General features: G+C 41.3%; 7 protein-coding genes and 1 long non-coding RNA gene across 17 annotated transcripts in view; 4 read left to right on the forward strand and 4 right to left on the reverse strand.

The window, feature by feature from the left end:
* Positions 1 to 16,204, reverse strand: part of LOC134632971 (transient receptor potential cation channel subfamily M member 4-like) — a 27,995-nt gene extending 11,791 nt beyond the window's left edge. The window contains exons 1-18 of the mRNA XM_063481848.1: positions 16,109 to 16,204; positions 14,529 to 14,590; positions 14,264 to 14,441; positions 13,567 to 13,753; positions 11,875 to 12,044; positions 11,363 to 11,540; positions 11,090 to 11,154; positions 10,749 to 10,988; positions 6,541 to 6,643; positions 6,330 to 6,451; positions 5,835 to 6,131; positions 5,613 to 5,714; positions 5,381 to 5,509; positions 4,300 to 4,429; positions 3,439 to 3,584; positions 408 to 520; positions 204 to 320; positions 38 to 78 (exon numbers count right to left, since the gene is read on the reverse strand). Coding sequence (XP_063337918.1) covers positions 38 to 78; positions 204 to 320; positions 408 to 520; positions 3,439 to 3,584; positions 4,300 to 4,429; positions 5,381 to 5,509; positions 5,613 to 5,714; positions 5,835 to 6,131; positions 6,330 to 6,451; positions 6,541 to 6,643; positions 10,749 to 10,988; positions 11,090 to 11,154; positions 11,363 to 11,540; positions 11,875 to 12,044; positions 13,567 to 13,753; positions 14,264 to 14,441; positions 14,529 to 14,590; positions 16,109 to 16,204 — 2,476 coding nt within the window. The remainder of the gene's footprint in view (positions 1 to 37; positions 79 to 203; positions 321 to 407; positions 521 to 3,438; positions 3,585 to 4,299; positions 4,430 to 5,380; positions 5,510 to 5,612; positions 5,715 to 5,834; positions 6,132 to 6,329; positions 6,452 to 6,540; positions 6,644 to 10,748; positions 10,989 to 11,089; positions 11,155 to 11,362; positions 11,541 to 11,874; positions 12,045 to 13,566; positions 13,754 to 14,263; positions 14,442 to 14,528; positions 14,591 to 16,108) is intronic.
* A 5,758-nt stretch (positions 16,205 to 21,962) lies between these two features.
* On the reverse strand, positions 21,963 to 40,144 carry LOC134632972 (transient receptor potential cation channel subfamily M member 4-like). Its single transcript, XM_063481849.1, has 28 exons — positions 40,070 to 40,144; positions 39,102 to 39,163; positions 38,835 to 39,012; positions 38,268 to 38,448; positions 37,053 to 37,222; positions 36,658 to 36,835; positions 36,094 to 36,158; positions 35,749 to 35,988; positions 35,315 to 35,417; positions 35,100 to 35,221; positions 34,639 to 34,935; positions 34,409 to 34,510; positions 34,173 to 34,301; positions 33,267 to 33,396; positions 32,959 to 33,104; positions 30,884 to 30,996; positions 30,316 to 30,429; positions 30,171 to 30,211; positions 28,278 to 28,510; positions 27,707 to 27,822; positions 27,323 to 27,455; positions 27,054 to 27,228; positions 26,794 to 26,959; positions 26,515 to 26,696; positions 26,075 to 26,207; positions 25,912 to 25,984; positions 23,308 to 23,398; positions 21,963 to 22,288 (listed from the first exon to the last, which is right to left on the reverse strand). Exons 1-28 carry the CDS (start codon positions 40,142 to 40,144, stop codon positions 22,257 to 22,259), a joined length of 3,780 nt encoding a protein of 1,259 aa, XP_063337919.1. The 3' UTR covers positions 21,963 to 22,256.
* A 6,840-nt stretch (positions 40,145 to 46,984) lies between these two features.
* si:dkey-94f20.4 (synembryn-A) lies at positions 46,985 to 54,604 on the forward strand. Its single transcript, XM_063481331.1, has 14 exons — positions 46,985 to 47,221; positions 47,610 to 47,704; positions 47,812 to 47,859; positions 48,373 to 48,390; positions 48,484 to 48,573; positions 48,695 to 49,302; positions 49,576 to 49,711; positions 49,791 to 49,979; positions 50,155 to 50,249; positions 50,974 to 51,124; positions 51,297 to 51,392; positions 52,822 to 52,966; positions 53,304 to 53,577; positions 54,082 to 54,604. Exons 2-14 carry the CDS (start codon positions 47,615 to 47,617, stop codon positions 54,221 to 54,223), a joined length of 2,082 nt encoding a protein of 693 aa, XP_063337401.1. The 5' UTR covers positions 46,985 to 47,221; positions 47,610 to 47,614; the 3' UTR covers positions 54,224 to 54,604.
* Positions 54,605 to 54,726: 122 nt separating this feature from the next.
* Positions 54,727 to 60,675, reverse strand: irf3 (interferon regulatory factor 3). 2 transcript variants are annotated; one of them, XM_063481332.1, is made up of 11 exons: positions 60,485 to 60,675; positions 58,881 to 59,047; positions 58,523 to 58,694; positions 58,115 to 58,188; positions 57,935 to 57,995; positions 57,759 to 57,824; positions 57,395 to 57,640; positions 57,081 to 57,171; positions 56,145 to 56,434; positions 55,934 to 56,058; positions 54,727 to 55,441 (listed from the first exon to the last, which is right to left on the reverse strand). In XM_063481332.1, the coding sequence occupies exons 2-11, from the start codon at positions 59,043 to 59,045 to the stop codon at positions 55,331 to 55,333; spliced, it is 1,401 nt and encodes a 466-aa protein (XP_063337402.1). In that variant the 5' UTR covers positions 59,046 to 59,047; positions 60,485 to 60,675; the 3' UTR covers positions 54,727 to 55,330. The 2 variants fall into 2 exon arrangements, with proteins under 2 accessions (XP_063337402.1, XP_063337404.1); XM_063481334.1 differs by lacking the exon at positions 60,485 to 60,675 and having other exon boundaries at positions 58,115 to 58,222; positions 58,881 to 58,992.
* A 669-nt stretch (positions 60,676 to 61,344) lies between these two features.
* Positions 61,345 to 77,155, reverse strand: prr12a (proline rich 12a). The gene is made up of 15 exons (XM_063481315.1): positions 75,998 to 77,155; positions 73,984 to 74,141; positions 73,377 to 73,538; positions 68,324 to 73,095; positions 67,614 to 67,841; positions 66,766 to 67,462; positions 66,135 to 66,661; positions 65,882 to 65,998; positions 65,560 to 65,693; positions 64,832 to 65,313; positions 64,601 to 64,720; positions 64,030 to 64,127; positions 63,141 to 63,272; positions 62,727 to 62,822; positions 61,345 to 62,631 (listed from the first exon to the last, which is right to left on the reverse strand). Exons 1-15 carry the CDS (start codon positions 76,078 to 76,080, stop codon positions 62,497 to 62,499), a joined length of 7,941 nt encoding a protein of 2,646 aa, XP_063337385.1. The 5' UTR covers positions 76,081 to 77,155; the 3' UTR covers positions 61,345 to 62,496.
* Positions 77,156 to 78,865: 1,710 nt separating this feature from the next.
* Positions 78,866 to 80,394, forward strand: LOC134632630 (uncharacterized). The gene is made up of 3 exons (XR_010094546.1): positions 78,866 to 79,006; positions 79,762 to 79,878; positions 80,187 to 80,394. It is a non-coding gene; the product is annotated as an uncharacterized LOC134632630 (long non-coding RNA).
* Positions 80,395 to 84,203: 3,809 nt separating this feature from the next.
* brsk1a (BR serine/threonine kinase 1a) lies at positions 84,204 to 97,600 on the forward strand. 8 transcript variants are annotated; one of them, XM_065471589.1, is made up of 20 exons: positions 84,204 to 84,724; positions 84,767 to 85,579; positions 85,711 to 85,805; positions 86,124 to 86,209; positions 86,882 to 87,022; positions 87,281 to 87,397; positions 87,622 to 87,655; positions 88,677 to 88,745; positions 88,923 to 89,069; positions 89,690 to 89,721; positions 89,832 to 89,996; positions 90,493 to 90,590; positions 91,144 to 91,297; positions 91,440 to 91,500; positions 92,510 to 93,140; positions 93,365 to 93,413; positions 93,534 to 93,657; positions 93,975 to 94,185; positions 94,634 to 94,721; positions 95,008 to 97,600. In XM_065471589.1, exons 2-20 carry the CDS (start codon positions 85,495 to 85,497, stop codon positions 95,219 to 95,221), a joined length of 2,601 nt encoding a protein of 866 aa, XP_065327661.1. In that variant the 5' UTR covers positions 84,204 to 84,724; positions 84,767 to 85,494; the 3' UTR covers positions 95,222 to 97,600. The 8 variants fall into 8 exon arrangements, with proteins under 8 accessions (XP_065327661.1, XP_063337393.1, XP_063337396.1 ...); XM_063481323.1 differs by having other exon boundaries at positions 84,204 to 85,579; positions 94,634 to 94,723; positions 95,022 to 97,600; XM_063481326.1 differs by having other exon boundaries at positions 84,204 to 85,579; positions 92,864 to 93,140.
* Positions 97,601 to 98,200: 600 nt separating this feature from the next.
* LOC134632620 (carnitine O-palmitoyltransferase 1, liver isoform-like) lies at positions 98,201 to 114,462 on the forward strand. Of its 2 annotated transcripts, none has more exons than XM_063481329.1 (19): positions 98,201 to 98,324; positions 103,389 to 103,549; positions 104,152 to 104,291; positions 105,304 to 105,475; positions 105,832 to 105,933; positions 106,204 to 106,341; positions 106,482 to 106,559; positions 107,551 to 107,658; positions 108,135 to 108,222; positions 110,075 to 110,270; positions 110,345 to 110,533; positions 110,656 to 110,761; positions 110,847 to 110,963; positions 111,340 to 111,504; positions 112,074 to 112,202; positions 112,290 to 112,445; positions 112,533 to 112,646; positions 112,799 to 112,891; positions 113,245 to 114,462. In XM_063481329.1, exons 2-19 carry the CDS (start codon positions 103,409 to 103,411, stop codon positions 113,368 to 113,370), a joined length of 2,358 nt encoding a protein of 785 aa, XP_063337399.1. In that variant the 5' UTR covers positions 98,201 to 98,324; positions 103,389 to 103,408; the 3' UTR covers positions 113,371 to 114,462. The 2 variants fall into 2 exon arrangements, with proteins under 2 accessions (XP_063337399.1, XP_063337400.1); XM_063481330.1 differs by lacking the exon at positions 108,135 to 108,222 and adding an exon at positions 108,725 to 108,809.
* Positions 114,463 to 115,638: the final 1,176 nt, after the last annotated feature.

Here is a 115,638-nt window from a genome sequence, read left to right on the forward strand (position 1 = left end):
ACACTTATTCAGAGATGACTGTTTAAACAGGGCTCACCTTTAATGGTACCACTCCTGTGACCTTTTGAGTCAATATCACTGGTGTAAGAACGAAAATAAAATTGATTTAATTGTTAGACTTTAGCTAATGCAAATCAATAACATAAAAATAACAAACTGATGTTGTACAGATTAACACTGAAGAGTGCAAGTAGACATATTACAGGTGCTTGATGTCATCCAAAGAGAAGACGGTGGTCCCATAGAGACTGTCAGTGTCCTGGTCTGGCCCATCCTCATTAGGAATTCCCTCCTCCTCTTCCAACTGATTATCTTGTTTTCTATGAGGTAAAATATGTAGCAAATGTTTAAAAAAAATATCAAAATACATTTACAAACCTTTAATCTGAAAAGAACAAGCCTTTAACCTGAAGGAGATCAGGTTGGTGTAGCAGAGGATGGGGCAGAAGAAAGTGAGCAGGAGCTTCCAAACCTCTGTGTTCCTCTTCATATCACCCCACCAGATATGGGACAGCAGAGACTGGAAGAGGACAGAAAATGAGTCCTTATCAATCAACAGCAGCTAACTGGCACAACATGAAGGTAGGATGTGTTATTTTTGAAGAATCCTGCCATTTTTACTTTGTATTTAATTTTTTTGTAATTTAAATTATTGTACTGTACATGAAAGGGATTGTGCATTACATAGTCTTATTTATAGGTAATGTATATGTATTGATTGAACTGTATAATCAAAGCAGATATATACTGAACTGAACTCACAGCTCATTGTTCATTCAGTGGGCTGGTTTCCGTTATTCCCCAAAAGTTGATTCTGTTCATCTGGACGTAGCGTTTTGTGGGAGAAACGTTTCGTCACTCATCCAAGTGACTTCTTCAGTCTCAGCTGACTGCAGGTTTCCCCAATCTTATAAACTGTAGATTTGCATAATGACTGAAACCAGCCCACTGAAGGAACAATGGGCTGGGAGGTCAGTTCCTTCATCATTAATATGCAAATTCTCATGACCATTGATCAACAACCACTGATCAAAGGTCATTGATCAAAGGCCACTGATCAATGGCCATGAGTAGCATTCACAGAAAGTGGGGGAATGGCTGCAATCACAGCATTGTATGATGGCAAAAGATGTACCCTTGCCCCCCCCCCTCGATTCAGAGATGGTCTTTCCGTTTTCACGTAAATGGCCTCCTTGACTCCGCGCTCACACCAGCGTTCCTCCCTGTCCAGGATGTGTACATCCTCATCATTGAAAGAGTGTCCACTGGCCTGTAGGTGTGAATAGACTACGGAGTCCTGGCCTGACAAGGTAGCTCTTCTGTGTTGTTCCATCCGCTTCGCCAGAGGTTGTTTGGTTTCCCCAATGTATAAATCCTGGCAATCCTCCTGGGACTTAACAGCGTACACTATGTTACTCTGTTCGTGTCGGGGGACGCGATCCTTGGGGTGGACCAATTTTTGGTGCAGCGTGTTTTGGGGTTTAAAAGCCACAGAGACCCGGTGTTTAGAAAAAATGTGTCTCAACTGCTCCGATACTACTGACACATACGGGATCACTACAGGTTTTCGCTTAGGCAGTGGTTGTCCTTCTCTCCTGGATCGGCTGGAGCTTTCTTTAGGTGCTTTCCCAGCTCTGACAAAAGTCCAGCTGGGATAACCACATTTACTCAGGGCCTTCTTGATGTGATGTTCTTCTGCTTCCCTGGCCGCTGTGTCAGTGGGGATGGTGTTCGCTCTGTGTTGTAGCGTCCTGATGACACCCAGTTTGTGCTCCAGTGGATGATGAGAGTCAAAGCTTAAATACTGATCTGTATGCGTAGGTTTACGGTACACATCAGCTTTTAGATGTCCCCCATTACTGATGGAAATCTCACATTCTAAGAAGGCTAACCTGCCACTTTTCATATCCTCCCTGGCAAATTTGATGTGTTGGTCCGCCGAGTTAATGTGATCTGTGAATTGTGGTACATCCTGAGATCTGATTTTCACCCAGGTGTTATCCATATACCAGAACCAATGACTTGGTGGCATTCCAGGGTAGGATTAAGACACAGTTCCAAAAGCAAACACACTTGGTCGATGCTGAGAGTGGTCCTGTTGCTGAAGTTGGGGTCATCCTGCAATCTCTTACAAACTACCTCCAACACTTCAGTGACTGGAACACAAGTGAAAAGAGACGTAAAATCGTACGAGACCATTGTTTCATCTGTCTCCATAATGACATCTCTCACCTTCTCAACAAAATCCAAAGTGTTCTGGATGTGGTGTTCAGAGCTGCCTACCAGCGGGTTGAGGATCGAAGCCAGAAACTTAGAGATGTTATAGGTGACCAAGTTGATCATACAGACAATCGGCCTTAAAGGTGCATCCTGTTTATGTATCTTTGGTTAACAATACAGACTTGGTGTAGACTCCCCTGGGTACAGCCTGTGGTATGAGGTCCGGTCAATAGCATTGTCTTGTTCTAACAGCTTCAGACAGTCTATCCCCCTCTTCCTGTAGCCACTTCCTGGGTCTCATTTCAGGGGCTCATAAGTATTTTCATCACTGAGCAGTGACAAACTTCTCTCATGATAGTCTTTCTGGTTTAGCAATACTGTGCACCTACCCTTGTCTGCTGGAAGGATGAGACTGTTGTTGTCATTACTAAGTGATGCGAGTGCCTTCCTCGCCTCCATGCTGATGTTGGATGCTGGGGGCTTTGCATTGCTGAGACAGGCCGAAAACGTTCGTCCGTAGTTGCTCTGCTTCCACGTCTGCAATGTTGTTGTTTCGAATTGCTGTTTCTGTGGCTGTGATAGTTTCAGTTATTGTTCAAATGTGCTGTTTATAAGGTTTGAGAAACCTGCAGTCAGCTGAGACTGAGGAAGTCACTTGGATGAGCGACAAAACGTTTCTCCCACTGAAAACGCTACATCCAGACGAACAGAATCAGGAGTTCACGATTTCCTTACCTGGATGTGCACACGGGTACTTAAAGACACACACCATCTTGGGCTGCTGCTGCCTCTAAAAATATCTTACATTATCAATACTGTGTGCTGTTCAGTAACTTTGTCATTGTTATTTATGCATATGTTGGTTGTTGCTGTGGTTTCTCTGCTGTTTGGTTTTTTGTTGGTGCTTTTGTTGGTGCTTCAACAGGTGTTGAAGCACCTTCTCCCCAAGTTCAATTTCTTTCTTTCTTTTCTTTTCCATTCCCTGGTCTTGTCCGTTATGTTTGTAGTAATCCAAAATAAAGAATATCCTAATTAAGCTCTAATAAAATATTACTATCAAGTGGGCAATTACAGCAAATGCTGGAATACTGTACTTGTGAAGTTTTATTTGGCACTTTTTGGCCTTCAGTGAACAATTCTGATTCTGCAATTCAGCTAAACTGCCATACAGGACAGGGGAAAAAAACATGAAAGAAAGAGGTTAAAAATCTAACGCACCTGTACGCCATCATTACTGAAGAAAAGCCGAGCGTCAGCACTCACACCCATCTGAAGACAAGTACTGTGACCCCAGACAGGAGACTTCCTAATTAGTAGGGTGAAGGATCGGCGTTCATCACTCCGATAGCAAGAGCTGAAAATATCTGAGGTAAAGTGGACACAAGACATGACATTCAAGTTTATTTATATAGTGCCAGTTTACAAGAATAGTCATGTAAAGGTGCTTTATGTCGTATAGTAAAGACCCTACAATAACACAAAGAAAACCCCAACTTGTAACTCCCTATGAGTTACGAGTATTCAACATAGATGTACATAATTACATATGTGAAATGGTTATGAACCTTTATATTTTCTCAAATGGTTAAAATTAGATAATTTCAAATTTTATGTATTCCTTAAAAATGTAAGAAATATTCAGCTCAACAGACATGTGACTCTTTCAATCTGGTTACACGGCAGAAAAGAAACCAGGAGTTGTTCTTATTTTCTTATGTTCATCAGTGATGAACAGTAAGAACTTTATTTCCTCTCCAGCTCTCCACGTTATCTGCTTTAAGCTACATATTTGAGACTTATATTAAAGAGTCAAAAACTTCTCTCCCACACCTCTGTGAGAGTCAGGTTTAAGTAGCTGCTCTGTACTCTAGCACTGAAGAAGATGACATTGGAGGAACTATATCCTTAAACTTAGTTACAGCACATTCAGAAAGATATTTACTGTAATGAAATTTTTAGTTACTATTGTGTAAAGTGTTAGATAGGTTTTGCTACAATTGTTAAAAGGAAAATTCAAAGGACACTTCATGAAACTATTATGAAAGTAGATAACAAATATTGTCTCTTCTAATGTCTCACCATGTGCCAGGTTCTCAAACTTCTGGGCCAGTTCTTTCATGGAGAGTTTGGTTTCATTCTCTACCTCAAGTTTGGACAGTTCTCTGAGTATTTTACAGCCACCAAGAGCACTCAGGACTGCCTCACCTGCCTGGAAAGTAAAGCAAAGACACGGGTGCAAAAAGTAACTTCATTGTATCTAATACTGTCTGCATTATTATCTCAGTTCGTTCTGTTGAAGTAGTCTAACTGGTACAGCACACACAGGCAATCATTAACACATTTACCTGCTGCATGAAGTCTAAGTTGGTGATATTAGCAATTTACTTAAAGGTACTATATATATGTATTTTAGATTTATAGTTCTACTGCTATTTTTCACAAGATCTACTGCAAGCTGGAGTAGAACCTGCAGCATCTCATGTACTAGTTCATTCCCAACTATGTAACATTTACAGAGGCTGCAGGCTTAAAAAAGGATTATCATCACTAACTGCTGACTCTGATCACAAAGTTGGAGTGTGTAAGAAAACATCTACTCAACAGTTGCTGTTAGCCATATTAATTTAAAAACTAAATGCTTAAATCTAGCGAGTTCAGAATTGAATTTGATTATTTTATAGTAATTATTTGCTTTTAGATTAAGATTTAACATTGTGATAAGACATAATGTCATATGTTATCATATGATTTACAATTAATATAATCAATGCTTAGATCATAAAATAATCATTAACAACACATTGTAATTAACGACACACATGTAACAAATAGCACTAGCTGCATCTCATTCTCACAAATGTCCAATATCGCTTAACTTCACCTAAAAACTATGGTTTCACTCAAATAACAAATTCAAATAATCTATTTATCCATTCATACACCGAGGACTCTGTCATACATACTGTAAATCTGTATAAGATGATTTTTCAATTCCTTTTTTTCTTCTGTTAATTATGAAGTAATCGCCTCATAACCCTTTGGAAAAGCACCACTCCAGAACTATTAACACTGGAGAAATCAGTTGTATCTTGACTGTGGCTTTTAAACCAGCTGAACACAAGTAAAACATTTTTTTTTAAATTTGTCGCAGAGCTTTTACCATCTCCCAGAAGAAAATGGCCATCTCACTGCGGTTTTGCAATACCGCCCAGAGGAAAAGCGAAGCCCAGGGATGGGGGCAGGACAGGTCCTGATACTTGCAATGTCCACGCAGAACCTTACTGGCACGCTTTAATAAATGAAGAAATAATACTTATTATCAGGTCAACCATGAAAAAGAAATCCTATAACCACAAGAACACTGTGTGCATATTGTGAAAGGCTCAGAGTACCCTCAGAGCTGTCCCTTTGGATGAGGTGAACTCTAATCTCAAAGTTTGATAGTAGAAAGGCTGGCAGACATCACCCATTAACAGCTCCAGGACCCTTGACACCTGAGGAAACATGTGGGTGGGACAATAAGCACAACAGTATCAGATGTTCTTCACATTCTTTATTAATCTATTTAAGCATAATTAATGAAAAAGGACAATCTCTTTGATTCCCAAACTTACCTCAAAAAGGGTGGCCTCCTTCACTGGTCCATCCTGATTGTTATCTTTCAACAATCTTGTGGATGAATTCTGTTTTTCTAATGGGGAGTGACGCTCCACCATTGCCAGCCGCTCAGCTAGGCACTGCTGTAGCATTTGATATAGTAAGCTCCCATCTGGCACAGAGCGATAGAGTCTTTCCAGCCTGCCATAAGTGAGGTACTCCAGGATGTTTAAACCATTCTCAATGAAAAGCCGAACAAACTGGGGCTTGTCATTGATCAGCGCATCTGTCATTGAGTCCTCCAAATCTTTATACTGTTTGATTGGAGGAAGAAGATCGTGTTTTAAGACAGGTCAACATTTTTTATGCCAAATATTCCTCCATAAATCAGATTTGACAAATAAATCAGTGATTTATTTGTCAAAAGTGTTACAATAGACTGTATAGTGTGATGTTTTGTATGAATTCTTCTTTCAATGAGACATCTGTGTGATGTCTTTTTTCCTCCTCACCTTCCAATGGATTTCTCCATTGAAGAGTTCACTCTTGGCAATGTCAACCCTGTTCCACGTTACTGCTAGTTTCAGCTCATCAGTATAAGGGTTGGCATCAGCTGATGAATGTTGCTTACTTGCTGAAAAACACAAAGACAACACAAAAATCAAAATAAGATAAAAAGTTTGTTACAGCTCTTTTGCAAAATTACAGTCTTCTTATACATACCTCCCACGAGTGTTTTAAGCAGGACTGTGTCAAAGTCATTTGGACTCTCGTGCTCTCCGTGGTAGACTGTAATCAAATGTCTGTTCTGGTAAATGTTCAAAGCCTGGAGACAGAAGATGGAAAAGGAACAGGAATGACAGAGACATGATCACATTTTTTTTTTTTTTTTTTTTTAGAAAAAGATTAAATTGCACGGCCTGTGTGTTCTGATTAGGCAGGATAAATTCCTAGTATGACAGATAAGCTAATCAACACACACTCTAATACTATCATACTCTGAATTTAGTTTAAAAACAAGCTCCAAGCGTGCCAAATCTGAGTTTGAGTTTAGTGTGTACGGAGCCCCACAAGGGACATGGGAGAAAAACAAAAATTAAGATGAACTTTTGCGAGATCTCGCAAAACAAACTCGGGATCTCGCAAAGGTAACTCGGGATCTCGCAAAAGTTGAATTCCAACAATGGCGGCAGCTACTTAGTTGTAATATTACTCTTTCTGGGTCACAAAATAAACTTTTAAGATATTTTGAGGCGTGAATGTAGCTGTGTAAACGTCAAATATCTACTCGATTTACAAGACATCACATATTTGCAAAAGTGCTCCGACGTTTTCGGAGACATCTGACACCCACCATCTCGAAGCTAACGGGAGGTCGAGACCTACTATAGCCGGGGGGAACACCGCTCTCCCAGCACATCGTGCCTCGACCTCCCGGTCGGCTTCGAGCTGGCGGCCTCCGAATGCGGCTAAAACTTCTGCGAGATCTCGCAAAACTTTTATCTTAATTTTTTTTTCTCCCATGTCCCTTGCGGGGCTCCGTAAATATGAATGCATGTCAGTGCTGTCTTAATATTTTACTTTTCTTTTTCAAAACAGAAGGGAATTACAGAGTCATTTTAATCATCTTGTTCCATTCTGTTATCATAGACAAGATGAAATTTTGACATATTTTGATATATTTGATATAAAATGTCTATTTTTATATAGTCTTTTGTCAGCTGTTCGCGTACATGAAACTCAGATTTCAGTCTCAGAGTTTATTGCTAAAATCAGAGAAAGAATACTTAACTAAAAGCGGCCCAGAGAAACAAACTAAAAACAAAACAAATGTATACTAAAGAAAACAAAACATGAACTAGAACTATGAAGCTCCTGGTCATTAGTGGCTTGACCTGAGAACATGGAACTACACACGACCCACAGCAACGTAGAGGTTGCGACAACAAACAGGGGAACACTTAAATACACAGGCAGAATAATGAGAGGCTGGGGGACAGGTAAAAACACAGGTGGGACTAACCAGACAAAACAAGACAAAGGGAAGCAAAACTGAACACACTAACATAGGTAAGTATGTTACAAGTAAAATATGATGTATGGCGGCCTTGACACTGAGACATGACTGACGGGATATGAAACGTGGAACACAGGGAGGACACAGTGACTGAAACTAGTAGCTAAAAGCAACAAACATAACATGAACAGAAAACCATCAAGAACCATCATGAATAACAATAATCAAGGAATACAAATCAAACACAAAACCAAGTGCCGTGACAGGAACAGGGTGCCAACACCTGATAAGTCAACAACGTGCCACATAAAACAACAGGTAATGTTGACTCATCTCAGCAAAGGCAAATTTTTACAGCTTTATTTTATTACTCACATTTTTCCCCTCAGATGTAAAGGAAGGGTAGAACCAAAAAATTCAACTTAAAAAACATTTAAAAAGCAAATTAATAATAATCAATGTCCTCCACCTGTCCAGTTTCCTGAAATTTTATTAAGGGCACACTGCACACCATGCTAAGAAATGACTGTGACTGAGTGTCCACCATGTTTTATTAGTCACTAGCATTCTCCGTTTGGCCAAAGGGTGGGGAAGAGTGGCGCAAGTTTCTGGGCTTCAGTCCAAAGCAATTTTCTGACGGCTTAACTAGACGAAGGATCTAATGGCTCCGGGGCAGAGGCTCACAGGAGGTCGACCGAGTATCTTAAAGTCTGCGCCCCCCTCTGCATAACACAGCACACAACGCATCATTTTCCTGTTCACCCCCATCAGTTTGTTCTTCTCCTTATGTGCCATTGCAAGCTGCTCTGTAGGCCCTGAAAGCCAAGGCTGACCTGGACTTCTGTCCTCCCCTTTCCCACCCCCGACGACCCTGACCCACCACTGCTGCAGCTGGACCCACCGCAACAACCTAAAAAGCCAATTGAGCTGCAGGAGGGGGAGCTCACCCAGTGCAGACGGAGGGCACTAAAGCCAAGCCCTCCTCTCACTTCATGGGAGGAGATCCCCAGACAGATCTCCCTTAACATGAAAACCACACTAACTTCATCTCCTAACAAAGGTTTACAGGCCTGGAGCAAAGATACTCCAGAGGAGAAGCTCTGATATTGTCTAAGAAATAATGTACCTAACATTTTCTTTATCTCATTTTCCTAATTATGGTAAACTGACACATGGGAAGGACAATGTGTCACATGGAGGGATTCCAGGTTTACTTTTCTATGATTTTTCTACGATTTGTGTGACTAACAATTCATGTACAGTCATCAAAACTCTACAGGTAGTACAAATAAGCTTTTGATATCCCACAAGTAAAGTTCACTGAACAGAAAGTAAAATGTTGATTGATGATGGTTGATATGCTTTCAAAATAGTTAGAAGTTTTTCCTTCCAGTAAAGGAGGTACAGATGCAGTAGCTAGAGTATTGCTGGAAGAAATCATCCCAAGGTTGGAAACTCCAGACTGAGACTGGCTGCTGCTCAGAAATCTTCAGAGACCCAGCGGGAAGCAGGGACCAGTCCATGCACAGTTGACAACCCAGACTATGGGTTAGGGATTTGGGGGTCACTTAATTAAGGGATTCTACTAGGCCTGAAACATGCTTTGAGCATCCAAAGAATTAACTTTTACATTTAGAGCTAAATGTGATTGATTGTTTTGTTTTCCACAATGCCATCACTGATGTGGGGACAGTAAATGATAATTGTAAAGGCCTTTGGGATGCTTTAAACTGTTTTAAACAAACTGATTACCTTACAACAGTAAAGATCACAAAGCACTGTATAGAAAGAAAATGCTGATCTATCACTCTGCTGTAAAATTTCAATCAGTTTTGTTTGATGTGTGGTGGCTGTGTGGAAACACATGGCTACGTTGGAGTTTTATCCCAGACTTTGAAAGGCACTAATAACAAAGTTAGATGTTCTGTTGTATCCATTTGTCCACAGGTTCAGTCATATCCACTGGCCACTGATGGCAAACATCTGGACATGGTAAAATAGAACGGCACAAAGGAGTGTGTGTGATGTTTGGTGATGCGTGTGTACCTTCATCCCTAGCAATACCGCTGGTAATGGTTCTTTTACAGAAACTGAACTGGAAACATTGGCGGATGGATTTAATGATGAGATTTGATAAACACGCCTCACACTGAATGGCTTCCTTATCTTAAATCCTTTTTCCTTTGTATAATTACTAATAGTGAAGGTCAATATGACCTGGCGTAGCCTGCTCAACTATGTTATCTGCTGACTGTATGAGGCCAGCACCAGGTGCTTCCTGGAGAAAGATAGTGGGAGTCGCTCTCTGGCCAGCAACAGCGCGGGTGAGAAAAAAAAACAGTTGCAACTGCAGACTTTATTAACTGAAAATTGCACTACACCATCTTTGAAAATGGTCAGATACAAGGACTGGACTGCAAATGAGTGAAAAAGCAGCCTGAATACCCTGTTTCATGTTTCTAAAACACACTGAAAACTAATGCATTAATTTATTGTAAACAGTACTTTTTAAGGCTATTAGATTCTGATTTTGGGCTAGTGCTGATTGATCAGTTGCATTTATAAGCTTGCATATATGATTTGGTTCTATAAAAACAACTTTCACAGCTTGTGAGTGAATTAACTTTTTGTCACTGTGGTGAAACAAATAACAGTCTAAAGTTTCAACAATTTGTAACAAATTGAGAAAGTAATTTTTAAATTACTACACTAAAAAATATAATGTGAATAAACTTGGAATTGTGATCCTGACACATTGACAGTAAGATCAAGCTAAACACTTAGATTTAGTGCTCAATATCAGTGCTAAAATATACCACAGTCTAGTCTGCAGTTGATAAATATGCAGAGAGAGAAAGTGTTTCCTCCAGCTCATCTGTAGAGTAAATGCAGTGCATCTGTTCTCAGCACTCACCTGCTCAACTAGTTTGTCGGTCTGTGCCTCTGAAGGAAAATGCTTCTTAAACCGTTCTGCCACTCTGTCTTTAAGATCCACCTTGGGAGCTTTAAGAGCCTCACTGTGGCCTTCACCAGAGGACGGCACAGCTGGAGCTGAAGACACGTTCTCCAAGACATCACTCAAGAAATCAGCCAATCCTCCTGAGCCAGCCAGAACCAGCCAGGGGATGCAGCTTTTTAAAGAGAGATCCATTCTCTGACAGACATTACAAAAACCATGAATGAAACATTCACACAATTTAAATACTAAGTCACAATTAATGTTGTGATAATGAACATATAAAGCAGAGACTTTACCTTCAGCATGTCTGTTTCGCCTGATATCAGCATACAAAGGACAGGGATTTCAATGCTGCCGCTTCCTTTAAAAAGATACAACAATTTTTAGCATCTTCTAATCTTGATCAAATGTTTTTGTTAAATTAAACACAAATAACTTTCAATTAACTTTAGCTAAAAAAAATTGAGTGGAAAATATTGGGCTGACAATGTGTTATTGGTATTCAGATAAAACTTCCCTTAAGCTCCCTCATAATATTTTACTTTAAAGTTTATGGTGCCATCTCTCACCTCTTATGCCTGTGCGCTGCTGGGAAATGTATTCCTCCAGTCTGGCTCTAAACTCTGTTTCTCCTCCTCTGCGGCCCACACTACCATCGTCCACCAGCAGAAAGGCCTGGTAGTTGTTGTCCAGGGGGCAGGAGTTCTGTGATGCGTTTGGGGCATTGTACTTTGCAGGAAAGCTCCCCTGCAGAAATAGAAAACCGAGTATACTAAAGTTTCTTTACTTATATGTGTTTCAGTAGAAGATGCAAATACAGTCTGGTCCCAAGACTATGGAGAGGATGCACGGTAAGCATGGATTTACCTTACTTTGAGCACTAAAATCCACACAAGCTTAGTCATTTAAAATTGGAACATATAAAAGGCTGTTTATATTAATTATAAGCAACTAAAACAAAAAACACAAGTAAAAAGACAAATATAAATCAAATCTTTAAGTGAACTTTTTGGACAATAACGGTGAACATGATTTTTTTTAATGCTTTGAAAAATGTTTAAATGTGTAATGTCTGTACTACCTGAGGTTTGACCAGCTGCTCTCGATTTTCCACGAGGCCCCACGGAGCAATGCCCAACGCTACCACCTTGTTGAGGGACACCGAAGATGCTGCAGCTGCATGATCTCTCACCGCCTGTCCAACACACCTGCCAACACCTTCGTGCAGGCCTGTAGTTAAGATCCATGCACCTGGGGGAAACAGATAAATGGTAAATGGCCTGGTTCAACCTGAATACTACGTAGATTACTGTGACATGTCACTAAATGCTTCCCCAGTTGTGGAAAAAGTTGGGATGCAGTGTAAAATGTAAAAGTGAAAATCACAATTGGTGCACAAAAATAAGGCCAGGGTCCAGGGAGTAATATAGTATGCTTTATTAGAGCTTATAATAATCCACTGAGCAATCATTACTGCTTCCATCTTGGTGTCTTGAGAGCTAGGGGAGGAAACTACTTTATTGGGAACATTGGATAGGCACTCTTTGTCTTAAGTGTATTTAATTTTATGCCCACAACATCTCCAACAACAACACCTGACATGCCAGGTGTGTTCCAGGACGCATAGCGTCTTCTGGCCACAAGATGGGGTCTGGCCAGAGATAAGCTGTTATTATCTCTATTGGAAGGAGCAGTTTGTGATCAAGGTCTACCTGCACGTCCCGGGTCAAGGAGGGTTGTGCATACTCTTGCTGATAACTTCACAAAATATTCTTCCTGCTCTCACAACGGAAATTATGTTTGGCAGTTCAGACATTGGATGAGTGAGTGCATTGCTGGCAGTTCCAGCCTCCAGGTGTAAAGGCCTTGAGATAGGCTGGTGTTGCAGCTGGTAAAGGAGATGCCTCAGAATTGCTGGAGTTTGGTACAAACATACACATAGGACCTTCTCTTCTCTACTGATGTTTTGGTTTGTTGAATGGACATCATAGCTGGCTCTGAGTCTGCTTCTTTCCATTTTCCCAGATATCCTTCCAGGTTACTGTGTTCCAGGTTGGTCAGTTGGCCTGTGAGTTTGCTTCTGTGGATCCTTTTACTTTGTATTGGTGTCGGACCTGCTCAATTACCAGCTTTCTTCTCTGGTGTATGAAGCCTTGTGCCACATTGGTCGACTTGTCCCAAATCCATGTTTTAGTTTTTCCTGTAGAGGTAACTGAAAACTATAGCTCTATACCGAGAAAAGATTTTGCTTGCTGCATGGCCTCTGATGGAGTCCTTTTCCTTCCACTGGCCAGTGTGGGAGCAGATGCTCACATTGCTGCATTTTAAGCCTTACCCAGGCTCATGTTTAGCTTCATTTGGATGCACTTGTACTCCTCAGTGAGGCTGGGTAAAAATGAGTACAATTGCTACTTTAATGCACTATCGCAATTTTATGTGACTGCATTAAGACAACTTGTATATCTTGATGCATGCTCAATTATCCAGATAAGGAAGCGTCTCAGCTGTTTTCAAAGCTGAAATGCTACGTCCAGATGAACAGAATCTGCTTTTTGGGGCATCTTATGCAGTTTTAAAATCTAGAAACTAAGTTCAGGTAAGCCATGCGTTGAGAGACATTTTTTAATGGCATAGGGAACTGTGTTAAAAATATGATGGCATCTGCTAACCAACAATAAACTATTTCAGCAAACAGCTCACAGAAATTCCAATCATACTGTTAACATCATAGATGAGTTTGTAAGGCACTGACACAGATGCATAAAGTTTTTACCTGTGCTTTGTGACGCTTTCACAAGCCCCTGCCTGAGAACCTCCCGTACCCAGGTCTTCACCTGTGTCCTGCCCTCTCCACCCACAACAGAAACAACCAGGTTGGGTGGAGCAAGACCCCATATTGACTGGGCTGTCAGTATGTTGTACACCACCGAAGGCTCAGTGCTCCACGACAGGCGCAGGAACTAAGTTTACAGATTTGATGAATTAAAGGAAACAAGCACGTCAACAATGCCCAAAGACTTGTAAATTAATGAACTGTGATCTAGTATTAAAGCTAAAACGATGCCTCAGTTGTTTGAACCTTTAAATTGTAATTAAAACTTAGAAAATGAAAATGGCGCTTGAAAGAGTGACCCATAAGAGCCCAGACTCATTTTTACTGTCTGGCAAACTATAGGAAAGTCAATGTTAAAAAAAAAAAAAAAAGTGTGTAAAGTGGCAGTGATACCTGTGTCAACATTGAGTTCTTATGGGTTTGAATCTTGTCACTTTATCTGTACTGACTTTGTTTACTCAGGTGTAGCAGTAGTAGGTTTAAGGTCAGGAAAACTCAAAGTACTGACTACCAGAGCTCCAGATTTATCTTTATTTTTATTTAACCCACCTTTACAGGAATTTTCCTTTAATAACGTGTTCACATTTTCAAAAACTGTAGAGATAAAGCGTTATGGGACAAAAAGAAAAGCACCCACATAGCTGTGCCTCTTGCTGGCTCCTGCAAACTGCACCTCTCCAAAGGCATCAGTTGGTTGTTCAGAGGAGTGCTCCGCACTTTCCCAGTGCTTCAACATCGCTGTGCTGAAATAATCTCCAACAGCCACAGAGGCATGGTCATCTCTCGCAGCCCCACACTGACACAATGCACCATTACTGAGAGAGGTGGAAGCATAAAACATCACCAAGACAACCTACTTAAAATACAGACATGTCACTATATAAAGGCCGAGGTCACAGTACCTGAAGGAATCCTCTACAAAGGTGCTGCACACTCGTTTCTTGATGATTTTGGGGATCCAACTCTGAAAGGATTTTTAAAATGTTGTTAAATAGTGATGAACGTCTACAGATTTCTGAGCCTAGTTTAACAGTGAGTCTGTGTATGCACATAATCTGTAGTAGAAAAACACAACCCACAAGCCAAAAAACATGTTTTTCTATTCTTTTAAATTAGCCTTGGTATTCAGGGGGGGGGTCTTTGTTTTTTCAAGGCTGGGGGAAGACTGGAAGAAATATGCAGCTCATTGTATCCAAAAGCAGCTGAAAGTCTTGGTAGTTATCACAATAAATATAAACAGTTTTAATTGGTTTGTTGGGCGTTACACTGAATTACTGAGCAACTAAAACAGGCTTACGTATTTTAACAGTCGGAGAGAAAAAAAAAAGTCTTTGCTGAAGCACCTTGTCTTTACAGCTACTGATTGCTGTCTTTAACAATCTCAATGTTTTTCTTTATTTTTTTATTTGTCCTTTATTTATCCAGGTAAAAAAATCTCATTGAGATTAAAAATCTCATTTTCAAGAGAGACCTGGCATCATGACAACAAAAGTCAAAATACGCATACCACATAAATATGCAACGTTCAAAACAAATACAATATCCCATAACAACATGTGCAAAATATACAACAGCAGATCAAACCAAGAGTACATTAAAAACAATCACACTGAGTAAAAGAGCCACTCTCTCGTTCCTTTAAAACAGACTTAAACTCTCCCAAAGTAACCAATTCCGATAATCTCAGTTCCTTCTGCAGATCATTCCAGGAAGCAGGGGCAGCGTTGTTCTTCCCTTACTTGAACAATTGTTTTTCCCAAATATGTGTTGATCATAATTATTTGTAGTGTATATATTTCTTTCTGTGATAAGTAGCCTTTTTTCAGTGTGCAAGCTGCAAAAATAGCAGGTGTCAGTGTGGAGATGAGTGTGAGAAATTTTTTTAAATCTTGATACAATTATAGCACAGTTGCTTTGAAAGCTTCATTGTTTCACAAAAGCTTTGCTTTACTCACTAATGTGAATGCATCACCTCAGCAGCTAATTGGAATGGAATGCAGCCATCATCAACGTTATTAGTAAACATGATGAAGTGCTTAACTACATGCTTATGTTTAGGATGCTGTATGTAGACTAGTAGACATAAGTGTGCTTTCCATTTTTTTCTGTTAAGTAAAAGTCAGTGAACTGCTATAGAAATGTTGCACTGAACCTGTTTCTACTTATTAAAGCTTGTTTTACGATCAACCAGTTAGACAAGTTTTGTATCAACAAATTGCAGCCGAAATAATAGATGTTTGTTCACGGGCACGTTTGCAAAGCTTGTTGCATGTAGTTTTCCAAGAAGTTTGTGGGCGGCTCACCATCACTGTTACTTGGAACTTCCTTGTGAGAATTTTTCAAGTATAGCTTGCACTTTAAAAAAAAATTCTTTAAATGTAGGGTTTTTTTGTTGGTTCCTTTCTCTTTTGTTTTGTTTTGGCTGACATGCCACCATGATATCGTAACAGCAGCTGAAAGATTTTAGCAAAAGCTGACTTACCTGGCTCTTCTCAGTCTGGCAGATAATGTCTGTGTTGTTATCTCTACCAGCTTCTTCTATTCTCCCTCCTTCTCCTTTTGCTCCTGTGTCATTCATGCTTCCCTTTCAGTCGATCTCAGTGAGAAATGTGTGCAGAAGAACTAAAAGTGACTTTTTCTGACCATACTTCACCTTGTGGCTTACTGCTGAAACCCCATTCCCTGCCACTAACGTCTCTCAGTGTCCACAATAAAAGTAGGTGCAGCCAGCACTAAGGTATGGGTGTGGTTTCACAAAGGCAAACAGTTCCTCCAAACTGTGAAAACAGGAAAAGCCAGTCAAAACCACAAACTACTCAGACACAGAGTCTGAGCTGGTGTAGTGTTTATTCCAATCCTTCCTCATCACCTTACCTGGTCACTGGCATTTCATGTGAAGGAACTGAACACCCTCAATGACACATTTAGATACCACTGTAGCAGACAGACAGCTCACCACACTTCTGTTCTCTAATTGTTATCGGAAGCTAAAAATATCACGCATTTACAACAGAGACTGTTAGGTATGTGTCTCTGTGGTGCTCGCGCCCACAAGAAGTAAAAACCAGATATTTGCCTGCAACAATCATGCAAAGGCAAATATATTTGTTTTAAAGGCCAATTTCAGTCAGAAAATCATTATTAGAATTATTTTTCAGCTGAAATTTAGCCCAATATGTGCGTGGATTCCACTTGCTTAAGCATAACTTCGTAAAAACTATTTCTGGCTCTCACAGACCTGTAACTTCTTCTGTAAGAGGCTCCTCTGTCCTCCACTTGTTGCCTGTATTAATGGCACCTGTTTGAACTCGTTATCAGTATAAAAGACACCTGTCCACAATCTCAAACAGTCACACTCCAAACTCCACTATGACCAAGACCAAAGAGCTGTCAAAGGACACCAGAAACAGAATTGTAGACTTGCACCAGTCAGGGAAGACGAATCTGCAATAAGTAAGCAGCTTGGTGTGAAGAAATCAACTGTGGGAGCAATTATTAGAAAATGGAAGACATACCAGACCACTGATAATCCCTCTTGATCTGGGGCTCCATGATTGATCTCATCACGTGGGGTCAAAATGATCACAAGAACAGTGAGCAAAAATCCCAGAACCACACGGGGGGAACTAGTGAATGACCTGCAGAGAGCTGAGACCAAAGTAACAAAGGCTACCATCAGTAACACACTACGCCACCAGTGACTCAAATCCTGCAGTGCCAGATGTGTTCCCCTGCTTAAGCCAGTACATGTCCAGACCCGTCTGAAGTTTGCTAGAGAGCATTTGAATGATCCAGAAGAGGATTGGGAGAATGTCATATGGTCAGATGAAACCAAAATAGAACTTTTTGGTAAAAACTCTACTTGTTGTTTTTGGAGGAGAAAGAGTGCTGAGTTGCATCCAAAGAATACAATACCTACTGTGAAGCATGCGGGTGGAAACGTCATGCTTTGGGGCTGTTTTTCTGCAAAGGGACCAGGACGACTGATCTGTGTAAAGCAAAGAATAAATGGAGCCATGTATCGTGAGATTTTGAGTGAAAACCTTCCATCAGCAAGGGCACTGAAGATGAAACATGGCTGGGTCTTTCAGCATGACAATGATCCCAAACAAACCGCCCGGTTAATGAAGGAGTGGCTTCATAAGAAGCATTTCAAGGTCCTGGAGTGGCCTAGCCAGTTTTCAGACCTCAATCCCATAGAAAATCTTTGGAGGGAGTTGAAAGTCTGTCAGCGACAGCCCCAAAACATCACTGCTCTTGAGGGGATCTGTACGGAGGAATGGGCCAAAATACCAGAAATAGTGTGTGAAAACCTCGTTAATACTTATATAGCAAAGTATTGAGATGAACTTTTGTTATTGACCAAATACTTATTTTCCACCATAATTGGCAAATAAATTCTTTAAAAAATCAAACAATGTGATTTTCTTTTCTCATTTTGTCTCTCATATTTGAGGTATACCTGTGATGAAAATTACAGGCCTCTCATCTTTCTAAGTGGGAGAACTTGCACAATTAGTGGCTGACTAAATACGTTTTTGCCCCATTATATATCGCAGGCTTTAAACCTGCAGGACTGAATTATTTATTTTCCTTTAAAACTACATATAAACACCACACACTTGATCCTATTGTATATCATATTTAAATATTGACACATTTATAAAATAAGTTTGACTAATGTGACTAAACATTTCACTCATCATACAAACATCTAGAGATATTTGGTTGCCAGTAGATGGGAACTCAGGAATGGCATTATTATGATTTGGCAGCATTTGAGTTTAATTGGCTTTGTCCCAGTACCATTTCAGGGCCACGTTCACATATAGCTACTCATTTATTATACTGTATGAAAACTTTAAAAGGAAAGCATATCACAGCTGAATTTGTGTGAACGTCCTGAATCATAAACAGTAACACTCATTTAGTGTGGTAACAGCACCACCCGGTGGCAAACCTGTAAATAAAACCTGTGAAATTTGGTAGAGGATGAAATGTTTTGAATTTGAGTGACTAAAACCAGACATTAAAAAAACATTTATGGCACACTATGTCCAAACAAGTGCGTTAAAACACAAGTACATTGTATTAAAGAATGTTATGATTTTACAGTGGCAAAACCTCACCCATTAACAGTTGCACAACCCCTGACACCTGAGGAAACAGTGGGTGGAACAACAAGCACAAGGCTATTGGTTTTTCTTCACATTCTCTCTGGATAAGCAAAACTTATGAGAAAGGACAGAATCACATTGATTAGAAAACCAACCTCAAAAAGGGTGACCACTGGTCCGCTCTGATTGTTATCTGTCGCCACTTTTGAGGATGAATTCTGTTGTTCTGATAGTGAGGGACGCTCCACTACTGCCAACCTCTCTGCTAGGCAGCGCTGTAGCAGTTGATATAGTAAACTCCCATCTGGCACAGAGTGATAGAGGGTTTCCAGCCTGCCATAAGTTAGGTACTCCAGGATGTTAAAGCCATTCTCAATGAAAAGCCGATCAAACTGGGGCTTGTCGTTGATCAGCGCATCAGTCATCGAGTCCTTCAAATTTTCATACTGTTTGATTGGAGGAAGAAGGTCAGGTTTTAGGATAGGTTAATACTTTAATCCAAATATTCTGTAAATCAGAGTTAAACAATTGTATCTATCAGAAGTGGTACAATAGACTGCACGTCATTCGTTTAATTCACAGTATTTCTTTCAGTGTAACATCTGTGTAACATCATTTTCCCTTCCTCACCCTCCAATGGATGTCTCCATTGAAGAGTTCACTCTTGGCAATGTCAACCCTGTTCCACGTTACTGCTAACTTCAGCTCATCACTATAAGGGTGATGAGCAGCTGATGCACGCTGCTTACTTGCTGAAAAACACAAACGGGGCACAAAAATCAAAATAAGGATAAAAAAGTGTATATTGTAAGATTACAGTCTACTTATACATACCTCCCACAAGTGTTTTAAAAAGCAGGACTGTGTCAAAGTCATTTGGACTCTCATGCTCTCCATGGTAGACTGTAATCAAACCTCTATTCTGGTAAATGCTCAAAGTCTGGAGAAAGAAGATGGGAAATGGGAACAGAAATGTTGAACACAGAGTTGCAAGATGACAGACAGAAAGTGATGATAAAAATCTGTAGAAACAGATCAGACACACTTCAATGATGAATCTTAGATAGTTACCCAAGACAGCAAACGACTCTGCAGTTAAAAAAAAACTGTTCACTGTAGTTTATGACCATTTGTTTCCCAATAACTCTTGGATTTAACAACCTCACCTATTTTTGATGAAACATTTCATGAAGCATTTTTATAGAGTAATGGCAGAAATAAAGAGATTTACAGAAAAATTGTGCTTTAATGTTCCCACTGTAAGCATTTGTGATCTGATTAAATATCAGCCTTCACTGACAGATGATATCTTCCTGACAGTCACATCAGACAACATTTTATCAGGGTCTTACTACCTTATTGTTAGTACTAAGTAGTAGTAAGCATTTCAAATTGAAGTTTTTCAAAGTTTCAGAGGAACTACCTCACAGTCTGACAACTAATTAATGACTACAGTTAGAAAGATAAAGTCTACAGTTCTATAGTCTACTATTTTTAGACTTTATAAATCCCCAACTTGATTACCGTGTCCATCCTTATATATTGTAAGCTTACTCAATTTACAAAATTTGCTCATCTTTTCACTTTGACAACAGCTTTATCAATGAGGAATTGACTCAGAGTGTCAGCCACCTGTTCCCCCATGTGTATATATTATCTCAGTCAGCACACACCTAATGAACTAGTTTGTCGGTCTGTGGTTCAGAAAATGCTTCTTAAAATGTTTCACTACTTTGTCTTTAAGATCCACTGCTTCACTGTCGCCCTCCCCAGGAGGGGGCTGGAGCTGGAGACAGGTTGTCCAAGACATCACTCGGGAAATCAGCCAAGCCTCCTGAACCAGCCAGCAGCAGCCATGGAAAAGGCAGTGTTTCATTTTTAATACATTTGTACGAATTTCAAGCAAACTTTTTTCACTTTGTAATTTTAAATTATGTAATTAGGATGTGTAGAATTGTGAGATGAAAAATTAATTGAATCCATTTTGGAATAAGGCTGTAACTTGTGAATACTTTCCAGCTTAACTGTATGTTTCTGTGCATGTGTCTGCATGTTTAAGTGTGTCTGTGAATGGCTGATTTCATGGTGGCTACAATGAAGAAAAGCAAGTATATCAGCATTCTCAGAACTGGAGTGTGCCCTGTTGAAATGCAATGTTTCCTGCTGCAGAAAACAGGCATCCTGATTGTGTAGACATTAATAACTAATGCTGGCAATAATTCAGTCCAACCCAACAGCCTCAGGTCAGTGGCTCAGGGTTTTACTGACCCACATATACTTTTAATAATTTGTGAAAAACAGAAGCTTGTGTTTTATTATAACTGTTAGCGCAATGTAATTAGTGTATTTTATTCATGCTTATGAATGTTACTAAAGCAATCTGTGACAACAATCTGAGCTCAGTCTTGGATACAGCTCCACCTTTTTATCTATACACATGTGGCAAATGGAAGACTCTGGTTCTAAGTTAAACTATTTAAATGGTGACAACAGAGTTATGGATCAAACAAAACATTAAAGCAAAAAAATGCTTGGAGAATTTTTTATAACTGTTATTCGCTTTACACAATGAATTATTACAACCCTATTTCATGCATTAATTTCTTCTAGCTGGAATACTGTAATTCATTTATTATTATAGTGCTGCTCTAAAATTCCCTGAAAAGCCTTTAGTTAATCCAAATTGGTCCAGCAGGAACCCTAACAAGGATTACAAAATTGACATGAACAAATGGAACAAATCTATGGAGTCTTCTTCACACTAAGGTTAATTATGGAGTTCCACAGGGTTCTTTCCTAGGACCAAGTCTATTTACATTTATCTGTCCATGAAGCCAGAAGACACACACCAGTTAGGTAATTTCCAGGAAGGTCTGGATCATCTCTAATTTACTCTTTCTTTCTAAATTCAGATAAATTGGAGATCTTACAACACTGCAAAAATCAGACCCCATTTTATTTTAAAGACCTCATAGTACCATACCACGTTAATACAGCACTTTGCATTCAGACTGCTAGTTTACTCGTGGCTCCGAAGGTATTTAAAAGTAGAAACTTATCATCAAAATGAATCATTATACTGTATGAAAGTTTTTTGAAAAGAATAAAAATGCAGACATCCAAATACATTTGTATGTACATTTGCATACAAATATTGGGCATTCTTAATGTAACTGAAAAAGTATTAATGTGTTCCTAATGTAACTGGTTGTAGACGCTATCACATCATATCAGAATAAAATGTAAAACATTGCATGTTTTTAAAACTACAGCATTAATTGTATCAAGTCTTACACACACACACACACACTCACATACATACAGTGTCTTGCATTGGCTGGATAAAATGTTTCCTCTTTTCAGTGCAGTGTTTATATGCTTTGGTAAACCAAGTCCAGTGAGAATCAAGGTGGTGGGCTTGAAATTCTCAAAAGAGAGTGTTCTCCATTTTTGTTTTTTTTCCTGAACTTGAGCGAAGTGAAGGTGTCGTCTTTGATTTAAGGTATCCTTAAATTAAGTTGAGCTGGAAGAGGAGGCAAATGCATCTGTACAGAGGAATAGGTAAAGATGAGTGAGAGGGACAAATTTTAACAAAAAGAAAAAAAGCAAACATTTTTTTAGAAAGCAGTACATTATGAATTGACTTTTATACAGTGCTTTACTACTCTACTAGAGTACTCAAAGTCCATTATACAGCACACCTCATTCATCCATTCACACAGGCACTTTTTTTCTATACCTTGGTGCTTTCTATCTCATATTAATACACAATGCTAACACATTGGAAAGCAAGTCAGGATTTAGTATCTTACTGAAGAATAGCTGAAGGGGGGGGGGGGTCTTTCCAATGTTTTGGTTCTATAACATTTTTCTATCATTACTTTATTATGGATTAGGTGCAAAAATTGTTAAGTGTGGATAATTAAATAATAGATCGATGCAATAGCAAATTGTGCCTTGTTCTCAGATGAACAGCAAGTGGAGAGTGACAGATGAGATGAGGAAATGGAAGGAAGCAGAGAGGCAAAGAGTGATTCACAAACAGAGCCTAGTTTATTTCTCACAGTTTTGTTGCCTTGTGGTTCTAAGCGCTGTCACCAATCTCTGCATTTTATTATTATCTCATAACACTTGTTTAATCAGCTACCATCTCTGCTATAGACTTTTTACAGTCTACAGTCTCAGATCAACAGAGCCCTGCCCTCCAGCACTATCAACAGCAACACTGTACCCATCAGGTAAAACATAGGCTACGATTGCTCTCTATTGTCCCCACCTGATGACAATGATACAGTATGATGCGATTCCATATTAGATTCTTGATGAATGTGGGTTGTTGTTCTTCAGCCTGGTTCTATGTGCCCCTTTTTAACTTTGAGCACCCACCCCTTTAAACATCTCTGCACAGCCCTGGATCAGACCACCAGTCTTGTGGTTAGCAGATTACCTGCTCTACCACTTGAGCTACAGCCACTTAGTAGTGAAGCAAGCTATGTAAATGGAGAGTGGCTTTTCAACACGCAGGCTGTTATGTAAGCATGATTTCATAACTGCTAGTAAATACCTCGTAATGGTGGAGGTCGAGGAGGTTTAAATGTGCTTCCTTGTGATAAAGTATCCACAACCCAGCTGAGTGCACTGGAGCAATACTCCATCTGAGAAGAAAAAGCAGAAGATTATTAAACTATATAAAAAAAAAAAAGACATATTTTTATATATATCACCTGGATCACCTGTTGAGAGAAAAAAAAGAGAAAACAAGCAAACAAAAACAGCAATATAATAAACACAACACCATCGCGATACTCTATGTGTATATAGCAGTAAATATTAAATATTGAATATTATTATGCAGCACGTAAGATTTACAGCGCACAGTGTCCTTTGAGGTAGGAGTTTATACGCTTGTATTTAAAAGGTTCCTTCATGTAATGATCTGCTAGAGGGTGTGGGGAGCCACGGCCCCGTCCTCCAGGGCATGAAGCAGGTATGGAGGAGATCCAGGCCCCAGACATCCAGAGGCCCCCAGAGCACAAGAGACCAAGGAAGACCAACGGAGGGGCAACCGTGCCACTATCCCGGAAAGAGCTGAGGAGAGCCCCAGATGAGGGGTCACTCAGCAGCCGCGGAGCAGAAGCCAGGGGGGGTTGCAGTGACGTGCCCGTGAGCTCCGCCAGCAGCCAGCTGTGCCAGAGTGACCGAGCCCCAGGCCGAGAGGCCGAGGGCACCCCACCCCCGAAGGGGCCCGAGCGAGCCCCAGGCTCCAGGCCCTGACAAGCAGCCACCAGGAGTGAGCCGGTGGGTACCTGGACGCCCATCCCTGGACACAAAGAGCCACCAATGCACCGATGTCTGAGGGTGTCTGCCACTGGCAGGGGGAGTGGTGGGGGGAGATAGGACCTGACATGTAGACACAAACAAACAAACAGGCACACACAGATACAAACATCCATTCCCACCCTCATGCTCTCATATGCAATTACTCAGCACTCACCCAACGCGGAGACAGACATAAATAGACACTGTACACACAATCACACTCCCCAAGCGTACTCTATACCCCAGGTCTAGGTACCCTTGCCCCTGGAGGGGGAAACTGCACCCAGACCCAGGTAGTGTTACCCTCTTCCCTAGGGTGGAGAGAAGCAGACTGCCCCAACTCCACAGCAGCAGGGAGGCCCCACATTCCAGACCCCAGTCGGACGGCCAACTCCTCCTCCTAGCCCCCCCGCCCCAACAGGCAACAGAGAACGGGGGTGTGTGAAGACTCCAAACCTCCCTCCGTCCGCTCATATGTAGTGTTGATGCATGTGTGTTCTAAGGTGCATTTAAAACCCAGGAGGGCATGGAGCTACCTGCCAGAGAGCAGCAGGTAAGCACATAGCCCCTCCTGATAGCTCTCAATGTCTACATGTATTTAAAATTGAGAGGTGGGCAACGACGCCAGGGGTGAGGTTGTGCACCCTGATGGTCTTCTGGATGCCGTATAGCGTGCCCACCCCCAAGGTCCTATATGTATGTGTTATGAGAGTGTGAGTAATGTGAATGTCTAAGTTGTGGGATAAAATTGAGGCAGAGGCAGCCAGAAGGGGACAGAGGGGGGGGATGCCTCCCCTGCACCCTGGTGACACACCTTTACCCCAAGGCCCTGCATGTGTGGGTGATTGTGGTGGAGCGGGAAGAGGGAGGCAGGTGGAGATGGGGAGGGAAGGAAGGGAGGGGCAAGTGGCCCCTCCCTGGGGCCAGCTCCCCCGCTGACCCCAGTAGGCACCCCCATACTCTGCAACCCACCAGGGCAAGGGGGCCCAGGCCTATCCGGACCGGGGCAAAATATTTTTAAAACAGGAAACTGCTTAATCAAAGACAGACCATAAAAAAACAAAAAAACAAAACATAGTCTGACTTGGATACCACTCATATCCACCCGTTAAACACTTGTCCAGCCCAGCTTATCACATCCTCCTGAGAACCACCCTATTCATTTATTTCCTCTCTAATGGACATTTGTTTTTGGTCTATAGCTTTTGGCTTATTTAAGCTACGGTATTAAGTCTTGATGTACTAAATAGAGAACGTCCTGGGCTTCCCATGGATGTGTTTGTGTGGTGTCTTTTAGCTCCAAAGAGGCAGGAAATCACAAAAAAGTTCAATGGTAAGATTCTTTTTTCCTCAGCTCTCAGGAAGATATCATAAAGACTGGAAGCAAATTAAATACAGTTAGGCTAGCTCCATCTAGTGACTAAAAAAATCACATTTTAAAAAGACCACAGTGATGTAGTCAATTGATGAATTGTTGGCTCTGACGTATCCTAATCTTAAGCTATCAAAATATGGAATGCTTAAAAACATTCTGACTGACACAACAGCTTTTTCCCATAATCAGTACTTCTTGCTTTTCTCCAAAAGATAAAATTGCTTACTACAGAGTTGCTTAAGATCAGCCACACTAATTTCAAATAAAACTGTCTTTGTACTAAATAGTAGGTATTTTCCCTATATTCTACCTTCCTGTTATTATACCAGTCAAAACAAGTGTGCAATTCAATGCTTTAACCTTTATGTAGAATACTGAACTGGCTGAACCAATGTGCTCTTTCACAGCAGTTCCACATATGTATGACGAATGAATCAAAGGGTACAAAATGATAAGTTGGAGCTTCAGTTTTACCTGATTCTCCAGAGACCGTAGCCTGTGTTCAAAGTCTCTGCTTTCACTCAGATGTTTAAGCACACCATCTACCCTATATAAACAAAGATGGATTTACTTCAGTATGATGGAATCACAAAGTAATAAATAATGCTGCTACAGTGGAGCATGAAGGTGTGCTCACTTGGTAGACATCCGTTTGAGCCTTTCTGAGTCGCTGCTTTTCTGGATCTTGTTTCGAGCAGTCAGGAAGTCTTCCTTCTGAATCGTTTCCCACGTTGATAATCTGTTAGCTGCCTTTGCTTCCAAGTCTAACACTGATAGAAAAGACAAAGGTTTGAATTGATTACCTTTCAACTCACTTTTCATGCTTTCATCACTGCTAAACTGAGGCCAGTGAGCAAGTAAATTATTTAGATGCTTCCATTTTAAGTAAGCAACTAAAATAAAAACAATTAATTAAAAACAAAAACAAAATACAGTCACTGATTAAAAAACTCAAAGATAATAGAACTATGGAACTGAGGCTTCCTCATTCAGCAGGACAATAACTTTTATATATAATATATATAATAATTATTTTTTTATATTAATAAAATCCACGACTTCTGATCCAATACTGACCAAAGTGGTGGATCTTTACAGAGGGCACTTTGCGGATGACCCTCTTAATAAAGAGGTTGATGTGTGAGAGGATAATGAAAGGAGGAGCCAAAGAAGGACGGGAGTGGTACTCAACAATCAGGTTGTAACGCTGGAACTTCCAGTAGGTGTCACTGTGTTCCTGCACTTTAGAGAAAGTGTAGCTGTGTGGATACAAGCAGATCAGAGCCACTGAGTCAAGTCAAACCAGTCAGTATGCAAATGCACCCTCAGAGATATAATAAAAGACTTGTTCTTTACCTAAACATGGCAATAAGCAGGTTGATGAGCAGGATGTTGGTGACCAGGAGATATATGACTAGCAGAATCACTACCAGCCAGTTACTCTCATGAGTTCTGCAGGGCTCTTCACCACTCTCAATCAAAGTCACATTGTTTGTACAGTTGATATCCCAGTCCTTACCCACTGCAACAAAACAGACATAAAGGAGAAAGTTAAGAAAGTTTTACAGTAGCATTGAATTTCCTTATTTTTATGCCAGTTGCACAAACACTTGTACCATCCATCTCTTCCACAGGGATCTGTCCAAAGATGTGCAAGTATGGCCTGTAGAAAACTCTCCGAAAAATGCGATTCGGGTTTGGATCGTAGGAATAGATCAGAGCCTGATTGGCAACTCCGTACGCCATGAGCCACACACCCAGGAAGAAGAGGAAGAAGAAGACATCCTTCATCTGAACAAGAGGAGAAAATTGTCATTTTGTTTCTGACATTATATTATTAAAAGTGTACAACTGGTATAATGCCAACTGATGGTAACTTTCTCACCATCTTTCCTACAATGATGATTTTTGGCCCCAACTGCTTGTGAATGGCAAAAATGTGAATGAGGCGAAGGGTGAAGACCATGTAGTCCAAACACAGGACATCCCGGCCAAATTCATGTGACCAGTGGAACATCCTGAAACACAGGCACAGTAATGCTGAATCAGTGTGGTAACAGCACCACCTGGTGGCAGAGCTGTAAATTAACTAAAGACCCGATATTATTATAATTATTTTATAGAACACTTAAGACATCCAAATATGAACCAAGGACAGATTTTTTACAAATGTTACAATCTGCAATGACAAAGCCTCATTCAAAAATAATATTGTAGAAAAAAAATTCAGAATTGATTATTTCTATTATTTTTTATTTTTTGTCCATACCTGCAGATTAGTCCTATAATGAACAGGCTGATGGCAGTGAGGTCACATTTATTCCAAACATCCTGAATGTAGAGTCTGAACCTCTGAGGCCAAGACATTGTCCCCAAAAAAATGGTCTTGATAAAGAAGACAAAAATGACTTTACAGATCCATAGAAAACAACAAATTAAACTCAACTATAACTAGGTGACATATACCCAAATACAGACGAGCACTTTCCATTTACTGTCATTATTTCAGTAAAGTGAGTAAAAATCTTACAGGATAAGATTTTAATTTGTGATTCTTTTATTTTTTGAGTTTTCGCTTAATCATACAATATCAGTGACAAATTAAAAAACAAATTTATTTGCTTATATATTTTAATGTCAATCTTGAATCTAAGGCTTTTGACACAGGAGCATGTAACCACTGTGTCGCAATGGCACTTTGGGGATAGTTCACTATATATTATATTTGGGGATAATTATTACATTCAGCTATACCCTTTACATTTCATAAAGCTACTAATTTTTTTTTTCTTGGGGGGGGGGGGGGCAAAGTTCTAAGTAAGATGTCTCTCTTCACTCACCTGTCGGATCTCCTCACAAACAATGGTGAACACCCAGAAGTACAACACACACTCAGCAGCACCTGGGCCTGAGGGTGGTGGGGGCTCGAAATCCACCAGCAGCACGTAGGCGAAAAGCAAGAGAAACAGGAAGTACATCAGGACGTTGCCCAAAAAGGAGGTGACCGGTGCAAACCAGAACTGACGCCAGCGTGACACTATGAATGGACGCTGTGGTGGTCGGTAAGGTACACCTGTATCAAAGATTATAAATACAGATTAACAGGTGACTAAAATGACAGCATATGGAGACAAGAATCAGATGACTCTTTTTTTTTTTTGCCTGTCCCATTTGGTTCTTTAGCCATCAGAATTGTTGTCTGAAGGCCAACAAGAATACCCAATGGATTTTCTTTACCAAATGGATCATCACGGCCTTGCCGTATTGATCCATTTGATCGACCTTTGTTGTTATTATTTATTTTATTTTATTTTCAGTTGTTACAGACGGGACAGACATGACTAGGGGATAGGAAAGGGAGAAAGAAAGCTGAAGGAAAAGAAAAACAGAGGGGAAGTGGGACAGTGAGAAAGGGCACTTAAAAAGAGAAAGAGAGAGAAAAAAGAAAAAAAAACTCCTGGATCACCTGTTGAGAGAAAAAGAAGAGAAAACAAGCAAATAAAGAGAGCAACATGATAAACACAACACCATCACGTTAATCTAGCTAAGTGTAAACAGCAGTAAATACTAAATATTGAATGTTGTGCAGCACGCAGGACTGACAGCACACAATGTGCTTTGAGGTAGCAGCCAAGAAAGGTGTAGTTTATGTCTATGAACAGTGAACACCCGTGTGCACACCTGTGTGGATCAGCGCGCTTGTATTCAAAAGGTTTCCCCATGTAACGGTCTGCTAGAGGGTGTAGGGAGCCATAACCCTGTCCCCCAGGGCATGAAGCAGGCATGGAGGAGATCCAGGCCCCAGACGTCCAGAGGCCCCAGAGTGCGAGAGCCCAAGGAGGACCACCGGAGGGGCATCCGAGCCACCCTTCTGGGAAGAGCTGAGGAGAGCCCCAGACGAGGGGTCACCCAGCAGCCACGGAGCAGAAGCCAGAGGGGGCTGCACTGGCGTGCCCGCGGGCTCTGCCGGCAGCCAGCTGTGCCAGAGTGAACCGAGCCGCAGGCCCAGAGGCCGGAGGCCCCCTACGCCCTGGAAGAGGCCTGACCGAGCAACAGGCACCAGGCCCCGCCAAGTAGCCACCGGGAGTGAGCTGGTACATACCTGAGTGCCCAGCCCCGGACACCAAAAACCACCAACGCACCAACCCCTGAGGGCATCAGCCACCGGCAGGGAGTGTGGTGAGGGGAGATAGGCCTCCATGCTATGGAGGGCCTGGGTGTTCCCAGAGAGGTGGAGTCTAAGACCCGACCTGACATATAGACACAGACAAACAGGCATACACAGACACAAACATGCATTCCCACCCTCATGCACACATATACAAATACTCAGCACTCACCCAACGTAAGGATAGACACAAATGGACATTGTACACACAATCACACTCCCCAAACACACTCTATACCCTCGCCCCCAGAGGGGGAAACGGCACCTAGACCCAGGAGATGTTACCCTTTCCCCCGGGATGGAGGCAAGCAGACCGCCCCGGCTCCGTAGCAGCAGGAAGGCCCCGCAACCCAGATCCCAGTCAGACTTCCAACACCTCCTCCCAGCCCCCCCGCCCCGATGGCCAGCAGAGAACAGGGGTGTGTGAAGACCCCATACCTCCCTCCTCCCGCTCATGTGTAGTGTTGCTGCGTGTTGTTCTAAAGTGCATTTAAAACACGGGAGGGCATGGTGCTGCTGCCAGAGAACAGCAGGTGAATCAGATGACTCTTTAAACAGGACTCACCTTTAATGGCATCACTCTTGTGAACTTCTGAGTCAACTTCACTGGTGTAAGAAAACATTTTTAATTCATTAGTAGACCTAAAACATAAAAACAACAAACTGATGTTCTATGGACTAACACTGAAGAGTGCAAGTAGAAATATTACTGGTGTTTGATGTCAGAGAAAGAGAAGACTGTGGTCCCATAAAGGCTGTCAGAGTCCTGAGCCACTGCATCCTCATTGGGCATTTCCTCCTCCTCCAGCTGATTGTCTTGTGTCCTTTGAGGTGGAATATGTAGAAAAGTTTTAAACACATAGATATATATATCTATCGAGAGATATCTATCTATCTATCTATCTATCTCTCTCAATAACTTGAGCTTCTTATATAATATAGATTTAGTATATTTCTAGCTTATTAGGCAGCTCATTTTCTTTCTTCAGGTGTGAAATGTAAAACTGAGGTCAGAGGTCAAATGTGGCACAATACATTTCGAGACAAACTATAATGTGATGTTTAGAATACCCATATACCAATATAATTTCGTAAATGTCGCCAATACAAACAAAGGACGCTGAATTTTATGTGTAGTTTTAAAGATAAAAGACGTGAATCAATAAGTTGACCTTGAAGACTTTGGTGAACGTAAGCCAAATATTAGAATGATAGAATCAGAATGATATGCATGCAGACACAACCAAAAACATGACCTCTGTGGTAGAACCGCTTTACCTGAAGGAAATGAAGTTGGTGTAGCAGAGGATGGGGCAGAAGAAAGCGAGCAAGAGCTTCCAGACCTCTGTGTTCCTCTTCATATCACCCCACCAGATCTGGGACAGCAGAGACTGGAAGAGGAGAGAAAACAAGGACTTATCCATCAGCAGTAGCTCACTGGCTCAACATGGGGACATGTTATTTTGGAAGCATTATGCCATTTTTAATTTGTAAGTAATTTATACTGTTGTACTGTACAAATCTAGTTTGTATAATCTGAATTTTCACCGTCCTTTCTTACCATCAAAATCGATCTGTAACTTGGGACAGATGCACCAAAAGTGTCTTAAGTATTGGTTAGTTAGATTATAAAGAAAAAGAAAGTCCACATTCCTGCAAAATCCCATATTTGAGCACATGTTAAATAAAAACTTCAAATTGCAAGTGAACTACTGATATTTTTGTAGTTTATAGTTGAATTACACAATGTTGTAAAAGAAATCTGTAGAAAACCTTTTTACCATGAAATAATTCACACTTACAAAAAAGGAAGAATTTCATTCTACAGGGAACAATATGACGTACGACAAAACCAAAAATATCAGTAGACCATCTTTGATCTGTCCAAACAGAACACAGATGCTACTCCAATTCAGAAAATAATTTTGTTAAATATGTGCATGTTTTTTTTATTTTCAAGAGCTGGGTCATTATATTATCTGCTCCATCATCTCCCAGCTTCTTATATCAAATAACATTTTAGATATCCGTTTTTTGGGGCTTTTTTTTTTTATTATTTTTTTTTTATTTTTAAAGGCCCCTCTGCACACTTTCATGCCATTTTTTTCCACATTGAAATAGAAGTCAATGCTTGAACATGATCAGAAAAACAATTAAAGATAAAAGCCTGGATAAAAACAGGATTTCTCATTTAGGACAAATACATCAAGAAGTGTCTGTGTATTGGCAAAAAATTAAAGCAATCTTTTAAAATTCCATATTTGTGCACACAATTTAAAAAAAAAAAATGCTGGTTCTATTTAACTTTTATGCCGGAAATATCACAAGTTGTACGAGTAAAGTGAAAACATCAGTAGATAGTCTAATCTAAATACAACAACAACAACAAATGGTATTCAATTTATAACTAAGAAACAATTTTTTTTTTGTACAATATGTGCAAATTTTTCATTTTCATGACCTGTTCTACCTACCTACCATTTTGAGACCTACACTCCTGGAAGAGAATATTACACATGAAAATATATTTCAGGTGAGAATGATCTGCTAGCCTTTTTTTAATATATTGCTTGACAGTATATAAAAATAGATAAGCTAAAATTTTGCAGTAATCATTATGTACGTCCAAACTTGGAACGATAACATGTTTTAATAGAAAAATTAGACTGATAATTTTTTTAAAACCTCGATTTGTGACAGAGTGACCAAGGTCTGGAAATTTAAAAATAGGCTCATAAATAACTGAATTATTTCCCAATTATAATTCCAGTACCATCTAGAAGCTGCAATTTTGTTACTCACATTTTTTAATGCAAATTAAAAACACTGATTCATTTTAATCGGCCCAGTGAAAGTCTTTGAGATATCAATCTTAAAACATAGTTGCAGATTTCAATGCACAAAACACATCATTTGAAAGTGGGTCGATAGACAATGTTTTTTTTTTTTTTTTTTTTTATTATATCTTTAAAAATTATTTGTTACATTAAGGTAGAATTTCAAAGATTAGATTTGTTCAAACTATTGGACCACAAAATTATTACGCAAATTGCAGATTTTCGAGCAAGAAATGTTACAAAAGCTGGCTTATTGGGATGGAATGACCCATTTTATTCGCTCAACTGATTAATATTTTCTCTATATAAATATGATGGCTTCCTTTGATTTCATGCTCATTTGTTTAATAGCATTCAGTTCAGTTCATTTTTATTTCAAACATGTACATTCACAATCATTACAAAATAACAAATGCAAAGAATGGAATGATAACTATATTTTGGAAAATGACGATGTTATTGCCCATGTGCTAGATGAAAGGAATGCCATTCACATGAATGACAAATATGACACACCTGTACGCCATCATTACTGAAGAAAAGCCGGGCATCGGCGCTCACGCCCATCTGAAGGCAGGTGGTGTCACCCCAGATAGGAGACTTCCTAATCAGCAGGGTAAAGGAACGGTTTTCATCACTCCGATAACAAGAGCTGAAAATATCTGAGATAAAGTAGACAAGACACGTGATGAAGAGTTCGATGAGATTTGTTACTATTGTGTTACATCAGCTGAAAAATTCTAAGGAAATTAAATAAAATGATTGCAAAACTAGATATCAAACCATCCTAACAGTGTAGTGGAAAACTGCAGTTACTTTCTTACCATGAGCCAGGTTCTCAAACTTCTGGGCCAGTTCTTTCATGGAGAGTTTGGTTTCAGTCTCCTCCTCCAGTTTGGACAGGTCTCTGAGTATATTACAGCCACTGAGAGCACTCAGGACTGCCTCACCTGCCTGGAAAGGAGATCACCAATTTACAACATCACTCATAATAAAATGTTATTTTTTTAGCAATTATTTAATTTTATATTAAGACTTAACACCATGATTTTATAATATTTAACAAAATTACCCTTTAGGATCATAAAATAATAATTAACAATGTATTGCAATTAATTGACTTGCACAACTTTGATACATGGCAAGCAGTGTCTAGTTCGAGGTTGTCAAATGTACGGCCTGCAGGCTGAAAATGTATGAAAATGTAAAATGAGCAGTATGTGGCTGCATTTCAATGATATTGGAGACTGAAAGCAGAGTGCAGAATTGATCAAATTGGGAGTTGGAATAGGTAATACAAGTTTTTATTCAGAGCCATTTTCCATTGTGGATGACAAAAGGTTTCAAACTTGATCACTATAGAAATTTCTGGGGGGGGTTTACAACTATTGATGAAAAAAAAACCTAAAAACTGGACAGTCTGGGCAATGAGCTACCAGAACTTTTTACACATTTATTCCTTAGAATTTAAGTTCAAAGAGTCGTGCTGAGTGATTTCTTTTCTTGACACAGCAGCTTTTTCTTTATCATGTGGAAAAACAGAAAACATTGTTACACTGACAGAAAGGTAGAGGTTTCACACCTGGTCTAGTTGCAGCTGTTCTCACACATGCCCAATATAGTGCAACTTCCCCGGAAAACTCTGCTCTATTTAAATAACAATCCATCCATTTCAAATCAGCTGAACACCACTAAAACACAATTCTTGCAGTTTGTCTCAGAGCTTTTACCATCTCCCAGAAATAAAGGGCCATCTCACTGCGGTTCTGCAGTACAGCCCAGAGGAAGAGTGAAGCCCAGGGATAGGGGCAGCGCAGCTGCCGATAGAACGAATCTCCACGCAGAACCTTATTTGCACGCTGGGATGAATAAAAAAATAAGAACATTTATTGTCATGTTAACCATAAAAATAGAAATGCAGTCAGCACAAGTACACTGTGTGTTTATTCTGAAAGGTTCAAAGTACCCTCAGAGATGTCCTTTTGGATGAAGTGAACTCTAAGCCCAAAGCTTTATAGTAGAAAGGCTGGCAGACATCACCCATTAACAGCTCCAGAACCCCTGACACCTGAGGAAACAGTGGGTGGGACAATAAGCACAACAGTATCAGGTTTTCTTCACATTCATAATGAATCGAATGAATCTTTGAGAAAAATTAATGAAAAAGGACAGAATCTCAGTGATTAGAAAACTCACCTCAAAAAGGGTGACCTCCTTCACTGGTCCACTTTGATTCTTATCTTTCACCATTTTTGAGGATGAATTCTGTTTTTCTGATGGTGAGGGACGCTCCACTATTGCCAGCCGCTCTGCTAGACACTGTTGTAGTAGCTGATAGAGCAAGGTCCCATCTGGCACAGAGCGATAGAGGGTTTCCAGCCTGCCATAAGTGAGGTACTCCATGATGTTCAAGCCATTCTCAGTGAAAAGCCGAACAAACTGGGGCTTGTCATTGATCAACGCATCTGTCATTGAGTCTTCCAAATCTTCATACTGTTTAATTGGAGGAAGAAGATCATGTTTTAGGATAGGTTAATACTTTAAGCCAAGTATTCTGTAAATCATAGGTAAACTGTATCTGTCAGAAGTGGTATAATAAACTGCACAATGTACTTCAGAGTATTTCCATTCAGTGTGATGTCTTTTTCCCTCCTCACCTTCCACTGGATGTCTCCATTGAACAGTTCACTCTTGGCAATGTCAACCCTGTTCCACGTTACTGCTAGTTTCAGCTCATCACTATAAGGGCTGGCACCAACTGATGATTGCTGCTTACTTGCTGAAAAACACAAACACGACAAAAATTAATCAAAATAAGGATTAAAGTGCATGTTGCTGCTATGTTGTAAAATTACTGTCTACTTATACATACCTCCCACGAGTGTTTTAAGCAGGACTGTGTCAAAGTCATTTGGACTCTCATGCTCTCCGTGGTAGATTGTAATCAAATCTTTGTTCTGGTAAATGCTCAAAGCCTGGAGACAGAAGACGGGAAAAGGAACAGGAACAATGCAAAATATTTTAGAAAAAAGTCGTTAGTAAAGACAGACAGTGATGAGGAAGAAACTGGTGAGAAAGGTTCTTTTCAAACTCATGATGTTATTCATGGCACAGCCTCTGATTGAGCAAGAGGGTATGACTTAAATCAATTGGAACTGCAATCCTGAAAAACTCCCTGAGGGCATGAATATTAGAACTGAACACAGTTTAGTAAGCAGCTGACAGATATGCAGGCTATAAAAAGTCTTTCCTCGTACTCGTCTGCAGAGTAAAGGCCAACACAATGTTTCTGTTGTCAGCACTCACGTGTTCAACTAGTTTGTCGGTCTGTGCTTCTGAAGGAAAATGCTTCTTAAACCGTTCTGCCACTCTGTCTTTGAGATCCACACTGGGAGTTTTAGGAGCCTCGCTGTTGCCTTCACCAGAGGACGGCACAGCTGGAGCTGAAGACCGGTTCTCCAAGATATCACTCAGGAAATCAGCCAAGCCTCCTGAGCCAGCCAGCACCAGCCAGGGGATGGAGTTTTTCAGAGAGAGATCCATTCTCTGACAGACATTACAAAAACCATGAAATAAAGATTGGCACAATTTAAATTAGAATTCGCAATTTTTGTTTTAATAATTCACATAAAAAGCTGTAAAAGACTGTACCTTCAACATGTCTGTTTCCCCTGATATCAGCATACAAACGACAGGGATGTCAATGCTGCCACTGCCTTTAAAAAGATAAAACAATTTTTAACACGTTTCAATCTTGATAAAATGTTTTTACTAACTTAATGAGAGTGATCATACTAAGATATGCAAAGTGCATAATTTTCATGAAGCACAACAGCTGACACTCATAGAAAGAGCACCCTGTGGATTTTTTTTTTTTTTTTTACTTGAATGGAAATGTTGTAGAGTTAACTGTAAAATACATGCAGTCACATGCAATGGCTTTCTTCCCGTAGATACCAAAAAGAAAAAATAATTCAACCAAAACACAAAGGAACATGTAAAGCCTGTAAAGATCAAAGTTAACTCTAAAAGGATGTATTTTGGGAATAATGGTACAGGATACCAGAGTTAAGTCTCATTTAGCACAATTAGATTTAAATCAGTTAACTTAAACTGAATACATGAGTGGAAGATAATGTGTACTCAAGTATAGTTTCTGCTTTAATTCAGAGGCTATAAATGTTGTACTTCATAGTTTATGGTACCATCTCTCACCCCATATGCCTGTGCGCTGGTGGGAAATGTATTCCTCCAATCTGGCTCTGAAATCTGTTTCTCCTCCTCTGCGGCCCACACTCCCATCGTCCACGAGGAGGAAGGCCTGGTAGTTGTTGTCCAGGGAGCAGGAGTCCCGGGAAATGTTTTGGACATAGTACTTTGCAGGAAAGCTTCCCTGCAAAAGAAGAAAAAACTGTTATTCCAGTGTTTCCTTCCACATTTCAGCCTTAGTTATTTTAAATTGCAGCAAGAACTGCCAACAGTGTGTTCACCCAATAAAACCTGACAAATCAACAGGGACAGTGTGTCAAATCGTGGTCCTTTTCCACAAAGACAACAAGATATGATTTAATGCTTAGAGAAATGTGCAAATGTGTGAGAGTATGTACTACCTGAGGGTTGACCAGCTGCTCTCGTTTTTCCACAAGGCCCCACGGAGCAATGCCCAACGCTACCACCTTGTTGAGCGAGAATGAAGAAGCTGCAGTTGCATGATCTCTTACTGCCTGTCCGACACACCTGCCAACACCTTCACGCAGACCTGTAGTTAAGATCCATGCACCTGGGGGAAACAGGTGAAAAATCTGATTTTTTTTTTTCTTTCAATTTTCTTTCAGTAAATAAAATATAACTTTATGTGACTTTGCAAATCACTGGAGTCTGTTTTATTTACATATTGCACTGTATCTCTCTCTTTTTTTTTTTAAACAGCTAAGATTGTCAACAATTTATTACAGGGTCTGTTGTTTCTCTAAACATGAACAAACAAAGGTCATATCAAAAGTTGTAAATGTGTTTCACATTTTACACCAGTTTTAACACAGTAAGGTTCAGTGTTATAAAATATAATTTAAAAAGAACAAAACTAATGAGACTTGACAATCTGGGGACCAAAACGGGAAGAAAAACAAAGGGAACAGAACCAAATTATTGATCTCTGAGAAATAAACCTAAGACCACAGCAAGTCAAGTATCAGATGCATACACATTTATCTGTAAAAGAATTAAAAGCACATAAAAAAGACTAGAAATGCCACAGACATGCATAAAACATGTTTTTATATGCAATGGGTTTTAACACCAAATATGGTGCCACGCCCTGTCCTATGTCTTATCTAACAAAGATGTTTAGGGAGTGTGAGCCATGTAGTTACTTGCATCTTTGTGTGCATGTTTTGTTTGGGGCTTTGATTTTTTTTCAGTATGTCTTGGACTTGTTTTGAGAAAACAGCGAGTGACCTCAGACGACGGGGAGATCAGTATCGCCATATGCCACCTGCACTTGGTACAGTAGCCAGAGAGGAAATGGCCATTGTACTACCAAATTAGGACCGGACCCCAGGGAGTCGTGTTGTGTGTTGAGACTAAATTTTGTAATAGCTGTATTCTTCCCGCTAAAACCACCATGAGTAGGTTTCAATGTCTGAGAGGATCATTTGTCAGTTCTTTTATCTTCATCTGGAAATTATCATGACATCTGCTAACCAACAATAACCCACTTCAGCAACCAGAACAGAAATAAGATGCTGAGCTCAGATATGCCAGACACATCACACATGCGAGTTTGTTGGAGCACTGACACACTGGCAGATGCATAAAGTTTTTACCTGTGCTTTGTGACGCTTTCACCAGTCCCTGTCTGAGGACCTCCCGTACCCAGGTCTTCACCTGTGTCCTTCCCTCTCCACCCACAACAGAAACAACCAGGTTGGGTAGAGGAAAACGCCAATGTGCTGTCAGTATGGTGTACACCATAGAAGGCTCAGTGCTCCATGACAGGCGCAGGAACTAAGTTTAGACATTTGATGGATTAAAAGAAGCACGCCCATGTCAACAATGCAAAAAGATTTGAAAAGTAATGACCTGTGATCACACTAGTATTAAAGCTGAACGACTCAGTCGTTTCAACCTTTAAATTGTAATAAAATGAAAAAAAAGAAGCTTGTCATGTGATCTGTACTGACTTTTGACTCTGTTTACTCAGGTGGAGCGGAGGTAGACTGAAGGTCAGGAAAATTCAAAGAATTGACTACTACAGCTCAGGGTTTATCTTAACCTTTATTTAACTCACCTTTGGAGGCACTTCTTTTAAAAACATGCACACATGTTCAAGAACTCTCAGGCTCTTGAAATAAAGCATTCAAACATTATGAGAGAAAAATAAAAGCACCCACATGGCTGTGCCTCTTGCTGGCCCCTGCAAACTGCACCTCTCCAAAGGCATCTGTCGGTCGTTCAGAGGAGTGCTGCACGCTTTTCCACTGGTTCACGATGGCTGTGCTGAAATAGTCTCCAAGAGCCACAGAGGCATGGTCATCTCTCGCAGCCCCACACTGACACAATGCACCATTACTAAGAGAGGTGGAGGGATTAAAAACAACACCATGAGAAGTTACTCAAAATACATATGTGCTATTATTAAAAGACAGAGGTCACAGTACCTGAAGGAATCTTCTACAAAAGTGCTGCACACTCTTTTCTTGATGATTTTGGGGATCCAACTCTGAAAGCATTTAACATCACTGAATTATTACAGAAGCTGATTCAATTCTGAATCCAATCCTAAAATCTCATGCATGTGGCAGCAGGGTGCAGAAAACCGTCTACATGTTGACTTTGGCTAAGAGAAACTACCCAGTAATAAGTTGGCGAGCTGTGCTGTGCATAAACACCAGGCTGTGATTTCTGATGATGTAACGTAGTTTGAGCTCAGGTGTGTGCAACAGTCAGGCTGTGCATAAGCATATTCCTCAGTGGGGCTACATTACATTTTGTTTTCACCAATGTATTCAGTGCTAATCTTTCTGTAATGTTATCAGCCAAGCAGTAAAGAGGGAACATCTGTCCCACAGGCCGTTTAACTGGGAAGGGGGGTGGGGGACCTTAACATTATTGGTGCCAGTAGCTGACGCCTCGTCTAGAGTCCTGCAACTGGTGCAGCTAAACGGAACGGAATGCAGTCATCATAAACTATCACCGGAGCGCTTATTTAGCTGCTTATGGTTAGGATGCTCGGTTTAGTAGATATAAGTTAGTTTCTTATAGGTGGTGTGCTTTCCATTTTTACCGCTTAGCCAACAAAGTGGACTGCTGCGTTAGAAATGATTCGCCTAAGCCGTTCCCATTTGTTAAAGCTGTAACGTCCACCGGTTAGACAAGTTTAGGGTCAACAAACCACAGCGGAAACTAAGCAGACGGATAGCTCCTGCAGTCGTTCGCGCAAACGTGCACGTTTGGACAGCTGTTGCACGACGTGTTTTTCCAAGAAGACTATGGGCGGCTCACCGCCGTTCCTCGGAACTTCATGGGCAGAAGTTCCGAGTATAGCGTTAACTTCCACTTCCAAAAAATGTAGCACCACTATAACATCACAACAGCAGCTGAAGGACTTCAATGAACGCTAACCCACCTGGCTCTTCTCAGTTTGGCCAGTATTGTCTCTGCCGTCGCCTCCTCCTCCTTCTTCTGCTCCTGTGTCTTTCATGTTTTCCTTTCAGTCGTTCTCAATGAGAAACATATGCGGAAGGACTAAAGGGGTTTCTTTCTGACTATTTTCCACCTTGTCTCCTACTGCTGAAACCCCATTGCCTGCTACTGCAGTCACTCAGTGTGCGCAAAGAAAAATAGGTGCAGCCAGCACACAGGTAAGGGTGTGGTTTCACAGAGGCAGACAATTACACCAAAGCATGCAAACAGGAAGGGCCAGTCAGAACCACAAAGTGGGCTAGAGTTTATTGAAATACTTCCTCATCCCCTTATCTGGTCACTGGTATCTGTTCTTGGAACTGAATACCCTCAATGACACCACTGTAGCAGAAAGACGGCTAAACATGCCCAAGCTTGTGTTCTCTAATTCTTACTGGAGCCTAAAAATATCACACATTTGTAGTAGAACCTGTTAGGTATGTGTTTCTGTGGTGCTCACTTCCGTCAGAAGTAAAAAGAACAATAGAATGAACAACAAAAACTCCTGCCTGCAGGGGTTTTGTTTCAAAGGCAAATTACAGTCTTGTTCAGCTGAAATTCAGGTCATTGTTTCATCTTTCTGGAATTTATAGATGTCTCACAGTTGTCCTCTATCTGTACCATTTCAAAGGCTCTTTATGAGAGGCGATCATGTAGCAGGTAGGATTGCGCTATACTTTTCCTTTAAGACTATACATAAAAACCACAAACTTGATTCTCTTAAATATTTATTGCATATCGTATTTAAATATTTACATATTTAAAGTATAAAACACGTGTTTCACACAAGACACAAAAATCAACACCATTTACGAACATAGATTTCTAATAAGTACCAGTCAGTCAGAGCAGACATAGAGATATTTGGTTTTCAATAGATGGAAAACTATGTGGGCAGCTCTCCACCCCTTCAGTCCTTAATTGCTGACATTCCTTTTGGTCCTATCTGCCGTAGCCCTGTGGATCTTTTGCCTTCTTTGACTCCTCCTTTCCGCTTCCTTTGCTGAAGTGGTATAAAGTGCTGGCTAAGTTGTGAAGCTGGCATGTCCCGAGCTGGCATCCACGCTGAAGTGCACGCGGCAATCGTGGCTTCAGGCCCATGCTGTCGTGATGAAAATGAGAAGGTTGAACATCAAACTCAAGCGTGCAGAACATCATATATATATAAAAAAAATGCAGTTATGAATGAAGTTAGAAAAAAAGTGGTGTCTTTCTGAAAATCAATCACAATGTTTACCCTCTAATAAAGGACTGATAGTGACATGACCATAATTTTTTTTTAATTTAATGTAATTTTAACAAATTATTTGATTTAGTTTTTCAGATTAAATAATGCTCTTTTTCTATTGACAGCCACTCTCAGCACGTTATCACATCCTTTGTACCTGTGTCTCAGAGCCTCCAGGTCCAGATGTTTGCTCTCTGAGGTGAATGGGATGATCTTCAGTAATGGAGCATGGTGCTCTGACCTTTCCCCTCCTATATCTCGGACCGCTGCTCCTGGTAGGACAACGTCTGCGTCTGACCTGTGTTTCCAACAGGATATGGAATTTATTAAGTAACCTGTAATTTACAATAATATAACTTAGAGATACACTAATAAGAAGCTCTGCTTTAAAAACTTTTTTTAATTTCCCACCATCCCAAGCATGTTTTGATGTTGCGTTTCTACTGCCAGGTAGAGAGTGATACTTCATTATGTGTGCCGTTGTGAGTTGTGTGGTTCCCTGTGTTTTTTCACTCACCTTTGAGTTCCTCTCAGTGGGGAGGCAGCAGTCAAAGGGACAGTCAGCAGCAGCAGAACAGCTATCTCCATAACGCACTGCCCTACAATTTAATAGATTGAATAAATAAGTGTGGTGCTAAAGAAAAAATGCTCTTCTGACCCAATTGTTGAAGAAGCACAAAATGATTTAACCATAAAAGTCAAATGGGATAATAATAATAATTATGTGTTCAGAAAGCTTTTAGAATCGTATAAAAATTAATCTCAAAAGATGCTTACCGCAAAAGGAGAGCTTAAAACCTGCTGTGGCTTGTTGAGTAAACCAACACAACTTGCTGGTTGTTGGATGTCTGACTCTGTCATCCCTTTCTAACGCTGGTCCTTTATAGTGTGATGGTGGGATGAGGGGGTGTGTCTGTAACACACTGACTATACTGCCAAATGAACTCCCACACACACAAACAAACACACACTTTTTTATTCCCTACTTAAAAGAGCTGTGATGCCAGCATAAACAATCTTTAAACAACGGCCTCCAAACACAACTTTGGACTTAAACTTAAGGTGACCTTCTGTGATGTTTACATCGATTCTTATGTTCACTTGTTGCTCTACAGCCCCCCACTCCTCCTCCATCTCTCTCCTCCCTCAGTTTCACTTGCTGCTGAGCAATTGTTCCAGAAATCTTTCTTTCATTTCCATCACCTGCAGGAAGCCCGCCGAGCCCAAAATAACCCCAGTTCTCCTCCAGGCTTTTCTTTATCGCCCCATTTTTCCTGTGCCTTTTTCCCTTGAGTCACTTTGGCCGTCACCATGTTTATTTCTGCAGTGTCCTTCACTCATATCAACCTCACCACAAACATAATGTCAAAAACAACTCCTTGATCTTATAGTTTTCCTTAAGGTGTTGATGATGAAATAAGGCATATTTGGATGAGAGTTCACATTCAGGAACTCTCATCCACATTTAAATTGGTCACAGAAACAAAAGATCAAAGTTGGCACTTGGCCTCATGCTAACACCTCTCTAGGAAATTATCCCATAATTCCTAATCTTTTAATAATGCACTAAATCCATGGGGAGCCAGTGTCACATTTAATGTTTTTTATCCTACACACTGTTTCTCAGACCGGCTCTTTTCTCTCTGATTCACAGCTTCCGCTCTAGAGTCCATTGTGCAGCTTTCCTGTGACTACCATCTGGGCAGTCTGCATTGTCAGAATAATACACTGAGTCATCGCTGGCGTGCGTGTACTCAAGAGCATTAGCGCTCAAATAATTATGAACTCACATATGATTAAGCGTGGATTACGACAAGTGTTGATGGGATAACAAGTGATGACGTGAGGGGCTGCATCTCAAAAAAAGAAAAAAAGCCCAGCGTCCTGGTAAAACAGTCCCTGTACACCTGCTGCTGCCTAACCTTGAGCAAATCAATCACCAGCTCATCTGACTGGAGGAACGATGAGCTTATGCGATTGCGAGGTATCCATCATCGGCCCATCCATCTGTCTGTTCCTCGACAATTCACAATAAATCAATACTCCTCACAGGATACTGGTCAGGTTTTAGTGAAAGTTGCAAACAAGGACCACCTAGTGGGGGTTTACCCAACTTGTGCTTGTGGTCAAGGTCATACTGGCTGTCTTACGGGTACTTTTCCATTTTCATGAGAATTGCTACTCCTCCTAAATTACTGGTAAGGTGTTGATATTTGGTCCTGGAAATGACTCTTTGAAACGTCAGTGAGGGGCACAATGGATTTTAATAATGAGTTTATGGAACACAGCCAGCCAATGACAAGAAAAGATTATAACTTATAACTAAAAATACTTTATGCATTTCACTCATTTGCATTTCACTGTGTGATGGATCATCAATTGTGATGGACCTAACCACGATTGACATTCTAGTTTATAACATACACTCACCAGCCAATAAATTCAACACTGTGCTGGAAACATTTCTCAGAGATTTTGATCTCTTTCTCTATTTTTCTGTCTATTAGATTGAGATCTGGGGATTACCTAGATCACTCAAGTGCAGTGAACTTGTCATGTTCAGGAAACCAGACTGACTTATCCTGCTGGCAGCAGCCATAAGAAGATGAGTAATGTGATCATAAAGGGATGGACATGATGGACAATACTCATACCACTACACCACCAGCAACTGCCAACACAAGCCAGCATGGATCCATGTTGTTTATGCCGAGTTCTGACCCTGCCATCTGAATGTTGTAACAGAGCAGACAATAGTTTCTACTCTTCTACTGACCAGTTTTGGTGAGCTGTCTGAATTGTAGCTTCAGTCTCCTGTTCTTACCCGACAGGAGTGGCACCCGTTGTGGTCTTCTGCTGCTTTAGCTCATCTGCTTTAAGGTTTGATATGTTATGCATTCAGAGATGCTCTTCTGCACACCTTAGTTGGAATGTACAATTACTCCTGTTGTCCTCCTGTCTCCTTCTACACATCTAAATGAATGTGGAACCATTTCAAACCTAGGTAATTGCATTTGGCAGCCAGTAGCTTTTAATAAGAGTAATTATTTAATATTGAGCATGGCTGTGGCCTCAAAGGAATGAATGCTATTGTACGAAGACTGAGTAAGGCAGTAATTTTTCATGCCTCCAACCTACAATTTCTTATATCAGCCTTTAATAATAAAAAAATGATTCAGATTAAGTTTTAGTGAAACAAAGTTTAGCACTATAGCCTCAGCAAATTCTTGTTTACATAAATCATATTTATTAGAATGATATTTTTCCCATGGTCATCCATGCCTCCCTAATACATTGGCTCTACACCCCCCCCATAGGGGAGCAGCCCCACAGTTTCAGATCCACTGGATTAAAGTAAGCAAAAGTATTTGAAAATTGCTGTTTTCATCCCATTTAGAAGCATTAGGGTCTGTTGCTGTTCCATCCAGAGCAATTTAGAGATCAAAGTATCCTGTATTATTTGGCACAGTGTGCAATATTTAAGGTCTCACTCTGTGTTTATTCAAGTAATACTTGATGAGCAGAAGCGTTTCTTCTCTGAGCCTCTGTGAATTTTCAGCCTCACCCACTCTCCTGACCTGTGGGGTCGCTGAAGGGTCAAATATTGATCTTTTTCTTTACATATAAATATGTTCAGTTTAGTATGGCGTATGAACACACCATCCTTTTTTTCTATTATACAGATGATAATTAGTTTTACCAACTATTGAAGTTCAACTTTATAAACTCCCAGCAGTCTCTGTTACATTATCTGGAAGTCCTAACATGTCAGCTAAGCTTCACAGACCTCAGCAGCAACAAAACCAATATTACATTATTTGATCATCCAGGCAGATCCTTGAGCCTTAAATGTTCATGCTGAGCTCCTGTTGTCCTCAGGCCATGCTCTGCCAAATTACAAACATTTTAAAAAAAATATATGATTATGTCAAAACAAAGAGAGTTTTGTTGGAATCCTACATGCATGTTTTTCCAATGTTTAATGTGAGACCAGGTCCACCGTACAGTAAATGCATTCAGGAATCATAGAGGACTTAAACAGAAAAATTAACTGCAGAAAGAGAGCACACATAGAAGATCCACTCTGATAACCAAGTGCAGAGGAAAAAGCAGCGATCCTTGAATATTTCACATTCTTCTCTACTATTCACTCTCTGAATAGAAGACATAAATTAGTGGAAAGAAGGCATATGAGCTGAGCAGGGTGTGTCTCCTAAAGGTTGGAAAGATGATCCCCGCAGGGCCTTGGTGTCGCCAGACAGATGCAGAGTCATTAAATTTTTACACCTACATTCTAACCGTCAGTCACCGTCAATGAGTGACGCTTGTAAATGACACTCTGTAGCTGCTGACAGCCAGTCTGTAGGTTTCTGATTTGTTTGCTTTGAAAATATTCAGTGAGGCAGATCCTACTTGATGCAACTCAAAAGAAATTCTCTCAAGTGGAATGACGTTACGAGCCTCAGTACATAGAGGTCGTTTATGTTTAAGCTACATGCGTGTATTGCGACAAAGGTGTTAAAAAATATAGCCACGATGTTTGTCTGTGTCAGGACAATTTAGACGTACCATCCTGGCTCACGTTAATAACTGCTGTTTTCTTTTACTGCTTTTAAAGGTCACTCAGGCCCATTCATCTCTTGTAAAGTCGGTATTGTTGATATCCTACTTGTAATTCGTCTTGAAGAAATATGCCTCCACTTCCTACTTGAGAAGACCCCTCTGACATTTCTCCCACTATTTCTGACGTAGCGTGCATCCTGTTGTTGTAAGCCTGCAGCCACCAGTTATCTAGCTCCAGCGCCCAGAGCCTGTTTCCTCTACCGAATGAGTGCAAGAGTACGCATCCTGCCAGGAAAGCCTGTCATTCACTCATGCATCATTGTCTCACAGTTTTCATCTGTCAGGGTGTTCAGGATACTTGGCTGCAAGTGTGTGAAGGTTTCCAGGACACCAGGTGTGCCTTAAGTAGGTTATCTAAGCTAAAAACAAACAAAGTGTACTTACTGAAAGAAAATAGAGTTTCACTTGTGTTTCAGTGCAGATTGATTTTACTGCAGGTCATTTGGTACAGAGTATCAATATCTGTGCATTATGGCCAAGGGAAAGATGCTAACATTTACTTTGAATAAATAGATTTTATAATACACAATTGTATCATACATTGTGCCTGTGTGAGCTGACTCAACCGGGGAAATTGTGCCATCTTGTGGAAGGAGACAGAATCAATACTAAAATAAATAGTGAACAAAAATATAAGTACGGTACATGTACTGTAATTGGGGTGCATTCCAATTAGGAATGTATTGAAATATTTTGCTGAAAGATAAAAGAATACAAATCTTTAACTACATACTTTCTGAAGTGAATAAACAGTGTCTTTTCCTGATGCATTTCTAACAGTGTTTTAACCATCAGTACCTCCAGCATAGTTATGCAACAGCACGCCCTGACTGCTTGTTTTAGTGGCTTTCAGCAGATGTGAAGAAAATTCTGCTAAAGCTGGACAGAAAGTGAAAGGGCTGTGCAGAATAAGTCTGGCAAACCCATAAAAGGTTAGAGGGTCAACACTGAGAGTTATAAGCTTAGAGTCCATTAGTGGATTATAACCATAAACACTCCAGGTCTCCTGCATCTCTCTTGGATTAAAGCGAGAGAGACAGAGTGAGAGAGAGATAGGCTGAGAGAATGAGAGTGCATGGAGAGTGATTGAATTGAGCAAATTCAAAGCTGAACACAGGACTCGGGGCACGTACTTGGAGAAATAAACGCTTGGCGACGACTTGAAGCAAAGTTGGAGCAGTGATTTGGTTTGTCATATTTGAGGTATACAGTTTATCACCTGACTACTATACTGAACTGCGCGAGGTAGGTTCAGTGAAGCACGGTAATCTATCTGCAGATTTTTTATGTGTGTGTAGTGTTGATGTTAGTGCCTGCTATATAAAAGATACAGATTCACTTTAACTGCTAAGGAAACATTTATCAGTGATCAGTTATGTGGTAGCTGTGAAGATGAAGTGAAAGGATGAGCAGCTAGCTGTCATTTCATTTCATATTTAGTGGGTTTTACTTTATATTCTGGATGAACAACAGACCAAATGTGTGCTATTCTATTGTGTATTTATGGTTTCTTTCTGTTTGACAATACATAACCTCTGCCATGACCATCGTTATTGTTGTGTAACTTTCATTTTGTTATGCCCTAAATTGTCTGTGGGTGTGTGCGTGCGTGCATGCTTGTGTGTGTGTTTAGGAAGCATGAACGTGGACATCGAGGGGATAATCCAGTGCATCAAGCAGGGAAATGAGAATGGTGTTCAGATAAGGCTGCAGGAGTTCAACAAAGAGGTGATGTGACACAGAAGCTTATGTATTTCTCACAAGTTCTAATGCTGCTCATGACACTGTTTTTCTGTTGTTTTTGTGTGTGTGTGTCATTATTTCTCTTCCTGTAGTATGCCCAGTGTTTCTTCTTTGACACAGAGGAGAGGGAAAGACGGAGAGTAAGTCTGTTTATGTTGCTGCACCAGAAGGAAAGTTTACAGGCATAAACCCACGTCCTCCTGGTGCTCCTTATAACGTCACCTTATTCCCTCTCACGGCACACCTCCGACTTATCCGCCCCTCCCAACCCCTACACACTCCAGAGTCTATGATTAGTAATTCTGCTGTATCAGTTGTCTCTGATCCTCTCTCCTTACCTGCTCAGGCAGATTGAATCCAGGCAGAGTGAGTGAATAATTGTTTGGGTTAGAAAAAACTTCTAATTACCTTCAAATTAATAAATATGTTATGATATCCTTCACTGTCCCCTGTTAATTGATTGTCATTCCCAGCAAAGATACCCCTTCTTTTGGGTTAGGAATGACCTCATCCCATCAGTAAATTGCTCCTAAGCTTTGTAAATAGGTTTTTAGGGAAAATGCCATACTGTGAACTTGTAGAGGGACTTCTAACAGCACTATTTCCTCTCTCTTCTGCTACATTTCCTGTCTAATGTATGACCATCTCTTAAGCAAAGGCGACTAGAAGAGGTAGGGTTTTGCCACAGTTTGGAAATAATTAAGCACTGCACATGAAAAGTACCGTAAAGAAATCCAGTAATCCTTGTTGCACTGTTTTACTAGTTCAGGAAGAATAAAGTGAGGGACTACACTGATTCTGACTCCGACTTGGATGAGTACGACCTGGAGGATCGAGGACTAATCCTCAGACAGGTGATCTGATGCTGTCACTCTCTGCTTGCCCAGATGTGATATTCTTAGTCCTACAATATAATAAAGTTATATATAAAATTATAATAAATTCCTGCAAACATGTTTCTGCTCATGTTCTCAGAATTTAGGTGTTGTCCTTGTGAGGTTCATAAGGACGGAAGTCAAATGTCACCTGTTGAGAGTATGCCTACGCACCCTGAGGATCCTGTCCCGGGACCAAAAGGTCTTGGGGCCTTTGGTGACCGACAGCGCTCTCCTGACTCTGGCCAAACTAGCCGGGCTGACCACAAGTGACATCAGTGATGAAGTCAGCGACCCCGACTCTGATTTCTACGATAACATCATTGCCTCTCTCACCGAAACCAAAGTGCTGCAGGGTCACACTAATGAGGATGAAGCTGAAGCTGAAACTAACGACCAAAACGAGGAGCCGCCGGCCTTCGACGAGGATGCCAAAAGTGACATCAGCATCACCAACAGCGGAGATTTGGACAGCATCAGCTGGTTTGGGAGCCACAGGACGAGCATCAACGAACTGCACAGAGGTGGGACGCATCACAGGGTCCTGGAGCGAGGGCGGAGGGACCGCAGAGAGAGTAAGATGGATGTGGAGGAAGAGGTGGAGGAGTTGGAGTCCGGAGAGGAGGCAAAGAGAAAAGAGGCCATGAAGGTGTTGTGTAACGTGGTGTACAACAGCGCCTGGGCACAGGAAAGGTTCAGTGCTCTCAGGTAGGCTCGACACGCACACACAATCGCATCAGTTCCCATAAACTGTGTAATTTTCAGCAGCTTATAATAATCGCAAAGCACCTAAAAAACATATATTCACTTATTTATACCTGTGAAAGCAACAACTCTCATGCCTGGTAAAGGTTATTATGACAAATAGAAGGACAGGGGACTGAAACAGTACTAACCCGAGGATAGTGTCATTCTCACTTGCAATAAGTTGCATTTGGCTTCATCTGGAAAGTTCACATCTATCTCCTTTGTTTCCATCAGGCTCATGTGTGGTCTCATAGAGCGCGTATCATCCAGTGTCAGCTGGTCGAATCCCTCTAGTGCTCAGTTTTATGAACTGCGCTTCATGTTCCTCATGACTGCACTCCGGCCAGAGCTCAGCACCCAGCTTAAACAGGTCGCACGATGTCATATAGTCCAAAGTTATTCCTGTTTTACTCCTCGTTACTGCCCTCACACTGATTATTCTCTTCCAGGAGGGAGGGGTTTCCATCCTCACAGCAGCCTTGGAGAGCTGCCTGGAGGTGCAGTGGAAGGAGCAGTATGAGTGCGTCTTGGACCCACAGGCACAGCCCATCTCTCTGGAAACCTCTCAGCGCGTCACAGAGATCCTCAAAATTCTCTTCAATATCACGCACAGCACCCACAAGCAGGACCCAAGTGAGGTGTGTGTAACGGCCCTCGCATTTTTCAGAAGCTTTGCTTTCATGTTTACTTTTTACAGGAGTTTTAATACAATATATATGTTATCAGTCAAATATGCAATCATATAAAAGCTAAATGTGCGAAAGAACTGGACAGTTGAAGAGAGGCATTAGCTGCGTCTGTGCCTTTCATCAGGATGACGCGGCTCTGTACCGACACCTGGTGGCGATCCTGCGCCTCTGTCTGATGAGGAAGTGTCTCCTGTTAGAAGACACAGATGAACTGCAGGGGTGAGCACAACGTGACAAAACCCAAGCTGTGAAAATATTCAGGCTTGATAATCTCATAATTTACTATCGTGCAATTATAACACATACTGTGCAGCTATAATTGGTTTAAACGATGGACTATAAAATGAGATATAAAGCTTCAGAAATTCTTTTGGGGTTGCAAAATGACTTTCATGCAGAAGCACTATTTTTAATAACATTTGAAGCAACAAGGATGAGTCTATAATTATGAGTTTAATAACACGCACCCTCCTTTTCCTTGCTTATTTGAGACTTCCAGATAGATTGAATCTTCAGCTGCAGGTCTGATTAAAATCCCAAGTATATATAGAAATCAATGCATTTTTAATAGGTTTAGATGTTCTTATAAAAAGAAAATTTTGAGATATAATTCCAATAATAGTGTATTTGAGTAGCATTTGTTATCATTTTGGATGAAACAGTGTATAATCCATCTAGCCAAACAACACCAAATGTTTAAAGGGGGATCTGCTCTGATCATTTTCAGCTCCTTTTTATTTTCAGGCTCTATTGGAGTAGCTTTGCATGGTTCAATGTTCAAAATAACCCTTATTTATCACAGGGATTACTTGCATATACACTGACCTCCAGTCTAACAGTATATGTCTAAAAAAACAAGGAAAAGCAGAGCAGGGAATAGGTTTTCCCCGCTCTCTTCTATCAACACTCACTCCTTTGCCGTGACCTTCTCTCACTCCCGCAGTCACACAGTGAACCTGTTGTCAGCGCTTCCTCTGCAGTGTCTCGATGTGTTGCTGACGGTGCCTCTGGACCCAGATTCAGAGCAGTGCGAGGGGGTCAACATGGACTGCGTCCACACCCTGCTGATGTTCATGGAGAGACGCCTGGAGGCGGTGAGGGAGTAGAAAAGAGTTCTGTTTGTAGAGTCTTTTCTGATCCATTTGTGTGTTTGTGAGGGGGGGTTTCTCAGTGATTTGTTCTTAAAGTTTATATTTTGCAGCGTGAAAAAGGGAGCAGTTGGTATTACGGAAATAACCGAGAGGATTTGTTTTATGTGCTTTTCAGGGAGATAAGATCAAAGAGAAGCTGACACCAATCCTCAATCTGCTGACGGAGAGCTGCAGGGCTCACAGAGAAACACGGCACTACATCAGAAAATATGTAATATACGACACCTCAGAGATAGCTCCTGTGTTTAGCTTTTTGATGTTTTGATTCCAAAATATTCGAAGCATGTTTAATGTCCAGTATGCTTTTGATCATTTGCATGTAACCAACCAACACCTGACCTGTGCAGGCCTGAACTCTATAAGACTGAAAACTATAAGACTACTCACTTGTAGTATGCATAGTACTGTGCAAAGGTCTTGAGACACCCCTCATTTCTATATATATTGTTGGAAAAAATAGAAATACAGTATAACCGCTTTTATTCTTCAACACAGCCTGAACTCTCTTAGGTAGCTTTCTTGTAATTTCTTCAAGTAGTATTCAGGATTAGTTCTCTAAAAAAAGTTCTTCTTTGGATGTTGGCTGTCTTTTGTTTTGTTATCTGTAAAGATGATACGATACTGCCTCAGTAACATTGAGGTCCGGGCTCTGGGAAGGCCAATCCATGCACTGGCAGTGTGTTTGGGATTGTTGTCATGCTGAAAAATGAAGTGTTGCCAATCACATGTTTGAATGAAAATCTGATGGCACTTGCCTGATTTATAATTTCATCACTTTTGACAGGATCCCCCAACACCACTGACTGAAAAGCAACCCAAAACCATGAACTGGCCTCCCAGTTCTAAAGATGCATGTTAACACTTACTGTTTTACATCTCTCCTGACCTCCTCGTACATACTGAAGACAATTTGGAACAGACAAGTTTACAACTTCCTCTTCTGTTCTCCATTTGTCCAGTTTCCTTGAATGCACACCATGCTGAGATGTGCCACGTTTTTGGATAATAGTCTTTGAGAATCACCACGTTGGTGCAAAATACTATTTTATGCCTGTCCAGCTGTGTTACCTTTGGGATTTTTATAGATACAAAGAAAAGTAGCACTAATTGTATGTTTTGGTGACAGGCTGCTAAAGATCCAGTTTAAACTGGTTCATCCTATGAGTTAGATCCCTTTTTTATGCTTGAGTAATTCATTGTTCAGTGTTAAGTGGCTTAATGAACACAATACATGTTTCTCTGAAAATGGTCAGGTGCAAGGACTGAGCTAAAAGTGAGTGAAAAAGCAGCCAATGTTTAAAGAAAAACTAAAAAAAACATTAAAAAAATAAGCGGTTGCTGAAGACTTTAGCACAAAGACAGCAGATCCTTTAATTCCGGGAAGATGTGAGTTGGCAGACTTGTTCCAGCTCATCCCTAAACACCCTTCTCCTCCCTCCAACACACTGACTATGAGAAAGGATTTTTCATTATATATTTGATTTGTCTCAGACTTTGAAATCCATCATTGTTTTGAGGTTAACGGCACATTTTGCTTCATTTGCAAGCATCAAAATGGTCTTGCTCGTATTTATTTAAAAAAGAAGAAGAAACAAAACACATTAAAGAGAATTAAAGCTATAATGTGTCGCCCTCATTAGATCCTGCCTCCTCTGAGAGACGTATCACAGAGGCCAGAGGAAGGCACCACAGTAAAGAGCCGTCTGATTCGTCTTATGACTCATCTGGACACAGACCTCAAACACTGTGCCGCTGACCTCATCTTTGTCCTCTGCAAGGAAAATGGTAAGAAGAAGCAATATGTGGATTAATAAAAATAGGGTGAAGTTACAGTCTGGTGATAAAAATAGAAAAATGCATATTGAAATGATCAGATGGTATTTAAACAACGGGCGTCATTAGTTTTTATTGTGCTTTAAAAAAAAAACTCTTATTACCTTTTAAATATTTGTGTTTATGTCTTTATTATTATTTTATGTAGTCTTGATAGTCATGTTTTCAGTGATTATATACATTATTTTAAATTTAATCTGTGAATGCAGTGGTGTTGAAATGTTTTTGTAGCTCTTTTTGCATTTTTTCTTTCGTGCCTTATTGAGAACACCAACGGTTCTTTTCCCAGTGAGGCGTTTTGTGAAGTACACGGGTTACGGTAACGCAGCAGGTCTGCTGGCCACCAGGGGGCTCCTGGGAGGCCAGGGGCCCAGGACCTCTGATACCCAGTACTCCAGCGACTCTGATTCAGACACCGAGGAGTACCGGCAGGTCAAAGACCGCATTAACCCAGTGACGGGGCGGGTGGAGGCAGAGCAGCCAGACCCTATGGAGGGCATGACAGAGGAGGAAAAGGAGGAGGAGGCCAAGAGGCTGATCATGCTCTTCAACAAGCTGTCCAGGTAAGCAAAACGTCAAAAAGCTACAAACATGAGAGATACACAAAAGTCTCAGATGTTTCTAATGAATACAGTAAACGTCAACTGATTGCCACCACACCACAGCAAAAGTTTACAGAATTTAATTTATTAAGGTACAAATACAGAGTTGCAATAAAAGTGTCGAGCAGACTGTACATGTGTATATAACCAAAAGCTAATTCCAGCGCATAATCTGCAGCGTCTCAATGTGTTGCTGCAGAGGAAGTTCTTTGATGAGCATTAATGGGTCAAGTAATCATTAAAATTGTATACTGGCAAGAAACAGTAAGGTCTGTAAAACTCAAGTGTTCCTCTTGTTCTTGCATAATACAGCAGATTGATGGTGAATTAAACAGTTAGGCTGTTAAAGCTCACATAGGTACTATAAACTTAAAAGACTACCACCAGACTTCAGTGCATATGTACTGGGATGAGAACCAGGTTACTGCTGGTGATCAAATCGCCTGCATCTCGTGTATTTTACAGAGACAACATCATCCAGCCGATGGGAGTGGATGAAGAGGGGAAGCTCGTCCCAATGTCAGGACTGAAGGAAAATCCTCTCTCTGAGGAGGCGAGGTCTGAGTCAGAGAATGACGGAGAAACAGAGGAAGGAGACAAGGACTGATTTCTGTTCATCAGTTTTTTCAGTTTATCGATATTACTTTGTAAACATTTCACTTGTACAGGTCATCAGTGGAAAAGATGTGTTGTGTCTGTATGGGTGGTGTGAAAAGACAGAGTGATGTAGTTCTCGACCAAACAGAGTCATGCTGAGAGAGAATAAATTCAAGAAGGATATTTTAAAAAAAAGAAAGAAGAAAAACCTAGACAAAAAAACCAAAGGTAATTTCACACTTCTTCTTCTTTTGACTCAGACTGGCAGCATAGAGCAGCAATACAGTTACATGTGACATCACAATGGTGAAAAGGCCATTTTGATCATGTAGTAGATTCAGCAGAGCAATACTACCCATTAATGTTTCAATAAAGTTTTCAAAATGAATAATCTCCGGTATCGATCAGTGTGATTATCTGCACAGCACGCTGATGTGTCGTAGCACATGACATCTGCTGAGGTGTATGTTCCTCATATTAAGCTAAAAATGTCAAAAAAGCTCCAGATGCTCTGGCCACATCTGCACTGCTAAAATCAGCTTCTATATTTATTTTTACCTGTGGCTCTGTTGTATTCAAAGCACTAATGCCATTTTCACTTACAGTATTACACTTTAGCAGGGGGTTTGTTACCAGGTTGCACTTGTTCGCCCCTTAACACATTAATTTCACAGCATTAGGCCGATTATTATAACAAATAAGTTCATGAGCAGGAAGACTAGCAGCTTATGGGTGGTGTTTCACTTTGACTGCCATTAAGATTCAGTTTAGAAGAGGAAAAGTGAAGCTTAAAAAGAGGAGGGCCCAAAATGTTAAATGAGTGAAAGTCATGTCTCTTTACCTGAGTGACATCAGCTCATTACTGTACAAATGTGATCTTGATTTTCAGTAACAACCCTGATCATGTCCCTGTGACTTGTTTTAAAATCCTAAGATAGAAATCAGTGCACACTTATTCTCCATACAGTATAAGTTAGACCGTTTGATCCCGGGTAAAGTACAAACCAACACAGCACCAGTGTCATTATCAAACATTATTCACAAACATAACTGAGATGTTTTAAGAAGCCAAGATTAAAAATCTCAAATTAGTAAAACAGCCACTGCGTCCAAATGTTCAGTACTCCATCATCTCCTCCAGGGACATCTGCAGCTCCACAGACTTCAGGGAGGAGGCGCCGTTTTCAACAGCTATGTTCTTGATTAACTCCATCGAAGTCAGGCACACCTGAGCGGAGAAAATAAATAAGGAGCGGGAGTCAGGCGTGAGGGCAAGACGACGCGTTTGAGCTCGAAGGTAGCCGTGAAATCAGAGAAAGGTCGAGCAATGAGACGCGTCAAGCTGGTTTCTTTGAGAAACTTTTTGTATAAAGCTTTTGATTTCTCAGTGTGCCGTCCTGTGTGGAGGCTGAGGAGCAGGAGGAAAAGAAAAAAAACCTTTTACACCTGAAGGATCAGCTGTCAGCGCCGGTATTCAGGCTTTGTTCCCTTTGTGCTGTTAATCAATACTGAGGCAAAATTGCCTCTTCAAAAGTGCTGCTGAGTACGGCTCCCTCCTCGTGAGAGGGCAATTTTAGAGGTTGATCACTCATGAAATTTAATACAAGTTTGTGCAGCACAAAGGGGGAAAAAATCTCTGCCTATTTGAAATACTGCTTAGAGGTCTGTGAGAGCACAGCACTGTATGCATGTTTTAAATATTTTCAAAAAGTTTCCTCACCTCCACTGTGATGAGTTTTTTCTCCCAAGGCCTGCATTGTGGGTCAGGCCACTTTTCCCCAATACAGAAGAACAGGGAGCAGGGAGCACACTCTTTAGCATTCCCCTCAATGAAGTCCAATATTCCTAAGCAGACAGGAGACAATACATAAAAAAACTGTACCCAAAGCCACCAAATTCACAAAAGCGCCAAAATAATTCCTCTAACCTACCTCGCACAAAATCCGTGAACTTGTAAAGAGGCTGAGGATGCAGTTTAGAAATCTCTTGGGGCTGTCTGCTCTGGTCAAATTTGCAGAAGCTCCAGAAAGCTTTGCTTTCCCCCCGTCGCTGGCTGTAGACCACTTGGCCCGACACGCCAACTTCCAAGCCATCACCCAGCATGTCCAGAATCCGCTGGGTGAGGCTGGCTTGGTTTTGATCCACCATGGCTCCGGGACTTGGCAGGGAGACTATAGTGAGGCCTGACTCGTGATCCAAAACTGTCCCATTGAGATCAGTCCTGATGTGAATACAAGCATTTTTATTTTTCAGTTATCGGAGAAAATCGCTGAGTTTAAAACAGCTGCATTTGCTAAAGGCTGTTTTGTGTTTTTTTAATCAAAGATATCAGCAATGAAAAATCCTGCAATATATAAACTATAATTAGTTATAAGTTAAACAGACCACATGTTATATTCAGTATTGCTGTTTTCACTGCAGCTGTTGCACTGATGCTAAGTTGAAACACAGCAGTATGGTTACAGAAGTAAACAGTGCATAACGACAATAAAGAGTGTTGAATCTTGAACTTTGAAGGCAAAAATGGCATACTGTGAATTTAGAGATTACATTTTCAGTCCTTATTCTAAGCTCTGTTCCCTCAAAATATTTTGCCTGGTGAAGGGGAACTTGGCTGAATAAATAAATCATTAAATTTAAAAAAATTTACTGAGCTTTAGAGGTGGGAGGATTTCTTTTCTCTTTTTTTAAAGGAAAGCCAAAGTGGTACTCATGCCTTCATGCTAATGTAAACTCCTGATCTCAGATAGAAAAAACAGTAGCATCTCCCTCAGTTTATCCCTCTAGGAACGAGAATAAGGAAGCACGTTTTACAGTATATTTGAACTGGAACTGCTGAGCATTTGTCGCGTTCATTTTGATATTACCTGTAGACCAAGCGCACTCCAGCCTCATTCTCAACCATCTGCTCCAAAACCTTCACCCCTCTGTAGTACACAGATATCTTGAATTGAGTCTCTGTGGATTCAGAGACAGGAGAAGTGTGTGAGGAAAGGTGCTTACAGTTCCACTCTGTCCCTGCTATTCACATTGTCAGAGCGCTTTGTATTTAAGTCCCTGTTAAACATGCTCTATTTGAATACTGTGTGTGCTGGATGTCATTTCAGAGTGTCTGTGTAAAAATCCCCATTTGTCTGATACAGCAGCATCCCACCCCCACCCACCCCCTTCTCCAACTTACTGAAATTATCTCCATCTCTGGTCTTTTGCATTGTCTGTAGGAACTGTGCCGCCAACTGCTCATCATAGGCCCCTCCCTCAGCTCCCCCAATTGGATGTGCTGGTTGCTCAGGCAACCCAGCTTCAGTAACTGCACCCTCATACATTACTGGATACTGCTGTTGCCCAGGCAACGGGTGTCCACCAATCGCAACCTGATTCTGCAGCTGTTGTTGCTCGGGAGGAGGCTCAAAGCCTGCGGTGCCCTCTGTGGAAAAGTTGGAGAAACTGAACCAGCTTGTAGAAAAGTACCTCGGATACTCTTTGTTTTCTGCTCTGACTGCAGCAGCGAGGAGGAAAATGATAAGCAGAGCTGATAAGCCTACCTGCTTCAGGGCTGATGTTCATTCCTCTGAGACACTCCTGGAGAATATCCGGGCTGGCAGCAGATTCTGCTGGCAGATATGGACCAGTTCAGACACATTCAGATGGCGATTGTCGCTAATAAGCGCCAGACTAATGTTCCCCTTCTAAATCCAATGAAAAAGGCAATTGCTCTCACCCAAAAACACGGCACCTTCTGGAAGTAAGAGACATCCTTCTAAACACTGGATGCCCTGGGTCTGGGATAACACCGACACACATCTTATTCGCTTACATCAATACCCAGCATTTCAGCAATACCTCTTTTTTGTTACCATCTGTCCTCTTACAGGTAAACAATCCAACAGAGCAGTCTCACCTCTTGAATGGAAATGCCCAGATCTGCAAACAAATCAGCCCCATCTTGCTCCTGGGATCCAGCACAAGAGTTAGCTTCAGGAGTGAAAACAAGCATTTTTTTTATTTTCTGAAAAACACGTCAGTTAGAGATACAGAGACATGAGTGTATGCAAAATGGTCTGCATGGACAGACAGGAACTGAGCATGCGGTGAACAATTGCATTATCAGATTTAAATTGCAAATGCAATATGAAATTGATTGATTGCAGTTATAAAATGAGTAAATAGCATAACATCCTGCTGATCTTTTTTTTTTGTGCATTTTGAGTGCCAAACAGCAGAGTTTGCTTGAAATAAGCAATCAATTTCTTTTGAATTTGCTTTCTATCCACTGTAACTAAGATCCAAATGGTCAGCAGGTCCTCACCTTTTGACGCTGACTCGTCCGGCCACTGAAAGACTTTATGGGGGTTAGCGGCATCATTCTTGTTGTCATCCACCATTTTGAAGCCTTTAGCTCGTAGGGCGCTGCGGAAGTTCCTCTTCCAGACTGAGGGGTCTCCATTAGCCCGGCCGCTGCCGCTCACCTCCGCCCAGGCCTGCGGAGCAAAACCAGGATGAAAGCCGGAAGAAACTCCTGATGTGAACAGACTAAAGACTAACAAAGAACGGATTAGTGGACAAAGAATGAGATAAGCAGAAGATGGACGGATAGCTGATATCAAATTCATGCTCATGACTGGTTTCTATTAGATTGTCATGTCATGTCAGCCCCTGATGGTTACCTTAAAGATGAGAATGTCAGTGTTAGAGGAGTCCTGTCTCAAAGCGTGTTTCCACGGGATGCAGAACTTTGTTTGCTCTGGGTTTGTCCACTGGACACCAGGATACTTGTTGCTGTTAATCTGTTCCCTCAGCCACGGGATGAGCAGTGGTTTCGAATGAGCCATTTCTACAATAAGAAAATATAACGTGAGCTGTGTCATCACAGCCTGATGCACAACTTACTGATCCTGTACTCTTTTGCTATCATACGAACGATCACTGTATAGTAACTTGGATGTGATGTAGGCTATTCCTTCATTCAGGCAGTTCATTAAAATAGCTTGTCTGTACTGGAGGTTAGATCTATATAATTATTTATATACAGATAAATTTAATAGCCCACCAATCATAAAAAGAAGAAAACAAAAAAAAAATAATGAGGAAATCTCTCAAAAACTTTGACTCATATTTATTCAGTAAACAACAAACTGAATTCACGTTTTTATATCCAAATTTGAATCGGCACACTGGTCCTCTCTGAGAAGTCAGAAATGAATAAAGCATAAAAAACACTCAAAGTCATTTTTTGTTCAGGAATGAAAGTAAATAACTGTAATTTTGCATCTTAATCCAAAAATAATCATTTACTTTCCTACTTTTTCTGCTTTCTTTTGTAAAACAGTACACTTTAAAAATCATACATGACAACAATATTTATATTATTTCAGTAAAAATATGATTTTGATTAAAGAGCGCAGACTTGTTGATGAAATTTACAGAAATATAAAAAAATACATATTTTGATCATTACCAGTACTTTGGCATAAACCTTACATTGAGTAGTGCTCTAACAAATTTGTCAAGAACAGTATATTCATATTTATTTATAATTAATTTTCTTGTTTAGATTATGCATTCATTTGAACTATATTTCCATGCTTGCCTGCAGATGGTGCTATTTAGTCACATCTCATGCAACAACAGCAAAAAAAGTAATCTATAACTGACACTATTATATTAGCATTAGTGAGTTAACAGAAAAAAGGGGCCAATTTAAATGACGATCAAATATACATTAGATTATCAAAAGTTTAAGAAGAAACCTGAGCATGAACATCCGGATGTCAGGAAAGCTGTCGTGCAGCTGGGACGATTACAGGTTTTTATTGCTAATTTTCAATTGCATGAAAGAGGAAGCGGGCACATAGACAACAGCTGTTCAGCAACAGTAGAAACGGTGTAATTATAAAAATTAATTAACTAATTAACGACATAACTTACGATAATATAAAATAGTATTAAAGTGTAGTAATACTAAACACTGTGTTTATAATGTATTAAAGTATTTATATAATCCTAAAAATCTTCCACACAGCATTTATTTTCATTATTTTGGGTCATATTTTTAATAACAGTTATTTAGGCTGGTCTTGTTGTTTAACTGTCGTCAAAGTACAGCATAAGCGGTCCTTACAGCTGCCTGAACCAAAGATATTCAAGTGCAAACACTCCACGATCGAAAACGAGTACAGTCTTTGAACAATGCTGTAGTTATAGTAGTAACCTTTGTATTAATCCCACTCTGGGACAGCGGTGCCAGCGCTAACAACAAAAACTCTCCCACCTTCAGTGTTGACGTTTCAGTCGGTGCAGGTGAGTGTTGACTTCAAAGTCAGAGCGTGCAGAAATCAGTCCAGTGACGGCTGTACGGTAGCTGTGTGTCGTGTCACCTGAAGCTGTGCTCCAAACTGTCACATACCGTCCCCGCCGCAGATACTTTAAACACTGCCCTGAGTGCGGCTGCTTTCCGGCTAACAAGTCTTTCTCGGGAAACTCCGAGTTCACGGTTTCGTTTTCCAGATGTGACGTCAGTGACGGGTTCATACCAGCTGGTCCCGCTAGGAGGGGTTACACACACACACACACACACGCACACACCATCACATTGGCATAATGCACATCTAATCCCTCTGAGGTAAACAATTAAGACAAATGGAAATACCCTGCTTTGAAAATTAATGTCTTTATGGAAAGTACATCGGTTGGTACCAAATTCGAAAAATGTATACCTGGGTGAACTGCAACACAGAAACGTCTGACCTTTTTGCTTTAATGTGTCAAAACAGCCAAGTAGGACTAGAAGTTGAGCACATTTTTGTGTAAACTGGGACTTTCATTTTAAACATAAGAGCCACCCAAACAGACCTTCCTCTTAAGGTCTCAATAAGTTGAGATGTCCCTGCTAAGATGGATGGACACACACACACACACACACACACACACACACACACACACATATGCATGTGTGTGCATATATAGGAAAATGAAACCATTTGTTCTTTGCAGCTTTTATTTGTTTCTCAAATACAGGAGAGTTAATGTACAGAAGGACAAAGAATTTCATCAAGAACTGTACAGTATTTACACATCTTTTTTTTCCTTTTTTTATGGAAAATTAGATTGTTTTCAAAATAAGTCATAGTATGCACAAACATCAAAATGATAAAAATGAAATGCCTATCTCATGTTTAAATATTCCTCGTTTATACTCCTCCTTCCCGCGTGGGAGATGGACAGTTTACTTCTTTTTCTTTGCACCTGCATGAATGATGATTGAACTGAAGCACAACAATGTAAAGAGTCAAATAGATTTTTGCCAGTCTCCTTTTTTTCCCCCGTCCTTTTTTTTTTTTTTTTCCTTCCTTTTGCTGTTATTTTACACCCACTGTATTTGATACATGTCTGTCTCAACATCTGGTCTTTTTTGGATAGAGGGGAAGACGACTTGGATATGTGGGTTATGATTGTATACTGAACCTGTGGAAAACAACTCTTAATAAAAAAAAAACAAAAAAAGCATTTAAGGGCAGCAAACCAGCACTTGTGAGAGCTTAAGTTAAAAACCTCCTCATATAAATAATAAAAATGTGTTTATATATTATCACACAGCTGACTGGTGCTGCCCTTCACATAGCACAGAATGAGAGATAGCGATAGAGAGAGAGCGTTTATTAACACATTTCAGGTTTCTATCTGCCGACGAGTGAGTCCCCGATCACGCTGCTTGTGGCGCACGCAGTTTTTAAAAAGCATCCTCGCCCTCCTCTAATCTTTTCAAAAGCCAACAGCTGATGTTAGTCTTTTCAAAAAATAATTTATGTAAAAACTAAGCGGTAATAGTTTCTCTTTGAGCTATTGTCTTTATGACACACAGTTAACATCAGTGGCTCCCACGTTGACTTGGCGATCCTCCTCTTTGTCCTTCCACCTTGCCTCTCTCCCTTTTTTTTCGTAAAACAATCAGTTTTCTCTTGACCCTTCGGTGCCTCGTGACCACGAGTGGGGGTCCCCTTCTCACAAAGTAAGACATTTCTTTAGTCATTGATCAACAACAAGAAAACAAAACAAAAAAAAAAAACAAACAAATAAAAAAAACCCAAAAAACCCAAAAACAAAAAACAGGCCAGTGTCCGAGGTCACGTCAACAGACCCTCTCGTATTCATCAAGGGCCTTAGAGATTTGAAGAGGGGAGGGGGAGGGGGCTGTACAGTAGGATCCATCTCTTTCCTCTCTTTCCTTTTTTGTTTTCAAATACTCTTACTTTAATTCACTGTCTGTGTCTTTATGTGGCTGAATCAGGCTTTGGTGCTGAGCGTGAGCAGCTCGATGAAGGAGCTGAAGAGGCTGTCCAGCCAGTTCTGGTTGGCCATGCACTGCTGCACCACTTCCTCTTGGCCCGGGTCCTCAGCTGCCTGCTCAATGGTGTTGGTCTGGGAGAATGGGATGGAAGGAGAGACAATTGTAACCAAACCAAACACATGGAAGTAGAAGCTTCAAAATGAGCAGAAACGACATGGTTTCTTACCTCTTTCTTGCACTGTAAGAAGGTGTGGTATTTATAATGATGCAGGGAGTGGTAGAGACTGTAGATCCGATAAGACTCGGCTGACAATTTAAGGTCCTATTAAAAAGAACTCGGATTATTGCTGGGGTCAATTTTAGCGAGATTATTTAAGGAAAAAAAAGTAAAGTAAAATTAAGTGTTGCTGTTCTGGGTTTGGAAACTTGCAACAGGTGTTTGTGTCCACCTACCACCCTTCACAGTAATGATTAATTCTGTCAGTGCAGTGATTTCAGTGTCTATCGTGGTTCAAGGCTTTTTTGTGATTGACAAAATTTACAGTCACACAAAATTTCACAGAATTGTGCACAGATGTACTGCTGTATGCTGGGATTTCTAACTATTCATAGCGTTTAGCAAACACAAAATAATGCACACCTGTGGTTTAGGCAGGGTCTTCTTGACTCTGTTGAGGGTCTTGCGGTTGTAAGCATCGCCGCTTAGCCGGACCCTCACCACTCCTGAATCCAGGGGGTCTACAATTATCTGGGGGTAAGCATGCAGGACCTCCTGTAGAGAGAGGGGCAATGAGGAACAGCCACAAAACAGTCACACAAAAAACACCAGAGTGTCCTCGAGTTCGAGGATCATGAAATAAATGAACTAAACCAATTTCATTTACCTGCAGGCATCCTGTTACAGGGTCTACCAAGGTTATTAGTTACCTAAAATTAAACTCAAAACTAAAACTGGATGAAAAACCATTGTATTCAACTAATACAAAAATAAATACTATACTTTTGAAATAAACAATAATAATTAAAAATCCGGATAACATTTTTTATGCAGATTTAACAGCTTTTTAAGCTCAAACAAGTAAACAACTTCATGTCAAGTCAAGCATGAGATCCATCCACCAGTTTTAACCACCAGTGGTACTTGTTACCCTTAAGGCATCCGTCATTAAATTTGCATCCTCTCATTTCCATAAACAAAACAGGTTTTTTCCTCATTCCAAACTAATGTTTTGGTGTGTTGTGGCAACCTTCTGCAATCTGAGTCTTGGGTGAACAAAAGTAGCACAGGGAGCAGAAATGGCATTATTGTAAGCTGGAGGTGACTAACATGATATAAGATCCATCCAGAAGAAAATGAAATACCTTTTAAGACACTTTGACTTTGTGTAAAGTGTAAATAGGTTTCTTCCAACACAAAGATCAGCGTATTTTACAGGCGGTAAAACAGAGCAGTGTAAAATACTTTTATTACCTTCTATTATGTGAGCCAGAGGGACAGAAAAATAAGCAGCACATTCACAGAAGATTACCTGGTGTTGAGAGCTCATGCTGACTCTCCTCAACAACCTCCTCTTCTGTTCGCTAAGGATGCTGTCAATCTTTCTCATCGGAGGGAGGTAGAGCTCATCTGATGGCCAATCAAGGTAAAAGACGTTTCATTAGTCATCATTCATGTAGCTGCCAATCATTTTAATGCCAGCAGCAAACTGAAAGCAGCTCTCCCTGGCTGCAGTTCTTCATGCACTCCCAGGGCTTCCCCCCCCTAACCTGTCACAACTGGTTTATCTGGACTGCTCATAAACTCATAACGTGTCGGCTGTTTGTCCAGCCGGAGGCTTCGACCTAAAACCTGGCAGCTGATACTTGACAGAAACGGTGATGTTTACTCAACCTGCCCAAACTTTCTGCTTATGAAAATGCCTCCATCCAGTTGTTTCAATGCAGATATTTAAGCTAGAGAAAAGTGAGCCATCAGACAGGCTAATCCAGTTAGAGTAGAGATTTTCTCACTTAATAATTGCATCTGATAATTATTTCTTTATTTTTCAGTTAACATAAAACTGGTAATTATGTTGAGAAGGATGTGTGTGCGGTTCTCACCGTCTGTGTCCTCCAGGGCTTGGATCATGTCAGGGTCCAGGGCCGTGCTCACCAGCATCTCCACGTAACTCCTGAACATCTCCCTCATGGCACGGTTGTTCACTCCACCTTTCACTGGCACTGTGGGTGAGAACCAGTTTTAAACAGAGTCTTCTACCATCACACTAATTAAAATATGAAAAACCCCAAAACAAACACATCTACAGTGAAACAATTGAAACAGGGTCTCACTTTCATTTTCGCTAGCTGCCTCGTCCGATGAGTCTGAGTCAGATGATGAAGGTACTTCCTTCAGCCACTTCTTCCTCTTCTTGGGTGGCGGCTCTGCCTTCACCTTGGCTGGCTTGGACTTGGGTGGTCGCTCCGCCTTTTCCTTCTCCTTCCTCTCCACCACTTTCCTGTCTTCCTTCGTCCTACCTCGCTCCGCCGCACGTTTCTCCGCTTTCTCCTGCTGCGGCTGCACCCGCTTCTCCTTTTCCCTCTCTTTCTCTGTGTCCCGGTTTTTCTCCTTCTCCTCAGCTTTAGGCACAGCAGCTGAGAGCTCTTTCCTCTCTCGTGGTTCTTTTGTCGTCGTCGTGGTTGTTGTGGTCGCCGTTCTTGTTTTCTCCTTCTGTTCACGCTGGACTGGTGGAGCCACTCTCTCCTCTTTCTCCACTACTCTTGATGGCACCTGAGTGGCAGGAGGGGATGCCATTCTGGGGAGGGACTGACGTCTGTAGGATGAGGAAATCAATTTTATTTACTACAACACAGCATAACATTGAGGGGTTTTTACTCATCCTGTCCTCAATTGTTAAAAAGTCCAGAAAAACGGTGATGATTCGATCATCAACAACCAGCTTCTGTAGATGCATTTCCCTAATATCTGATATGATTGGAGGGTAGTCGCATCATTGATCTACTCTAGTTTGTTTCAAATTCTTTATGGGCATGGGTTTCAGCATGAAGAACATTCTTACCTGAGAGCAGGTGTGGCTCTGCGCCACGGTCTCCTGGAGCACACTCTGACATAGTCCTTTTTGTTGACATTCTCCAGAAACTTGACATATATTCGCTGATAGCGCCTCTTAGCATCTCCAAAGTATCCAAGATACTGAGCCAGAAAAGGAAGAACAATTTTTAGTTCCATTAAATTTGATGATGATATAACAATACAGACAGGTGTAAAGCTAACAGTATAGCATACACTGCATTATTTTATGATATTATGGCTAGAACACTAAAGAGCATATAAACAGACTTGTTTGAAGGTACATTAGCGAGGGCGTGGGGTGAACTCACATTGCTTGTGGCACAGAACTGTCTCTGCCCATCTTTGATCTCTGGGCTGAACTTCTGCAGCAAGGCTTTCTGCACCCTCCAGATGGGTGGAGGCTCACGGCCAGTCTGCAGGGCCAGCTGTATCCAAACACACAATCAGTTATTTTACTGTATTTAAAACTCTACTGATGCCTTCGTAGCCACATAAAGATTAATATATAGGTTCAAAAAAAAAGAAAAAGAAAAAAAAATATTCACAGATTCATATAAATACCTTGAGTGTTCGAATGTCCTCCACACGCACCACAAACTCATCCCTTTCTCTAAAGATGCCCTCCCCTCCACTCTCACTCTCATCCTCCTCGCTCTCTCCAACAATGGCAGCATCTTCTTGCTTTTGGGCAAGATGCAGTGAGGTGATCTTAGGAGCTGGGGGCTCTTCTGGAGAGGCTGGGGACTCGGGAGATGGCATGGGAGACTCCTTCTGAGCTACAGAAGGAGGAGGGGAGACTGGAGCTGGAGTAGGGGCTGAAGCAGGAGGAGGGGGAGAAGGAGGGGTGGCAGGCTGTGGGATAGTAGCCAGTGTGGGAGGTGCAGGTGGGGGGGAAGGAGATGTGGGGGCGACAGGGCTCGGAGGCTGGGAGTCCTCCTGCTCTTGTTGTTCTTCTGCTGGAGGCAGGGGTGAGGGGAGCGAGAGAGGAGGGAGGGGAGAGTGAGAAGGAGACGAGGATGAAGCAGGAGATGGAGGAACAGAGGGAGGTTCAGGAGTTGTGGGTTCTGGAGGAATCTCAGGGAGAGGAGCTGGAAGGAAGGTGGGACAAGAAATTCAATACCATTAATTCTTTTAACAAACACATTAAAGGAATTTCTAAACTAAATTTCTAAAAGGCAACTCCCACTCTTACCATCAAGCTTTGGTGCACCCAGGGTCTCCAGCTGTGGTTCCTCCGTCATATCGCTCTCTTCATCGCCACCGGTGCTTCTCTCCTCTTCATTCTCTTCCTCCTCCTCTTCTTCCTCCTTATTCTCATTCATGTCTATATCTTCTGGCTGAAGGACATCTGGTTCGTTGGATTGGGGCTGGGTGTGGGGGGTGTGCATGGCAGGCTGTGGGCTAAGCGTCGGGGGCTGCATCGCGGGTGTAAGAGGGCCTTGACTTGGTTGATTTTGAGACTGGGGAGGCGGTAGCGGGGGCTGGATGTTTGATGTCAGCTGAGGAGTGTCATACAAAGCAGAAATTGCTGAGGAGATGCTCTTCTGGAGGTCCTGGTTCTTTCCCACTGAGTCCTCCTCATCGGAGGAGAAAGAGGGCAAAGTCTCCAGATTCCTCTTTAGCTCATCTTCTAAACGCTTGGGGCTGGGGCAGTTGCCCAAAGCCAGACCTCCATTACCTTCACCATCCCCGAATGGGGGCGGTGGTGGTGGTGGAGGTGGTGGAGGAGACAGTGAGCGTAGTCCTCCTGATTTACAGGGTGAAGTTTCACCATTGTCAGGTTCCATTCCCGGTGAGATGTCCAAGCCTGGATGTCTCTTTCCCGTTTTCAGGAAATCCAGAAATGAAGCAACAAAACCAGCCTTGGACTCAGAGTCCTTCTCATCCCCCTAAAAGAAAGACAAAACGAGAACCTCTAATTCAGATCAAATACAAAAACTATCGAGCCACAAAGTCAAATTATGTTCATTTAAATTCAGCCTGAGCAATTTTCAACATTTTCTTCTTCACACAGCGAAGATGAAATCCTGTAGCTGTTACCCTTTCCTCCAGCCCCTCGTCATCCACTCCTTCACCCATCATCTGGCTTTTCTGTTTGATCTTGTCCTGACTTCTGGTGCTTTCAGTGCTGCAGGGAGGTCCGGGACTTAAACCGAGTGAGGGAGCAGAGCCAACTGAGCCGTCTGACAAAGCAGGGTCCGTGCCAGACAAAGAATCTGTCCTCAGCAAAGCATCAGAGGAGGACAGAGTACCAATGGGTAACTTGATCTGAAAATAAAAAGAGAATAAACCTCATATTAATTGTATTTTTGCATGAATGTAAAGGCATAGTTGGCAAAAATCTAGAAACCTAAGATAAATTCATATTAAATTTAAGAAATAATCAGTTATAATAACTAGGAAAAAAAATGGAGGACAGTGACTAATAATGAAACGGAGACAGAGAGGAAAAAAACAAAACAAAACAAAAAAACAAAACACAAACAGCAACCTTCAGCTGGCTCACGACTCCAATAAGAAGCATCCACACACAGGTAACACTCCCTGCTATCACATCAGTAAATCTACGTTATTTAAAGTCAGGGCTTATATGTGAACTCCTTCTTTTATAAGGGATTTTACAGTGACCACCATCAGACCACAATAAAAAAAACAAAACAAACAAACAAACAAACAAACAAAAAAACTAGCGTTTGCTTTGTACTTTTATTAGCGTCAAACCTGCCTTTTCCTGGCAGAATCCCACTGACCTTGAGAGGTGGAATTGGCTCATGCTGCTGCTGTTGCTGCTGCTGGGGCTGGTGATGGAGCTGCTGTGGCGGCTGCTGCTGCTGATGGAGGTGATGGTGGTGCATCTGATCCGGCTCCTTCCCGCTCATTTCTATATACATATCCTCCCTTCTTCCTCCTCTGCCTCGGCTTCCACGGCCCCTACCCCTCCCTCGACCCTCTACGCTGAATCCCCCTCCTACTGTCATTCCGCCCATCTCCCCCATCATCCCTCTTGGAGTGTACGGCTCAGGCATAGGACGGATGCGGGGTCTCCCTCTTGGCCTTGGAGGACCCTCTCTTTTGGGCCTAGTGGGCTTTCGGCCTCTCTTCTTGGGTCCTTCTGGAGGCAGGAGTGTGTGTGAACCCATAGTCGAGTAGCCAGAGGAGTGGTAGAAATCAATGTCACCCATTAAAGGGCTGAGAGAGCCACTTCCTCCTCCTCCCTTTCTGCAGCTGGACACCAAATCCGGCAACAGGTCCGGGAGTCTCCGGCTATTCAGCCGGATGTCAGCTGGCTGGTCGGCTTTATCCTCATCGTCTTCAAACTCGTACTCTTGAGCGTAACTTTTCTTAGGCAGTGTGTTGGGGTCCCTGCGCTCCTTTAACAGGTGGAAAGAGCTAGACTTAAGGAGCTTCTTGGGACGAGATGAGCAAAAAATGGGAGACTGGAGACCTCCAGAACCAGGTCCCGCGTTAGTTCCTCCAGGCCCTGAGGACATTTTAGCTCCAGAATTGTTGGGACCAGCTGTATTGGAGGTCATACCCATCGCTGGGGCCTGTGACTGTATCAAACCTAGCTGCTCAGTGTTGACAGTTGAAGGCAGCTCATGTGTTTTAAGGGAGTCTAGATCCAGGGTCATGGTGTTGTTGGTAGGTTCATCCAAGCCATGACAGTAAGGTTCATAACCCTGGTCTCCACCATGATGACCCATTATGTCATAACTTGGGCCACTGCTTCCCCCTGCTCCACCTGCACTCTGTCCCGCTTTCAGTGCATCCATTCCTTCTTGCCCGGTGTGGCTTTCATTCATCTCTTCCTGCCCTGGTCCTGCACCACCAGCACAGCTAGACTTGTAGTCCTCTGTGCAAAACATGTCCTCCATTCCTGGAAAAAAGGAGCGGTCTTCATCCTGAAGCAGGGAGTCTGGGAAGCAGATAGACGTTAAGGGTACAAAGCGATTACTTTGCTGATTCTGGTCTGCTTTCTCCACGGGGCTGACCGTGTCAAACTGGTGCTGTTCTGAGCGCTGCTGGTCCAGCTGGCTCTGCTGAGGGGTGAGCTGGGCTGAGAGCGGCTGCTGTGGGTCAGGCTGAGGCTGCGAGAGGGCCGAAGCAGAAGGTGGGGGTATATGATGAGGGTGAGGAGGCTGCTGCTGAGGGTGGGGCTGTGTATGTGGGTGGTGAGAGTGGGTTTGTTGGTGTTGCGAGGACGGATGCTGCTGCGCGTGGTGCTGGGAAAGGTGATGCATGTGAGACGGGGTGGATAAGCCGATGTCAGGCTCCGTAAGGAAGGAGTGGAGTTCAGAGGCTGAATGCTGCTGCGAGTGGTGGGTTTGGGGAGGCTGATGGTGGGGCGCATGCTGCCTCTGCTGCTCTTGCTGCTGTTGTCGGTGGCGCTCGCTGCTCGCTCCGCTCCTTCCTGCGCTGCCCGGTCCGCCACGTCTGTCTTCTGCAACTGCGACGTCTGTGCTGGACGTTTGGGAGAGGGAGCGCTCCAGCATGTCCAGGGAAGAGACCACAGAGCTTTGTTTGACCTGGCTCTGCTCGTGCTGATGTGGAGGGGGCCCGTGGTTGTAGTGAGCCGCTGCTACCTCCAAAGCTTGGGACTGCAGCTGAAGCTGGAGCTGGGTGGCTTGGGACTGAGACTGAGGCTGGTGTTTACTCGAGCCAAGTCTCCCACCAGTATTATCCATTACAGCTTGCTGTTGGCTAATAGAGTGCTGCTGCTGCTGGGGGAGAGAGTCCATTTTATGGTGCTGCTGATGCTGTGAATGAGAGTCAATTTTGTGGTGCTGCTGATGTTGGTGGGAGTCCATCTTCTGGTGCTGTTGGTGCTGAGGATGGGAGTCCATTTTGGGGTGCTGCTGATGCTGTGGGTGGGAGTCCATTTTGTGATGCTGTTGGTGTTGCCGATGAGAGTCCATCTTGTGGTGCTGCGGATGGGGCTCCATCTTGTTGCGGGTGGTGTGAGACAGCACCGACTGGAGCAGATGTGGCGGCTGACGGGACTGATCGGTGGGAGAGTCCATCAGGGACGCAGCAGCTTGAGACTGGGAATGCTGCTGTTGGATCTCAGGTGTTTTCCGTGGATAAGGGATTTCTGCACGCTCCTGTGGCTTCTTCTGGAGCTCCATTTGGGTGTGTGGCGGTATCTGCGAGTGTGAGGACACATGTTGAGTGTGTGAGGAGTGCTGGGGAGCGAGGGAGTGCTGAGTGTATGGGTCGCCCCGGCCATAGTGGACTACGGAGCCTAAGTTATCATGGTGATGGAGGTGGGAGTGCACTTGTTCAGCGCTGCCTCTCCCACCGCTGCTCCTGCTGCTTCCCACGGAGCGCTCGTTCCTTTGCTGCTGCTGCTGTTGATGGTGGTGTTGTTGATGTTGCTGCTGTTGTTTCTTCAGTGACATCTCCAGCTGGCTATCCAGCCCTGAGATGGACCCTCCAGAACCTGCATTTCCTACTCCAGCAGTGGTTGTAGCACTGTGGGTACGTATGACACTCTGCGGGTGGTACCTCTCCTCAGGAGTCTTACTCATGTCATAGCTCATCCCTTTGCCTGAATCAGTGGTTGGGGGCACTGACTGGGGCTGAGGCTGTGTTTGTTGAGATGTCTGCTGGGGCTGTTGTTGAGGATGGTGATGAGCAGCCTGAGGAGCAGGGCTCGCTTGGGCTTGCAACAGATGTTGGATCAAGAACTCATCATCGTCATCTACTTCCTCTTGAGATCTCTGAGAACCCACGCCTAGCATAGAAGTGTCCGCCTTCGTCTTGGAGGAGGTGGAGTGATACGACTGAGGTTGGGAGCTGGGACCTCTGGTGTCAGGGAAGCCTTGTGGGGAGGCTAAGAAAGTTGGGGAGAGAACTGAGGAAATGTATTTATTTGAGCCTGGTCCTCCTGGAGATTGAGTAGGGCAGTTGGGTACTGGAGAGTGCAACCCTGGACGGATGATGCCAGAGTTGCCTGATGGAGAGGGGCTGGAGTCTGGGATATGGTAAGACGCACCTCCACTACCTCCTCCACCTCTCTCATTGGTGAGACCATTTCCTGCTCCTCCCCCTGACCCAGAGTTTCCACTTCCTGTGCCACTGCTGCTTCCTCCCCCAGATGCTCCACTGCCTGAAGAACCACTTGACCTTAGAAGGGCAGGTGAGTGGCCTGGGGCTCCATAGCCTAGCGATGGGCTTCCAGCTCCACCCAGAGAGGATGGAAGTGATCCATAAGCAGAGTCAGTTCCATATAGATCAGTGGAATAAGACTGGCTTCGTCCTCCCAGACTCCCATAGCCTTTCCCTCCAGTACCTGAGCTCAAGTCTTGAGCTTGTGGTGAACTAAAGCCTCCGTAGGACTGAGCCAGGTGAGATGTGGGGGGTTGATTAGGGGAATATGACTGTGTTTGTTGCTGCGGTGGGGTCTGACCAGTTAGAGCAGATGTGGGGGTCTTCACTGGGGGGACAGGAGAGCCATAGCCTGAGAGGCAGGATTTTGGAAGAGATTGGGGAGCTGATGTAGAGGTGGCAGGAGGCTGCTGCTGAGGGGCTGGAGGAGGCGGAGCTGGCTGAGGGGGTGGCTGTTGCCTGGAAGGGGCTGCACTGGAAGTGGAGGTGGGAATCGAGTTGGAAGGATGAGCCCCAGAGGTGGCAGAAGAGGAAGAGGAGGAAGAGGAGGTGGATGAAGCCGAAGGGGGAGTGTGAGGAGTTCTGGAAGATGATGCAGAACTGCCAGAAGAATAGCCACTGCTCGAGCTGCTTTTGGTACCTTTCCCAGCTGAGGAGGAAGAGGAGGAGGAGGAAGAGGAGGAATAGGGAGGCTGATTAATTGACCGATACTGCTCAGTGCGGGAGGCGGGCTTGTGGTCAGATGAGGGGCTCTGGTCTCCCAACGGACTGCAAGAAAGTCCAGCATGCCTGTGATGGGTGGCGATCTGCTGGTACCCAGGCCCTGAACAGCCGAGGTAGTGCTGAAGAGAGTGGGCAGCAGAGGACGAGAGCTGCGATTGAGCTGGCGTGGGGCGCTGGTAGTGTTTGATAACGCTGTCCTGCCGAGGCACGGCCCTCTCCTGAGCAGAGTTAGACTGGGACTGAGACTGAGGCTGGGGCTGGGCTGAGGGAAAGACTGACGGATTATACAGCTGGGAGGACTGATCCTGTAGCTGTGATGACAGCAAGTTGAACTGGTGTGACTGCAGGTGCCTGGCAGAGGACGCTTGGGCTGATGTGGCACCTGTGGGATCCTGACTGCCCCTGTAAGCAGCTGCAGCAGCACCCTGTGAGGACAGGAGTCTATCAAATCCCAGACTTGACTGAGATGGGGCTTTTATGTGTATTAGGGGGTCATGTGGGGAGAGCAGACCATTGGATGTTGGACTGAAAGTGGGTGTGTCCTGGAGGGAAAGGGAGGCACCAGGGAATGAACGGCTGGAGAAGGAAGCCGGATGCTGATAGGCTGATAGAGCTGAGGAGGAGGGAAAAGAGCCAGAGCCAGGAAGGGCTCCCGAGATGAATAGTTCAGGAGGAGCAGGCGTGTGCATCGCTGTTAGGAAAAGGAAGACATTGCAAAATTACTCAGTAACCTTCAAGGTATCATTTCAAAATCTGACATAAATTAATTAGTAAAACAAAAAAGAGGATTTAAAATTAATTAAATCAAAGGGAAAACTATAGACAAGGACAATAAATATTTGATAAAACGCACATAGTCACACACTCAGAATAATAATGATGGGCAAACATTGGGCGTTTTTTTAAATGTCATATTGACTGTGGGGCCTGTTTGAATGTCAGCACATCAGGGAAGATCCAACATAGCCCCACCTGTTTGCCAGGATGGCGTGCGGAACTGGGATAGTAGGGAGGAGGCAGAGGGCGGAGGCTGGGGACCCCGGGACTCCAGGGCTGAGATCAGATTCATGACAGAGGCATCGGGAGCAGAGGGGCTGGCGTGGTGGAGGCCAGTATCAAACAGCCCAGACAAACCTTTAGAAAAGAAAGACAGAACAATGAAACATTTATTCACTGATTAAGTTCAAGATTGCATTTTTTATTAATTAATTAATAAAAAAATATCAATTTAACAAAAAAAAAAAAAGCCAGTTGCTCAGATGTATGTAAAGTAAGAAAATTAGGTTTAACTTCTCCAGAGGTTTATTTGGCAAACCTGATGTAAAGCAAAGAATATAAAAGGGAACTGTAGAAGTTCCAGCTGTATCTAAAAAAAAATACATAATTCACAAGCCATTGGAAAAAAAAAAACGTATGAGAATGAACACAAGCTTCAACATCCAAGGCTTTGACTCATCCAAGCGATAATGTGCACATTTTTCAATGACAATAATCTGCCAGGGCCTGTATGGACAGACACAATAATTCATTGCCAGGGCCCCTTATGGTGGTGACATGGAAGGTATGACATTTATCTTACCCAAACTCCGTCCAGCTGCTCCCCAAGCTCCGCCTTGGCCAGAGCTCCCTGGGTGGTGATTGGTGGCATAGCCCTGCAGAGGGTGTGGGGTGGCGTAAGCTTGCCGGTGAAGGAGCTCAGACTCTGGGTGGGATGATCTGGAACTCCCATATACAAGACTAGGAAGACATGGGAGTAGAGAGGATGGGTGAGGAGGGGTTGTGAACTGTCAGTAATTTCACTCATATGAGAATTTATGAAAACATAATCTGTTCTCACAACGTGACCCATGAGGAAACACTTCCTGATCTGGGCTCTACCTTTTAAAAACACACATCTAATATGCAGGTCGCTCATTTAATGAATGATGTTACATCCAGCCCTACTCATTAGGAGCATACCCTTAATATCTTCACGCTTCTTGGACATGATCTACAGGTGTAAAGCAAATCTCTGATAAGTATTGGATTACAGAATTGTTCATTACACCCAAATGTATTAAACCATATGCAAATGTTTCAAACCAGCTGTATACATGCTATGCAAAAATAAAAGAACAGCTAATTTGCAATTATTATAATGAAATCAGAAGACACACTCATTGCATAATTTGTAATTTCCCAATCTAAATCAACTCCCTGCTCAAAACTTAAAAGCTTTCACTGGCAGTACTGTGCTTTACAAAAGGGAGATGAAATGCGTGGCTGCCTGGCTAACCAGATGACATGCTAACATTTTGTGCTGCTGTTAGCACCGCCTAGCAGAGCACAGCAGCTATGGTAGAAATGCAGATACTAGGCCCAAACTGCAAGGCCAGCCTTGCATTTACATAAAGCATGGGTAACCAACGCGTGGAAGTGAGCCGAGTGAAAAATACAGTTTCCTTACTGAGCACCAAAGACAACTGATTAATATGCTTGTAAGCACTGATTATGATGATGGAGCTAACAGCTGGATGGTGCAAGCCGACGCAAATGCATGCTAAGCTGCATACAAACATCAGCAACTAGCTAGGTTTGTTTCATCAAATATCATTCCCCGAGGGACCGCGAAGGCTTTCGAGTGTGATCCGGCTGCTACATCTGGGTTTAAATATCACACATGTGCATCTATACATGAGCCAATGACGTTTGCATGCACAGGCCTCGATACACATCCCTGCAACAGAGCGCTAGCTCTCAGGGCTAATCAAAGCTAAAAAAGACAGAGGCATCCTTACAGGGTCCAGCCGATTTTCACTACCACCAAATGCATTCACCCTTGGCCTAATTTTATTGAAATTTACAATTCAGGCAAACGGCAAGCTGCATGTTTGACGCAAGAGTGGATGTGGGGCAATTTATTATGCAAATGAACCCAAATCATCCAAAATTTTAAAAAACAAAAAAACCCACAATTTGGATCATGCTTGGCGAAAAAGACAGCCAAAACCTCAATTATGATTGTTGCGTTAGCCCTGTGTGAATAATTTCCTTCCCCTTTTTTCGCCTCTTTAAGATGTGGTTATTTAAGAAATCTTTAATTAAATGCATCCTCTCGTTAATATGCATCAGTTCATCTTGTTGATGTCTGTTCGGGGGTGCTGCTGGAATGGCTTTGCTGCGTCTGCACTCTTTCCCAGATCCTATCAATCCAATGAATTTCTATCCATCTATCGGGGGTTTGTGTCCAGGCCTGCACACAGGGAACAATAATTCCTATGGATACTCCAGACATCCTCCTCCCCCCCACCACCATCACCATCACCACCACCACTACCTCCTCCACCCTGCCAGGTCTACCTAAAAAACCCACGTCTGTCAATCACATTCAGTTCATTTCCCCTACCTTTCCTTTCTCCACCCCGCCCACCCCCACGACACACACTCATCCATTCCTGTTTATAATATTATTACTATGCAACTGTTTGGATGACAATGCATTACACATAATAGCAAGGCATGGGTCTATACGTGAATGGCGACAATTTGTTTACATGGGTCACACCGTGCAAAGTAGCACTAATGCATGCACATTGTCTGAATCCAATGCATACCTTGCTTTTGCCGTTCTCTCGTAACTCCATCCTGCTCCTGCGCCCAAATCACCGAATCCTGTTCCCGGGTAATTTCTATCCATTTATGTGGTGTACAGTGTGTGCGATGAGGATGAAAGCAACGAGAACGTCGCAGGGCAGGTTACGGAAAAAAAAATCCAGTCTCTCACGTTCTCGTTTTCAGACTATTTTCCCCGGTTTCATAAGCAAGTCCTCAGGAGTGGAAAACAGCATATTGAAAGAGAAATGGAGGGGAGGAGGAGAAAGCTGGATGAAAAAAGAGGGGGGTCTACGGGGTTATAATCCAACCACCTCCAAAAAAGCCAGTCTTTCTCCTATTCCTACGCCTTTCACATTTATCATTTCCACGAATGCAGATTTAGTCTGAAACCAGTCACGGTCATGATGAAGATGCCGCGGATTTGGCCGGTGATGGGCAAATTGCTGATAAACATTTGACTTGAATGCGTCCTTTTTCCACCGTCTCTCCTCCCCTTTTCTTTCGGCTAGTTTTGGCTAGGCTGCTAGCACGAGAAAAGATTGCAATCGACAAGCCACGTTGGTAGCAATCAGCCCCAGTAGACGAGCAAAGAAATCCCCAATTTGAAAACCTCTTCCCCCTTTTTTTCCTCCCTTGCATGCAAAATCGTTCCCACCCCCCCTTTCGGAGCAGAGCTGTTGAGCTAGCAGCAGATGCTAGCTGTCAGTAACGACGCATCAAAATAAAACGGGGCTGCTTTTATTTCCCCAAATGCTCGCTCCCCATATTTCTCTTTTGGTACATACAAGTAAAAGCGACGACGAGGCTGCTCACGAGAGAAAAAATCCACCAGAGCACGAAAAACCTTAAAGCCCAAACGAGGAAGTGTAAAGAAAGCAGGCCGCGTTTTAATATTTTTTACTCATTTTCCTCCGGAGACGCCATTTTTGAAGGCGGCTGGCCGCTTGTCCGTCCTCCCTCTCCCCCTTTCTGTGTCTCCGCCGAGACTCACTCACTGTCTGCGGTGACCTCCATTCACGCTTTTCAGTTTGCCAACTAGCCCTGCTCAAATTCTAGATTTTTTTTGTTACCTTTCTGAACCTTTACGTATTAATTTACACAAAATAGTCACCTGCTCGCCCCGAATGCTGCGATTTGCTTAGACGCGTTCGAGTGCAACAAAAAAATCCCTGTAATTATCAGATTTACGGGCCTCCATCAGTTACTTTACACATTCGCATCCAAAATGTGCAGCTACTTTGAGGTACAGAGGCATTTCCTGCTTCCAAAGAGATGCTTCATGAAATAATTTAATTAAGCTGCAGTTTGCCTCTAATCATTTAAACTCTAAGTACCGTCTTCCTTCCATAATCTTCATCATGCCAAGATCTGTTTAGATCTTTCTTTTTTTCTTGCTAATCTTATTATTTGGAGAACCTGTCTGCCAGACCCCACAATGCAGATATTTTTTACACCAGCAGATGGCACACTGGATTCTACAGTCATTATAAAGTAGGAGGGTTCAGTGGCGCTGAGACACAGGTCCACGCTCTTGATCACGGCTTCGTGAGATACTTTAATTGGCTTGATTATCATAATAACATGCCATTGTCTCCAAACGCTGCCCACATCCACCGAGATGCAACCAACATGAGGTATTAGCGAAGTTACACAAAAGGTGAACGGGCTTTTAAATGAGTCACTGCCGAATGTAGATGTGGACCCCTTTGTGTGCCCATGATGCACACGCTCTGGAGGCCTATTTGTGCAGGTTATTATTCACATTATTGTGTGAATATGGATGTTTGTTGCCCTCTAGTGGTCAAGTTAAATATAACCACATACCGTAAATACCGCTTAAAAGCACAGGTGGCAAATATCGTCAATGTTTTGTCATGCCTTCTTTTATCTGTAGCATGCAAAGAGGACACATCATGCTGGTACCTATTCTGTTATGTTGAAAGCTGTATCCTGTGACATTGTGAAATTAACTTTAACACTAAATGATGGGATGCTGATTTTTTTTCTTCTAAACACTAAGTGGGGGAAAAGGCATCATAATCAGTTATTCTTGGACTGTATGGGCCAATAAGATTTATATCTATATCTGATTTCTATCAATCAAATGCATAATTTTGGTTAAGAAGCTGCTCTGGGGAACAATTCCTATTATTCCCTGTATTTTCCCTTAGTTTATAATCATTATGATGAGATTCTGTAAAATCTTACATATAACTATGGCTACAAAATAACTTTTGCCATTGTGGGTTATAGTTTGTGGAAGAAAAAGCTGAGTGCGTATGATGTCAGATTTCTTAAATTATGTGTGCGTGTGAAAAACGTTGTCAAGATGAGTTAAAAGAAAAAACAGGTATTTTTTTTTACTTTGGGTAGCATTAAAAACACTAACACTAACTGCCTTTAAAAGCCACCTTGTTTTGGTTAAACTCTCAGCTCAGCCCCCTTAAGCCAACAAAACATTTTAAAACAAAGTCAGGAACCCCGGTATCTTTTAAGCTAAAACCCCCCTGTAGTGAGTATTTTGGATGCATTAGGGGACCTTTGTAATGCTCAGTGGTTGATTTAAAAGGTCAGTTATCTGCATATTCATTAGTAGGACAGCCAAACAAAAGAATGGGATGAAGGAATTTAAAGAATTAGCTACTTAATATACACTGATGTAAATAAACTGGGAAATGAAAGGAGTAAGAGTGGCACAGAACTCAGTTGAACACACTGAAAAAAAAGTAACAAAATTAAAGTCGTTTCCTAAATAACGTTCTCCTAACTTCCTGACTTTTTCCTTTCTTAAGCTTCTCACACACCGTCACTGTCATGCCTCCTCCCCTCCTCCCTTACCTCCCTCCCTCCTGTGTCCCTCCTTCCCTTTTAAAGCGTAACCATATTTGACTGCAGCTCCTGCAGCAGCACAGCTCCACAAACTCCACTCTCTCTCCTGTCAAAATGCCAGACTTTGCCGACGCTGTGCCAGCACCATGCCAGGTAATCAAAGAGGACACTGACAAATGGTGAGTTCTGACAGCAATAAAAGTTCTTTTTTAATCCGTGCTTGCATTCAAAGTCGAGAAAATGAATCAGTGATTTTGATTGCTGTTTCCAATCGGTGTGACAGTGCATGAATAAAATATCCTTGTATAATGTGCTCTCAAGTAAGATTTATGAACCGTGTTTGGATTTGGGTTAATAATCTGGCCACTTTCCTGTCATTTTATGCACAATAGCCAGCGCCCACATTAACATGTCAACCAGTTTAAGTGTCTGTGGGGAGATCTACAGACTGCACTTAGAGTTCATACTGGTTTTTAAACATAACAACATCCAAATGGGACCCATACTGTAATGTCTTGAGAAGCATAAATATATATGAGGTTTAAAATAGACTTCCACTTGTATACCCTATTGAAGAGGACCAGTACATTCCAGCTGGCTGGTTCATGTTACGTGCATGCAAGAAGATATTTAGTCCGTGTCCACGTGCAGCAGTGATTACTGTCAGTACAGCTGCTCTACAGATTACTCACTCATCTTCTCGTACTTCACCAAAGGCAGATAAAAGCCACGGTGGAGGCTGAGTTGAAACATATTATTATCAGACCCAACTTGAATAATCCCTTTTATGTGGACTATATTTAGAAATATTACTATTTAGCTTCAGATGGGTTCATTTGCTTTACATGTCTTCATATTAGCACAAGTTCAAATTAAGGTCCTAAAGAGAAGAGACTGATGAGTGTGTTTTTTTAAATCTCACATTGTGTTTCAGTGTCAGAGACAAGGGGATGGAGACCTGTAAAGATCTGATGGATGCCTTCCAGGCCTGTGTAAAAACCCTGTCTGAGGGGTCATGATGCACAGTGAGATCCATTTAAATTTAAAAAAAGTAAGTTCACAGAAATTGCTACAAACTCTTTTACACAGATTTTTCTTTTTCTTCTTCTAAGTCGGCAAAAGCTGAAGATTGTGACATAATCGCAAAAGTCGGGAAAAGTCGGGAATAATCAGGCCAAAATAAAACTGTGTTCAAAAACGAATGCAGAAAAGAAAATGAAACAAAATAATACAATTTAAATAATTCTGTAGAAACTGTAGCATGTGTACTGTTGTGTGAATATAACTTTGATGGCAAACTGTTTATCTGAATATTTTGAATGACATATGTGTGTACTTGTGTTTATTTTTCAATCACAGCTTTACCTCAGGTTCTTCACTTTCCCATCTTCTTATTGCACTGGAAGGAACCATCTGAAAACTGAAGAGGGGGGTGTTGCTTATGAATTTACCTCCATACTTCTACTTATTCTGTTATAATTGTTGTAATTGTTATACTCTAAGACTAATTAGCTTACTGTGGATAACAAGTTTGTATGATACCTTACAATAAACTTTTTTCAACACACGGTATATTGTCTTTCTTTATGGCAGCACATTTTCTGTGTTCTTACATTATTATATGTTGGAGCCTCTCCACTGGTGGACCTGTAAGTTCGACTTAATAGAATTAAGAAGAGCTTGTTAATCTCTGCTTAATCCCACTTTAGTACCTACACAGAGCAGTGTAATGTTACATCTGTAGTCTGTGTGTGGGGATCGGTGAAATGTACTAAGCTCAGTGGAGAAAGACCCTGGAAAAGATGTTTAATGGGGGTTCTAGAGAGAGAATTAGCACAGAGTATTTTTGCAGGTTTATGCAAAAAGCAAACATCATTCACAGACTGATATGTCTTGTCCTACTTTTTCTTCCCCCCAGGTTTGCATCTTCAAATCCCACAAAAGACTGATTTTTACAATGTATCTGCATTCAGTGTAGAGTATGTCAGGCTTGGCAGACTTCATTCAGTTTCTCCTGCAGGGCTATCGTGTAAGCCTACATATATTCATTATGGTTTTTATCAGAAGCAGGATGAGTATCTTCTTTCTGTCCCATTTCTGCACCGTGGTTCAGAGACAAATCCTTGTGGCTGCGTGAAAATCAACCAGCTAGACGCAGATGAAGATGGGCTTTGGGGAATTATCCACCCACACACAACATTTCAATCTGAGATTTTAGAGATTTTTCAAGGCACTTTACAGATGATATATTCAAACGTCCTACTTTATTTATTTATTTATTTAAAATAAAGCTGTCATCTTTGAGTGATTCAGTCAAATCAGCACCCAATGCTTCTCTGCTTCCCTCCAAATCTGCAGACGAGGGCATTTGTCGTTCAGCCTTCTTTAAACAGTTCTGCTCTTTGTAAACTATTTTTTAATGTGGTTGTCAATGAAGTGGAATTTTCCCATGATCAGCACTCTTGAATCTGAGTAGAGTATTTTTACATTATTTGAAAACCGACTATAAAGGTGAAGAGAAACAACACTAAATCCGATATAGACAAATACAAATTTGCAATGGTACAATGAAAAAAGGCAGTGATTACATTAAGCCCAGTTCTAATTGATCCAAGTGTCCCAATAAGTCATGCCAGTGTGCCAAGGAAATTATGATTACTTTACTATTCTGTTAATCTTATTTTGTCATGTCCTTAGTGACAACAGTCTATACATCAGCAGCAGCAATGCTTAAAACTTAATAAAAAATAATCAAGAAAGATACAGCCTTGTCTATTTAAAAGTAACATGTACATTCAACAAGTACTGTCCTAAAGTGAAATTCTGAGGGGCCACATTGCTTGTGCATTTATTTTAACCTAAAGCTTTCTAACAAAGAACAAGGCAGATACTAAAATTAGTGTGAACACTGGATCATAGTTCATCAAACGTCTCCCACTTAACTCTGTTTGATTTGTCTGATTCCTATAAGTCATATATGAAGGTACATATAGTTTTGTTTTTACATGTTTTTCAGGCATCATATGTGAGGGGCTCTACATGAGTATTTCAAAACTTTATATTGAAAAAATGAGAAGACTACCACAAATTTTGGATATATTATTAACAAAAATGTGCTCTTTCAAGAAAGATTCATTTGGATTTGGTACATGGTGTAATACCTGAGGTATCTCCCACTGAAGTTGGATGAAAATGTGTGTGTGTGTGTGTGTGTGTGTGTGTGTGTGTGTGTGTGTGTGTGTGTGTGTGTGTGTGTGTGTGTGTGTGTGTGTGTGTGTGTGTGTGTGTGTGTACGGGCTCTTACTATCTTGGTGGGGACCAAAATCTGAAATTTACTATACTTGAGCTTTAGTATCTCTAAACCAATCATCTGATTTTGACAGTTTTGTAGAATATTATGTGCCTAGTGCACGAGAAGCTGTAAATAAAATATCAGTCCTCTACCTGCAAAACTGTGGTTTCTGCAGGCCTTTAAATGCTGTCAGAGATTGGACATCCAATTATTTTAAGGATTCAAGGATCCATCTTTCAATGTTAGCTTGAGTTACACTCCTGACAGCCCATGTACATAGAGCCTTAGACCCAGATATTTAACATTTTATTATTCTTAAAATAAAAAGAAGATCCGGCTCTATGAGTTTTATCAGTTTTGTAGATAGTTCTTTAAAAATGCTAGAAAAAAAAGTTAGAAGACCATAATTCCTTCTTCTTTTTTTTTAACAGAAAAATAGTATTATTAGAAATAAACCTTTCTGATAATAATAAAATAATAAGTTCCATTAAGAACAGTATGTTTCCCTTGGAATTGTTTCATGCAGATCTGAGGTGGTCAGGTGGACATTTTATTTCAAACACATTGGAATAGAGATGGAATAACCCCAATATGGTTATACAGCAACGTGTAAAAATGTCTTGCAAACTGATAATCTATTACACATTATTATATATTTTTTTTTTTGCTCAAGATTATAAAAATAACTCCTCTGTGTACAAATTAACATTCTTTTTGAATGCTACTACTACTACTAATAAGAAGAATATGATTTATATTATAATATGATATTAATTAACATCAGTGGCAATTGTAGCACACTTGTGGCACACTGAATTTCTCAAAACAGAAACAAGCTACACTGCACATGCTCATTAGGATTCTTTCTCTGCCGGTAGAAAAAATGCAGTTAGATTTCTCCTGCAGAAATTTTGCGGGTCAAAATTGATTTTGATTGTAAAAAAGTAAGGTTTTTTTTTTGGATCTATAGTATTTTTATTCTACTGTCTAAAGTTTAGATTACTGTGAACCTAAACGTACTTCAATATTATCTTTATGTTATCGGTTAAAAAATAACATCAGTGGATTGTGGTAAAATAGGTATTGCTTGGTAGAATAAAAGCTTGTAATGGGTGCCATATGTCATAAATAAATGTGAGTCATTGGGCTTAAATTGTAAGAAATACATTTTTCTTTCAGTAAAGAAAAAAATTCAGTAAAATGTTTGTGTAAATTTTAAAAATTGTGTACATTTTATTTGTAAGATAATTTCTGTACCATTTCTGTTTTTCTTCTGTAGAAACAGAAAGTTCAATAGTAGATAGTAAAAACACATTAACTTTACTGTCACTGAAATATTCATGTAATTACTTTGGTGTAGTATGTTCATGTGAGAGGTGTTTATCAGTAGGAAAAGCAGTAAAACGTATTATAATGCAGTTAAACGTCCAAAATCTAGGCCCTTTACATTTTTCAAACGTTTCCAGTGGATCTTACTGGAGTCTCTCCCAGGCTGATTCTGGCCCCCGAGCCTTATGTTTCATACCACTGATCTACGTGACTACTAAATTCATTCTGTTTGACATGCAGTTACTATGATTTTTTTTTCAGTGTTGATTAAAATATTTTAAACATGCCTTTGTAGTCCCTAACTAAAAGTAGTCATACTATAATGTTGACATGGTTTGTTTTATAATTGTTACTGTTTATTTTCTATCTTTCTTTAAAAAAATAAATCAGTGCAACGAAACAGACACAGAATGATTGTTAAATGTTAGTATGTTTTGATTAAATTATCCACGCTACACTAAGTTGTGCACTTCAAATTTGACAGCTCATAGGAAGAAATTATCAAATAAAACAGGACTCTATAGATATCTCCTAACGAATTGCGTCTGCATCCGCTCCCTGCGTCCATGTATGAATAATAATAATAATAATAATAAATGTCGATGACAAAAAGAGTAAAGGAGGTGTCCGCTGCAACTCCCGGGAGCCCACTGCGTGGCCTGTGCTGATGTGAATGCAGAGATAGGCGTATTTTGAGGAAGATGATTGGGAGGAGGAGGGCGGGGGAGGAGAGGAGACGAGAGGAGAGAGGATGGAGAGGGAGTGAGACCCGGATGCTGATGCGAGTGAGGCGAAGGAAGGAAGAGGGGAGAGAAAATATCGATTTACGGCAAGAAAACCGAAGGGAGTGTAATAGAAGGGGCCTTTACCCTGCGTGAACTGTCATCAGGAGCGAGGAGGGGGATACGGCAGCTGGTTATAGCGCGCCCATATCCGCGGATATCAGTGTGCGTGTGTGTGTGTGTGTGTTTTGCACCTGTGTACCCGGCGGTGAGGGGAGGAGGACACGCCAAAGGAGAGAAGAGAAGATGCTGTGATCCGCTACTTGCAGGGATGTAGAGAGGGAGAGACGGGAGAGTCAGGGAGGGGGAGGACGGCGCTACGTTAAAAAAAAGATGCTTGTTTTGCGGGGAATGCGCGTTTCACCTCGAAGTATTGTGAGAATGCGGCGGCCGTGTAATAAATCGTACCGTTTGGCAAAGCCCAGAAACTTCAGGCGGTGTCGGTTTTTTTGACAGGCGGCGCGAGCGAGACGGCCGTTCGTCAAGGCGTTGAAGCTAAAGCTAGCCTCGCTGCTGTGTGGGAGAGCGGCGGCGAGGCTAAAATAGCATGTTGTTGGACCTGTGAAACAGGCCTGGCAGTGAGGGGAAAACAGTGATTTCATTTTCAGTGCAAGCATACACTTGACGTATTGGACGTTTTGTCCGTTTACTTAACTAAAAATAATATTAAGCGTAGGAAAAATACATGAATATTTTAAGGCAGACGTGAAAACCTGCTCGTTTCAAGGCTATATAAGGGTAACGTTTTCTCATTAACAGGCATATATCGTTAACGTCATACGTATAACAAGGTGCGAGTTATAGAAATAAGCTAATGTACATAAATAAGACTCGTTAGTTTGCCTACTTTAGAGTAGTGGTTGATATTTAACGCAGAAAACACCCTAGAAACTTATTGCCATGTCAGTTCCCCCTGCTTTATTCTACATATAGCAAGATGTTTTGTAAAAAAAAAAAAAATAATTAAAAAAAAATAAACATCATGTTTACCGTGCAGTCTCGGTTTAGATGAAAAACGTCCACCCAGGTGTTGTAAATCAGCAGCAGTTTTCACTTCTATGGTTTTTTGTTTTTTTCACGTTCATGAAGTGACTTCAAAGAAAGTCCGTGTTACCGCTGACATAAAAAGACAGTCGTTCTAATTTGAGCATCGTCTTGTGTCCCACAGTAACTTCTGTGTAAGCTGTACAATATCACAGTAATTGCAATAACTACAGTGCAGTAAGTAGTAATAATTGTGTGTTAGCCTCCAGTTAAGAGCAGTATGAGTAAGGAACTGTCTCTAAGTCAGTCAGCTCAATATGTTGGGCCCTATCGACTGGAAAAGACTCTGGGGAAGGGACAGACAGGTGAGTATTGCCGAGTTGTTCCTGAAATTAAAACTAGTGTTTTGTGTAGTGTTTAAACTGTGCGCTTTTATTCTACCCCCACCCGCCACCCTTCTTGTGTTTTATATTGATCTCTCTCATCCAATCTACAGGACTTGTCAAACTGGGGGTCCACTGTATTACGGGTCAGAAGGTAGCCATCAAAATAGTCAACAGAGAGAAGCTGTCTGAGTCAGTCCTGATGAAGGTACAGTCTGACGCTGTTGAGGGTGTTGCTCACAGTGACGTTAATGATGACACTTATATGTATATACATATATACATATATATATATATATATATATATATATATATATATATATATATATGTATATATATATATATATATATAGATAGATAGCATGGTGTTTTAAGATGTTAGCAAAATGTCCCATATTCACTATATTTATCTTCTGTATGAGTTAACAGTTAACCTCCGTTCAGATGTGTGAAAAACAACTCTGGCTCGCTCATGAACCTCCCTTCAAAATCTTTCTCTCTCTGTGCTTTCCTTCTTTCTAACCAGGTTGAAAGGGAGATTGCCATTCTGAAACTGATTGAGCATCCGCATGTATTGAAGCTGCATGATGTTTACGAGAATAACAAATATCTGTGAGTTCCCTCTGCATTCAGAAAAAGCCTTGCTCTTTGGCTCAATGCAGTCTGCATGCTTTCTAGCTGCATACTAATCTTTGGAGTGGGATGAGTATAAATATTGCAAGAAAAGCTGTAATAATCTGCTGTCGTTACTGTAATTCTCACTTTTCCTTCATCCCCTACTTTTATTCTCAAAAGTGTATCTTAATGAGGAGTATGTCTCAAATCCTTTAATACCTTTACAAAACAACTGTTGGAGTAGACAGACGGGTTGTCCTAAAGTGAGTACAGCCTGAATATTGTAGTCCTAGTATCCATCATCATAAGCTTATTATATCAAACCATGGGAAGTGTCTAAGTTTAAATAGTTTTTTCTTAGCATCTTGTCTGCTTTTCACTACTTGCACCACTTTTCCACCAACGTGGTGCCAAACTAAGAACCTGTTTCCCACATTTTCACCAAAAGTGCAAACACATATATCCTTTTCTGCAGGATGGGCCTTTAATTCTCTTCCCGTAGAAACTACATCAAACTTTTGCAGTGTTCGGTTTGGTCAAAAAAGTCGGTTGGTCCTCTAAAAGCACCAGGGCAGAACTGGCTCTGCGCTTGGTCCAGCACCGCGTCAGTGGAAAAGCGTTATCAGAATCATAAGTTCAAATTACACTGTTGTCCCTGTTTGCGGACAGGTACCTGGTGTTAGAGCATGTGTCAGGAGGAGAGCTTTTTGACTACCTGGTGAAGAAGGGCCGGCTAACTCCGAAAGAGGCCAGGAAGTTCTTCAGGCAGATCATCTCTGCTTTGGATTTCTGCCACAGTCATTCCATCTGGTTGGTTTTTTGCACCGAGCTGTAATAACCGTGTTTGAGTCAAGTTCATATGTAGGATGTTGATTTAGGGCTCATCTACTGACTTACAAAGCTATTTTGAGCATTTCTTTTTAAACAATAAAACAGCTGTTGTCTGATGTACTAAATGAGTGAAACACATTATGATTGTGCAAACACATTTTCAGAGTCATGCAGTTGTATTTCATTTAAAGCACCATGTTGACAACAACTCTAACAGTATTGGTTGTATTTGTGCAGTCACAGAGACCTGAAGCCTGAGAACTTGCTCCTGGATGAAAAGAACAACATTCGTATCGCTGACTTTGGCATGGCCTCCCTACAGGTGGGAGACAGTCTGTTAGAAACCAGCTGTGGGTGAGTACCAACTCTGTGTGTGAGCTTCATGAATGATGATGTACATACATAAACAGGGTTATTATATAATTCAACAACTTGCAGTATGACTCTGTACATTTTAAACGTTAAAGGCTCCACATCAGCAGGAAAATACAGTGTCTACAACACAGATCTATGACTTCTTTTATACAGTGCTCATTTTACTTTCACTAATATTAATGGCAAACCTTTTCTGATTTTAGATCACCACATTATGCTTGCCCTGAGGTTATACGGGTAAGTATCCAGCTCTTATTCTCTGTATTTCTCAAATGTTCTTGTCTGAAATGTAAATAAAAACTTTTTTTTGTAGAGAGATAAATCGCTCCAAAGGTACATGATCTAAACCAGGGATGTCAAACTCATTTTACACTGTGGGACATGTACAGTCCACTTTGATCTTAAGTGTGTTGGATCAGTTAACTCTGCTTTCTGAGAGTGTAAAGAAGTTAAATCACACATTTAATCTCAGAGATATTTTGATATTTAAAAACGAAGTGCAATTTCAACAATACAGTTTTTCTGCATGCTAAAGAAATGCTGTGTTGGGCTTAAATTGTAAGAAGTAAATATATAAAATTACAGAAACAGTTCTGTTAGTTTATTGCTCAGTCTGTCCTGTGTTTATGAGGCAGAACATTTTTGTTATTTGACAGAGCATCCTGTTTTTTTGAAATGGTGAACCCTATGTAAAAATTGTACATTTCTACAGTAGACAGTGAAAAAACAGGAATTTTCTGTCATTTAATTGTTTATCTTTTACTTATTTACTTTGCTGTAGTATGAATGGTTTTTCACAAAGCTGTTAAAAGTTTGAAAATACAATAAAAAGTCAAATTTATGCCCCCACATTTTCCATAGCTCTCCAGTGGGCCTGATTGGCGTCTTTGGCTGGCCAATTGTGGCGGCCGGGGCTTATGTTTGACACCCCTGATGAAAACTAACCAGTAACACGACACTTTTAATGTTAAGTTCAGTCTGTCTCTTGAGTTGTTTTTCTGAACGTTCACACCTTTTAGCATGAGTAAATCTTTAGGACACTCAGCATTTAAAAGATTATCCAGTGTTATCGATTCAAATCTGGCTTCATGGTATTTTTAGACTGAGTTTGACTAAATGGATTTTAGTGTTCCTTTCAGTGTTTTTCATCCTGAAATCAGCCTAAATCATCCTGTGACGGGTGCCAAGTTTTGTGAATCATTTTTGTATTGAAATGGCTGGCGATGAATAAAATCATAAGTGTTTGTGTGTTTGGCAGGGGGAGAAGTATGATGGGCGGAGAGCAGATGTGTGGAGCTGTGGGGTCATCCTGTTTGCCCTACTGGTGGTAAGTCTTTTACTTGTGTTTTCACAGTGCACTTTGGTCTTTTTTTAAATCCCCTCGTCTTATGTTTTTTGCAGTTCTTTCTTACATCCCACGCTTGCCAGTTTTTTGTTTTTTTAATGCAATCTGTTTTTTTGTTCCTTTCTTGTTTTTGTCTCACTCTCTCTCTCTGCCCTACAGGGGGCCCTTCCTTTTGACCACGACAATTTACGCCAGCTCCTGGAAAAGGTAAAGAGCGGGGTGTTCCACATGCCTCACTTCATCCCCCCGGACTGTCAGTCCCTGCTGAAGGGAATGATTGAGGTCAACCCTGAAAAGAGGCTCACGGTATGAGACTGCTCACATTAGTCCAGACCTCAGATGCAGCATGCATTTACACCTGTTTTCAGTCACCTGCCTTAAACTGGGATTGCCTCTCCTTATGTAAGATAAAATATATGTTTAATGGGACTCTTGCTTTTGATACAAATAATTTTTGTCTCGATTCACTTTTAGATTATCCTTCTTGCCTTTCCTATTATCCTTTTTTGCTGGATCTGCACTCTAGCTGATATTTATGAGAGGCACAGTTGCATTTCGTATGTGTTTTATTGGCGCATTCATTGTAATACTGTACAGTCAGGAAGATGCATTGTAGTGGCAGCTGTTGAAGCATGTTTTGGGGACTTAACTGAGCCATCTAGAACTTGCTCAGTAATATTTCTAACACACACACACACAAGAGATTTTCTGATTAAACTTTCAAAAGCAAACATTGCAAAGTTGAAAATGTTTTTTATGATCCAGTTTAATGGGTAATATTCTGCAATCGTGAGATTTGTGGATGTAAAAAAAAAGAAAAACAAAAGATGCGATGTGAACTGTTTACACAGCACAGCTCTGTGGCCATCTGGCTGTTAACAGACTGTAGGCACTAATGGCCCCATCTGCCCTGTCACCCCTTACAGCTAGAGACCATCCAGAAACATTCCTGGTATCTGTGAGTATACATTCGTTTTCTCATACGTGACTGCTGAAGTGATCGTATTTAATCATGTACAGTACATCTGTGTCATTCCTATGTGCTTCATTTTGTTTGACTCCTACTAGGGGTGGTCGTAACGAGCCGTGTCCTGAGCAGCCTCCTCCAAGGCGAGTTTGTGTGAGGCGAATCTTGTCCCTGACTGAGCTGGACCCAGATGTGCTGGACAGCATGCACTCGCTCGGTTGTTTCCGAGACAGAGTCAAGCTCACACGTGACTTGCAGTGTGAGGAGTAAGTAATTTCTTTCAGCTTCCAAACACGTTTGTGGTTTTTAGTGTCAGCTTGAAATGGCTGGAAAAATCAGGACATTTGTGGCACATAATATGCAATGCAGTCACAAGCATGTAATATTTCTTTCAGTGTATATTTTGCTTTTGCTGTTGCATTTTTTTTGGGGGGGGGGTTCTCCTTTTAACACTCAGCCAGCATATTTGATTTTATGCAACCAATTAATATTGGCCACAAACATCCTATCTTGTCTTATTTGCCTATATAGTGTTGAGGTAGAGGAAGGAGTATGTGGCTTATTTTTAGGTCTTTTCCCATTAATGTGATCAGTTAAATAAGCTGATTGTGTCATGAAATCCATGTCTGCGTGACCATGTGAACAGCCTACTAATAGCTAATCGCGTGGCTGTGTGGCATCTATACAGATTTTCTTTTTAAATAAATATTATGACATTTTAGCATCTCATTCAATCTGCATTTTTCTCCCACCCCCCCACAGAGAAAACCAGGAGAAAATGATCTATTACCTTCTGCTAGACAGGAAAGAGCGGTACCCCAGCTATGAGGATGAGGACTTACCTCCGCGCAATGATGTAGGTCAGTCATTAGGGGGCAGGAGGGATCCACTCAAGAGAGGACGCTACAGTTATCGGTCTGAGACACATTTTACCGACTTTTTCAAGAGCGGTGTTCCTGTATGCTCAGTTCTCCTTCCAGTGAATTAGGGATTACGTGAGGTTATGATTTAAACACTATTAAGTTATAATTTTATTACTTGATAATATACTGCACTGACTAGCATTAGCATTAGAGAAAAAATATACAGCAGTATGGCCCTTAATGTCCTTGTGTTGGATTTTTAGTATGTTTACCTGTTTCTTTAATACTGTAAGTTGTCGCTGGCTTTTACCATGATTATACCAGCCTTTGCAGGACATCTGCAAGCTTTGTCTATGAGATAAAACTGGAAGGGACAGCAATTCTGTAAATGCAAATGAAGCTAAGTTTATCACAGTCACAGATGGCGCAGTGAGCAAAAGGCCTGTGAAAGAATTAGAATTTTTCAGAAGAAATTCCTGAAGTGCGAAACACAGCACAAAGCTTAAAATTAAAACAAAATTTGTAATGAGTTTATGGTGGCGTTTCTCAGCAGACCCTCCTCGAAAGCGCGTCGACTCCCCTATGCTGACGCGCCACGGCCGTTGCCGTCCCGAAAGGAAGAGCCTGGAGGTCCTGAGTGTCACCGAACAAGGGTCTCCTACACCACCTCGCAGGGCCCTGGACACAGCTGCACACAGCCAGAGGTATAGCATGTTTTTCTTACACATATATAGTACATACACTCTGTAGTCTGCAGAATTAGAGTGCAAGAATTCATTATCATACAGTTTTTGTTTTTTGGGGTTTTTTTTTAACAGCCTATTAATCTTTGGGTCTCTTTGTCAGGTCTCGCTCAGTCAGTGGAGCGTCAACTGGTCTCTCCTCCAGCCCTCTCAGTAGTCCCAGGGTAAGGTTCTGTAAACCAACTTGTTCATACTTTTACTACATTATCTTTGAACACTATACCTGGATCCATAATAAAATGCTAATTTCTGGTAGTCTGCATTTATATTATTTAACTCTCCCCTGTCAGCAATATAGCTTTAAGTCCAGTCTCATATTTGTGTCCTGCAGTTCAGACAGCTGTCAGTGTCAGCAGGGTACTGTGTACATTTTAGCCTCATTGGGCAATAACAGCACTGTAAACCAACGGTGGAAATGACTTCAGAGATATTGTTGACAGACTAGGCAGTAATTTAGTTTACTTCAATTCAGTATTACTCCTTTGCCAACTATTGATTCAGTATGTAACAATGCATTGTTTTTTTGCTGATGTCAGTCTCTACATGAAGCTGCTTTAAAAAAACAAATATTCACTCCTCGCAACTCCCTAAAATATCTTTGTAACAGTCTTCTCAGTCATTTTTACACATCATCACAACACAGGTCCCTTAAATGAATTGTCTCACCCAACAGGAGGCTTGCATTTGTTTTCTGTCTTCATGTCACTTTTCTTCCTCCTCATGCATGAGCTAGTTTTATATATGATAATTTGCACAATTTGACAGCTTAATTAGATGCTTTATTGGATAATTAATGGTTTGATTGTGCTTGAAAGTGTATAAAAACAGTCCCTAAAGGGTAAAAAAAATACCTTAATTGGCAGCAATTACTCTATAGTAACACCTTCACTGCCACTGTCCTGTGTCACTGCATTCTTAACCCTGCCACAACTGTCACGAAACCCTCACTTTCAATAGATTTAAAGGGCGCGTACTAAAGACTGAAATGCACTAAATGAAAGACTTTTATGATCTGCACTTAGAACTGCCTTCGGCACTTTCACTCCTCACGAGATGCACTCTTCTGTCATTAAGCATGATATTCATTTCCATCCTTTCTCCATTCTCCATCCCTTCTCTTTCTTGTTTTCCATGTCTCCCACCCCCTCACCCTGACAAACCCCCACCCCCCAGTCCTATCAGAGCCCCGTCTTCACTTTCAGCCAATCAGATGTCACCTCTGCCACCGCTTCCCCTCTCACAAAGGAGTCCAAACAGGGAAGCACCACCACTCCTCGCTCAGCACGGGCTCATGACAAGCCCAAAGCTCCCCCAAACCCAAAGACCCAGACCTTGCCCACCAAGGGACCCGCCAACCGACCCCACCTCCAGCCCATCAAATCCTTGCCTCTGCAAAATCCATCCTCCCACTCGCCCTCCCCTTCCCCACTCCTGTCACCAATCCCCCGTTTCTTCTTCCCTTCCTCTTCTGTCCTAAAGTCAGTGACTAAGAGCTTCTACCCAAACTCTGCCCACTCTGTGCCGCAGGTCACTCCCCAGGGCTCTCCGTTGCCCACACCCTTGGGCACCCCTGTTCACCACCCTCACCACCCCTCCTCCACCCCGCCCTCCTCTTCCTCGTCCTCATCCTCCTCGCGGGCGGAGGGAGGGGGAGGGGTGGGCTCACTGTCGCTGACCCCACCCTCCAGTCCAGGAGGGGGGAGCGGCATGGCAGCCAGCAGCTCTGCCCATTGGAGGACTCGCCTCAACTCTTTCAAGAACAACCTCCTGGGCTCACCAAGATTCCATCGGCGTAAATTGCAAGGTCAGTCCTGTATGTTTACTCTCATATTTTGTGGGAGTTATGCTTTTAGTGCGTAGGGTTATAGCTTCAAAATATTTAATTACTTCTAATAAATACACTGATTTCCTTTTTCAGCTTTCATCTGTGTAATCGCTGAGGATTATCTATAAGTTAGTTTTTCCTTTTGCTCCAATCTGTCAAACGTCAATTGCTGAATTTTTTTGTGTGCTTCGTCTCTCTCACAGTTCCTACATCAGAGGATATGTCCAGCCTAACGCCAGAATCCAGCCCTGAGTGAGTCCCAGCTCCTGGAGATAAATATTTGTTGAGGTGTCGTATTTTCACGGTATAAAGCCGTTTGTTTGCGCTGTCTGTGTCTCCTCATGCTGTGTATTTCTTTTGTCTGGCTACCAGGCTAGCTAAGAAATCGTGGTTTGGGAATTTCATCGGCTTGGAGAAAGAGGAGCAGATCTTCGTGGTGATCAGAGACAAACCGCTGAGCTCTGTCAAAGCTGACATTGTCCACGCCTTCCTGTCTGTGAGTGTCTGATTTGGTCTGTCCTTCACGGCTCTCGCGATCAAAGCATGGCTCTGGCTGGATCTGACTTGTGCTCTCATACTGTACACACTCCATTTCTCTCATTATTTCAGTTTTCTCTTTATTTAATCTTTATTTGATCTTGCTCACTCGTGGCATGTAGATGGATCACTTTGCTTTCACCAATGGCTCACTCTTTCTCTCTCCTCTCCTCACCCTCACCCTTTGTCTCCCTATACTCACGTCGGTCCCCATACCTCTCCCGCCTCGTAAGTCTGTCGGTCTCTCTGCTTCTTCTCTGTCTCCCCACCACACAGATCCCATCCCTCAGTCACAGCGTCCTCTCACAGACCAGCTTCCGAGCCGAATACAAATCCTCCGGCGGTCCCTCCGTCTTCCAGAAGCCCGTCAAGTTCCAGGTGGACATTGCCTTTTCCGAGGGCGAGAGGGAGCGGGACAGGGAGAGAAACGAGAGGGAGGGCAGGAGGGAGACAGGAATTTACAGCGTGACATTCACCCTCATATCAGGCAAGTAAAGCTAAAATTAGCTAATGGTGGACTGAAATGTTAAACATTTTGACAAAACTATGTCGCTCCCTGAAAAAATCTTAATTTTTGGAAATCTGCTCAACAGCTTTCTGCTTCGGAAAGTTATATGAATGAATCAATAATACTCGTGTCAGCAAGTAAAGCTATAGCAAGATGAGGTTTAATAAGTAAAGGGGTTTAAGAGGGTTAATAAGTAAACCTTATAGTAAAATACTCAACATTTCCTGAAATGTTTATGTTTTTGGGCAGTATTTTTAAGTTGAAACTGGGTTCTCATTCATCTGAGAAGTTTGGTTTGTTTTTACCAAATTGGGGTTTTTTCTCTGAAAATAACTTTGGATGTATAAAAAAAAATCAGGTGACGTTAAGATCATATTATTTTGGAACAGTACCTACCCTAAGTTAAATGTGTGTGACTCCTCTTCAGGTCCGAGTCGCAGGTTCAGACGGGTGGTGGAAACGATTCAAGCGCAGCTTCTCAGCTCCCATGATCACCCATTGGTGTCAGCCCTATCTGGTAAGATTGCTTAACCACACAATACTTTTCCACACACTGCTGTAGAAATTCACCCTGTTTCACTTTTAGTCTTTGAGCTGATTTCTAGATCCATATTTGTTCTTGGAGCTGACTATAATAGCTTTGCATGATTCACAGTTCCTAGACTATAGTGAGCGAAGCATAGGGTGGAAGATTAGCTGCCACCTTAATCAGGTCCTTTCATTCACACCTGCATTTCTGCCACTGACCCGTGAAGCCTGTGGATTGTAAACATTCAGAGTGACTTTCCCGTTCTCTTCTCTTGATCCCTTCCCAGATGAGAAGAACAGTCGGCCCCACGGGACCCCCACCCGCCAAAACTCGAGGCGCTCCGAGGGTGGGGGCGACAGGTGCGAGTGGGGTGACCGAGCAGATGGCGGAGGCATAGGAGGCAGCGGGGGAGTTCTGCAGCGCAGAGGCTCAGCCAAAGAGAGAACCCGACTGCTGTCCTCCAACGGAACCCAATCCCAACCATAGGATAGAAAGTTAGACTGCGCAGCAGGATGCCTGAACTACACCAGAAAGAAGACAGTGTAATTTCATCTCCAAGTATCCCTGCAAGCCATGAGCTACTCCTATTCTTCCTTGTCTAAGTTACTGAAGGTGCTTGACCACAGAGCAAGGATTGAGCCTTTTTCCTCCCCATCATGCACATTTTTTCCAACTCGAGATTCTACCGATCTTATGATTACCAGGATTCCTACCCTTAAATGAGAAACAAGTGTTAACAAACCGCCCTTTAATGAAAAAAAAAATAACAATACGTGAATGAGCAGTTTGGTATTCATCATAGGTACAGCTTCACAGATCAAACTAGGAATTTTGAAGTGCTAATGTGCATGCCAGTTAGCGAATCAGCCTGCTCAAGGATGCTGATATGATCAGATAGGCTAGTCTACCATATCATTGTAATACAGTATCCAACACCAAAAAAAAGGAAAAAAAGAAATAACAGTAATGTGATGGTTCTCGAGATTACTCCTAAAATGAATCAGTGCGCTCATATCACTATCAAGCAACAGCTAAACCCGCCCACTAAAAAGAAATATGAATGCATCTCAGCAGAAGAATCCTAAAGAGTTAGCACCCTGCTGCCGCCCCAGTGAGTGGCGATGAGCTCAGTGAAGGTCCTGTTTTTCTCCAGCAGTGTCTCCTCCTAAGGTAAAGAAAACCAACAAAGTAAGCTAAGTAAGTGAATGTGAACAAAAAAAGATATTTTTTTATTTAGTTTTTATTTATGTTTACACATTTCTTTTAAGGATGTCAGTAGCACAGTGATCACAGTAAAGACAGCAACTGAGACACTCCACACAGTGTTTGACAGTGGAAGCTGCTTTTCCGACAGGCATTCATTCAGAGTTAAGCGTTTCGATTCTTTTATATTTGCTTTTTACTCAGAGACAATATGAAACAATGCTTCTAAGATTTTTGCATTGGACCCTCGTTGCTCTGAAGAAAAGTGTTTGAACAGAAATATGAACAGTAATATATGAAAGCTTTTTTTTGTTTTGTCGTCACTATCCGTGATTAGCTTCATGAACCTCATCACAGCTGTTTGCGCCCAGATTGAATGAGAAGAGCATCACCGGCCTGTGGATCAAACAGAAACCGCCTTTCTTGTCAAGCTTTGTCTCCTGTTGCCATAGTATTCATATACTGACTCATGTCAAAATAAAGCAAACAAACAAACAAAAAAAGAAGATACACAGTAAGGAAATTCATCAATGGGACGTATTCATGATGCTGGACTTTAAAAAAGGTGTCAGCTTCTTGTTGAACAGGACTTCCTAACCCCACGCTCGTTATTTCAGTGTTCACCGACAAGCCAAGTATCCATTGCCGCACCCTTGCTCATCACTAAGAGTCGCCATTCTGCAAGCAGACGTAGCAACTCAAGGCAGTCACATATATTACTCCAGTACTCTATCAGACTAGTCGATGTTCATCACAGTCTTCCATACAGTGCAATATGCAACAAGAGTGCAGAAGGATTTCAGAGAGACACACAGTGCTACACTTCATTATTTTAATGTCATTTTTTCTAATCTGTCGATTTATCTGTCTGTTGTTTATTTATTTATTTATGGGGTTTTTTGTCATGTATTTGTTTTATAAACTAGGTTTCATGCCAACAAAATGTGTCAATAACAAACCCAAGAAACCCGTTCCTGTTCATGTTATTTATTCATTTTTCTTCGATAGCAGCAGTTGCTCTCATCTTACTGAGCTTTTGTCTGTATCTTGCGTCTCTGTGACTCACACTGATCTCTGGTAACTGGTATCTGTGTGCGAGACGGGTGGGTGGCGACTGAATAAGAGTGGGCTGAGAACTTTGCAGCGGATGCATTTTGAGGTAGTTACATGTGGATTTTCCCAACTGACCCAGTGATTTTGAACTAACCAACACAGCCAAACCCTAACAGGCCTATGTTTTCTCTGTCACAAACACACATGAGCACATCAAATACTTGCTTGTTGGCTTTATCTCCTGTGTTAATGCCTTGTCCGTTTGACCTGTCTGTCACGCTTCCTCACCTCTGTTTTGTTCCCATTGTCACAAGAAGAGAAACTGTATGGAGTTGTTTGCCTCACAGTCCTAAACACACTGATTGCTCACCTCATCTTTCACATCACCTTCACTTTTCATTGACCCAACTCTGGCTAAGATTGTAAACTATTCTCCATCCATAAGGGTCAGTAGAATAAGGTGTTTAAAAAAAAGAAATGTCTGTATCATAATTTAAATATAAAAAGTGCACTATTATAACTATTGCCTGTGATTAAAAAGAACAATTATGATTGAATTGATGGTCAAAATAAAGAGAGATCCACCTTATTGTTATGGTTACAGTAATAAACCCTAAATTCATATGTGTGTCTGTTTAGTTCCTGTGTAAACAAAAAAAAGTTGCTTACTTTTAGGAAGCTTTTCCTTTCATCATGACAGTTTGTCGTGACACACTGTCACACAAACAGGAAGTGTAATGTCTTATACAGTAATTATAGAATAATATTAAAGATTCTTGTGACCTTCTGAAGTTAGACTACTCAAGGCAAGTTTGATGGAGTTTATAGTCATATTTTTTTTTTCAATTTAAGCAAACCTTCAGAAAAATCTGGTCAACTTGAATCAAGGTTTTTCAGAAATATGTGTAAGAGTCCTTAATTGCTGTGCTAAAATATAAAACAGAAAAACAACCTCTGTTTTATTCTCTTGTAGAAACAAGGAAAGCTGTGCCACGTGTTTCAAACTATCCACCCGTTAAAAACGTTAACATTTCACAAAAACTCCTACTCTCGGCATTTTGTTTAAGAAGATTGGCATTGCCTCATCGCTCAGGTATTATGGGCGTTACTCTCAAAGCGTTGTCGTGAAATTTACGACAGTCCTTAAAGGCAACCTCAGCTCATAAAGCGAGCATCAATGTAGTACACCCGCGAAGAGGAAGAGGCGGAGGAGGAGGTGGTTTGCCAGACCCTACTGTAGCGGTTACCGGGTGCTTGTGCGACGTCGGAAGTTAGCCGTCGGTTCCTGCTTCTCAGAGATTTCTGGAATTTTGACATCCGTTAGGAGTAACAGGTATGTTTAACAAGCTTTTGACGGTGCTTTTAGTGTGTTGCAAAGAGGAGACAAACGGTCGCATCTTTGTTAGCACTGTTAACATGCACCATCAGCAGCCGTTTGTATGTCCCGAACTCCATGAAGGGCTGGGTGCTCTGCTAGCGAGCACTAGCCACGGCTAACGTTAATTTTCAAACCTGCTGCACTTGGACAAAACACTAGCTGGCTTTAACCGTCACTACTTGCCTTACTGTGGTTATAGCTAACAGGGACATAACGCTTTCAGAAATCATTTCGATAATTATTAAAAACGTACCATATATATATTTGTATTTTATTTTTATTTTTTTACTGTCACTGCTGTGAATTGGATTTTACTTTGTTTAAACAGGACGTATCTTTTTTGTTATTGTTATGGTTATTGAAATGTTATACATCTTTGATAACGCATTTTTTTCGGTTTCCGTATGCGCCAGATTGTTATCTCCACAATTAATCGCTTTGTTGACTTGTTATCCTAAATATATTTCGCATATCGGCGGCAGAGTGCACAGCTTGATGTTCCCATCCAGAGTTTGGGAATGAGCTGCTTCCACTCGTAAGTTTTCTGCCTGACATGTACACCTCTGCTAGTCATATCTGGAAACCACAGTGGCTCAGGTGAACTTCGGGTCAATCTCAAGTGAGTTTATGATGTACAAGCATATTAGACTGGTGATGTCGAAGTATGGACCCTCACATTCCCTCTTTTGTGGAAGACTTTATAACAAAGTAATGCTACATATCTAGTTAGTCATGCTATATGACATCAAACAAATCTGAAAAAATAAATTTAACACCTGCCTTAAGTGTCACGGTCTTCTGTTCAGCATGCTTTTTCTGTAACTGTGAGCATCAATATCATGGGATTTATCACAGTTTCCAGCAGAAAGTCTGCACCAGTTTAATGTCTGTGACATAAAGCAACAGGGAAAAAAAAATCATTGGTACCCTGCATGCTTTAGCTGCATTATCTGTATTATATAGTATACTGGACTAAACATCAAAAAGTGTATTCTGGACAGATGTTTTAAAGGTACCATTCTTACCTACATTTTGATATCAAATGTTAACTGGCTTTATTGAATATACCACAGCTATTGTACAAAAAAGGAGCTGAATCTGAGGGGCTCAGGTGAAAGCGCCGATTGATTTTTCGTGGATTGAGTTGTAAATCCCATCAAAGCATCGTGGAGTCTGATGAAGTCATTTAAAAAAGAATCTTGGCTCGGAATGTCAGGCTTATAAGAGACCATTGTTTTCACAACAAGAAGCTGTTAGTTTTATTTAATAAATTTTCATTGCATTTTTTGCTATTCAAACCTGCACTGTGCACATCTGTCTGACATCACGTCTGAAAATTGTTGTTAAGCTGGATTACTTCAGTCTGTTTAACAATACCAGATTTTACATTACATTACAGACCTTTAATTTTTAATATCTGTCCAAATGAAAACATGGGCAAGTGAGAAGAGCCAGCACATAAGCTTGGCTGATGGGCCCGATGGTCGGTTGTTGATGTTCTGCAGGATATTTGTGTGCAATAACATAGAAGATACAGTGCTTCACATGTTGAATTAAAGTGTTTTTGAGTTCCTGAACAATGTGCACATGATGATTACATTTTCAGTTCTTGTAGTCACTATACACATTCACCAAGGTTAAAGCCAACATGATTATACACTAAACACATGTACTGAAGTTAAAGCCAATATGGCATGGTGTCATGTTCACCAGAGTTGTGTAACGCACAGGGTTTGTGTGGGTTTTTTTTTTTTTTTTTTTTTTTCTTCTTGTTACTCGTCATACAGACAGAAAATGTTTAGTCGAGATAAGCTGAGATAACACGGAGCTCGTTGAAACGCCAAGAATCCAACGGCTCTTGATCTTTTCTTGAACCTCATAGCCGTTTTCTGAGCACAAGTCTGCCCCTGTGCACAAAAGTCATTCTCTCAAAGTTAATGAGCAACAGGAGCAACAACCTTTATTTTCACAACCCGAAACATAGGTCTCTGGTCTGGTGCAATGGGCATTCTTATGCTTAACCAACCTTAATGCAGTTTGCTTATACTTTGTTGTGGTGTAAATTCCTCAGTGGTGTTTACCTTTCACCTAGTTTTCACTAGCCCTGCCTGGTTCTTCTTTTCCTGTCTGATTTCAGTGCTGATCTGCTGGCAGTGTTTGCCAGTTTTTTCTGGTTTAGTTCATAGATAAAAGCAACTTATCTTATCACAGCTCATTATACCCCTTATCTGTTACTTGTATAAATTATACGATATCTTTAAGTTGATCAAAATGCTGTTGTTACGCTGTGTCAGCATCTGATAATAGGAATTAAAAGGATTAATACACACCTGAGTACACATTAAGCTCTCAAAAGTTTTAGTCTAGTCAGTGAGATATTGATATTAAATCTAGAGGGACCCGCATAAAACGGCTCCCTCATGGCAAGTGCCTCAGACATGACCTGAGCAGGTGTGCTGTGCCTCTGTTGTCACTGACAAAAAGGAGCTGAAGTAAAACAGGTGCAGCTTTTTAGAGTACTGCAGATATTCCAGATTTGACATAAAGCTCATCACCTCACTGGGGTCTAGTGATAGTGAGAAAATCACGTGTTTTGTATTATTTTAGATGCAGTAGGTGTAGCTTCCACAGAGATGCATTCCAGTGTGACAGTCACTGTACCTCAGGGCATTATCCATAGCCTTTTTTTTTGTGGAGGAAAATCAATTCCCTTTGTGAAGAGAATCAGTAATTGCTTTAAAAATATCCAATAACATCAGCAGCCGGTCAGCGCCTCCCCCCCATCAAACATCAAATCAAGTTTCAAGCTCACTCTGCATTTGAAAGGAGTTATTTTGAACTTGTCTTTAAAAATGCTCAAATGCACATGATAGATGTGTTCAGCTTAGCATAAGTGTTCTGCTAACTCATTTTCAGTCTGATGAATCATCTTCACTTCATTCGCTACCACCTTCAGGGCCCAGCAGCTGCTGTAACCAAGTTACACATGAGAAATATCACAGTTCACGACGTGTAGAGGTTACTGCTGCAATCTCTTTTCCGTTTACTGGTTTAAGGGGGCCAGTTGATGTTAAAGAAAGCAGCAGTGGAGATGTTCCTTGTACATGTCCTGGTTGTTGTAATATACCCCTGGATGGCAAAATCTCATAGCCAAGGACTTGTTAGCAGTTAATCTAATATTTATCTGGCAGACACTTTAATTTGTTATTGCTACAAAGGGTAATGCCTCAATCAGGTCTTTTATGGTGATTTACATTTGCAACTCCTCACCTATGGGGTGTACTTTAAAGTAAAAGCAATAGCTTAGTAAGGTTTGTTGAGCCTGAAGCCGGAGGGTTCAGTGTCAAGGCCAGACCGCTTTGGTGATTTATGCTGAATGGCATGTGTTCAGAGTTGTGGATTAAAATGGGCTGTAAATGGAGTGGCTGTTACATGTAGTTGTTACACATTTTCCTAACAAGTGAAAGATCAGATTGGTTGAATTCTGGGAGGAGACACAAATCCCTTTGGGGGATTTGTGGGAGAGCATCCGGTGTAAAAATATGCCAAATCAAACATGCAGGCTGCCCACTGTGGTGACCCTAAAAGTAGCTTTTATTCACTATGAGCATAGATTCATGGAAATCCATTGAGGAGTACAGCAATGATGCTGCAGTTCAAAGCTGTGCAGTAAAATAGTAAAATAATTATGTTTGTTTGCAAATTTGCATGATTAGCCAAACTCTTTTCTTCCAGCGTCTCTCTTTCTTAACCTCATTTGTTGCAACAATAACGCTTTTTCCTGTGATAAAATTTTAATATAATTCTTCGTGACCTCTTTCACATGAGTGAAGTGGAATCAGCTTGTTTTGTGTGTTTTATGGCCCATTTTATGGGTGTGCCCCAGAGTCACAGGAAGAAAGTCTGGGCTAGCAAAGAATGATGAAAGATGACAACCATTGTAGTTATAACTCTTATCTTCAGCATGTTTTCTCACCTGTGTAATATGTCAGTGTTGCTTTTGAGCCAAACCCCAAACACTGAGTTGATTAACAGAAAACTCAGGGTCAGGCCGATGAGACTCGGCAATCAACTGTAATCAACTCCAAGTATGTTTACTCTGAATTAGGGGTGCCAAGAAAAGTCATCAATAGAGTTCCAATACCACAAGTTCCCATTGCATTACAGAGCTGAGAGGCCACATTTCAATTTAGTGGAGCAGAAATATGAATGCATGCCAGTGTAGGTCATGACCTTTATCTTAAAAAAAGAAAGTAGTAGAATGAGTCAGAAAGTTCACACTGTTGCTTTTCATTCAGTGCCCTCTGTTCATTCATAGTTCGGACTCATTCACACATTCACATAGTCAGCAGCACACTGATTGTGACGAGAATTTCTATCAGTGCGGTCGATCACAGCATCACATAAGATTGTTAGTTTATTAGTGTTTAAAGCTTCATACAGTTGTGTTATTTAAACAGTGATTACTACAGTAATGAACAGATGTTTTAACTGCCAGGTTATCAGTGGCTTAATGTCCACAAAGCTCAGTTATAATCATGCACAATTCCTCTCTAGGTAACAGATTAATGATAAAAGCATGTTATTATTATGTCCTTGTATAACAGATATTTGCTTTGACATTGGTCATATAATGATTAACAGCTCCTTCAGGCTCAGCAGGAGGGGAGGCCAGGACAACGTGTCAGGTAGCAGGTTTTTAAGCCTTTCTGGAATGGAAAAGCACAGAATTTGCCTCATCCTAAAGTTAACAGAATTTCGCCGATCCTGTTTATCTGGAAAACCTGTTAGATATTTAAACAGGGTTTTGTTCTTTTGTGCCTGTTTTAAATGTTGGCACCTGGAATGTTGAATACTTTCGCCTGGTGTCTAATTTCGCCTGAGGTTGGTAATTTTCCACATGTGTTCTTGTTCTTGTGTCTAAACACTTGGTTCTCTGGCCTCTAGGGTGTCAGATGACTTTTCTAAATTGTTAGTTAAAGAAAACCTTTCCTCTCCTCTGCTCCGTCTTTATTTCAGGTTCACTGTGCACAGTAATCATGGCAGAAGCCCACCAAGCCGTCGCTTTTCAATTCACCGTTACCCCAGATGGCATTGATCTGCAGCTGTCCCACCAGGCCCTCACTGAGATCTACCTCTCTGGCATGCGTTCATGGAAGAAGCGTATCGTCAGAATTAAGGTATCTTTGTTCGTGTTAAGCGGCATGTCCCTAAACCATTGTTGGTATCATTCTTCCTTTTTTCGTATTACAGTGGTTCCTTAACTCATTACAGTAGCACGTGCATCTGAGCTGCAGTTAAATGTCAGAGTGGCTTTCACCCTGTAGTTTTGTTTTCATTTTAGTCTCATTATGTTTGTCTTTGTATAACAGATATTTTTAGTTTTGCTTTGAGCAAGTTTTTTTTCATGTGGGTTTAATTGTCAGCGATGAACACAACACGTTACTGCACACACTTCAGAAGTGAGTGTTTGACTTTCTTTATTTTGTCTTCACTTTGATCACGCGCTTTCAGAGGCGCTATGAATAATTACTAAAGTTGTTTTGATGTGGTAGCATTTCACACTGTGTTGGACACCCACCTTTTTGAGGCTTAAATTTCCAGTTAAATTACTGGTAATATCTTTCATAAATCCAATGTGAAACCGAGCTGGATCTAATTTAGCCATTCATAGTTGAACATTTATGTAATCTGCACCTTAATTCTAAGTGAATTTTTGTACAGCATGCCAGTGAAATGACTGCAAACAGAGAATAACATTTTTTTTCTCTCACTCTACCAGAACAGTGTGATAACAGGAGTGTATCCTGCTAGTCCGTCATCCTGGCTGTTTGTGGTCATCGCAATCCTGGCTACTATGTACACTCGCTCAGACCCTTCAATGGGACTCATAGCCAAGATACAGGAGCACCTGCCAGTCAGGTAACACGCCTCATGACTCCTTTAAACCTCCTAAGACCCGAACTCTTACATTGCATGCATTTTTAAATTCTCTTTGCTATTTGGGCTGTTCGGGACCTGATGAATGTAAAGAATTTCCAGATTTTTTTAAATCTGATTTTTGTCTCTGACAAAAATAAGGTCCACATATGAGGACATTTGTTTTAAATTTTGATAGAACAGTGTCAGTATAATGTCCTCGTATATAGATATCAGGTCCTTGTAGAGTAAAATTTTGTATTTTGGTCTAGACATCCCAAAATGTGATGTCCACATATGTGGACACCAGGTCCTAGGAGGTTAAACAGTGTCAGATTAAGATGATTAAGAGGCACCCTTTCTTCATTTTCGGTGACACTCACAGAGAGATCAGTGTATTAATGAATGAATGTTTTCTTATTAGTTGTTAAATAAACAGAATTAATACTTTAGTTTTACTGTGATTCAATAAAAATGCCAACCAGATACGACACACTTGCATTTATAAGTTCCAAAAACCTCTGCATATGAGTGCAAATGTAATGTTTCTCTGGTTTTTGGTCAGATTGACCAAAAAAAACAAATTCATGTTTTTTTGTTTGAGTTTTGATGGGTTCACTACAACTATAAGCACACTTTAAGGCAATGAGATTGTGTCTCCCTGCTAAACAGAGATCTATATTTTTTTTTCTTGTCTGTTTTTAATAAACAAAAATGCTTGTAATAAAAATATAGTTGGTGGAACCTGTAGCCAGAAGTAGAGCTGGGCGATAGAACGATAACGCTATGTATTGCGAAATAACTTTTTCTCGATAGAAAAATTAAACTATTGCGATAGACCTCATCTCTCTCTTGCTCTCTTAAAAAAAAGAAAAGAAGAACAGCCATCCATCTTCTTTCTTCACTGCAGCATCTGAAGCTTTCGTACTGTCTTGTACTCGAGTCTTGTTCACCCATCTTCTTTTTGTCTCATTTTATTTTATCTCTTTTTTTTCCCCCCACGCATCATTTCCAGCCAGTCGATGAGTACGCAGTGCCAGGCAGTGGTGTCAGCAGTGCTCTTCAGCACCATGCTTTGGCTAATGCTCATCTTCACTATGCGCCTGTGCCTCAAGCAGCTCCTCTCCTACCACCGCTGGATGTTCGAGCAGCATGGCAAGATGTCCACCACCACCAAAATCTGGGTGGTCAGTGCTTTTTCTTCAGTTTTTCCACTTCCCAGTGTGACATAACTACCTTCCACTGTCCATCTGGTTTTAGATCATGTAAAATATCAGGTGTCCCTCTATCATACCAAGTTTATATGATATTTTTATGCATTAGAATAAAGCATTTTTATTTACAGCTTTGCTTTGAGTCTAAGTTTAGAGGCCCTCATTATTTAGCATAAAAATCTAATGTTTATTTATTTTACACGGCATTTTTATCTTGTGAAATACTTGTGTAAATTAGTGGATTCAAATCCAAACCAACTACTGTGAGTCATATAGGTGTGATGTGCATTCATATTTACAGTGCGTCTCTCCTTGTGTGTCTGTGTCAGGCGCTGGTGCGCATCTTTTCTGGCAGAAAGCCGCTGCTCTACAGCTATCAGGGTTCGCTGCCAAATCTCCCTGTGCCCACCATCAAGGACACAGTCAAGAGGGTGAGATGTCACATGAAGCAGAGGAAATGATAACATGCTGATCACTGACCATAAAACAGATGGGTCTTTTATCACATTCATCATTTGTTTTCAGTTTGATTTTTTGTTTTTTTTAGCTAGTTGAGAATTTAGTAAAAAAAAACAAGGTTTATATTAATCCACACTGAGCAAAGGAGGAATAGAAAAATAATTTTTGTATTGTATCGACAGAATTAGATATGTTTGTGCTCATATAACTTTTTTTTTTATCACGTTACCTGTTTCATTTAGTACTTGGAATCAGTGCGTCCACTGATGGATGATAAAGAGTATGAACGCATGACCAAGCTGGCCGCAGAGTTTGAGAGCAGCCTTGGTAACCGCCTGCAGTGGTACCTCAAACTCAAAGCTCTCTGGGCTTCAAACTATGTAAGTGATTGGTCACAGTGATCTGGTGAGGTGTGGCCAAAGCAAAGCCATTAAAAGAAAATTTCAAATTCCATTAACAATGTATATCTGTGGTCTGAATTATTTAGCTTGTGTGAATATGCAGTCACTTTTGCTTTCAGGTCAGTGACTGGTGGGAGGAATATGTCTACCTCCGGGGTCGAAGCCCAATCATGGTCAACAGTAACTACTATGGCATGGTAAGAAAGTGTTACTGCATTAAGTTTCTTTAAGATATTTCTGCTCTAAAAGACGATGACCCTAACTTCGGATTGAACACAAGTTGGTATTTTGAGCAAGCCAATAGATTTTCATTTTTCTGCGCTATTAAACATATTAAAGGATAATAGCCAAGATCCACACTACATAAAGTTTTTGCCAGGCCAGCATCGCTTTTTTGCATTGCTCAAGAATGAAAATACAGATGAGTGATGAGTGTTTAATCTCTAAAAATGAGTAACTGAATGAATATGAAGAATCTTTGTGCAAAAGACAAGATGTTTTTTACTCAGAGTTTTCTGTTCCTAGGTTCTTTGTACTAATCATATATAAGCAAATCTTGTTTAAATAGTCAAACAGTGGTGTAGAGAGCATTTGCAAAAATGCAGACAAAATCACTGACTGCCAAGGCTCTCTACGTTGTAAGGTAAAGACCCAACAATCAGACCATCCCTTATGAGCAAGTACTTGGAGACAGTGGGAGGAAAAAACTCGCTTTTAACAGGAAGAAATCTCCAGCAGAGCCAGGCTCATAGAGGGACAGCCATCTGCTGTGACCAGATGTGGGTCAGGGGGAGGTGCTTGATTTTATACACCTCAACAAAGGTCGTACAGGTTGTCACCTGCATGTGATAAAGTGAAATGGTTTGTGGAGTCCTGTTTTGAAGCCACGTGATGAGAATTTGTCTTGGTGTGTTGAAACTTGATGGGACCAGAAATCTTTTTGCCATCACAAGTATCGCCCCCTGGAGACCATGTTGGTGTCACTGTTTTTAGACATCATGTAAATGGGTACTTTCTCCACGTCATATTTCTCTGTGTTTTTAATTAGGGCATGGTGCCAGCAAATCAGTATTTCTAATGTAAACCTCTCCATAAGCTCAAACCTGTCACCTTTTAATCCTAGATGTACTCAGGGATCATTTTGTCTGGATGATCCTTACTTTCTGTATCTGTTCATTTTCTCCTCAGGACTTCTTGTATGTGACTCCAACTCCCATCCAGGCAGCCAGGGCCGGCAACAGCATCCATTCATTCTTCCTTTACCGCCGCAAACTCAACAAAGAAGAGCTCAAACCTGTGAGTTAAGCCACCAGTCCACCCCTGCTGCTACGTATATATGATAGCGTTCATTTAACTGGATGTCTTATATTTTAATGTTATTTTTCAAACATCAGTGTATTATGTAATATGTAGAATAGAGTGGGCGCATGAGGCCATCAGTATGTGGTGTGTGTGTAGCATTAATTCTTTCATTCATCTATCCATCAGCGTTTATGTGCCTTGTATCTCCATACATTTTATTTTTTTTGTAAAGACATTTCCCTTATGTTATCATACCATACTCATCTTTTACCCCTTCCTTTTGTATCCTTTTCAATCTCTCCTTTACTTGCTTGATTTTTCTTTATTTACCTCCCTGTTTCCCTCTCACTCTTAAAAAAAAAATAAAAAAAAAAATCCCCTCCTTTTCCCTGGCCCTACGTTTCTTCCATGGCTTTCTTCTGTTCTTCTCCCCGTGCCCTCGCCTTCCTCTTCTCCTCTCCGTTTCCCAGAGTCGTATACCAGGCACTGTCATTCCTCTGTGTGCTGCTCAGTGTGAGAGGATATTCAACACCACACGCATTCCTGGAGAGGAGACGGGTAAAGAGACTGAGCAGCATGCACGCGTCAACAGCATTCTGATCCACAGAAATGTCTGAATGCGAAGTCTGCTCCATTTCCAGACTTCATAGCGAGCATTGCTAACACACCTCCCCTTCAGCAATGATGAGGCATACTGAAGGTGTCTGAAGCCTCTGGAGTTTAAGCATGGGATAGAAAATTGTGTCAGTGTGTGTTTGTGTGGTTCAAGTAAGGCGTCTCTGATTCACTGAGTCACAATGTGTCTGCTGAACAGCTCATCCTGTCATCTCTCATCCATCTCCTCTCGCCTGCTGGTTTCATCTCAGGTCTGTCTGGGTTTCTGGAGAGACACTGTCTTAAACTAATGCCTTTTTCCCCCCTCCTGCCCACACATTTTTTTTTCTCATTTTTTTTCCTTCTTCTCTTCCCAACACTTCCTTTCTATCAACCTTTGTTTCCTCTTCCTCCTTCTTCCCTATACTGTTCCTGGTCTGGTCTATACTTCTCTTATTCTACTCAGTGGTTGCTGAGGTCTGCAGTTCCTTGCTGTTCCTATCAGTTTGAGCGGATGTTTGACACTTGTCGAATCCCTGGAATACTAACAGGTAGTATTTATATTCTTACTCAACTGGCCCCAAATTTTTTTAGGTCTCTAAATGCCCCCCAAAAAAGTAAAAAGAAAAAAAAAACAATTTAAAATTGACAAGAATTCTTGTTTCATATGCAATAGTTTGTGTTTGGGCATCATGATATATGACGATCACTCTGTCTGTCATTTCAAGTTACAGATCACAGTGTAAAGAAACCCAAATTTCATTCCTGCTTTTATTATTGCAATTCCACTCAAGCATGCAGGCTCAAATTTGACTACATTTTTTGCAGTTGTTCTCAGTCACAGCCTGGCTTAGGTTAGGTCATTGTAAACCTAATCAGTGAAGTTGTGCTTTGCCCTACACTTGGCTTGAATTCAGTGAGACCAGGTGTTTCAGTCATGTATGATAATAAACGTTTAGCTTTGCAGTCTTTGTACAACATATTTTAGATGCTCATGGCAACATCCTGACTATCTCACACCATGTGCATTCAGTTTGCATTGGACACGACCTGAAATATTTAGAATGGTGTGTTGGGTTGTTGTGAATTTGTCTATGTTACGGTGTTACTGGGGATTTTAGCTACACTTAAACCCTACGCCATAAACTTAATGTGTACCTCAACAAAGGTGTAACTATATATCACATTGACACAGGCAGCAGCTATTGTTATTGGCCTGTTGAATGCTCCTGTGCATTTGTGGCGACTTTTTCACTGCAGTTTTCAAATTTATCAGTGAGAGAATAATCATCACCATCTCATTATAAGGACTCAGACTCCCTGGAGGAGATTGTTTAAACTATTGCAATGGAGGTGTAAAAAGAAGTAGAAAATATGAGAAGCAAATATGTTTTCCCACATAAATAAGTGATGACAACAAAGAGAGAGGACCCACGAGGGGAAAAAAGCCCAGCATTTTTTTTGTTGCTGTTGGCTGGTACCGCATATAAAACACGGGATTACATGGTAATTAACACATAACGCACAAGGCCTTTAGGCTACTTTGGGAAAAAGCAAAGGTTTAGAAAACACACACACACACACAGTGTGCATGCATTTATTTTAGGGACACCTTAACCTGTAAGTTAAGTCTGTCATGTATGTATTTCCCTGACATTGTGGGGTTTTTTTTTTTTTTGGTTTTTTTTTACAGCACCTTCCCACCATCAACATTTTCACATCCCACTTCATTATCTTCACTAAATTCGTCACTATTTTACACCACAGTATGTCCACTTTGTCTTTTACCATCTTCTTTCTTCTTTTCTATCCAAAGATACCGTCCAGCATTGGCAGGACAGCGACTACATTGTGGTTTACCACAGAGGGCGCTACTTTCGTCTCAGGGTGTACCAGGCAGGCAGACTTCTGTCTCCGAGGGAGATTGAATTCCAGATTCAGAGGATCCTAGATGACCCTTCACCTCCTTCCAAAGGGGAGGCCAAACTTGGGGCCCTGACTGCTGGAGACAGGTCAGTTTGATTGCTTACATTATCTGCAACATACATCACACTGTAATTCTAATGTAAATGTCTATAATCACCAGAATTCCCTGGGCTAAGGCCAGGACCAAGTATTTCAGCAGCGGGATCAATAAACGCTCTTTGGATTGCATCGAGAAGGCCGCGTTCTTTGTGACCCTAGATGACGAAGAGCAGGGCATGATGGGAGATGACCCAGCAGCCAGTTTAGACCGCTACGCCAAATCTCTGTTGCACGGGAAATGTTATGACAGGTACTTTTACACTAAAATATTCACTGTGTTATGAATTTGAAAGTCATCAAGTTATTGTTGCTCTGCTGTTGACTTGGTGGAGATTTTCCTGTAGTGATCTGTTATTATTGGTCGCCATGCAGGTGGTTTGACAAGTCCTTCACAGTTGTTTACTACAAGAACGGGAAAAATGGCATCAATGCAGAGCACTCCTGGGCTGATGCGCCGGTGCTGGCACACGTGTGGGAGGTAAGGAATACAAAAGAAAACTTGGAATGTTGTTCTGTTGCTCTGAGTAGACGCTATAATTTTAGATGCGTTTGTGCGTTTCCAGTACACTCTGGCCAATGACAGCTTCCAGCTCGGTTACAACGCAGAAGGTCACTGTAAAGGAGACGTGGATCCATCCCTGCCCCGACCAGTGAAGCTCAGCTGGGAAATCCCTCCAGAAGTTAGTTCTGTGTTGAAATTTTTCCATTAAACATTTTCCTAAATGAAGCAAGCTATTGTCATAAAGACGGAAACAAGAAAGTACAAGAAATTCAGGGAACACATATGACCACTGACAGGTGGAGTGAATAACACTGATTATCTCTTCATCATGGCAATGAGAATGTGAACATTTTATCCTGTAAGATGATTTGTTAGAAGCACAAAAATGGGCAATCATAAGGATTATAGAGAGTTTGATAAGGGCCTAAATGTGCTAGCTAAGCGACTGGGTCAGAGCATCTCCAAAGCTGCAGCTCTTATGGGGTTATAGATCTTGCAGAGGTTATACATATCTCAGTTTTGACTGATGTTGTTTTTCACTGTGTGTGTGACAGTGTGAAGAGCAGATCGCTCAGTCTCTGGCTGTGGCCCAGGCGCTGGCTGATGATGTGGACTTCCATGTTTTCTCCTTCCAAGAATTTGGCAAAGGAAAAGTCAAGAAGTGTCGAGTCAGTCCAGACGGCTTCATTCAGATGGCTCTTCAATTGGCCTACTTCAGGGTGAGTGCTCACTGAAGTCGAATGGCAGTGTTACCATCTGATACCTTACCTAAACTTGTAAAACAATGATGAGCTTTAACATAAAGAGCAGGTTTAAACATTTGAGGTCAGACTGACATGTGTTCAAAAGTTTAACCTGTTTAAACAAAGCAGAGTTACATAACTCTGATGGTCTGCATCCACTCTTTAACTTGAGATGTTTAAAACTGAATCTAATATGTAATACATAATTAAAGGTTCCATGCACTGCAAATGAACTTTTATGAAGTTGTGATTTCAGTTTGAGGTAATGATTTAATTTAATGACCCCAAAACAGACAAAGTGAGTTTGAACCCAACGCCCAAAAAGGCTGAAACTTGCTTTGGAGACATGTGAGACTAGTGTTAATAAGTCTTCAAATGTCTGGTAGGATACGAGATTGACAACTTTATTTATTTTTATAGCACATTTCATTACATTAGAGCTCAATGTGCTTAACACAGAAAGTGAACACATGGCATATGAAACAATTGTACACTTTAATCAGTTGTTTGTTTTTTGCTTTTGTTGTTGTTTTGGGTGGTTGCAGGAACGGGGGACTTTCTGTTTGACATATGAAGCCTCCATGACCCGTCTGTTCAGGGAGGGCAGGACTGAGACTGTTCGCTCCTGCACCAACGAGTCTAGCGCCTTCATCTGGGCGCTGGAGGGCGGAGAGGTGAGAGCATGAAACCCTCTCCTGATATGTTTTATAAAACCTAAACACAACACAGCCATGTCACTTCACCACGTCGTTCTCCACCAGGCAGCAGACGTGTGCAAACATTTGTTCCGAGTTGCCTCAGAAAAGCACCAGCTACTTTACCGCTTGGCTATGACTGGAGCCGGCATTGACAGACATCTGTTCTGCCTCTACGTGGTGTCCAAATACCTCGGAGTGGAGTCTCCTTTCCTCAAAGAGGTTTGTTTCCATGTCGTGTTTATGTCTAGTAGCGCTTACACTGAGTTGATGTTAGCAAACTAATGTGGTGGCTTGTGTGTGTTTCAGGTTCTGTCTGAGCCATGGAGGCTGTCCACAAGTCAGACTCCCATCCAGCAGGTGGAGCTGTTTGACATAGATAACCACCCGGAGTATGTCTCCTGTGGAGGAGGCTTTGGACCGGTCAGTACCACCTCTGGTGTTTCACAGACTTTAAATAATTGTTCTACAATTATTTATTTTATTCTATATAGTTCCTACTGGATTAGTGGACAGATTACATGAATACAGATTCAAAGGACTGGTGATGATTCAAGTATTTTTGTGTCTTTCAGGTGGCCGATGATGGATATGGGGTGTCCTACTGCGTTTTGGGAGAGAACATGATTAACTTCCACATCTCGTGCAAACACTCATGTCCAGACACTGTGAGTTTAATGCTTTTGGTCAATTTGTAGTCAAATGTCTACTTAGAGTAAGAAAACCAGATGTGTATTTTAGTACTTCATATGTAAATCTAGAATTGTGTTATGCTCCCTTATGCCTGTAGTTATTTACAGAAAGACAAGGTTGTTCACTGCACAAGTAAACCTTTAAAATTTTTATATTTTGTTATGCAATGACCATTCTTACTATTATTTAGATTTTTTAAAAAGGCATAATATGACATTAATTTTTATTGGCTCAATTTTTTTTCGTTTGCTTGTTTGTTTTTTAACGCTATGCTAATGCTTTTTCCCCTTCCTTCTCCTTATTCTGTGCTCTTCGTCTCTCCTTGAAGGACGCTCATAAGTTTGGTGATCAGATCAGACAAGCCCTCCGTGATCTGCTAAAGCTGCTGAGCCCAAGCCAAACAGAGGCCAGCAAAACGGAAGAGAGCCAACCCAAGGTCAAGAAAGAACAGTAGATATTCAAATCAGAAGATATGATGCCGAAGGGAACATGTGCAGGCATTACAATATGAAGTGAAGAAAGGCGGGTTTTTATTCTTAATTTAGTCTGAGACATTTATAGCCAGGTAGATGATATTCGGGAGACAGCTCCACTGGAAAATGATAACAACGGAGGTGATGTTTTTACTGATATGCATATGTTTGTGCGTTTATATTAGCTGTGCGATGGGTGCATGGAGCAAGAAAGGGTCCGCAGAGTTTGGTTTTAACAGTGAAACAAGTTGAAATGTGCACGTGTAAATGAAAAGTACAGTGGGGCCAGAACACATCGGACATCTCAGTGTTAGGATGGAAGATCCTAACTTCACCTTATTGCAGGGAGTAAATGAATGCAAATTTATGCAGTGTGTTTTCGACACAAGTAAAGATAAAACTCTCCTCTGTTGTTGGATCTGTTTGGGAAAACGCTGTGGGATGTTACTGTGAATTTTGGAGTATTAGCATGGGGAGAAAACATGATGGACTGTTGAGGTGACTTCATTTTCTACCATCTGAATGCAAAACTGCTGTAACGATGACACCAGGTATTTTGAAATCATGGAAGTCTGTGACTTCTCAGTGTTTACTTGATGTGTATAAATTGCTTTTTACATACACAACTGTAATGCTGTACTTAAAGCACCAGGCTGGTTGTACATGTAGTGAAGATACATGGCTATTTTAAATTCATTAAATATATTCAGTGCCATATTTTATTTTTTTTTCTTGGAGGCTTAGTTTGTATTCACCAAGTTAGCAGACATACAATCTACTTATTCAACTGCTATAAATGTATTTTATATTTTTACTTTATTGTTACCACTGTTTAAAAGCACTATAACAATGCAAGTTGTATTTATGAACATGTTGTGCAATTATTCAGTCCCACGCAGCGCTGCAGGTCAGACCTGGATTAGATGTAAAGTGTACCTGTGACACAGATTGATGTTTTTCTCCACTTACTGCTGCCTTCTTTGGTTTTTACTCCAGATCAGCTTCTCTTATTATGTTGTTCTCGTGAGCCTTTTTAATGCAATATTACAAGGGGAAATAAAGATATTCTTAAAGAAAAAACAAGTGGGTTTTTTTGTTTGTTTGTTTTTGTTGCTTTGAAACATCTCTCCCCCAGTTTAGCAGCGCACTCATGAAGAACTTATTGGGTGTCTGGATATTTCTGTGCAACGTTCACCACCAGCGCTGACTTACTTGCCTCAACTGATATCACCAAGAAATTTTATGTTCAAGCTATTTTTCTCACAGACAGTGCTGTGAAAGACAGTGTCTTGCATGCTTCAGATCCTCAAACAAATTTTAATAGGCAAAGACAACCTGAGTAAATACAAAATGTAGTTTTTAAATGACGATTTCATTTATTATGGGGAAAAAAGTTATCCAAACCTACCTGGCCCTATGTGAAAAGTAATCGCCGTATTTGTTTAATCTTGAATGAACTTTGACCACATTTTATTTAGAAAACTGAGTTTAATTTCATTAGCCACAGACAGATTTGAGTAGTGCCAGACCTGCTGAATCAAGAAATCACTTCAATAGAACATGTCTGACAAAGTGAAGCAGGCTAAATGATCTCAATAAGCAAACATTGACATAGAGAACCACCCACAAACATTTTGCAGCAGGATAAGATCCGAAACACACCAGCATGTCCATTTTTGCATGGTCTAGTCAAAGTCCAGACTTAAATCCGATTGAGATGCTTTGGCATGACCCTAAATGGACCGTTCATACTTGAGAACCCTCCAGTATGACTCCTTGACTTTTAGGAGAGCTTTAAAAAGTAGAGTAAAGAACTGACCTCCTTTAAAATAGCCTCACTCACAGCCAAGTCACTCAAGTCCAAGGATGACTTTATTTGCACCTTAAACATTTTTTTATGTTTATCATTGTCTTCACATTTCTGTTCGCAGTTGCTGATGCTTTTCTGCTTGATGTTTCTTTTTCTTTTTTTCTTTTTTTTGCAGAAACTACACATAGAATCAAGTAAGCATGTGGTTTTTCTTATAAGTCTTCAAGTCATGTTTAGGACATCATTTTAAAATAACCAACACGCAGTAACTAACAAAGAAAGGATGTATTTATCAATAGCTCTTTGCAAAGAATAGAAATGTACCCTCTATATGCTTACCATTGTAACAGATAAATGGTTTAGCGTAAGTACAACCTCTGTCCCAAAGTGCTTTGAGAGGAGGACTGCACAATGAACAGACTCCATCATTATTTGGTTG

Source organism: Pelmatolapia mariae, linkage group LG8 (assembly GCF_036321145.2).
Source record: "Pelmatolapia mariae isolate MD_Pm_ZW linkage group LG8, Pm_UMD_F_2, whole genome shotgun sequence".
Taxonomy (NCBI): Eukaryota; Metazoa; Chordata; class Actinopteri; order Cichliformes; family Cichlidae; genus Pelmatolapia; species Pelmatolapia mariae.

What these genes read in the sequence shown, in the direction of transcription:
- LOC134632972 (XM_063481849.1), bottom strand. Translation starts at nt 40,144, where the DNA reads ATGAAAGACACAGGAGCAGAAGAAGGAGGAGGAGGCGACGGCAGAGAC. An exon ending in TTTGTAGAAGATTCCTTCAG is followed by an intron (nt 39,013 to 39,101) that starts GTACTGTGACCT and finishes CACCTCTCTTAG; the next exon opens with TAATGGTGCATTGTGTCAGT. An exon ending in TGTAAAGATCCACCACTTTG is followed by an intron (nt 26,208 to 26,514) that starts GTCAGTATTGGA and finishes CTTTTCTATCAG; the next exon opens with TGTTAGACTTGGAAGCAAAG.
- prr12a (XM_063481315.1), bottom strand. Translation starts at nt 76,080, where the DNA reads ATGGATAGAAATTACCCGGGAACAGGATTCGGTGATTTGGGCGCAGGA. An exon ending in ACGAGGGGCTGGAGGAAAGG is followed by an intron (nt 67,463 to 67,613) that starts GTAACAGCTACA and finishes TCTTTCTTTTAG; the next exon opens with GGGGATGAGAAGGACTCTGA. An exon ending in AGACCCTGCCTAAACCACAG is followed by an intron (nt 62,823 to 63,140) that starts GTGTGCATTATT and finishes TCTTTTTAATAG; the next exon opens with GACCTTAAATTGTCAGCCGA.
- brsk1a (XM_065471589.1), top strand. Translation starts at nt 85,495, where the DNA reads ATGAGTAAGGAACTGTCTCTAAGTCAGTCAGCTCAATATGTTGGGCCC. An exon ending in TACGAGAATAACAAATATCT is followed by an intron (nt 86,210 to 86,881) that starts GTGAGTTCCCTC and finishes GTTTGCGGACAG; the next exon opens with GTACCTGGTGTTAGAGCATG. An exon ending in GACATTCACCCTCATATCAG is followed by an intron (nt 94,186 to 94,633) that starts GCAAGTAAAGCT and finishes ACTCCTCTTCAG; the next exon opens with GTCCGAGTCGCAGGTTCAGA.
- si:dkey-94f20.4 (XM_063481331.1), top strand. Translation starts at nt 47,615, where the DNA reads ATGAACGTGGACATCGAGGGGATAATCCAGTGCATCAAGCAGGGAAAT. An exon ending in TGCAGGAGTTCAACAAAGAG is followed by an intron (nt 47,705 to 47,811) that starts GTGATGTGACAC and finishes CTCTTCCTGTAG; the next exon opens with TATGCCCAGTGTTTCTTCTT. An exon ending in TGTCCTCTGCAAGGAAAATG is followed by an intron (nt 52,967 to 53,303) that starts GTAAGAAGAAGC and finishes TTCTTTTCCCAG; the next exon opens with TGAGGCGTTTTGTGAAGTAC.
- LOC134632620 (XM_063481329.1), top strand. Translation starts at nt 103,409, where the DNA reads ATGGCAGAAGCCCACCAAGCCGTCGCTTTTCAATTCACCGTTACCCCA. An exon ending in TCAAGGACACAGTCAAGAGG is followed by an intron (nt 105,934 to 106,203) that starts GTGAGATGTCAC and finishes TGTTTCATTTAG; the next exon opens with TACTTGGAATCAGTGCGTCC. An exon ending in GTGGAGGAGGCTTTGGACCG is followed by an intron (nt 112,647 to 112,798) that starts GTCAGTACCACC and finishes TGTGTCTTTCAG; the next exon opens with GTGGCCGATGATGGATATGG.
- irf3 (XM_063481332.1), bottom strand. Translation starts at nt 59,045, where the DNA reads ATGGCTCATTCGAAACCACTGCTCATCCCGTGGCTGAGGGAACAGATT. An exon ending in TGGGCATTTCCATTCAAGAG is followed by an intron (nt 57,996 to 58,114) that starts GTGAGACTGCTC and finishes GTGTTATCCCAG; the next exon opens with ACCCAGGGCATCCAGTGTTT. An exon ending in GAACATCAGCCCTGAAGCAG is followed by an intron (nt 57,641 to 57,758) that starts GTAGGCTTATCA and finishes ACTTTTCCACAG; the next exon opens with AGGGCACCGCAGGCTTTGAG.